Here is a 114180-nt window from a genome sequence, read left to right as displayed (position 1 = left end):
GTGAATGGGCTGTGGGGAGTGGAGTGGAGCCATTGAGAGGACAGGCATTACGGTAAGTTGTAAGGTGTCAGTCCTGGCTCAGTGGGTCGCACTCTCCCCTCTTAGAAGGTTGTGAGTTCAAACCCCACTCCAGTGACTTGAGCACAAAATCTAGGCTGATAATCCCACTGCGGCACTGAGGGAGTGCTGCACTGTTGGAGATGCCATCTTTCAGATGAGACGTTAAACCAAGTCCCCATCTGCTCTCAGGAAGACGTAAAAGATTCCGTGGCACTATTTCAAAGAAGAGCAGGGGAGTTCTCCCCGGTGTCCTGGTCAACGTTTATTCCTCAACCAACACCATTATCACATTGCTGTTTGTGGGATCTTGCTGTGCGCAAATCGGCTGCCGCGTTTCCTACATTACAACAGTGCTCTTCAAAAGTACTTCATTGGCTGTAAACAGCTTTGGGACAACCCGAGGTTGTGAAAGGCACTATATAAATGCAAGTTCTTTCTTATATTAAAGGATAAGCTTGATGAAGTGGAGTTAATTTTTCCTTACGCTCTTGTGAAGCACCTTGGGACTTTTTTTCGACATTAAAGGTGCTATATAAATGCAAGTTATTGTTGAGTGTCCTCCCTCACCTGCACTGACTACAGCTGTAAATATTATGCCAACTTCCCAAACAATTTCAAACACCACTTTTATGCGTAACAATCGGGTCCCTTCAACCCACTCCAGCGTTCTCCTCTCTGTGCCCCGAGTCCTGGGAAGGCATGGAATCGCTCTGGGGCCTGGTTCAACAGGAGAGGCCTCCAGTATCTCACCCAAGTGGCCTGTACTCCACTCAGAATTCTCTGCAGCAAACCGCTTTTGATCACAGAGTCCCTAAATTCCTCTTTTTTAAAAAAAATAAGTGAGATAGTTGCTTGAAAAGGAGGAATATTAAAGTATACGGGGAGCGGGTAGGATAGTAGGATTTAGACCATTTCAGACTCGATGGACCGAAGGGCCTGTTTCTGTGCTGTAACAATTTATGATTCGCTGTGCAGGGTATTTGACCATGAAGTGCATCACCACCTGAGAATGACCCTGTCTCTCGCCCGATGGTCACGTGAGTACCCTTCCCACTAGAGGCCACTGTATAGTGATCAGGACGGGGAACCCAGGTTGATTTTACCCCTCAGTAAATAGTAAATCCAATACAATTCTGCTATCACCGTTGCATCAGATTGTTTCCTGTTTTCACTTGAATGGGAACAGAGCAGAAGAATAGAAATCATTCCATTGTGTCTGTAGCAAATTCTAACTGGGAAAACAACCAGATAATACTAGCAAAAATACAGGAAATGTTATGTTGTGTGCAGGAAAACTTGGATCAAGGTATGGATGCAATTGCCTTGGCAAACATAGAAGTTTGACTGGATTTACTGAGCGCTAAAGTGGTGCTGTAGGGCATTTACTGGTGCTAGGTGATGTGTCTGGGCGCGGCTATTCAAAGTGAGCTCCACTATTGAGATATAGCACCTCCCTTTACTGCCCTGAGCCAAGTGGAGATTATCTGGTCATTTATCTCATTACTGTGTGCGACCTTGCTGTGCGCAAATTGGCTGCCGCGTTTCCCTGCATTACTACACTTCAAAGGTATTTCATTGGTTGCTTTGGGATGTCCTGAGGTCATGAAAAGTGCTATATAAATCCAAGTCCTTCCTTCCTTTGGTCCTTCCTTCCATTCACTTGGTTTCTGGGTGCATCTGGCAGACATTTTTTTTTAGGCAGATGATGTGTATTGCAGATTGTTTCCTGAGTTTGTTTGGGCACCAGACTTGTAAATTTGATCCTGGAATGGGCTACTCACCGATATTCTGGCTTAGCTACCAGGAAGGTGCTGTTGGCCATTTCACCAGGCACTTCATTCAGTTGGTCCAATGTCTAACTAGTGCTAACACCCGCCATGGACTGACTGCACTGATCCCCTGGTGCACTTGACAAAACACCATAGCAACGTAGGAACAGGAGGGGCTGAATGGCTACTCAAGTCTGTTCCGCCATTGAATTAGAGCATAGCTGATCTGTATCTTAACTCCATCCACCCGCCTTGGTTCCGTAACCCTTATTACCTATACCTAACAAAAATCTATCTATCCCAATTTTGACATTTTCAATTGACCCCCAGCCTCAACAGCTTTTTGGGGGAGAGAGTTCCAGATTTCCACCACCCTTTGTGTGAAGAAGTGCTTCCTGACATCACCCCTGAACGGCCTAACTCTAATTTTAAGGTTATGCCCCCTTGTTCTGGACTCTCCCACCAGACACAGTAGTTTCTCTCCATCTACCCTATCAAACCCCTTAATCTCCTTAAACACCTCAATTAGATCACCCCTTAATCTTCTATACTTAAGGGAATACAAGGCTAGTCAATGCAACCAGTCCTCGTAATTTAACCCTTTTACCAGGGGTATCATTCTGTGATCACCCCTGTATCTCCAGTTGGCATGGACACTTCCCAAGTGCTACACATTCCTGCCAAGAACTTCAAATGGACTCCCTGTTACAGATTTCCATTGGATGTTTGGCTGAATTTTTTTTCTCTTTGTTTTACAGTTTTCTGAAATGACAGTTCCGGGCAATATTTTCGGCGTAAAAAAACTCCCCAAAACGTGCTGTTCCTTAAGTTCCTCCAGTCATCAACTTGACAGAAAAGCTTGAGCAAAAATAACAAGCGTTTTTTCACTCACGCTAACTTCAAGGTGAATCTGAGTGCTAGATAACATGCAAACAAGTGGTGCACGTGCTAACCATTAGGCACAATGTTAGACCTTCAAGAGCCTGGAAGAAATGTTGCCTTGTCTCACTACCAGTGGTCTTTCATTGGCACCTGAAGAGAATTTGCCAGCTTTGGTCTCTACGACAAAGCAAATTACAGCAGTCTGAAAAAGGAGTTTACGCCCAGCTACCGGATACAAAAAGAAAGAAAGGGACTTGCATTTCTATAGCCCCTCTCACGACCTCAGGACATCCCAAAGCCCTTGATAGCTATTCTTTTGAAGTGTAGTCACTGTTGTAATATAGGAAATGCAGCAACCAATTTGCGCACAGCAAGGTCCCACAAACAGCAATGTGATGATGACCAGATATTTTTAAAAAATGAACTAAAAAAATGCAACTCTCTTTTTATTCTCTCACTCCAATAGGTGAAGGGGACACAGGTTCACATTAGCAAATGGCAAATCCAACACTGATGTCAGGACATTCTTTATGCAAAGAATGATTGGCACATGGAATGGATTTCTGGGACAGGAAGTGGAAACAAAAACCTAGACCCATTTCAGGAACAGCTGTGTGCTATGATGAGAGAACTGTGGGATGACATAGGATGAGCCAAATGGCTTTCCTCATCTGTATCTATCTTGTGATTTAGTGGCGGAGAGTGAATTCTGTATCCAACATTGAGGCAAACCCCACTATTCCATCCTTGAGCAGAAGGAACCATGAGTGACACCACTGAGGGTAAGGTAGAGACGCTGAATGCCATATTTACCGAAAAGTCAGTTCAAATCTAGGTCTAGTATCTACAGATGTGTCAACGGCCAGCACATCTGATTCATGGCACTCCTGATTTTCCAATGATTGAGTTAAATTTCAACCACTGGAAAATCGGGACTGTTGTGAATCAGTCGCACTGACATCCGTGCCCCTGACAACTGACGGACGGCATTGGGAGCGCAGCCTTACAAAACTGACCCTATTGTACTCAGATTTGATCATCATGCCACAATAAATAGATATACAGCAATTGGAAAGGGGACGGAAAAGTGCAACAGGCCCGATCCCAAGGGCAGGAGCTGTGAGGAAAAGTTAGAGAAGCTTTTTTTTGGATTTGTTGACAGGATGCGGGTGACTCTGGCAATGCCATATTCATTGCTGATCCCTAGTTGCCCTGAGAAGGTGGTGATAGGCCTTCTTAAATAAGAACATAGAATTTATAATAGGTAAAGCTGACAGGAAGTGTAAGATTTCGGTTTCCTGTGTGTCAAGACCAAGTGTAGTGTTCAGGTGAAATGAGGTTAGAGGGTGGAGGATAATTGGACCTAGGAATGCAGATATGATTCAGTCACTATTTTAAAGTCATGTATTCTGTCCTTATCTTTGTATTTCCATTATAAATTCCTGTGACCACATTTATAATGGAATTTGCCTATGTAAACTTGTCAGATTGCAATTACACCCTCCTGCCAGTGGTGGCACTGCAGCATCTCCATTGGAGGGAGAGTGTAATTACATTGTGACAAGTTTACATTGCATTACATAGAATTACATAGAATGCACAGCATAGAAACAGGCCATTCGGCCCAACTGTCCATGCTGGTGTTTATGCTCCACATGAGTCTCCTCCCACCCCTCTTCATCTAAACCTATCAGTATAACCTTCTATTTCTTTCTCCCTCGTGTGTTTACCTAATTTCCCCTTAAATGCATCGATGCTAATCGCCTCAACTACTCCTTGAGGTAGCGAATTCCACATTCTAATCGCTCTTCGGGCAAAGAAGTTTCTACTGAATTCCCTATTGGATTTATTAGTGACTATTTTATATTTATGGGCTCTAGTTCTGGTCTCCCCACAAGTGGAAACATCTTCTCTATGTCCACCCGATCAAACCCTTTCATAATCTTAAAGACCTCTATCAGGCCACCCATCAGCCTTCTCTTTTCTAGAGAAAATAGCCCCAGCCTGTTCAGTCTTTCCTGATAGTTTATAACCTTTTCAGTTCTGGTATCATCCTTGTGAATCTTTTTTGCACCTTCTCCAGTACAACTATATCACAGCTTGACCAGTTTACATAGGGAGTTTCCATTATAAATGTGGACTTGGGAATTTATAATGGAATAGGTTAACAGAAAGTACATTCAGATGTAAGATTTTTAACACACTAACAAATATTGATTAAAAAAAAGATATATTTTATGTAAAATAAACACAGATTACTGCTTCAAAGTATATCAAGAGCCAGAGCACCTAAATTAAATTCAGGAATCTTTACCATCTTCTACAGAAAGATGGATTTAAGATTCGTTCATGAATCCTCAGCCTACAGCCTGTTAAACTTGATCAACAGCTGGAAACTAGCCATTGCTTTATTTGCTTATCTCCATTGACTATTTTCTGGATATGGTGATTACTTTACAGCACCAGCAATCTGGGTCACTCCCTTCTACTAACTTGTCTAAACAAACACAGCAGCCTAAATACAGCTCGGATTCAAAATATGCAAGTGGCAGCAGACCTAGAAATGGAGATTCATGGGGAACATTTCCTGGGCACTGTATTTTCGATAACATTTTGGAATACAGTAATAGAGTAATTTGAGACAGGACATGTGGTAAGTGTAGCATAGAATATCACCTTAATTAACAGCACAATACAGGCCATTCGGCCCAACTAGTCCATGCCGGTGTTAATGCTCCACAAGAGCCTCCTCCCACCCTACTTCATCTAACAGGGGTCTGTGGTAGACTAATTGATAGAGATTGATTGCTGTGATTAGCCAACAACTCTATTATCATTGTATCATGCGACTACCAGGATGGTAGAAGGTGAACTAGATGGACCTTGGTCTTTATCCGTCTAGCAATCCCAATTTATGTTTAATGCGCTTCTAGTACAGAGCTCTGAACACCGGGAATGGGAATGGTGAATTCAGGTGGTGAGTTCAGCCCCTCACTACTTTCCATTGTTTCCGTTTTCTTGCTATGCTCATGATGTCCCACATAACAACCAAAGAAAATTGCTTCCCCTCTTGGGAGGGTGGAACGCAGGGCGGGGCTTGGTATAGATACAGCTGTGGTTCAGCTACAGTGTGTGCAGGGGTCTGTCTGCCTTCAACTACTTGAGTTCTCTGTGGCATCTCAGCAAGGTTGCTCAGAGAGAAGATCAGAGACTAGCTGGCTGAGGCAGTGTAGGGCAGACCGACACGTGGAAGAGTTCCTGCCCATCGATCGTAACTTCGACACAAGAGCCATGGGAACCCCTTAAGTTCCACCCTCCCCCTCCCCAACTTAACGCTGCAGTGGAACTTTAGTAGTAGGTGGGAGATCAACTCCATTATGTGGCAGTGAAAACCCTAGTCTTTTTACAGATTGCAAGGCGACATGGTTTGCATAGAGAGTTGGCATATCACTCTACTGTGCCACAGAACAGTAAGATTTACCCACGGTTGGCATGTTTATGGGTTCACAATCTTGGCTTGTCTGGGAGCTGCATAAAATCACAATTCATCCTGAGCTCTCTTTAGCACCTCCAATTGGCCAGTTACGGAACGGCAATGGGAAAGGCCGGGAAGTCTTCTGACTGTCTTAGGTGGTGAAATGATGTGATAAGCGGAGAGAGGAGCCAAAAGAAGTGGAAGAAGAAGAAATTGTTGCAACTAAGAACATTAGATGCCAAGAGAAAAAGAAATGGGCCTACCTAAATTACCCAGTATGAGCCTGACAGGTTACCTTTATGTGCTTTTCTTTTTACTTTTGTCAGTGTTATGAAGGCAATAAAAAGGCCCTAAGCTCTGGAATTCCCTCCCTAAACCTCTCTACCTCTCTATCCTCCTTTAAGATGCTCTTTAAAACCTACCTCTTTGACCAAGCCTGTCCTAATATCTCTTACGTGGCTCAGTGCCAAATTTTGTCCGCTAACGATCCTGTGAAGTGCCTTGGGACGTTTTACCACGTTAAAGGTGCTATATAAATGCAAGCTGTTGTTGTTGTTGTTGTTGCTGCTGCAGAACACAATTAGACACAAGCACTGAGGGAGGCCTTTCCATTGGCACCGGGCCAAATTTTTATTTCAACACCGAGCTGAGTGAAGTGTTTTTTTTTTAGATCAGGTCAGACCAGGTTCAGGTCCAGTAGACTTGACATCAGCTGAATCATACATCCGCTGTAGTACCAAGCATGCCACTACAGGGCACAACCGAAGGTTAAAAAATTAATTCTTTGGTTTCCTTTCTCAATGGATTGCAGAAAATGACTTGTGTTGCAATTCTGAGTGCAGTCATGAGGAGCAACGGATTACCTCAGAAGTGAATGGTAAAAGAAAAAAAAACTGCCTTGCAGGACCTTGCTGGGAACTAGCCCAACGTTCAAGATAAGTGGACCAAATAACCGCCTTTTGTCCTTTGCTGCCAGAATGACTGCCAATCACAAGCCCTACAAACTCCCGGGTGAAAACAGGAGTCAGTAAGCTAAGTATTCGATACCAACCTCACCGCGAGGATGTAAATGTTGGTCAAGAGATCAAGAGTGATGTCCCATCTCTACAGCTGCTGCACGTTGTCATCTTTTGAGTTTCTGTCTCTTCTTTCCTGAAGCTGCTGACTCCTAGTAGAGTCATCCATGCCTTTGTTACCCCAGTCTCGGCTATTCCGATGGCCGGCCTCCCACCGTGCACCCTCCGTAAACTTGAGCTCATCCAAAACTCTGCTGCCCGTATCCTAACTCGCACCAAGTCCCGTTCACCCATCGTCCCTGTGCTAGCTGACCTAAAATGGCTCCTGGTCTGACAACGCCTCGATTTTAAAATTCTCATCCTTGTCATCAAATCACTACATGGCCTCGCCCCATCCTATCTCTGTAACCTCCTCCATCCTATGTAACACACATCAGGTGATGAGCGGGAGCCCAAGCTTTTATCTTTATGGACCTCATGGGTACAAATCATGGAGGCCTTGGGACCGTATCTAAAGGCCAATTTTCTGATGGGGAGCTGATAATGTGTAATTATAAAATTGATCACGTTGCAGATGAAAGCTATCAATTGAATTTCAAGCATCTCTTCTCAATGGAGAGAGAAGATCAAAGGGGGAATTTCTACCAGGCCATTGTTGCACACATTCTGGAGTCCGGCTAAGGATTTCATTGGCGATGACCTAGGGATAGATTGATTGACCCCTGGCTGTGGGGGATGTGGCCTGGGGAGGTTGGGGGGGGAGGAACCTGCAGGGGTGAAGAGCGGGACATTATGAGGACAGGTTGCATATACTTGGCTTATATTCCCTTGAGTGTAGAAGATTGAGTGGTGATCTAATTAAGGTATTTAAAATGTTAAAAGGATTCAATGGGGTCGATACAGAGAAACTATTTCCTCTGGTGGGGCAATCAAGAATGGGGGACAAAATTTTAATATTAGAGCTAGGCCATTCAGGAGTGAAATCAGGAAGCACTTTTTCACACAAAGGGGAGTGGAAATCTAGAATTTTCTCCCCCAAAAGGCTGTGGATGCTGAGGATCAATTTTAGCTTTCAAGACTGAGAGCAATAGATTTCTGTTTGGTGAGGGTATCAAGGGATATGAAGCAAAGGTGGGTAAATGGAGTTAAGATACAGATCAGCCATGATCTAATTGAATGGCAGAACAGGCTCGAGGGGCTGAATAGCCTACTCCAGTTCCTATGTAACACACATCAGGTGATTAGCGGGAGTCCGAGCTTTTATCTTTATGGACCTCATGGGTGCAAATCATGGAGGCCATGGGACCATATCTAAAGGCCAATTTTCTGATTGGGAGCTGATAATGTGTAATTATAAAATTGACCATATAAAGTTCAAACCTACATTCCCATTAATTTCCAAATATCTCAGGTTACTGATGCTAACAGATCTTACTGATTTGGTTTAGGTTTTATCTACCAAAGAGGCAACAGTGCGAAAAACGTTCCTTCCCAAACACCCAGACCTACAAAATTCAAACAAGACAAACCGATGAATGAGAAAAAAAAGGTTCGATTTTCTTGCTTGATTTTCTCTTGGCCAGCAGCACATACTCAGAAATTTGGACCTATCCAGTTTTAAGCAGAAACTAAACGGTGGAGTGACTGCAGTTCTGTGATTATAAATATTCTGATTATTTTCCTGTTATTTCCACAGGCCCACGCCAGTTTTCCAGTAATGCCAGTTGATACAGGAGGACGACCAGTAGGATGCACTTCAGCAACCCGCCAAGGCTTTTTCGGGGCAGCACCTCCCAAACCCGTGATATCCACCACCTCGGAGGGCAAGGGCAGCAGGTGCGTTGGAACACCATCCCCTCCAAGCTCCCCTCCAAGCTCCTCTCCAAGTCACACACCGACTTGGATATATATCGGCCGTTCCTTCATCGTCGCTGGGTGAAAATCCTGGAACTGCCTACCCATCAGCACTGTGGGAGCACTTTCACCACATGGACTGCAGTGGTTCAAAAAGAAGGCCCACCACCTCCTTCTCAAGGGGCAACTGGAGATGGGCAATAAATGCCGGCTTTGCCAGCGACACACACATCCCGAGGGTGAATTTTTTATAAAAAGACACTCCAAAGGAAATTGGGTGATTGTAATATATGTTGTAAACCCGACTTAAGGCAGTGATCTGAGTATGGTTATCATTTAGTTCGTAGCTTTGTGTATGGGGTTGAAAGCATCGAATGTAAATGAGAACTGACAGCAAATGCTTCAGGGGCTTTCTACTGTGTGCACAGACTCATTCTGTTAAGACGCTTGGTTCACAGTGAAAACTCCGGCAGGGTATGTGCCCTCCTCTGAGTGACAACTTCCTGCGTCGTTTCCTTCCATTTTTATCAAAAGCAAAAAAATATTTCTGCGGCAAATGGGTGCTGAGCTGCGCAGAAAGCTGGATGTGACAAATTGGTGCTGGGGACCTGGTGCAGGAACGAGGTCAGTGTATTAAAGCACTAGAACATGGCAGGGGGAGAATGCTGGAACACCGCCCAGACAAGGCAACTCACCTTCGTTTTGAGGGCGACACCTGAATTTCATGACAATCACGTGAACAAACTCACTGAGTTTTCTGATCTCAGCGATTATTCACGAGGAAAGAGCATCATTGAATCCTGGCCCTAACAGAAGGTTAGGGAAACCCTTGGACAAGTTAGTCCTTTTTATTTTGTTTTACCTGCTGGTTGTAAAAGAACGCTGAGAGCTAAACATAATAAGAACATAAGAAATAGGAGCAGGAGTAGGCCAATCGGCCCCTCGAGCCTGCTCCGCCATTCAATAAGATCATGGCTGATCTGATCCTAACCTCAAATCTAAATTCATGTCCAATTTCCTGCCCGCTCCCCGTGACCCCTAATTCCCTGGCCAGTTACCTGGCCAGTCCCTCGTTGTGGAATGGTATGGGAGGGAATCTAAAGAAGGAGAAAAGGAAAACATGGAAAGGAGGGAGTATAAATAAACAAGAATTGAGGCCTAATGTCCCTCTGGACTTTTTGCAAACATTCTTTTCTCAGCACCTTTATTTGTCTTTTTGGTATTTATATATAGGGAGCCAACGACAGGAAAACACACTGAAAGAAAAAGAGAAATGGCTGGAAACATACAGCAGCTCCATCAACATTCGTAATGATGGAACGGACAGGCTAATGTTTTGGGCATAACTCTTTGTCAGAACTGGAAAACAAACCACCAAGTTTGTTTGCATCACAAATGCAAACATTTGTGCTTGACAGGGTAGATGCTGAGCGGCTGTTTCCCCTGGCTGGAGAGTCTAGAACTAGGGGGCATGGCCTCAGGATAAGGGGTCGGCCATTTAAGACTGAGATGAGGAGGAATTTCTTCGCTCAGAGGGTTGTGAATCTTTGGAATTCTCTACCCCAGAGGGCCGTGGCTGCTGAGTCGTTGAGTAAATTCAAGACTGAGATCGATAGATTTTTGGACTCTAAGGGAATCAAGGGATATGGGGATCGGGCGGGAAAGTGGAGTTGAGGTCGAAGATCAGCCATGATCTTATTGAATGGCGGAGCAGGCTCGAGGAGCCAAATGGCCTACAAGAGCTCCTATTTCTTATGGTCTTATGAGCTAGGCATGTGTTACCACACTGGTTAACAGTGAGCTAAGAGTGAGTTACACACTGGTTAACAGTGAGCTAGGAGTGAGTTACACACAGATTAACAATGAGCTAGGAGTGAGTTACACACAGGTTAACAGTGAGCTCGGAGTGAGTTACACACTGGTTAACAGTGAGCTAGGAGTGAGTTACACACAGGTTAACAATGAGCTAGGAGTGAGTTACACACAGGTTAACAATGAGCTAGGAGTGAGTTACACACAGGTTAACAGTGAGCTCGGAGTGAGTTACACACAGGTTAACAATGAGCTAGGAGTGAGTTACACACAGGTTAACAATGAGCTAGGAGTGAGTTACACACAGGTTAACAATGAGCTAGGAGTGAGTTACACACAGGTTAACAGTGAGCTCGGAGTGAGTTACACACAGGTTAACAATGAGCTCGGAGTGAGTTACACACAGGTTAACAATGAGCTAGGAGTGAGTTACACACAGGTTAACAGTGAGCTAGGAGTGAGTTACACACAGGTTAACAATGAGCTAGGAGTGAGTTACACACTGGTTAACAATGAGCTAGGAGTGAGTTACACACAGGTTAACAATGAGCTAGGAGTGAGTTACACACAGGTTAACAGTGAGCTAGGAGTGAGTTACACACAGGTTAACAATGAGCTAGGAGTGAGTTACACACAGGTTAACAATGAGCTAGGAGTGAGTTACACACTGGTTAACAGTGAGCTCGGAGTGAGTTACACACTGGTTAACAGTGAGCTAGGAGTGAGTTACACACTGGTTAACAGTGAGCTCGGAGTGAGTTACACACTGGTTAACAGTGAGCTCGGAGTGAGTTACACACTGGTTAACAGTGAGCTCGGAGTGAGTTACACACTGGTTAACAGTGAGCTCGGAGTGAGTTACACACTGGTTAACAGTGAGCTAGGGGTATTTCATAAATACATTCACCTAAAAGTTACTTCTCAGGATGTTTACAGATGAACGTTCAATGCATTCGCAGGACATTCCTCTGTGTACTTTGTTAAGAGAAGCATTGATCCATTTAAAATAAACAGACCACACCTCTGTTAAAATAAAATAATGAGTCTCGCTAGGAGGAGACAAATTGGAGAGGAATGAATGCGACTGCTCATTGGTGTAGCTGGAGGTTGCATTACAGACCAATGTGTTTTCCTGCTGAATCAAAATCCTTGAGGCTGTGGGCAGGCGTGACGAGGCTGAATGAAGGAGTGACGAGGCTGAATGAAGGAGTGACGAGGCTGAATGAAGGAGTGACGAGGCTGAATGAAGGAGTGACGAGGCTGAATGAAGGAGTGACGAGGCTGAATGAAGGAGTGACGAGGCTGAATGAAGGAGTGACGAGGCTGAATGAAAGAATGACAAGGCTGAGGGGCAGGAGTGAAGAGCCTGAGGAGCTGGAGTGGCGAGGCTGAGGGAAGGAGTGATGAGGCTGAGGCTAGGACAGGAGGGCTGGGGTGAAGGTTGGGAGCAGGAATGTGGGAATTGGTCCCTGGTAACTGTCCGGTCATGACGGAACAATGAGAGGCCTCTGCGTATACACGCAGGAAAGACATGATTAGTTCATGGACATAATTCTTCAAGAACTGATTGCTGTAACAAAGGTTAAATAACTTTAATGGGGTAGAAAACAGCAACATAGGAGAGGGAGTTTAAGAGGATGATATCATTGGCGTTGACATTTTGGGCACCATGTGACTTGCCATGTGATTTGAAGATTAGGAAGAAACTGCAAGTCTCAGCACATATCAAACATTAATAGTCAATAGATAAATTAAAGGGGCTCTGCGACGCTCTGATTCCAGAATGGGGCATTCTTAGATGGAAGCCTGAATTAGAGAGAGGGCTATCACACCACAGGACCGATTCTGGGCCCTGCTAGATGGGAGCGTGAGTTGGAGAGAGGGTTCTCACACTATAGGACTGATTCTGGGCCCCAGGCTGCACTCTAATGAGGCTCCACACTGGAGCGGTACTGTGTAAAATTACCCCTGTAGTGTAAATGAAAACTATAGTCTAGGAATGCTTCAAACCATGGGTGATAGCTGACTTCCATCACTTTGCCCAAATGCTGGTTCCCATATGTGGGCCTGGTCAATGGGATCATCGGGTGGAATCAAACCTGAGGCCAATCCTCTCCTCACCTGACATCTGTAGCCACGTACCTTTCAACAGAAATCGACGGAGAAGGAATCTTGGCTTAATTTACCCCTCTCTTGTCATGGATGCTGATTGTAGCCAACTGCAGTACAATTTCCCTTGCCCAAGAGCAGCTGCCTCTGCACAGACTCAGAGTTGAACTTTTAATCCCATAAGATTCAACCACTCACTGCCTTCACCAGCTGAGCGGCCCCATTTCTGTTTCTTTGGCTCACATGGGAGGTGAGTGTCTAGAGGTGTCAGCTGTGGTTCAGTTGGTAGCACTCTTGTCTTAAGGGTTGCAGAAGGTTGTGAGTTCAAGTCCCAGTCCAGAGACTTAAGCATAAAATCTAGGCTGACACTTTAGCAGAGTGCTGCACTGTCAGAGGTGCCATCTTTTGGATGAGACATTAAACTGAGGCCCCGTCGGCCCTCTCAGGTGGATGTAAAAAAGCCCACGGCACTATTTCGAAGAAGAGCAGTGGCGTTCTCCCCAGTGTTGTGGCCAATATTTATCCCTCAACCAACATCACCAGAAAGACAGGTTATCACATTGCTGTTTGTGGGAGTTTGCTGTGTGTGAATTGTCTGTGGTGTTTCCTACATTACAACAGTAACTACACTTCTAAAACATGTCATTGGCTGTAAAGCACTTTGACGTGTCCTGTGGTCATGAAAGGTGCTTCAGAAGTGTGAGTTCTTTCTTTGTAAACTGGTAACGCCACAGAGGCAAACAGGCAGACGGGAAGGTCACCACCAGGATCACTTTCAACTAAAAGCACTGCTCTTCTGAAGTTACAGAACTGTGGAAGGAACCCGATATTCCGGCAACAGCAGCTTACGAAGAAATAACGTAACTGGATTAGCGATTGGCATTTTCTGCACCCAAGTTAAAATTAACTCAGCGTTTGGATTCAACAGAATGTGAAACCAGCGACTAACAGTGTTTGTCTTCTGTTCGACCATGATTAACCAGTCCCGATTAAATATCATATCATGACGCAACTTGTAACACTGTAACAAAAATGATGTGACTAAAAAAAAGCTTTGTTGAGGTGATCTTGGTCATCAGTCCCTTTGTTGTCCAGTCCATGGTGTTCATTGTAGTAGAACATCATAGCGCGTCAATGGAATCATAAACCTCTCCGCCTCTCCACCTCTCTCTCCTTCTTTAAGTCGCTCCTTAAAACTTACTTCTTTGAACAAGCTTTTGGTCTCCTGTCTTAATATCTCCTTATGTGGCTCAGTCAAATTTTGCCTGATAAGTGCCTTTAACGTACTAAAACATCCCAAGGCACTTCACAGGAGCATTGTTAAATAAAATGTGACACTAAACCACATAAAGAGATATTAGGACAGGCGACCAAAAGCTTGGTCAAAGAGGTAGGTTTTAAGGAGCATCTTAAAGGAGGAGAGAGAGTTAGAGAGGCAGGAGAGGTTTAGGGAGGGAATTCCAAAATTTGGGGCCTAAGCAGCTGAAGGCACGGCCGCCAATGGTGGAGCGATGAAAATCGGGGATGCGCAAGAGGCCAGAATTGGAGGAGCGCAGAGTTCTCAGAGGGTTGTAGGGGCTGGAGGAGGTTACAGAGATTGGGAAGGGCGAGGCCATGGAGGGATTTGAAAATAAGGATGGGAATTTTAAAATCAAGGCGTCTCCGGGCCAGGAGCCAATGTAGGTCAGCGAGCACAGGGGTGATGGGTGAACGGGACTTGGTACGACTTAGGATACGGGGGGGGTAGAAAGCAGCAACAGAATATGTCCAACCAGAGTTGGCAACTCTATGCGCAGCCATCACACAACCTCCTTGTCGGGATTGTACTGAGTCATTATATTTACCCCTGTATGTGGATGTATGACTGTGTGCATGTGTGTATTTGTGGTTAGCTCTGAGCGCATAGGAACATAGGAACAGTAGGCCATTCACCCTCTCGAGCCTGTTCCACCATTCAGTTGGATCATGGTTGATCTGTATCTTAACTCCATCCACCCGCCTTGGTTCCTTAACTTTTAATAATCTTGCCAAGCAAACATCTATAAATCTCGGTTTTGAAATTTTCAATTGACCCCCCCAGCCTCAACAGCTTTTTGGGGGGAGAGAGTTCCAGATTTCCACCACCCTTTGTGCGAAGAAGTGCTTCCTGACATCACCCCTGAATGGCCCAGCTCTAATTTTAAGGTTACGCCCTCTTGTTCTGGACTCCCCCCGCCAGAGAAACAGGGCAGGGCAGAACAGACCCATTCAAAGCTCCTCTAGTCATTTCTCCTAGGCAGAGCTCAATTGCCCCTTTATCATTGCTTTTCTCTTGCTATTGCCATTGCTATTGCTAATCCAATTTTAGACTCAGCTAACTACTTCCGTAAGGTGTTAGCCATGGTTCAATGGGTAGCACTCTCGCCTCTGAGTCGGAAGGTTGTGGGTTCAAGCCCAACTCCAGAGATCTGAGCACATAATCTAGGCCAACACTTCAGTACAGTACTGAGGGAGTGCTGCACTGTTGGAGGAGCCATCTTTTGGACGAGACATTAAACCGAGGTCTCGTCTGGGATTATGTCCATCTGAGAGGGCAGACGGGGCCTCGGTTTAACGTCTCATCCGAAAGGCGGAACCTCCGTGTGCTCACGTCCCTGGCTGAGACGTGAGAGTGCTGCCCACTGAGCCATTGCTAACACAGCTGGTGTCAAATGGTAGATGCCAACAGGTGGAACTTCAGTCTGACCCGTTATATCATCTGAACCCCTCGACTGGACTGTCTTCCTATCCATTCGGATTCTCTATAACCACGATCTTTTCTGCTGCCATTTCCCCCTCCCTAGCCTGCCCCAGTTTGCCTTCCACATCCATATTGTGCTCTTTGGTCAGTTTGGCCGATGGACCTTAACTTAATCACCATATACTGGCTCAGCAAGCAGTGATAATTATTTGTAAACTATTTATGTCGGAGCATGAATTTCTTTGCAAGGTTCAGGTTGGATTTTCAAGAAGTCTCAAGTCAGCACATTCAATGTAATTAGTTCTGCTCAGTAATTTATTGTGAAACTGCGGAGGTGTCCCTGAGAAAACATTTTCAAGTAAAAACACACACACAGACTCTCCTACACACAGACACACACACACACACACTCACACACACTCACACACACACTCACACACACTCACAGACACACACACACTCACGCACACACTCACACACACACACAGACACACACACACACAAAGACAGATTCATACACGTACAGATTCACATACACACACGCAGATTCACACATGTACAGATTCATACAAGTACAGATTCACACACACACAGATTCACACACACAGGTTCATACACACACAAACACACATACACAGATTCACACACACACACAAACACACTTACACAGATTTGCACACACACTGCTCACGTTTGTGGATTGCCTCCTCCATTCATCGCTGGGTCATGGGATCCCTAAGACCCTTCCATTGCATGGGGCTAAGCGCCCAATTGACCGGTACAATCTGGTCACAGAAACTACCAGTGTGGAAGTTGGTGGAGGCAATACGTCCACTAATCAGGGTAAGATCCCTACCAAAAAAAAATTCTTCGGATGGTATAAACATTGCTGATCACATCAGTGGCAAGCAAAAAATGTGAATGAGATAACCAACATTCAAAGAGATTATGAGCATTAAACAGATGGACTCGGCAGATGCAATTTAATGGGGATCGTAAAATATTGGGCTGGGATTTTCTCGATTTGATGGCGTGCCCGGTTGGTTAGACTTTCTCCTGCACCCCTCGGCTCAAAAATGTTTTGTCCCGTAAGTTTCTGGAAGTGCGAGGCGCTAACGGCGCAGCGAGGGCAACGGGGGATCTGGGACTTTAGTGAACGACGGGACCAACAGTCCATCTCCTCAACCAAAGAGAATTCAGGATTGTGAAGTAAACAGAGGAAGGACTGAGAATTAAAGTCAAATCAGGTACAGAAAGAGAAATAAAAAGAGGGAAGAAAGATTGGATTAAGAGAGAGAGGAGAAAGAGACGGAAAGGAAAAGTAAGAAAAAAGATGTTAATATTTAAAATTTGACAATTTTAAAATCTCCGACAACAATTCACTACCTGAAGGAATTGGACACCACGCTTTTAATTGTTCACTTTCTGGGCCAGAGAGTTTGATTGGCCGTCACTAACAATTATCACGCAGTTAAAAGGGTACTTACGCTATCAATTACTAGACTTAACTTTCTGCGGCGCGTTTAATGGGCAATTAATGAGTGAATGCAGCCACTTCATGAAAATCACGGGGATGTTGAGGGCGAGATGACGTTTTCGCGAAGCTAACAGTAGAGCGGCGCAAATTGTCCAGCGACTTGTGGCGAATCGCAATTCAGAGGGAATCTCTCCCTCGCCGCACGTTGCTGGCCGATTTGCGCATTAATAACGGCCTGCGTCGTTCACACGCCATTGTTTTTTCAGCAAATTCCGGCCCGATGCGAGTTAGGGTACGAAACAGCAAGCATGGGATACGTGAAAAGGTGTCCTCTGACTCAGGTGAAAAATGACAAGGATTTAGGCCAATTATTCACTGAAGGTTTCAGTCAACATTACGTTGTTATCAACAAAGCTAACCAAATACCAGGGTACAGCTCAAGGGCATTGGTAAATTGGATTATGTTATTATTCCCAGCGAGCACCGACCGTCTGCTCTATCGGCCCTGGTCTACTTTCAGCACCTCCTCCCATTAGTTCCACCATACTCCTGAACTCTGCCTTCTCCCCCCCTCCCAAACCCCCTCCCGACTGACTCTCTCCCCTCTTTCGACGGCACCTCAAAGCTACCTCTTCAAATGTGGTTTTGGGTCGCTCCCTTCCTCCCCCACCCCACACACACTCACTCCTCCTTCCTGTTCAATGTCCCTGCTCCACCCAGGCTGCTGTCTTCCATGAATGGGATGGTGTGAACGCAAGCTGTCGCTGTTGCTGTAGGGATCACTGGTGAGGCCAAGTTTCAAATACGGAGGAAAATCTTTTTTCGCCACCAACTTCCCACAGACTGACAATGAGATGAATGGCCAATTAATCTGTTTTTTTTTTGCATTGCATTGTTTTACATAGAATTACATAGAAATTACAGCACAGAAACAGGCCATTCGGCCCAACTGGTCTATGCCGGTGTTTATGCTCCACACGAGCCTCCTCCCACCCTACTTCATCTAACCCTATCAGCATAACCTTCTATTCCTTTCTCCCTCATGTGATTATCTAGCTTCCCCTCAAATGCATCTATGCTATTCGCCTCAACTACTCCCCGTGGTAGCAAGTTCCACATTCTTATCTCTCTCTGAGTAACGAAGATTCTCCTGAATTCATTATTGGATTTATAAGTGACTATTTTATATTTTATGGCCCCTAGTTTTGATGCCCCTCCCCCACAAGTGGAAACATCTCCTCTACGTCTACCCTATCAAACCCTGTCATAATTTTAAAGGCTCTGTTAAGTCACCCCTCAGTCTTCTCTTTTCTAGATAAAAGAGGCCCAGTCTGTTTAAAATGGAGATGAGGAGAAATTTTTTCTCTCAGAGGGTCGTGAGTCTGTGGAACTCCCTTCCCCAGAGAGCGGTGGAGGCAGGGTCATTGAATATTTTTAAGGCTGAATTAGATAGATTCCTGATTAACAAGGGAGTCAAAGCTTATAGTAGGTAGACGGGAAAGTAGGGTTGAGGTCACAATCAGATCAGCCGTGATCTTATCAAATGACAGAGCAGGCTCGAGGGGCCGAATGGCCTACTCCTGCTCTTAATTCGTATGTTCGGTCTTTTAGTTTAAGGGAGGAGCGTTGGCCGGGACATTGGGACAACTCCCTGCTCTTCTCCAAATAGTGCAATGGAATCTTTAATGTCCATGCAAGCAGACAGATGAGATCTCCAGGCAGACAGCACCTCGAATGCTGAAGTACTTCTCCAGTGCTCTGCTGGAGTGTCAGTTTTCACACTTTTCTACAAATATTGACACACTCCCAGGGACCCCCTCCAAATATTGACACACTCCCAGGGACCCCTACAAAATATGACACACTCCCAGGGACCCCTACAAAATATGACACACTCTCAGAAATCCCCTGTAAATATCGACACATTCCCATGGATCCCCTATCCTAACTTGCACCAAGCCCCGTTCACCCGTCACTCCTGTGCTCGTTGACCTACATTGGCTCCCGGTCCAGAAATCCCTTGATTTTAAAATTCTCATCCTTGTTTTCAAATCCCTCCAGGGCCTCGCCCCCTCCCTATCTCTGTAACCTCCTCCAGTCCTACAACCCTCCGAGATCTCTGTGCTCCTCCAATTCTGGCCTCTTGCGCATCCCTGATTTTCATTGCTCCACCATTGGTGGCCGTGCCTTCAGCTGCCTGGGCCCTAAGCTCTGAAATTCCCTCCCTAAACCTCTCTGCCTCTCCACCTCTCCCCCTTTAAGCTGTTCCTCAAAACCTACCCCTTTGACCAAGTTTTCGGTCACTAATGGATTTTTTTGGACACTGAGGGTATCAAGGGATATGGGGATAGGGCGTGAAAGTGGAGTTGAGGTAGAAGATCAGCCATGATCTGATTGAATGGTGGAGCAGGCTCGAGGGGCCGTATGGCCTACCCCTGCTCGCATTTCCTATGTTCTTATGTCACGTGTCCTAACATCTTTTTTGGCTTGGTGTCAAATTTTGTTTGATAACGTTCCTGTGAAGCACCTTGGAATGTTTTACTATGTTATGGGTGCTATAACAATGCAAGTTGTTGTTGTGAATAGTGTCAGCTATACAGCAAATGACAGATGAACAATCATCTGACGAGCCTGGGGACAAACTGCCATCCATAAGGTCCCAGGTCCCCAGTTTATAAACCTTTTTTTTATTATTCGTTCATGGGATGTGGGTGTCGCTGGCGAGGCCAGCATTTATTGCCCATCCCTAATTGCCCTTCAGAAGGCGGTGGTGAGCCGCCTTCTTGAACCGCTGCAGTCCGTGTGGTGAAGGTTCTCCCACAGTGCTGTTAGGGAGGGAGTTCCAGGATTTTGACCCAGCGACGATGAAGGAACGGCGATATATTTCCAAGTCGGGATGGTGTGAGACTTGGAGGGGAACGTGCAGGTGGTGTTGTTCCCATGTGCCTGCTGCCCTTGTCCTTCTAGGTGGAGGTCACGGGTTTAGGAGCTGCTGTCCTGTGCTCTAGATTATGTTTCAACGCACAATCTTCTAATCCATGCAAGCTGGCGCACAAATAATGAGAACCAGCAGCCATTTCAGTAATCACGATTTGATTAGTGGAGATGCAGGTTGGCTAGATGTTCCAGAGTTATGTTTGATTACCACTGGAATATTTATATAGAATTTGCTCGCAGATTCCTGATGGGACAGAGTGTACAGGGACTGTGGGCTTCATGAGTCAAATGTCCTTTCCTCATTCTGTGCTTTCTTATGTTAAAGTCTTATCCCATCAAAGTACACCAGCAAAACTCACCACAATACACCAGCATCTTGGTCAATGCACCAGCAAGTCCATGAGAATACAGCGCCAAATTGCCAAAGTACACCTGCAAAGTCGCCACAATGCTTCAACAAACCTACCACAATGCACCAGCAGACCCATCGAAATAAGTTGGTAAACCCAAAGCTTCTGCAGGGTAACTACACCGACCCCGATACTTAGTCTGATTCGGGGGCCGTTCACGTTTCAGTTAGGTGTAAAAAGATGCGTGAATATCACTGTTAACAACTGTGAGGAGGAATCCCTTGTTTGGTTATCTTCCACTGTAACTAATTGTATTCCTGAAGGGTTCCAGGGACCCCTTAATCCTTTACCCGACTGACTAATCACTAACTGGAACATTGCGTACTGTAAACCACAAACAATAATGAAAGGAAATAGCTAACCAGCTTTTGACAGAACAGCTATTTAATATTCTACCAATTCTAGTAAACACACAGAGTGGATTCCTGCTGAATGCAATAGTTCAGGATTGGCATAAGGACTGTTGATAATCAGACTTGCATATTATAGGACTGAGTGTACCTTCATAATTGGACTGACTGAATACAAACTGTGCCTGGTATAGGACTGACTATAGCAATGGGCGTTTGTGTAACAAATGCAGCAGTAATTGAAGACTTGTTCCCGCATTGGGCAGTGGTTTGCATTCCGCTCACTCCCCACAAACCGTTGTGTAGGAAAAGAAGAAAGAAAGGAAGAACTTGCATTTATATAGCGCCTTTCACAACCTCAGGCTATCCCAAAGTGCGGTAACCCATTTACGCAGAGCAAGGTTCATTATTCTGTGTATAATCACACCCACCCTCCCATTATTCTGTCTATAATAAGACCCACTATCCTATAATTTTGTGTATAATAGAAAGCTGACATGCAGGTACACTAAGCAATTAGGAAGGCAAATGGTATGTTGGCCTTTATTGCAAGGGGGTTGGAATACAAGAGTAAGGAAGTCTTGCTGCACTTGTACAGGGCTGTGGTGAGACCACACCTGGAGTACTGTGTAGAGTTTGGTCTCCTTACCAATGGAAGGATATACTTGCCTTAGAGGCGGTGCAACTAAGGCTCACTAGATTGATTCCTGGGGTGAGAGGGCTGTCCTATGAGGAGAGATTGAGTGGAATGGGCCTATACTCTCTAGAGTTTAGAAGAACAAGTGGTGATCTCATTGAAATGTGTAAGGTTCTGAGGGGGCTTGACAGGGTAGATGCTGAAAGGCTGTTTCCCCTGGCTGGAGATTCTAGAACTAGGGGGTATAGTCTCAGGATAAGGGGTCGGCCATTTAGGACTGAGATGAGGAGGAACTTCTTTACTCAGATGGTTGTGAATCTTTGGAATTCTCTACCCCAGAGGGCTGTGGATGCTCAGTTGTTGAATATATTCAAGACTGAGAGCGATAGATTTTTGGTCTCTAAGGAATCAAGGGAAATGGGGATCAGGCGGGAAAGTGGAGTTGAGATCGAAGATCAGCCATGATCTTATTGAATGGCGGAGCAGGCTCGAGGGGCCGTATGGCCTACTCCTGCTCCTATTTCTTATGTTCTTACATATAATCACCCCCACCCACCCATTATTCTGTGTATAATCACTTACCCCACCCATTATTCTGTATATAATCACTTCACCCACCTATCCATTTGCTTAACTCAGCCTTTTACATGTGCCTGTTTACTTTTTACTTTGGAAAAACGTAGGCTTTAAGGGGTTATGACTGAGGTCTTTTAAAAATGAATGTATTAGATTCTGTCCATGGGATAGGATAATTGATAGGTAAAGATGGAGTCAGGCACATCAGTACAAGTTACAAAAGGTTAGATTCTAGCAAGTGTGGCTTCTCGCAGAGAGTTGCCAACCTGTGCAATGGGTTGCCAGTGTGATGAGTTTGGATTCACTGCATGCGTTCAAAAGGGAAGTTGAGGAGGGAAAAGGATGAGGAGGGAGATGAGGAGACATTTTTTTTACGCAGCAAATTGTAATGATCTGGAATGCGCTGCCTGAAAGGGTGGTGGAAGCAGAGTCGATAGTATCTTTCATAAGGGAATTGGATAAATACTAGAAGGGGAAAAAAATTGCAGGGCCATGGGGAAAGAGCAGGGGAGTGGGGACTAATTGGATAGCTCTTTCAAAGAACCAGCACAGGCACGATGGGCCGAATGGCCTCCTCCTGTGCTATATGATTCTATAATTCCTGTGATTGGAAGACATTGCGACTAATGGAAGGTAAACAGGTTAAAGGGGATACCAGTCACATGGTCTCCCGAATCTTGCTGATTGGCTCCCGGGGCGGGGGGATGGTGAGGTTGGAGAAGAATTTCCCAGAGCCTATTCCTAAATTGACCTAAGGTTTTTCCTCTGCTTTATTTGCCCCGCCCACGAGTTTGCATGACTGCGGGGGGGGGGCAGGGGTGGGGGACAGATGTGGGCAGGTAGTGTACATATCGGGCAGGACGAGAGAGGCTTGATGGTCCAACCTGTTTTTTTTGCCTGCCGTTTTCTGCCTCTTTGCAACTAAAAACGATCCCCTTTAATCTTGAGCACTTTCGGTAGGCCAGCCGGTGATCACCGATCCTCAGAGTTAGTGGCAACAACTGACTATAGTCCCTGTGATGGGCTGGGTACCAGTGATAGTAATTTGTGTAGCTGATTGGGGGCAATGCCAACTCCAGGTGACAATCCTTATGACTCAGTGGGCATCGGTGCCAGGTGCTGGTAGTGGTTTACCCGGCAGAAGTGGGCTCCATGCCAACTTCTAATTACAATTCCAAATAACTAGTTGCCAGATCCCTAATTGTAATTTGCAGCCTTTCACCTGCCTCACTGCAGCAGCATGTAATCATGTTCCTGCTCTAAAGCATAGATCCATTATCTCCCGGTCCTTCTCAGCTTAATACAGATGTTAGTCCACGTTATAAACCATTTATTTTGGAACTTCTCCTTTGCTAAATATCTTACAGAAGATTAAACCTTGGTACGATGTGTACATACTAAAGGTCATGCTGACTACTGATCTGTGTTAAGGGGTCGATCCAAGAGTCTGTAACTTTTCTGGCCCACTCTTATAGTGTGTCATTATTATTGCTAAATGTGACTGAGGTCATGTTACCTGAATTTTTAAAAAATTATTAATTCTGGGGATGTGGGCATCGCTAGCAAGGCCGGCATTTATTGCCCATCCCTAGTTGCCCCTTGAGAAGGTGGCGGTGGGCCTTCTTCTTGAACCGCTGCAGTCCGTGTGGTGAAGGTTCTCCCACAGCGCTGTTAAGTCGGGAGTTCCAGGATTTTGACCCAGCGGCGATGAAGGAACGGCCGTTATATGTCCAAATCAGGATGGTATGTGACTTGGAGGGGAACCTGGAGGTGATGGTGTTCCCATGCGTCTGCTGCCCTTGTCCTTCTAGGTGGTGGAGGTCACGGGTTTGGGAGATGCTGCCAAAGAAGCCTTGGCGAGTTGCTGCAGTGCATCCTGTAAATATGTGTACACTTGTGTCTGGAGTGACTGCGGGATAGTCCCATCCCAAGCTCCTTTTTTCCAGAACTAATGGTTTCCTTTATCCCTTGCCCTCAACTCCTTCAAACTCAAAATATGAAGAAATCATGGACTTCTTTGTCTCCAAGAGCGGAACCATCCATGCAGCTGTCTCCTCCACTTTCTCCCCTTCCTCCTGCCCGCCACTTTCTACCTCCCCCCCCCCCCCCCCCAGTCTCCCACTCGGTCCAGCCCAGGATCCTCCGTCTCTTAGCAATTTCTTATCATCTCCATCACCGTCTCCAAACTCATCTTGTCCATAAGACTCACTTTCCGCTCCCTCGATCCCCTTCCCACTCAACTCCTGATTCGCCCCTTTTTGGCCCTCGTTGTCAATAATTCTCTCTCCTCGGGCACCATCACTCTCTCCTTCAAAAACCACCATCATCACACTCCCTCCTCCAAAGAGCCAGCCTCAACCCATTTGTCCTCGCCGACCACCATCCCATCTCCAACATCCCTTTCCTGTCTGAGGTATTTGAATGGATCTTCCCTTTTTGGATCCGTCCCCATTCCGGGTGGGGCATGGAGTGCACGTGGGGCAGGGTTGCCGAGCCTAAGGCTCGTGCCCAGCTTGTCAGCTTGAGGCCCAGGCCATTTTAATAGACCAGGCCAACTTCTGCCCACACCCATCATCAATGTAGAGGACTAGAATACAAGGGGGTAGAAGTTATGCTACAGCTATACAAAGCCCTGGTTAGACCACACCTGGAGTACTGTGTTCAGCTCTGGGCACCGCACCTTAGGAAGGATATATAGGCCTCGGAGGGAGTGCAGCGTAGATTTACTAGAATGATACCTGGACTCCAAGGATTAGATTACGAGGAGAGATTACACAAACTAGGGTTGTCTTCCCTGGAATTTAGATGATTAAGGGGTGATTTGATCGAAGTTTTCAAGATATTAAGGGGAACTGATAGGGTAACTAGAGAGAAACTATTTCCGCTGGTTGGGGAGTCCAGGACTAGGGGACATAGCCTAAAAATTAGAGCCAGGACTTTCAGGAGTGAAGTTAGGAAACACTTCTACACGCATAGGGTGGTAGAAGTTTGGAACTCTCTTCTGCAAACGGCAGTTGATGCTAGCTCAATTTTTAATTTTAAATCTGAAATTGATAGATTTTTGTTAACCAAAGGGATATGGGACTAAGGCAGGTATATATGGTTCGATCACAGATCAGCCATGATCTCATTGAATGGCAGAATAGGCTCGAGTAGCTAAATAGCCTACTCCTGTTCCTATCTTCCTATGTTCCTACGGCAGCGGGCGGGAATCGGGCGAGGAGGCGGGTTGCAGCCAGGACAGTCAGGTAAGTGGTGGGTTTCCATGCATGGGGCACATGAGAGCACTCCTGCTCCTCCTGACCCTCAAGGAATCTTTAAAAAAAATAACCTCCACTTACCTTCTCGGCCATCGTGTGGGCCTCCTGCTCCTTTGCACCTGGTGCTTTGGGCGAGACCGTCAATGGGCGCTGGACACAGCCACCCCGCGTTAAAATACAGTCGGGGTCTGAATGATGTCATCAGACCTCAACTTTTGAATTTCAATGAGGCCCCCATTTGCTTGGTTCACTGGCTGGCCAGAACCCGCCTGTTAAAATGGCACACGTCACAAGTCCAGCGAGGTTCAGTTGAGCGCAAGGATTTTTAACCCACTGTGTGCCCCGTTCTCACCGGGTCCAGGGGGTTAAAAATCCTTGTGTAAATTCCCCCAGTCCGGTTCCTGTCCTTCTCACAGCACCCGGAAGCGATCCCAGACAAATTCACGAATGGCATCCTCTGCGAGAGTGATCACGGTGCTTTATCCCTCCTCGTCCTCTCTGTAATGGTCAGTACAGTTGGCCTTACCACCCTCCTCCAAAGCCTCTCCTGCATTGTCCGGCTCCCTGGGACTGCCCTCGTGTGGTTCCATTCCTACCTACCTGTGAATCTCGACAATGGATTCTCTTCCTAAATCCTACACCGAAACTGCACAGACCGCCGACAGGTTTACCCTCACCGTACCAAACTGACCATTTCTCATGTGTGAGCCCAGACAATGAATGTTAGCAGGGTCTTTGACTCCAGAGAGCATCGCAACCGACAGCACTGTGCCAATTGCCCCTCGTTGAGATCAGTTAACTTAACATGGATCAGGGACTGAACCTTTGGAACTTCCTGGTCTGTGTGGTTCAGTATCAAGCCGGGTGTAGCTTTTACTCACTAAGCCATTGAGGTAGCTCACAGGGTTCACTTTTTTTACACTCCTACCCATTTTCACCTCACATGAAGCTATATAGTCACTGCAGAGTCATGACATGTTGTTGATGCCAATGTTAATTTGCTGGAAATTGACACTAGCACTTAAGATAAAAGAAAAAAAAAGAACTTGCATTTTTATAGTGCCTTTCATGACCTCGGGACGTCCCAAAGCGTTTCCCCGCCAATGAAGTACTTTTGAAGTGTAGTCATTTTTGTAATGTAGGGAAACGCAGCAACCAATTTGCTCACAGCAAAGAGCAATGAGATAATGACCAGATAATCTGTTTTTGTGATGTTGCTTGAGGGATAAATATTGACCAGGACACCAGGGAGAACTCCCCTGCGCTTCTTCGAAATAGTGCCATGGGATCTTTTATGTCCATCTGAGAGGGTTTAACGTCTCATCCGAAAGATGACACCTCTGACAGTGCAGCGCTCGCTCAGTACTGACACCTAAGTGTCAGCCTGGATTATAAGCTAAAATCTCTGGATTTGAACCCAGAACCTTCAGACTCAGAGGTGAATTCAACTCCAAGACCTCGAGATCTATTTAGACCAGTATTCCGTAGAGGAGTAGCTGAGCAGTCACCTTAAAGGGACAGCTCAGTCTTACGGCTCCAGACCCCAAACAATCCATCCAGCAACTAATGTTCTTCGAAACTCCTGAACCAAATCTTTGAGATCCACCATGACCTTTTGTGATAAAATAAACTGCGACAGTTCAAACATCAGAAGCCGGCTGTACACAACCAGCATACTACAGGAAGAACATGACCGATCTATAATCCTTTTAAACCAAATTTAATAAACATTTAATAAACTTCAGGAGTGAAACAATTTTACATTTTCCTTTTTTCTCTATAATTTATAGTACAGTTATGGTACAGGGTGTTCTATCCAACATTCACCTAGAATGCACAAATCAAAAATCCGAGGAAGCTCTGAGCTCCAGAGAGCTTCAATTTAGCGCACAGAACACATCATAGAATCATAGAAATTTACAGCACAGAAGGAGGCCATTCAGCCCATCGAGTCTGTGCTGGCTGATAAAGAGCCATCCATCCTCCTCCCACACTTAATATCTAGCACCAAAACAGTTTTCAAAGTGGTGTTTTACACATACTGGGAGCCCCCATCACTTAATTTGGTTGGAATGTCAAAAATGTCCTTTTGGGTCCAAGTGTTGATGATGCTACTGGCTACACTACCCAAGGCTCCAGTATACGTTTGAGAGTGTTGTGCTCATAAGGATGAGTGATGTTAGCGCTGAGGAATGGAACACGTCCCATCCCAAGCATCCAGTGTCAGCACCAAATGCCTTCAAGTCAGGTGTTGCACCCTCTACTCTACTCGGCTCCTACAACGAGCCCAGATCCCGGAAATGGGAGTCTGTTTCCTGGCCCATTGCACCATGTGGTCCTCAATGTTTGGGATGTGGTGACGTGATTTAGATTCAGAGCTCAGACCGAAGGATCCTGCGCCGATAAACAGAACAGTTCCACGGGGCCTTCAGCTTTTTATCCTTTCCGACTTGCATAGCAAAGGAGTGGTTTTCAGTGTAATTAGCTGCCTTGCACACGCGTGTGACAAATCATCCTTCGTAGAACACGTTCAAACAAAAGCTGGACACGTTGCAATTACTGTCCGTGGGCACATGAGGTCATTGGCCCAGCAACCCCTCCACTTTGTGGTTGGTCAACTCCATCTAACCAACCTCTAGGCCCATCCCATCTATCCAACCCCTCACCTCATATCCTCAATCCCTTCACTCTCCACAAATATATTCAGTTGCCTCTTTAACCCCTTTGATATTATCAGCTTCAAAGCTCTTTCCTGGTCATTTATTCCCTGACTCTATTCCCTTTAGGTGAAAACCCTTCTCCTGAACTTCCCTTTTCTTTTACTCCTAAATTTTGAATTATTAGCTCGTGTCCCATTGTATTTGTACTTCCCAAATACATGTGCCTATAAATTCGGCCACACAGCGTCCGTTTTTCGGACGCTAACCAGCCTACTGAGCCCCCAGAATGGCAGGGAGGAAGCACACATGTACATTTCCAGCCATATTGGGAAAGGACAAAAAATCGTTGTGCAGGGCCCAGGCCTGAAGCTGTTGTTAGACCTTTTGCATATGTAAATTAGCAGCCTAATGTTTGAGGCCCCCACTGCAAGACCAGTTTGCCCTAAGTATTTGAAATATATTTACGTGAATGTGGAGCCAGTAGGAGCACTCCTGCTGCTCCTCTCCGACCCCACATATAACGAACGCGGTCCGTCACTACCCCCACCCCCCAACACCGATCGCCGCCGCTTCCTGATCCCCCCAACATTCGATGTCCCCCGACCTCCGATCTTCCCGAATCCCCCCTCGCCGGCCTCCGATCCCCACAACCTCCGAGTCCCCCATGACCTGGTCCTCACTTATCTGAGGGCCGCTGTGGCCTGACCGTCATCTGTTCTTCGCCGGCTGGCTTGCCAGCTTAATGGAAGCGAGGCCCAAGGCCCAATATCGAGGGAGCCTAAGGCCTCACCATTGAGGCGTAGAGACTGGACCCTGCCCCCCTTCCCTGCCCCCTCCCCCCACTCGCCCAAAAGTGGTCGCGCCTGAATTTCCACCCCAGCCTTTTTATTAACACCCACTTTTTCACAAACAAAACCAAGTACATGAAAGGACTGAGTAAGAATCTAGTTATCCCCTTTTACAATTGCATAACTCTTTGGATCATTATGAAAAACATTTGTTTTATGTAAACCTTCTAGTAACAAAAATCCCTGTTCATTATTCTCTCCAAGGGTTGGGGTGGTGTGAAGGGAGGGGGAGGGGGGGAAGATTTGCTCCGGTCATTTTGTGCGGTAAAATTCTAAACACGACTCTTTCTGAATTCCGTTTACATTGTCGCGACACACAATCCTTCCCCTCTTACTTACCCTCTGCAGAGGTAGCAAGCAAAACAACATCAAGCCATGGTGGTAAAAGCACGCTGATAAACCGCCCCCCCCCCCCAAAAAAAAACACCCAAAATAGTTGCTCTCAGTCCGTGGGAAAGGTTCACTTTGAAACTTGGCCACAAGTGTGAAATCATTTAAAAAAATTTATCAATGGCAGGGATTCGGTATTGGAGGAATGATTGACGCATTAAATAGAAATTGTTTGAAGCTCGGAGTTTTCCTATGAAGTGAAACTTTTAGTTCAATTGCTGAATATAACATGTAGACGTTTAATCTATTGACCTCAATACCTGCCAGAGTCAACAGGGCAACATTCAAAGTTTGGTGGCAGGGGAAGGGGGAAGAGAAAAAAGAAAGAACTTGCATTTATATAGCGCCTTTCGCAACCTCAGGACGTCCCATAGCGCTTTACAGCCAATGAAGAACTTTTGAAGTGTAGTCACTGTTGTAATGTAGGGAAACGCAGCAGCCAATTTGTGCACAGCAAGATCCCACAAACAGTAATGAGATAAATGACCAGATAATCTGATGTTGGTTGAGGGATAAATATTGGCCAGGACAATGGGGAGAACTCAGCTGCTCTTCAAATTAGTGCCGTGCGATCTTATACGTCTCATACGAAAGACAGATTTAACGTCTCATCTCAAATAAGGGTCAAGGAAGGCCATCGAAACGCAGAGAAGCGATCAGTCTCCATTCACACGTATCATAACGAGAAGTTAGGATAGCCTCATAGAGTCAGTGGTAAGGCATTGGGGCATTCCAAATATACTCCTCTCTTGAATACAGAAAATGGATCTGACTCTATGTTAGTAATGCTATCTATATGACATTGTTTTAATCATTGTCATTTGAAATTCAGATTCTCTCCCATTACTTTCCCAGGAACAAGTTTGGCAAACAGGAATTGATAGTGCACTTTAAATCAGGGGTGTACGGGGGCTCACTATACCAGGATAAACTGTTAACCAGCTCAAAGAGTCTTCTGTCAAAGCACGTATGACAGACACCCTAGTTTCGAAGCTAGTGTTGGCGATACTAGTGGGCAGCGTGCATCAGTGTGACGTTCCCCTGTCCCAGGCGTTGGGTGCTGACCTCTTTGCTTTAAAATAGGAAAACATCTGCACTTAAAACAGCAGAGAGAGGACCATCGCACGGGAGTGTTAGCGGGCCGACTCCCCGATCGACCTCTGAGGACTGGCCTCCACAGGTGGTGACCCGGCTAATTGCCATTTGGTGGGCGGAATCTCAGGGGCTGACGGGAGTCGGCCGTAAAGTGTTCAAGATATCGTAAAAAAGTGACTTCTAGGATCCTTAGCCCAGAACTCACACAGACTTTCTTCTTTTTGAAAAAAACAGCTCCCATTACAAACTGGATCAATGGTGTAATCTTTTAGTGTTCCTAATTCTAACTCTGGTATGGGCCGGCGCAGATAAGCAGTTGGCGTCCAGTGAGTTAGCCATAACCCACCTCACAATTTAATAATTGTTTTGTTTTTACTAACAGTCCCACAAACACTGATATTTCTTTGCTCAAAGTCAGACCAATCGCTGTCAAAAAACTGTCACACAAGTAGCTTGTCCGATTGAAATGATCTTTTTCTGAAATGAGTTGGCTTGTTTTTCCCCTCCCCCATTTCGGCCTTTCTACTCGACGCTGCCTCCCTGCGCAAGACTGCCGCTACTTTGCCATGTGCCACTGCTGCTCTGTGTTCTACCAGCAGGAGCCCTCCCTTGCTGTCGGTCATGTTGGCCTCTCACAGTTTCCGCTTTCACCTCTGCGCTGGGAGGATGTGAGGGATCGCAACAGGGAGCCCGGCCAAGAATTAAGCACGGACATCCCAAGTGTAGCCAGCGCACCGCTCTGAGAACAGAAATAAAGATCTGATCCTGCTATAAGCCTGTGCCCTCTGATCCTGCTATGAACCTGTGCCCTCTGATCCTGCTATGAACCTGTGCCCTCTGATCCTGCTATGATCCTGTGCCCTCTGATCCTGCTATGATCCTGTGCCCTCTGATCCTGCTATGAACCTGCGCCCCCTGATCCTGCTATGATCCTGTGCCCTCTGATCCTGTTATGAACCTGTGCCCTCTGATCCTGCTATGAACCTATACCCTCTGGGCCAATTGAACAGATGCACACTTGTTTTTATTGTGCAATTTTGAGGGAAAATAATTACCAGCTGAATTCTTCTGTCCCTGCAGAGGTGGGGGAGAAGTTTAATGTCAATGCTGCCTAGTCCTAAACTGATGGGAATTCAACGCAGGAGCTAATCTGCTATGTTAGGATAGGGTATTGGAGCATGGAGCAGACTCCTCACCATCGTGAGATGTCGTAACTGGCACGTTTATAACTGGGCATTGTGGCAATTAAGCCAGTTTATGACAAAAGGGCAGATTAAGTAAGACATTAGGGTTGAGCTCAAATATCTTCAGTAGGTATGAAGGGAAATGGAGCTAAGGTGGGTAGATGGCGTTGAGATACAGATCAGCCATGATCTAATTGAATGGCAGAACAGGCACGAGGGGCTGAATGGCCTCCTCCTGTTCCTATGTTCCTAGTGATTTTGTTCGATGGCATCACATTTTGATGATGCCGATCTAAGGCAGCCATATTTTTGCTTGACTGGCGATCCCCATCTGGGCCCCATACACACTGAAATATGAAGCTTCGCCATCAGATACGGCCAGGAGCTGTTCTTCCTTCGTAATGTGGGGAGTATGCGATCGCATGGACCCATCTAGAATAGGACACTTTGTCTTCGATTCTTCCCCCTCGCTGGAAAATGGAAAACCAGCGGTTAGATCTTTTGATAAATCCCTTTAATTCATTACATTCATCATTTTTCTTCTTCAGAAGTACAATTTCAAAACCTGCGGTCGGCATGAAATTGGGGGGGGATGTATTTAATACAAAGGGAGCATATGTAAAAATGCAAGAAGACATTAATAAACTTGCAGAATGAGCGTGTAATTGGCAAATGAATTTCAATATAGATGAGTTTGAGGTGGTGCATTTTGGTAGGAAGAAAAAGGAGGCCACACATTGCTTGGATAATAAGAGTCTAAATGGGATAGAGGAGCAGAGGGATCTCGGGGTACAGATACACAAATCACTAAAGGTAGCGACGCAGGTTAATAAGGCTATAAAAAAGACAAACAAAGCGCTGGGGTTCACTTCTAGAGGGATAGAATAGATAAGCAGAGAAGTTATGTTAAACTTGTATAGAGCCTTGGTTAGACCACAGTTCTGGTCTCCATTTTACAAAAAGGATATAGAGGCATTGCAAAAGGTGCAAAAAAGATTCACAAGGGTGTTATCTGAACTGAGAGGATATACTTATCAGGAAAGCCTAAACAAGATGGGGCTCTTTTCACTAGAAAATTCGACTGGATGGGCTAAAAATTGATAAAGAGGAGGTACTAGAAAGGCTAGCTGTACTTAAAGTAGATAAGTTACCCGTTCCGGATGGGATGCTGAGGGAAGTAAAGGTGGAAATTGCGGAGGAACCGGCCATAATCTTCCAAACATCCTTAGATACGGGGGTGGTGCCAGAGGACTGGAGAATTGCAAATGTTACACCCTTGTTCAAAAAAAGGGTGTAAGGATTAAACCAGCAACTACAGGCCAGTCAATTTAACCTCAGTGATGGGGAAGCTTTTAGAAACGATAATCCGGGACAAAATTAACAGTCACTTAGACAAATGTGGATTAATTAAGGAAAGCCAGCACGGATTTGTTAAAGGCAAATCGTGTTTAACTAACCTGATTGAGTTTTTTAATGAGGTAACAGAGAGGGTCGATGAGGGCAATGCGGTTGATGTGGTTTATGTGGACTTCCAAAAAGCGTTTGATAAAGTGCCACGTAATAGGCTTGTCAGCAAAGTTGAAGCCCTTGGAATAAAAGGGGCAGTGGCAGCATGGATACGAAATTGGCTAAGTGACAGGAAACAGAGAGTAGTGGTGAACGGTTGTTTTTCGGACTGGGGAAGGTGTACAGTGATGTTCTCCAGGGGTCGGTACTAGGACCACTGCTTTTCTTGATATGCATTAGTGACTTGGACTTGGGTGTACAGGGCATAATTACAAAATTTGCAGATGACACAAAACTTGGAAGTGTAGTGAACAGTGAGGAGGACAGTGATAGACTTCAAGAGAACATACACAGGCTGGTGGAATGGGCGGACACGTGGCAGATGAAATTTAATGCAAAGAAGCGTGAAGTGATACATTTTGGTAGGAAGAACAAGAAGAGGAAATATATACTAAAGGGTACAATTCTAAATGGGGTGCAGGAACAGAGAGACCTGGGGGTATATGTGCACAGGTCATTGAAGGTGACAGGGCAGGTTGAAAAAGTGGTTAAAAAAGCATATGGGCTCTTGGGCTTTATTAATAGAGGCATAGAGTACAAAAGCAAGGAGGTTATGATGAACCTTTACAAAACACTTGTTCGGCCACAACTGGAGTATTGTGTCCAATTCTGGGCACCGCACTTTAGGAAGGATGTAAAGGCCTTAGAGAGGGTGCAGAAAAGATTTACTAGAATGGTTCCAGGGATGAGGGACTTCAGTTACGTGGATAGACTGGAGAAGCTGGGGTTGTTCGTCTTAGAGCAGAGAAGGTTGAGAGGAAATTTGACAGAGGTGTTCAAAATCATGAGGGGTCTAAACAGAGCAGAGAGAGAGAAACCGTTCCCAGGGTCGAGAACCAGAGGACACAGATTAAAAGCGATTGGCAAAAGAACCAAAGGCGATGTGAGGATAAACTTTTTTACACAGCGAGTGGTTATGATCTGGAATGCGCTGCCTGAAAGGGTGGGGGAGGCAGATTCAATCGTGGCTTTCAAAAGGGAATTGGATAAATACTTGAAGGGAAAACATTTGCAGGGCCAAGGGGAAAAGGCGGGGGAGTGGGATTGCTGGATTGCTCTTGCAGAGATCCAGCATGGACTCGACGGGCCGAATGGCCTCCTTCCGTGCTGTAACCATTCTATGATTCTATGATTCTACGGCTGAGGGGTGACCTGATAGAAGTCTTTAAGATAATGAAAGGGTTTGATAGGGTAGATGTAGAGAAAATGTTTCCACTTGCGGGGGAATCCAAAACTAGAGATCATAAATATAAGATAGTCACTAATAAATCCAACAGGGGATTCAGGAGAAACTTCTTCACCCTAGAGAGTGGTAAGAACGTGGAACTCGCTACCACAAGGGGTAGTTGAGGCGAATAGCATAGATGCATTTAAGGGGAAGCTAAATAAACACATGAAGGAGAAAGCAATAGAAGGATATGCTGATAGGGTGAGATGATGTAGGGAGGGAGGAGGCTCATGTGGAGCATAAACATTGGCATAGACCAGTTGGGACAAATGGCCTGTTTCTGTGCTGTAAACCTGTAACTCAGTGTTAGCTCCACATAGAGGAGGGGGGGTGGTGCTGAGTGAATCATCTTCTGCAAGGGGCAGGAGAAGGTTGCAACCTTGGCTGTCTCCACAGGTCCATACAACAACAACAACTTGCATTTATATAGCGCCTTTAACAAAGTAAAAACGTCCCCAAGGCACTTCACAGGAGCATTAATCAAACAAAATTTGACTCTTAGGAGGGGCGAGGCCATGGAGTGATTTGATAACAAGGATGAGAATTTTAAAAATCGAAGCATTCCTGGACCGGGAGCCATTTTAGGTCAGCTAGCACAGGGACGATGGGTGAACAGGACTTGGTGCGAGTTAGGATACGGGCAGCAGAGTTTTGGATGAGCTCAAGTTTACGGAGCGTGCAAAGTGGGTGGCCGGACAGGAGAGCATTGGAATAGTCAAGTCCAGAAGTAATGAAGGCATGAACGAGGGTTTCAGCAGCAGAAGAGCTGAGGCGGGACGGAGACGGGCGATGTTACGGGGGTGGAAGCAGGTGGCCTTGGTGATGGAGAGGCTGTGGGGTCGGAAACTTAGCCTCTGACAGTGGCCAGGGAGAGGGATGGAGTCGGTGGCTAGGGAACGGAGTTTGTGGCAGGGACTGAGGAAAATGGAATGGACTCCCAGTTACACAGGACACCTTGATCCCAGTTACTCAGGGCAAACCCCAAGCCTGTGCTACACAGCTCCAGTGATAAGTGGCTTTATTCAGACTGAATCACTGCACTTTTCTTCACTAATGGATGTAATAAACGTATTGATGAATTTTCTTTTCCCCTCAGTGTGGACTATTTCACCGGGCTGGTATCTCGGTCGAACTTACCGGATTGGGGATATGAAGAACCTCGGTAGCCAGGGTCCTTCTGCAATTGGATTTCTTTCAAAGTAAAAATACTGATATCTGCACGGAAGGAAATAGAGGAGAAATCAGGCATGAGAATTTGAATCAGTGACACGTGGCTAAAGCTTATTTTGTACTGTCGGACACTTTGCATAAAGTCCTCTGGCTAAAACAAGAGGTAGTACATCAGCAGGGTCATTCCCAGGTGTTCACCAAACAGGGGACCTTGGTGTCCCCTTAGGTACCATGTGGGTTAGTTATATAGAATTACGTAGCATTTACAGAGCAGATACAGGCCATTCGGTGTTTATACTCCTCACGAGGCTCCTCCCACTCTATTTACTTCATCTCACCCTATCAGCATATCCTTCTATTCCTTTCTCCCTCATGTACTTATCCAGCTTCCCCTTAAATGCACCTCAACCACTCCACATGGTAGCGAGTCCCACATTCTCATCATTCTGTGAGTAAAGAAGTTTCCCCCGAAATGAAACTTTTCCTAATCTCTCTCCTCACTCTCTCAGTGATAATTTTATATTGATGACCTCTTCTCACTGACTCCCCAAGCAGAGGAAATAATCTGTCATCCTATCAACACTTCTCGTAATTTTAGAAACCTCTATTAAATCTCCTCTTAGCCGTCTCTGCTCCAGTGGAAATAGTCCCAGTATCTCAAGCCTCTACTCATAACTATCAATTTTGTTGGCCAGGGGTTGCAGAAACTACTGAGATTCCGAACTGCTGACACACAGGCAAAAGCAACTTTTGAACTGAAGTAACCTGAGTTCAGTCGCTGGCCTGAGCTGGCTGGAACCGGTTTGAATTAGCTAAGTTTTGTGAAAGACAAAGGAGATGTGATAAGACACAAGTCCTTATTTATAAAAGGAGTAATGAGGTAATGCTACCTAAGTCCTTGGGACAGAGCCAATGAGGAGAAGACACAGACTAGGCGAGCAAGCCTAAACCAACGGGAGAGAGAGAGACAGCACAGCTTGAAGAGATAAGATTCGGAATAAGAATGAAGAATCTCGGGCGTGGAGCCAGAGAGAAGACTCCGGAGACCAACCATCGCGGAAGTGGAAGAACCTATGTCAGGGACGTAGAGATGACGTCGAAAGAGGGAGAGAACGGAACGCCTGGCCAGCGTTAGCTCTCCTTTTCAAGTATTATCCTTTATATTCTGTGACCACTCAGGGAGTGTCAGAGAAACCTAGTGGGTGTGCGTTTAGATTCTAGTTTGGGTCTAAAACTGTATAACCTGGCGCAAACCGCATGTCTATATCTAACCAGACGTATAGCGTTCAGATCCTAGTTTGGGTATAAAACTGTATAACCTGGTGCAAACTGCATGTCTATATCTAACCAGACGTATAAGCTATATGTATATGATCGAACGACGTGAATAAAGCAAATTGAGAGTTAAATAGAATTGACTCTTCTCCTCTTTGTACTAAGCCAATAACCGTAACCAGTGACCTCCGGTCAACACTTTCTTTCCCTGGTATCACTGTTTGCTCTCTAAGGCTTTAATGCTCTTTCTATAATGGGGTGCTGAAACTGCACACAGTACTCTAACTGTGGCCTAACCAGTGACACCGCTGTGTCAGCCGATGAGTTGGAGGCTGGGGTGGGCCTTGTGGTTTTAGTTTACAGGGTCTCCGAACTCGTGACCGAAACTACAGTAAAGTCTCCCGATTACAGCGGGATTATTTCTCTGGCAAAACGCAGTGAGTGGAGGATAGTTTCATAATACAAATGATCTGCGTAAAATCAATCCCAGTGACTTACAACAGTGCGATCTCCAGGCGTGATTGACGGGGGAATTACCCAATCATCTCCAACCTGGCCAGGACTTGCGCTGTCGCTATATATGCAGCTATTTATAAAACACAAAATGCTATGGGCCTTTTTGTTTAATAGCTTTATCTACCTGCAGTCGCCCTTTCAGGCAAATTAATAATGTATTTTGATCACCAAGTGGTGTTCCTTGACTTTGTGCGATCGTGTAAAATGGGTAATAGCGAATCGGCAGCCCCGTTTTACACGATCGCACAAATTAAAAATATGCCCCAGTGAATCTAAATAACGAGCGCCAGCAGGCTATTCGAACGTGGGAAGGCATCACAGCCTAGTCCGATTCATTCCCCGCCTGACTTGCACACTCGTGGGAGATAAGTGAAACTTGACACTTTGACCTCTTATCGTTGTTTAATGGTTTTGTGTCATGCGACGTTTTTTAAATGGTCCAAGCAGCCACATTTCGTCTATTTATGTGTATCTAAGAGGGAATGCAGACAGAACAGCAGAATGAGCTTAGCACCAATGGAAATGGTGGTTTGAACGTGCCATTATTCAAGTTTGAAGGGGGGGGAAGTGGGGGGGGAGAGGACTTTGAGTAAAAGCTTTGACATGTAACATGTTGATCTAAGCAGAACTGTTTAGTAATATTAAGCAGTGATATTTGCCAATTAGTAATTCTGGGTCCTCGTTATACAAATCGTACAGGACAGTCTGTCTATTTGGTATTGTAAGTAAAGGGGCTTTTGTATTCCAACTGCTTTTAAGCTTTAATTATAATCTGTATTAATTTTGCTCAAAGCAGTAGGGGTGATTTTCCGTGGGGGTTTCGGCCCGTCCTGTGTAATCTTGGCGGGAAAGGGGGTGCAGAAACACTGGGGGAATGGCGTAAACACCTATCAAGGCTGACTGAAAGACCCCCAAACCTTTACTGAGCAAATGATACCGGGGCTAAAAGATTTCAATTAAGAAGACAGGTTGCATAGACTGGGCTCGTATTCCCTTGAGTATAGAAGATTAAAGGGTGATCTGATTGAAGAGTTTAAGATGATTAAAGGATTTGATAGGGTAGATGGAGAGAAACTATTTCCTCTGGTGGAGGGAGTCCAGAACAAGGGGGCATAACCTTAAAATTAGAGCCAGGCTGTTCAGGGGTGATGTCAGGGAGCACTTCTTCACACAAAGGGGAGTGGAAATCTGAAACTCTCTCCCCCAAAAAGCTGTTGAGGCTGGGGGTCAATTGAAAATTTCAAAACTGAGATTTTTGTTAGACAAGGGTGTTAAGGGTTACAGAACCAAGGCAGGTAGATTGAATGGCGGAACAGGCTCGAGGGGCTGAATGGCTTCCTCCTGTTCCTATGTTCCTAAAAGGTAATCAGTCCTGGAGGGGATCGATCGGTTAGTTTAGATTTCTTTCCTTCAGAGCTGAAAGGCTTTAAACTTTTAAAATAAATCAGCGGCCACAGGGAACACCTTGGTCGCACTCTCGAGGAGCGTTTTTGGCCACGCCGGTCTCCGCTGCCAGGATGGGGCGGGGGCCGAGGGCAGGGGGGGGGGGGGGGGTGGGGGGCGGGGGAGGCTTTGGGCAAAGTCGCACTATAGACCGATCGCAAATTTTGTCCCTGTCATCCTCAGTATCGGTGCCTGTACATGTGTCGTGGATAGAGGGCGAACAGTCACTCAAGCTTGAAAAGAAAAACTTCCATTTATATAGCGTGTTTCACGACCTCAGGATTCCCCAAAGCGCTTCACAGCCAATGAAATACTTTTGAAGTGTAGTCACTGTTGTAATGTAGGAAACACGGCGGGCAATTTGCGCACAGCAAGATCCCACAAACAGCAGTGAGATAGATAATGACCAAATAAACTGTTTTTTGGTGATGTTGGTTGAGGATAAAAGTTCAGCAGGACACTAGGGAGAACTCCCCTGCTCTTTTTTGAAATAACGCCATGGGATCTTTTATATCCACCCAAGAGGGCAAGGTGTGGTCTAGGTTTAATGCCTCGTCCAAAAGACGGCACCCCCGACAGTGCAGCACTTCCTCAGTACTGCACTGGGAGTGACAGCCGACAGGTTGTGCTCAAGTCCCTCGAGTGGGACTTGAACCCATGACCTTTTGGCTCAGAGGAGAGAGTGCTGCCCACTTAGCGTTACATAGCGGGCAGCTTATCGGCAAAACACGGGGGCATTGCCTCGACTGAAAAGGAACTCACTGTCTGGTATGAAGTGGACTCTTTCTCCCAAGTTCTTGAAATAAGGGTGTTGGAGAGCAGACTCGGCTGAAATCCTCTTCTTGGCCTCGTACTGACAGAGAGAAATAAATTGAAATGTCAAACAGGGAACGTTAAGTCAGTTTCTGCTACAAAGCCCTTGCAATTGAACTTGCCACAACTTATGTCAAACAGGATAGTTCAAAAGGAAAAAGCAAGCCTTCAATTAAGTAAATCTGTTCCTAATATAATCTCGATTGTAAACTCTCTACAACATTCTGATTTCCATAAAGCAGGAGATGAAACCTCAATCCGGAGCAGACTGATCTGCTAAACTTTGCTGCTCTCCCAAGTTGCCAGTAATGCAGTTCTGTCGGTCTGTGGTATGGCAGCAAAGAACTTCTTTGTACACTGAGCATTTTCCAGCCGCGACTTCCCAGTTTTTCTTTTCCTTGCCTCGGAGTTTTGGAGCTCTGAAAGAGTCTCTGCGATCCTGCAGGGCTTGTGGCTGATCCGCCTTGTGCGACCCGGCCAAAACCACCAGACTGCGGTGTAAACGCTAAGATGTCACGTGGAGAGATTGGAGAAGCTGGGATTGTTCTCCTTTAGAGCAGAGAAGGTTAAGGGGAGATTTAATAGAGGCGTTCAAAATCATGAAGGGTTTGGATTGATTAGATAGGGAGAAACTTTTCACAGTGGCAGGAGGGTCAGTAACCAGAGGACACAGATTTAAGGTGATTTGCAAAAAAGCCAGAGGGGTGATGAGGAGACTGTTTTTTTACGCAGCGAGTTGTTATGATGTGGAATGCGCTGCCTGAAAGGGTGGTGGAAGCAGATTCAATAGTGACTCTCAAAAGGAAATTGGATACATACTTGGAAGGAGAAACATTTTCAGGGCTATTGGGGAAAGAGCAGGGGGAGTGAGACTAATTGGATAGCTTTTTCAAAGAGCCGGCACAGGCACCATGGGCCGAATGGCCTCCTTCTGTGCTGTAAGATTCAAAAGTGTGGGATTTGGTGCAAAGGTAAGCTTTTTAGTGCTGAATGGCAAGGAAGAGAAAGCCAATGGGATGAAAGTCGCTTCTCTCTTGTCCTGGCAAGATTCCAGTTTGTGGCCAGATTTCTTTTTCTCTGCTCATTAGGGCGTCTGGCATGTACAGAAACCCATCATGATGCTTACGAGTCTCCAAATCAAGCTACAGTGAAATCTAGACATTTCTATTTGTCCAATATAGAGTGAACAGTCTCTCCCGATAGGGATATCCACTCCACCCCCCTCCGCCCCCACTTACCTAAGTCCAGGCAGCTTAAGTGCAGGTTGGCAGAGCTATGGTTTAGGGACTGCAGCTAAATCCATGCAGTTTACAGTACAGAGTACTGCTGTTCATCCAGCTCAGACCATGCACCTCCTTTGGGACTGTCGTGCAGGGTTATCTGAATTTGAGTGGGAAGAATCGCAGCCCCCTTCCCCTCCCTGCGACAGGTCTACCCTTCCAAGTCCCATTTGTGAGGCAGGTGAGCTGGTCAATCATCAACACTGTCCCGAAGCACTGCAGATCTCCATGATTCAGGGATCCGATTACCAATCTACCACTGAAAGTTGACTTGAGTCCAGATTTCCATTGGCAGGCATGTCATTTCTGGAAACACTTTGAGCTCGAAATGAGACTTCCCAATCCCTCAAAGAGGTTCAAGCCAGACGGAACAATGGCCTCAGAGTGGCCACACGGAAACCAACTGTATTTACTCTATAGCTTTTTAGGTAATTTCCTCTCTGGCACCCAGCCCTGTACTGATTGTTGACGAAACACACAATACGATTGGTTAACTACATCCATAAGTCAAGACACGGAAGTCACTGCTTGCATGGCTCAGTACGAAAGTGCTATTGAAGGCCGAGTATAGGTATGGGCCCACAAAGCAGGTTTGGCTCCAATACCTCAACTTGCTGACTTTGAAGCCCACTGCAGCTCAGTTCCGATGAAAGGTCATCGACCTGTAACATTAACTCCGTTTCTCTCTCCACAGATGCTCCGTGTTTTTCAGCATTTTCTGTTTCTATTTCAAATTTCCAGCATCCGCAGTATTTTGCTTTTTGCAGAACTTCTCTGATTGGCTCCTCAGTATTCCCAGACCTCGATCAGACTTATCCTGTGGGCTTTATGTTTCTCGTTTCTCCTGTATTCTCCCTGCACTATCTTCAGGGAGATTTTACAAATTAGTGTTCTTGACCCAGATCATCGCACGATGCAAATGCAGCTCAGGAATTCAGGCACAGAAACCAGCTCACCCCGCATAATTTTCCATCTGGCCTCGACATCTGAGTTCTCAATATACATTCCAGTCATATAAAGCACTGCATCAGGAATAACACTGGAACATACTCTCCACTTGCCTGGATGAGTGCAGCTGCAACAACACTCAAGAAGCTTGACACCATCCAGGACAAAGCAGCCCGCTTGATTGGCACCCCATCCACCACCCTAAACATTCACTCCCACCGGCGCACAGTGGCTGCAGAGTGTACCATCCACAGGACGCACTGCAGCAACACGCCAAGGCTTCTTTGACAGCACCTCCCAAACCAGCGACCTCTACCACATAGAAGGACAAGGGCAGCAGGTGCATGGAAACACCACCACCTCCAAGTTCCCCTCCAAGTCACACACCATCCCGACTTGGACATATGTCGGCCGTTCCTTCATTGTCATTGGGTCAAAATCCTGGAACTCCCTAACAGAATTTTGAAAGCGCCTTCACCACACGGACTGTACCACCACCTTCTCAAGGGGCAACTAGGGGATGGGTACTAAATGCTGGCCTTGCCAGCGACGCCCACATCCCGAGAATGAATAATAATTTGTGGCATGGCTAGTGATGCAATGACATCATTGCATTCACCCTCTAAGTGAAGAAATTTTTCCTCTTCTCGGTCCTGAATGGCCGACCCCTTATCCAGAGACTATGACCCCTAGTTTTATGGAGAGACACAGTAAATAAAGCGACTTACAGAATACATTGCCATGGCAATACAAGTCTGAGAAAAAAGTAAGCCTTCAATTATTTAGCTGCTTACCAATAAAAGGTTGGCAAAAAGATCTAGTCCTTCAGAATCCAACCTAGAAAAACACACAGAACTTATGACATCTTCACCTGAACAAGGATTTCGAAATCTTGTCATAGATAATTAAATAGACATAGCCTAGAAATAATTGTTGCCGATATTGATGAACGCTTAATTCCCCTGTCCAAGTTTTAATGGCAATGTTAACCCATCTGAAATAAATATGCTAATGCTGCATTAAAATAGCAGACAGAGAATGTCACAGGAACGCAATCCATTAAAGAAAGATCTACGTCCACCTGAGAGGGCAGACCAGGCCGTGGCTTAACATCTCATTTGAAAGACGGCACCTCCGATAGTGCAGCACTCCCTCAGTGCTGCACTGGGAGTGTCAGCCTGGATTTTGTGCTCAAGCCTCTGGAGTGGGACTTAAACCTACAACCTTCTAACTCAGAGGCGAGAGTGCTACCCACTGAGCTAGGGCTGACACCCCTGTGGATACAGTAATTCATATAATATATATTTCACTGTAACATATGATTTACAGTGGGGGGGAATAAGAAGGATGGTTTACCAGTGTACCTGGGAACGTGGTTTATCATCGGTTGGGGTCGATAATAAGGGAAGTTATAAGCTTTGAATTCTTCATTGGACGTTATCCCTGGCCATGTGTCTTCTGTTGGAGTGCCTGGAACAAGACATTTGTAGGATTCATATTTAAAATAAAGATAAATAACTGCACAGCAAATTATCTATTGATTGAGAATCCAAGCTGTGTTTTCAGTTCTGTATTTATTTATGGAGACTGGATTTTAGATGGAAGGTTGTGGATAAGCAGATGGTGGTTTCACAGGTTTAGAAGGTCCACACGGCTTTTGTATTCAGAGGTCAGGATTACACAAATGTAATAAAATAAACAACAGCTTGCATTTACGTAGCATTCTTCACGTAAAGAAACACAGCAGAGTACTTTACGGGTTGGGGGGAAGTGGGGGGAGGGAGCAGGACCAGAAAGAAACAATTCGTCGTGGTATATTCCAATATGTCAATAAGTTCTGGGTCAGCTCTGTGCTCTCCAACTTCTTGAGCTAACTCTGCATTCTATAGAGAGGAAGAGTGGATAATGAATATACAGAGCTGGAGCGTGAGAGAGGGGAAGAAGTAAATGGAGAGAGGAAAGGTGAGAGTGTGAGCAGCTTGACAGAAACCAGAGCATCAGCTGGCTGGAGATTAAGGGTATTTTACTTGGATTTCGCTGATATTTCTTTGATCTGGGGAGTTCCATTCTAACTTGATATGGACTTCTGAAGATGAAGATAGAAATGACGAGGTGAGGCGAGTCAGAAAACTGAGCTCAACTAAACAAAACCGAAACCAAAAGCAATAGAAAACATAACATATAATTCTCAAAAACGTAAATATTGGTTAAAAGATTGAATTTACTTGAATTCACAATGCTCCAGTAGATAACGTAACTACCTAGCCAAAGAGCCTTTGCTATATTTTGTAATCACTTATTCAGCTTATTATGAGATGCATTTTGCTTTCTTGATGAAAGACTTCATGTCAGCTAACATCTTTGTCCTGGACACATTAACGCTGACTGCTAAACATTAATCACTTTATATCATGGGGGATTGGGTAGGGACAGGCTTGTTGTATTCTTCATGTCTCAATCACAGTATATCAATGCTCCACTCACCTAAAAGCCTGAAAATTAAGTGTAATTCTTCCTTCACTGTGGAACCAGGGAACAATGGCCTCCCAGCAGCCATTTCATATAGAATGCAACCAAGTCCCCTGGAAACATTTAGGATAGCAAAGGACATTGAAATTATCACACAGCCATCTATACACTGCAACAGTCTTAGTCTCAAGCAGGTCTATACACTATAACAAGCTCAGTCTAGGACAGAGCTACACATTATCACATACTCAGTCTACAGTAGGTCCATTCATTGCTACAGGCTCAGATTGCAGCAGGTTAATATTGCATGGATTACAGGGATTAGCATAACAGCACTCATATAATGCCATGTTGTTGATAATGCTCAAGGCACTCTATAGCTTAGAAAAGTTAAACAGATCAGAAGTGTATTATTGCTATGTGAAGTAAACATTACATTTGTGAGAAAATTTCAGGAGAGCTGAGAAGTATTTCAAATTTAGCCTTTGGAGATAAGCCACCTGTAAACAGGGGCTCAGTAACCCAGTCTCTGCAAGCATACATATGTGATGTTGAAGCCAGCAGTTTTCACTGGGGTAATTACAGAATTAATACCATGGCTCTAAAAAGAAAAAAATAAAGGACTTGCATTTATATAGCGCCTTTCACAACCTCAGGACATCCCAAAGTGCTTTACTGCAAATTAATGTACTTTTGAAGTGTAGTCACTGTTGTAATGTAGGAAAAGCAGCAGCCAATTTGCACACAGCAAGATCCCACAAACAGCAATGTGATAATGGTCAGAGCATTTGTTTTAGTGATGTTGATCAAAGGAAAAATATTGGCCAGGACACCAGGGAGAGCTCCCCTGCTCTTCTTTGAAATAGTGCAGTGGGATCGTTTATGCCCACCTGAGAGGGCAGACAAGGCCTCGGTTTAAAGTCTAATCCGAAAGACGGCACCTACCGACAGTGCAGCACTCCCTCGCTACTGGCACTGGAGTATCAGCCTATATTCCGTGCTCAAGTCCCTGGAATGGGGTTTGAACCCACATCCTTCTGACTCAGAGGTGAGAGTGCGACTGACTGAGCTACGGCTGACACCCAAAGGGTAAACGATATGATCTAGCACTCCTGGCCCAGAACTTCACACATGGGCGTGCAAATTGGGAAATCAGGCATGCTGAGGATGGAAAAAACATGCAGACTGCACATCAGGCCACCCATCATCAATTTCTGATAAGTGCTTCCGTTGTGCTGGAAGGGATAAACCCGTGGAAATTGAGGAACCAGACACACCAGGCAGGACTCTAGGGTGAAGGAAGCCATTTTTGCAAGCTGTGAAAATAGATTTTGATTCAGATACTTGGGTGGAAACATGCAAGGAAGGCAGTGCAGCTTCACAAAAGGTCATGCATTTGATGACTGGATCATCATGCTGAGACATAGAATCATACAGCCCACGGAAGGAGACCATTCGACCCATCGTGCCTGTGCCGGCTCTTTGAAAGGGCTATCCAATTAGTCCCACTCCCTCCGCTCGTACCCCATAGCCCTGCAAATTTTTCCTTTTCAAGTATTTATTCAATTCCCCTTCGAAAGTTACTATTGAATCTGCTTCCATCGCCCTGTAAGGCAGTGCATTCCAGATCATAACAACTCGCTGCGTTAAAAAAAAATCTCCTCCTCTCCCTCTTGGTTCTTTTGCCAATTATCTTAAATCTGTGTCCTCTGGTTATCGACTCTCCAGTCAGTGGAAACAGTTTCTGACAATTGAAACAGAGACAGGCAATCGGAAAATTGCTAGGAGCATGCAAAAGATCTGAGGGTGCATTTCACAATCTTTAAGCAGGAGCATGACTTAATGTGGATGGATTGTGATGTCTGGAAATCATGGAGCGGCTGGAACGATGAACACAGGAACATAGGAACATAGCAACTGGATCTCATTGGGTGGCAGAGCAGGCTCGAGGGGCTAGATGGCCATTCAGCCCTTTGAGCCATTCAATAAGATCATGGCTGATCTGTATCTGGACTCCATCCGCCCGCCTTGGTTCCATATCCCTTAATACCCTTGGCTAGTAAAAATTTATCGACCTCAGATTTAAAATTATTAATTGAGCTAGCATCTACTGCTTTCTGTGGGAGGGAGTTTCCACACTTCTACCACCCTTTGTGTGAAGAAGTGTTTCCTGACTTCTCTCCTGAATGGCCTGGTTCTGATTTTACGGTTATGTCCCCTTGTCCTAGACTCCCCTACGAGCGGAAAAAGTTTCTCTCTATCTACCCTATCAATTCCTTTCAAAATCCTAAAAACCTCAAATCAAATCACCACTTAATCTTCTATATTCCAGGGAATACAAACCTAATTTATGTAATCTCCCCTCATAATCTAACCCTCGGAGCCCTGGTAACATTCTGTGAATCTACACTGCACTCCTTCCAAGGCTAATATATCCTTTCTAAGGTGCGATACCCAGAACTGTACACAGTACTCCAGATGTGGTCTAACCAGGGCTTTACCTGGGAGGTATACAAAGGAAGAAAGACCTCTGCGAGGATTGATGGTAAAAGGTCAAAGGATGGTTTAAGACAGGAGTCCATCAAGGATACATCTGGTTACCCACTTTGTCAACAGCACAGCTACAGCCATATCAAGGGTGAAGAAGCAAAGGCACTGAATTCAGCGAGCCTGAAGGTTGACCACATGCTGAAGAAACCTGGAATATGTGTATGATGTTGCCATATTCTTGCTGGATGGTTATGTGAAAGGGTGGGGAGGAGTTAGGACCAGTCTCATCCAAAGTTTCTGAATTCAATGGTGCAAGACAGATGCTTGCCAGGTGAGCCCCGACCTTGGAAAATAGGTCAAGGTTACGGTGGAATCAAAGCCATGGGCAAAGTCCTGCCTTGCCGCTAACTAGCCAGGAGGAGCACAATCCAGTCCCTATCTCTATAGAGGTTTGCACATCTTCAGGCACCACAAGCACTCCCCTTTGGGCCTTGCCATCCAGGTGAATGATTACTTCAACACGTGCTCGTTTGAGTCCTCCAGGGTGCATTCACTGGGGCTACAGAACTTCGGGATCCCAACCATTCTAGAAGCAACAATGAGAGCATCTCTGTCATAGAATCATAGAATAATACAGCATAGAAGGAGGCCTTTTGGCCCATCAAGCCTGTGCTGGCTCTTTGAAAGAGCTATCCAATCAGTCCCACTCACTCTGCTCTTTTCCCCATAGCCCTGCAATTTTTTTTTCCTTTTCAAACATTTATCCAATTCCCTTTTACGAACATACAAAATTGACGGGCAGGAAAAGACCACCTGGTCCATCAAGCCTGTCCCGCACCATGATGGCTGGAGCATCGTGACTAAACACATCTAGTTGTACAGATACCACGTCTGTGTTATTTTGTGACCTGGTCAATTTACACTGAAAATCTTGCAAAGGGAGAGGAAAGTGATGCAACTGCTGAAATAACCCAGAAAATTCGGAAAGATAATCCGGAGATTGCCCCACGCTATATGAGGCAAACAAGTTTCTGCAAAACAAACAATCGGATACTGCAATAGGATCTTTCTCAGTCGTTGAGTTAGGATGTCCTGACTCATCTGGATCTACCTCATGATCTTATGACCCAACCACACCCAGCAGTCCAATAACAACAACTACTTGCATTTATATAGCGCCTTTAACATAGGAAAACCTCCCAAGGCGCTTCACAGGAGCTATTTTCAAACAAAATTTGACACCAAGCCACTTAAGGAGGTATTAGGACAGGTGACCAAAAGCTTGGTCAAAGAGGTAGGTTTTAAGGAGCGTCTTAAAGGAGGAGAGAGAGAGAGAGAGGCGGAAAGGTTTAGGGAGGTAATTCCAGAGCTTAGGGCCTAGGCAGCTGAAGGCACGGCCGCCAATGATGGAGCGATTAAAATGGGGGATGCGCAAGAGGCCAGAATTGGAGGAGCGCAGAGATCTCGGAGGGTTGTAGGGGCTGGAGGAGGTCACAGAGATAGGGAGGGGCAAGGCCATGGAGGGATCTGAAAACAAGGATGAGAATTTTAAATTCTAATTTAATGAGAAACAGATCTGGTTGTGCCTCGAGAGTTTCAGGCAGCAAGATGGTGGACCCAATTATATCGCTTAGAGAACGGAAGCCTTGTTTAGCACTGTTGACTAAGCATGAAGTAATCCATTGCTACCCAGTGACAATATCGATTGTCCACTGAAGGAACATTCTGCTACCTGGTAATTGCAGCTGTTGTACTCGAGTATAGAGGATTAAGGGGTGATCTAATTGAGGTGTTTAAGATGATTAAAGGATTTGATAAGGTGGATAGAGAGTAATTATTTCCTCTGGTGGGAGAGTCCAGAACAAGGGGGCATAACCTTAAAATTAGAGCTAGGCAGTTCAGGGGTGATGTCAGGAAGCACTTCTTCACACAAAGGGGAGTGGAAATCTGGAACTCTCATCCCCAAAAAAGCCGTTGAGGCTGGGGGGTCAATTGAAAATTTCAAAACTGTGATTGATAGATTTTTGTTAGGCGAGGGTGTTAAGGGATATGGAACCAAGGCGGATAAATGGAGTTAAGATACAGATTAGCCATGATCTAATTAAAAGGCGGAATAGGCTCGAGGGGCTGAAAGGCCTTCTCCTGTCCCGATGTTCCTGTGTACCCCTGCAAAAAAAGACAAGCTAACCTTAGCACCATCCGATCAGTATGTTAATACAACTCAGCCACCTCCTTCATGGCATTCCAGAAAAGAAATACGGTGCAGTGAATTGGGGGATTTGCAGAATGTGTGGAATGGGCCCCATGTTTAGGACGGTAAACACCACCTCATTTTTGCTGTGATACAAATGGATTGAACTTCAGGTTAATGCCTGTTTTCTGCGTGGGTTTCGATGTTATCCCATCCTGCACTGGATACGCGTCTTGTTAGTAAAATCTAAGGGTTTGGGGAGGTGCGACCGTATTTTCTTCCACCGGCTGCACTTACCACATGTCGATCTGTGTAGAGTATTCCGTGGATCCCATGAGGACATCGGGAGGCCGGTACCACAAGGTCACCACCTCGTTTGAGTAGGTTTTGGTGGGAACAGATTTCGCTCTCGCCAACCCTGAAAGGAAAATAGTCAATACCGTTTGAATGTGGTAACTGTACTTGTTAGTGAATCTCCCAGTATTGCCATCCGCTATATACAGATTATTTTTTCTTCCTTAGACCTCCTGATCTCCACAGGTTACGGACATCTTGGGATCAGGAGATTGAGCTACTCCCAGTGACCACTAATTCCTGGAAGAGGCACGAGATTGATGAAGGATGATTCTCCTTCTTGCTTACCCCTCCCCACCCCGCCCGTAGACCCCCCTCCCCACCCCGCCCGTAGATCCCCCTCCCCACCCCGCCCGTAGACCCCCCTCCCCACCCTGCCCATAGGCCCCCCTCCCCACCCCGCCCGTAGGCCCCCCTCCCCACCCCGCCCGTAGGCCCCCCTCCCCACCCCGCCCGTAGGCCCCCCTCCCCACCCCGCCTGTAGGCCCCCCTCCCCACCCCGCCTGTAGGTAAGGGCTTGGGTCTACACTTGGGTATTTATTCCCACATCAGCGTACCCACTGCGGGAGAGAGTTCCTGATTTCCACTCCCCTTTGTGTGAAGAAGTGCTTCCTGACATCACTCCTGAAATGCTTAGCTCTAATTTTAAGATTATGCCCCCCTTGTCCTGAACTCTCCCACCTGAGGAAATAGTTTCTCTCTATCAAATCCTTTAATCATCTTAAACGCCTCAATTAAATCACCCCTTAGCCTTCTATACGCAAAGGAACACAAGCCCAGTCTATGCATCTTGTCCTCATAATTTAACCCTTTTAGCCCCGGTATCAGTCTGGTGAATTTGCACTGCACCCCCTCCAAGGTCAATGTATCCTTCCTGAGGACCGGTGCCCAGGTCTGAACACAGTATCTCTATGGAACTCCTTAACCTCCCTCAGTCTTCCTCTCCTCCCACAACCTACAGGCATTTAAGACCCCCAGCTTAGTGTCACCTAGTCACTACATCTTGATCTGCCCCACCTTCTCTCACTAACCTTTTCAAACTTAGCGATGTCCTGCTCTACGGGCCTTCACTTAGCTTTTCCCCCGTAAAGTATCTCACCTTGGCGCTCTCTACAATACGAGCCCGTGCACGCTACCCGAGGCCACTCTTTGTTAAACTCTCCTGCAGTCATTACCTACTGGGGCTAGATTTTCCCCACCCCACTGACAGGCAATACACAGCAAACCATAACCATTAGATCCCGTCTCCCAGCCCATTTACAGTCACTACCGGCTACACAGCGAGTGAATCGCTGACCCACAAAGGGTCGGGGATTTTCCACCTTAGTATTTGTCCGCCCGATGATGATCCCACCCATTTTAGCGACGCGGGAAAACTTAAAAAGATAAAGCATGGAAGAAGAAGAAAAATCCCTTACCGAAATCAGCCAATTTTAATTCTCCTCGTTCGTTAATGAGCAAGTTCTGTGGCTTCAGGTCTCGGTGTAGAACTTTCCTCTTGTGACAATAGGACAGCCCTCGCAGCAGTTGGAACATGAATATCTGTGTCAGCAGCACACAATTATCGACAAGGCAGGAACAGGAGGAGGCCATTCAGCCTCTCGAGCCTGTCCCGCCATTCAATCTGATCATGGCTGATCTGTATCCTAACTCAATCCACCTGCCTTGGTCCCATATCCCTTAATACCCTGGGCTAGCAAAAATCTATCGATCTCAGATTTAAAATTATTAATTGAGCTAGCACCTAGTGCTTTTTGTGGGAGAGAGTTTCCACACTTCTAACGCCCTTTGAGCGAAGAAGTGTTTCTGAGCTTCTCTCCTGAACGGCCTGGCTCTGATTTTAAGGTTATGTCCCCTTGTCCTAGACTCCCCCACCAGCGGAAAAAGTTTCTCTCTAATTGCCCCATAAATTCCTTTCAAATTCACAAAAACCTCAATCAAATCACCTCTTAACCTTTTATATTCCAGGGAATACAAGCCTGGTTTATGTAATCTCTCCTTATAATGTAACCCTAGGAACCCTGTTTTAATTGTTATTTTCCCCTCCCCCCTTTTTGAAATCTCCATCGGGTCCATTTAGCCTTTTGGATGATCGACTGACCGTGGGAGCCCACTGATCGGTCCCCACCCCACGAGATTATGAAGGTCTCAGCCTCATTTAAACCCTGTAGGTGAGCTGCGGGGAGCCAAACAGGCAGCTCGCCAGATTCAGGCCTCAAGACCAGGACGGGGGGAGCAGCAAGGTAAGTTGCAGGGGGGGGGTGGTGGGTAATGATCGGGGAGGGGGTAACAATCGGGATAATGATCGGGGAGGGGGTAATGATTGGGGAGGGAGTTAACGATCGGGGTAATGATTGCGGAGGGGGTAACGATCAGGGAGGGGGTAGCGATTGGGGAGTGAGGGGGGAACGATGGGGAGGGTGGGGTAACGATCGGAGAGGAAGGGGGTAACGAATGGGGGTAATGATCGGAGAGGAAGGGGGTAACGAATGGGGGTAATGATCGGGAAGGAAGGGAGGTAACGATCGGGGGGTAACAATCGGGGAGGGAGGAGTAACGATCAGGGAGGGTGGGGAACGATCAGGGAAGGCGGGGGTCTCGGGGCAGCGGCCCAGATTATTTTTTTTAGCACTCCTGCTCCTCCATGACCCACAAAAATAATTCGACATTTACCTTTGGCCGGGGCCTCTTCGGCTCCGTGGCCCGTGGAAATGGCCAGAGTGAGCACGGAACAGAATCCAACCAGTTCCGACCTATAATAGCAACCGGGGTCCTATATATGTCTCAGGACCCCAATTTCCAAATTTAAAAAGGTGGGCGCATTGGACACCTGGCGTTAGGCCCCTTTCAAAATGGAGCCAGCTGCATCGTACAAACACTGAGCTGGATTTAAGTCTCTCTCACTGTTCTTACATAGAATTACATCGCCTTTTACAGCACAGAAACAGGCCATTCGGCCCAACAGATCCATGCTGGTGGTTTAGGCTCCACACGAGTCTCCTCCCTCCCCTCTTCATCCAACCCCATCAGAGGTCTTTAAGGTTATGAAAGGGTTTGAGAGGGTAGACATAGAGAAGATGTTTCCACTTGTGGGAGAGACCAGAACTAGAGGCCATAAATATAAGATAGTCACTAATAAATCCAATAGGGAATTCAGGAGAAACTTCTTTACCCAGAGAGTGGTGAGAATGCAGAACTCACTCCCACAAGGAGTAGTTGAGGTGAATAGCGTAGATACTTTTAAGGGGAAGCTGGATAAACACACGAGGGAGAAAGGAATAGAAGGATATGCTGATAGGGGGAGATGAAGTAGGGAGGGAGGAGGCTCGTGTGGAGCATAAACACCGGGATAGACCAGTTGGGCCGAATGGCCTGTTTCTGTGCCGTAGACTCGATGTAACTCGATGTAGCATACCCTTCTATTCCTTTCTCCCTCATGTGTTTATCCAGCTTCCCCTTAAATGTATCTATACTATTCGCCTCAACTACTCCTTGTGGTAGCGAGTTCCACATTCTCACCACTCTCTGAGTAAAGATGTTTCTAGTGGATTCATTAGTGACTCTCTTATGTTTATGGCCCTTAGTTTTGGACATTCCAGTTTTATTATATCACAAAGTAATGGCTATGTGAGTATAGCCCTCTCTGCCACCAGATGGCGGCGTCTCACTGTTCTGTACAGCCAACATACTCTTTTGTATATTTTTATATTTCTAATAATAAATCCATTTTAAAACCATGGGGAAAAAATGTGAATGATATGTTTTCTGGGTGAAAATCTTGTGGGGGGGGTGGGGGGAAGGAGGGGGAGAGCTGCTTCCTCCCCCTCACAATGGGCGGAGGGAACGTTTAAAAGACCCGTACAGGCCAGCAGGTTTCGAGGTTAGATTCCTGGCCTCTACTGATCTCAGCCCAGGGGGGCTACAGTGGGCCACACCGCTTCCCCCTGCCCCTGCCCTCCCCCGGTTAGGGAGGGGGAAAGTTGTCCAGGATTCCTGCACTCGATTGCTGTTCAGGATCGCGATCAGCTGTGATGGTCCCTGTGGTGGAATAGCTTGCCCGCACTCGCTGTCAAGGCTCACCTGGGAGGGGTGACCACCTGAATAGCGTAGCAAAGGGCAGCCACGGCCCGTGAGACCACACCCCAGTGACGTGGCGGGGGTCAACACCTTCAGGAGAGGAGGGAGAGCAAAAAACTGGAAAGAAATTCTTAAAAGGGAAAAAAATGTTTGAAAAGTCTTCCAGAATTCTGTGTAGCGTCTTCTCACCATCGTAATGTATCTGGGTATCCTTTACAACAACAACAGCTTGCATTTATATAGCGCCTTTAACGTAGTAAAACATCCCAAGGCGCTTCACAGGAGCGTAATCAAACAAAATTTGACACCGAGCCACATAAGGAGATATTAGGACAGGTGACCAAAAGCTTGGTCAAAGAGGTAGGTTTTAAGGAGCGTCTTAAAGGAGGAGAGAGAGGCGGAGAGGTTTAGGGAGGGAATTCCAGAGCTTCGGGCCCAGGCAGCTGAAGGCACGGCCGCCAATGGCGGAGCGATGGAAATCGGGGCTGCTCAAGAGGCCGGAACTGGAGGAGCGCAGAGATCTCGGAGGGTTGTAGGGCTTGGGGAGGTTACAGAGAGAGGGAGGGGCGAGGCCATGGAGGGATTTGATAACAAAGATGAGAATTTTAAAGTCGAGGCGTTCCCGGACCGGGAGCCAATGTAGGTCAGCGAGCACAGGGGTGATGGGTGAACGGGACTTGGTGCGAGTTAGGTTACAGATTAATACCAATAATGAAATTGGACAAAAGCTGTAAGTTATGGGAGTTGCATCTTTTCCTCATTTCTTTCCATCACAAACTGTACAACTGGTTTCAACTTATTCTCTCCGGTTATGTATTTAGATTTGCCATGTATTAGCTAGACAGGATGTAGCAATCCCACAACATTCTTAAAGCAATAATGTCAACGCACCAGACATCACGTTATCTTGTTGCCAACACTTGGTGGGGGCAGGATCGGGGGCGGGCGGAGGGCAGGATCGGGGGCGGGCGGAGGGCAGGATCGGGGGCGGGCGGAGGGCAGGATCGGGGGCGGGCGGAGGGCAGGATCGGGGGCGGGCGGAGGGCAGGATCGGGGGCGGGCGGAGGGCAGGATCGGGGGCGGGCGGAGGGCAGGTTCGGGGGCGGGCGGAGGGCAGGATCGGGGGCGGGCGGAGGGCAGGATCGGGGGCGGGCGGAGGGCAGGATCGGGGGAGGGCGGAGGGCAGGTTCGGGGGCGGGCGGAGGGCAGGATCGGGGGCGGGCGGAGGGCAGGATCGGGGGCGGGCGGAGGGCAGGTTCGGGGGCGGGCGGAGGGCAGGATTGGGGCCGGGCGGAGGGCAGGCTGAAGACCTGAGTTCTGTGATTTTCTTCACCGATAATGAACGTTCATTAAACATTAATTTCAACTATTGCCTCCACGTCACGAGACACAGCAGCAAGTGTCAAAAAAATGGACTTTTGGTACCTTGTCAACCTTTTGGAAATTTCCAAGACAGTTTGCTCAATAACTCGACTGTTTGGGCAAAACAATGGGCATGTGGCAACCCTAGGACTTGGATACCCAACAGGAAGCATATTTATCACATATCAGACTAGTAGGGTTGCCAACTCTCCAGGATTGTCCTGGAGTCCCCAGGAATTGAAGATCAATCTCCAGGACACTGCTGCGAGCAAAGACCCGGGAGAAAAATCAATGGGGCAATAAACAAAATTATTTATTAGTTGTAAAAATATTGGTGATGGACAAAAAAGGCTGTTTCGCTGACAGTCAAGATTAACCCAATCGGGTAACAAAGAGTCTGGCCATGAGAAGGCAGTGTGCCTGGACCAATGGTGGGAGCGTGGGGGGCAGGGTGGTTTGAGGTGAGAGGTCATTCATGTGATGAAACCTCCAGGAACACACCCAAGCGGAGTTGGCAACCCTACAGGCTACAGGCAAACTTCTTCAAACAGAGCCTTGAGCTCTGCTCTTTATTTTGAATTTAAACAGAACAGTTCTCAAACGAAAAGTGCACGGGGGCTTCTTCCCACCTTGACGTTATACATGCTCATGATGTTCCCGCAGTTGTCCATGTACTGTTTCAGGTCACTGTCCTGCAAAGAAAATGGACACGGTGACATCTGGTGGCAGGAGGTCAGTTCTGCAACTCTCGCACCCCCCACCTACACTTTGGAGGGTCAAGTCAAAAGAAGAAAGAAAGTCTTGCATTTATATAGCGCCTTTCGTGACCTCAGGACGTCCCAAAGCGCTTTACAGCCAATGAAGTACTTTTGAAATGTAATCACTGTTGTAATGCAGGAAATGCGGCAGCCAATTTGCGCACAGCAAGATCCCACAAACACTTTGTGTGTAAGAAATATGCTGTGGCCAGTGCTGCCGGGGTTTACCAATCAGTCCGGCATTGTGTTGAGTTGCCTATTCAGTTGCACTGCTGCTGCGAGAAGGCAGTGAGCAGTGCCTACAAAGAATGAGGGATACTTTGAGAAGGAGACATCAATAGGGTACAGTCATTTACCCACAAGCAGCTGGGTTAATAGCCATTTTGGTGAAGCTCTGGAACAATTAGCTGTACTTTATCTGTTGTAAACAATTTTACAACACCAAGTTATAGTCCAGCAATTTTATTTAAAATTCACAAGCTTTCGGAGGCTTCCTCCTTCCTCAGGTGAACGAAATGAACAAGGGAGTGTTTGATGGGACAGTGTAGAGGGAGTTTTACTCTGTATCTAACCTGTGCTGTTCCTGCCCTGGGAGTGTTTGATGGGACAGTGTAGAGGGAGCTTTACTCTGTATCTAACCTGTGCTGTTCCTGCCCTGGGAGTGTTTGATGGGACAGTGTAGAGGGAGTTTTACTCTGTATCTAACCCGTGCTTTACCTGCCCTGGGAGTGTTTGATGGGACGGTGTAGAGGGAGCTTTACTCTGTATCTAACCCGTGCTTTACCTGCCCTGGGAGTGTTTGATGGGACGGTGTAGAGGGAGCTTTACTCTGTATCTAACCCCTGGGAGTGTTTGATGGGACGGTGTAGAGGGAGCTTTACTCTGTATCTAACCCCTGGGAGTGTTTGATGGGAAACTGGGTCAAAAACTATCACTTTAAAAAAAAATTATTTTAGAATAAAAAAACGATTGTGAGTGAGTTTCCACAGTTTGATGTCTTACCAGGTACTCGAAGACCAGTGTGAGTGAACGGTCAGTGTGGATGATGTCATGCAGGGTGACAATGTTTGCATGTTTCAGATTCTTTAGCAGGGAGACTGTGGAGAAAGAATAGAGCAGTTAATCTCCGCTCATCTCCGCACTTCAATGACAGCCCAGTTACTCACTGCCCATGTCAGTGTAGAAGAGCCAGTCAATGTGCAGTTATCAACGACTGCTTCTCTGCCACACTAACACACATTCTCTCACCAACTCCTCACCCGATGCACTCTTCTTTTTCTGTCTCTCACGCATTCTGTTCATCTCTCGCACATTCCCTCCCTCTCATACATACTCTGTCTGTCCTTCTCACATATTATCTTTCTGCCTCACACAAAAACGCACTCTCCCCTCCTCTCATACGTTGTCTCCCTCTCACACACACACCGAGGGTCATTTCGCCCGCCCGTTATAGAAGCCGCCAGAATTTCATTTACCGCCCAAGTGATGAAGGTAAAAATTACCCACACTGTCTCTCTCATACTGTCTCTCACATGTTCCATCTTTCTCACACACTCTCTCATACTCCCTCACACACAGTTTCTCTCTCACAGTCTGCATGTCTCACACTCTCTGTCTTTCACACTCACCATCTTTTTCACACTCACCTTCTCTTTCACACTCACCTTCTCTTTCACACTCACTATGTCTTTCTCTTTCACAGTCTCTCTGCCTCTCACATCGTCTCTGCCTCCCTTACACTCTCTCTGCTTCTCTCACACTCTCTCACTCCCTGTCTTTCTCACACTCTCTGTCACTCTCACAAACTCGCTCTTTCTCTCTGTCTCCTACAATAAATACAGGGATAAACAGCAGTCAACAGCATCTGTCAGCGATGCAACGCCTGAATTAACTCAGGATCCCCAGCGCACTCTCTGACATATTGGAGCAGGAGTCACAATACAAAACACTGAGCGACACATGTTAATGATTGATTAATCCATCCAGGTGACATGCCACCTGATTTTAGCTACGTGCTTTCCCCAAGCCAACCTTTTAGTGTTTAGGTAATCATGTAACACAAGAGGAAATGTTTAATAGTTACACTCCATTAGCAAGAGTAAATTCAAAAGTAATTACAAGTTGAGAGCAGCGTCTTTAATACAAGTTCTGAAGGAGCCATCAAGCTCTGTCAACATGCTGTTCAGATGTTATTGAGCCAAACCCAGGTTTGATCTGTTCTTCACACTGACCTCAGCCAGGTAGGGACGATACAATTACTCTGAGCGCCCATGGGCTAGGGAGACCTCGGCCAGAGATCCCACTCTTCATCATGATCCAAGTGGATTAATTCCCAAATTGTAGGCATCGCTGGCAAGGCCAGCATTTATTACCCATTCCTAGGTTTGCTGGGTCACTTCAGAGTCAACCACATTGGAGTGGGACTGGAGTCACGTACGGGCCCAGACTGGGTGAGGACGGCAGGTTTCCTTCCTTGAACCAGCAGAGGTTTTCACAACAATCCGATAGCTTCATGGTCACTTTTACTGACACCAGATTTCTCATTTCCAGACTTTTTTGTTTAAACTGAATTCAAATTCCCAAACTACCAATGGTGGGATTGTGAACTCACCTTCTCTGGATTATTGGTCCAGTAACATAACCACTGCACCACCGTAGCCCGGTACATGTGTGTGAATGTTGGGTGAAGGCAAGATCGGACTCAGCTATGGTTCAAAAGGCTGCCAACGCATCTGGTCTCACACGGAGACCAGGGATTGGTTTTTGGAACTGCTAACGGATCATGGTTTTAAGACTAGGCAGCTCACCGCTAGACTGTGCCACCCAAGAGCGGAATGTTGTAATAATCCGGTACTATCTCACTCAGCCAGGACATGGCGCATATTTCTGGCTCTCACACACTTTAGTGTTTTGTCAGCGCTCACAGGGATAGGTTCCGGGAAATATTTACACCAAACAAGTCTGAAATGTCACCCCTTCCTTTTAAGCAGTACTTCTTAGCACATGTATGCAAATACACACACACACACAAACTCACACACAAATGCACTCATACACTCACAGAAACTCACACACACGCATAATGGGGATAGGATATAGGCAGCGGAGTTTTGGATGAGCTGAAGTTTCCAGAGAGTGGAGGATGGGAGACCCACCAGGAGAGCATTGGAATAATCACATCTGGAGTTGCCAAAGATGTGGGCGAGGATTCCATCAGCAGATGGGATGAAGTTGGAGTGAAGGTGGCCAGTGTTATGGAGGTGGAAGTAGGCTGGTTCAGCCAAGATACACACACACACACACACACTCACACATACACTCACACAATCACAATCACACCCACACTGACACACACACCTACATCCACACTCACACTCACACAACCTTTATTGTTGTGCACCCAGGATCCCTCTCTGCTCTCCCTGCCCTCTCTGACCTACATTGACTCCTGCTCCCCAACCAACTCAAATTTAAAATTCTCATCCTTGTGTTTAAATCCCTTCATGGTCCTTATTTCTGCACCACCACCTCCTCCAAACTCTCCATTCCTCTGACTCCGGCCTCTTCTACGTGTCCTCCACTATTGGCGGCCGTGCCTTCAGCCGTCTAGTCCCCACGTTCTGGAATTCCCTCCCTAAACCCCTCCACCTCCTCCTCCTTCTTCAAGACCCTCCTTAAAAACACCTCTGACAAAGCGTTAGGCTCCTCCTACTCTCTCTCTTTGACTTGGTGTCCATTTTCTCCCTGGTGCCTCCTGGTGAAGCTCCTTGAGATGTTTTTCTACATTAAAGGTGCTATAAATATACATAAATACAGGTTGTTGTTATTATTGTTGTGCATTAACTATGGATTTATGAGAGGAAACACTGCCATCAACTGGCCGATAAAATGATATAAACTCCTTCTCGTTTCCTCATTGGTCCCATGGGAAAATGCCAAGCCCATTGTGGAAGTGAGTCAGACAGACCTGGAAGATCCCAGGGGCAATCCCTGGTGTTTGCTGATCAATTGGCTTCAGGTTTTCTGGGCCAGGAGGAGAATATCAGCTGAGGTTCATGCTCCTGATCACGACCCATTGACCCCAATGGGATTCACGTGTCTATAGAGGTCGGGATAAGAACATAATTGGGCTCAGCTGCAATGCCCCTAATGGTTGAATAGTCTGTTGCCACTCATTCCTCAGGCTCACACATCCATCCAGAATAGAGACCTGGCTGAGGTACCAGAGGGTACATGGGTCCCGCAGAACAGTACCCCACCATAAGTGACCGAAACTCAGGCTATCGTGCTCTGTAAAGAAGAAAAAACTTGCATTTATATAGCGCCTTGCACAACCTCAGGGCATTCCAATGCGCTTTGCAGCCAATGAAGTACTTGCAAAGTATACTCACTGTTGTAATGTATGAAACACAGCTGCCAATGTGTGCACAGCAAGATCCCACAAACAGCAATGCGGTAAATGGCCAGATAATCTGTTTTTAGTGATGTGGGTTGAGGGATAAATATTGGCCAGGACACCAGGGAGAACTCCCCTGCTCTTCTTTGAAATAGTACCAGTGGGATCTTTTACATCCACCCGAGAGGGCAGACGGGACCTCGGTTTAACGTCTCCATCCGAAAGACGGCACCTCCGACAGTGCAGCGCTCCCTCAGTGCTGCACTGGGAGCGTCGGCCTGGATTTTGTGCTCAAGTCTCTGGAGCAAGAACTTGAACCCATGACCATTCTATCTCAGAGGCAAGAGTGTTGCCCACTGAGTCACAGCCAACGCCGTTCAGTCGATGATTGCACCCTGTGCTGCATTCACTCACTGCACACAGCAGGCCAGCCTCACAGCAGCGCTGACATTACTAAGACCTGGAGTGGAGTGCGGGGATTGGACTGTACCTTCTCGTATTGCAGTGCATGGAGCCCCCTCTTCATGCTCCAGTCGGATTTCCTTTAGTGCCACCAGGTTTTCTGTTAACTTGCTTCTGCCCTTAAACACTGTGGCATAGGTTCCCTGAAAGAAAAACGTAGAGATGCAGGAGAGGCTGGAGCAGAGAAGGTTAAGGGGAGATTCTCAAGGGCAATTAGGGGTGGAGAATAAATGCTGGCCTTGCCAGCGACGCCCACATCCCATGAACAAATTTTAAAAAATTTGATAGGGGTGTTCGAAATCATTAAGGGTTTTGATAGAGTATCAAATTGGCAGGAGGGTCAGTAACCAGAGGACACAGATTTAAGATAATTGGCAAAAGAACCGGGGGGCAGATGAGGAGAAATTTGATTTAACGCAGCGAGTTGTTATGACCTGGAATGCACTGCCTGAAAGGGTGGTGGAAGCAGATTCAATAATAACTTTCAAAAGGAAATCAGATAAATACTTGAAGGGGAAAAGAATGCAGGGCTTAGGGGAGAGAGCAGGGGGAATGGGACTAATTGGATAGCTCTTTCAAAGAGCCGGCACAGGCACAATGGGCCGAGTGGCCTCCTTCTGTGCTATATCATTCTATGATTCTATGGGATGCATGAACTATCGAGATACACCCACTCTGGTTTGCCCTGTCTGATCAGACTCCATCATTTAGTTATCTAACATTCTATGAAAATTCGAACACTTTAGCAGTCCAAATATTATTTATTTTGTCCCATATTTCCCCCTCTCTCCTAGTCCTCACTCCTCCTCTCCTGCAGGCCTGGCTCCACTGGCACAAGCTGCATTCTGCCCAAGTGCTCTCTGGGCTGCAAAGGTGCCATTTTACCAACTCCCGACCCCCAGCGGGAGGCCTCACCCAACAAGTCCGAGTTTCAGGAATTCAGGTGCGTGTGATGGTCACAACATTATGTCCAACTTGTGCCCGAATTTCCGATACACGGTCTCAGCAGGTGAGAAGATTCAGGCTGAGGTGCTTTTGGCTCTATTCAATCATGGGGGCATCGCAGATGAGCCTGACTCTGTGCTCACTGGACATCCAGACAGGGGTACTTTTCAGGGGCGTGGGGGGTCATTCGGACATAGGAGTAGGCCATTTAGCCTCTTGAGCCTGCATGTGCGTATGTGCATGTGTGTGTAAATGCATCTATGTGTGCGCCCACATGTATGTGCATATGTGTTTGTGTTTGTGCACATGTCTATGTGCATGTGCATGTATGTACATGTGTGTATGTGCATGTGCGTGCACGTGTGTGTATGTGTATGTGTGTGCACAAGTGTGTGCCTGTGTGTGCATGTGTGTGTGCGTACATGTGTGGACATGCATGTGTGTGCATGTGTATGTGTGTGTACATGTGCCTGTGTGCGCGTGTACACATGTGTATGTGCATGTGTGTACATGTGGTGCATGTGTATGTGTATACGTACATGTGTCTGTGTGTGCACGTGTGTACACGTGTGTATGTGCATGTGTATTTATGTGTGTGTGCATGTGCACGTGTACGTGTCCGTACATGTACACACGTGTGTGTGCAAGTGTGACTGTGTGTGTGCATGTGTGTGTGTGCGCGTGTATGCGTGTGTGTGTGCGCGTGCATGCGTGTGTGTGTGCGCGTGCATGCGTGTGTGTGTGTGCGCGTGCATGTGTGTGTGTGCGCGCGCGTGCGTGTGCGTGGGGTGCATCTCCACTACACGGACTGCAGTGGTTTTAAAAGACTCCCCACCAGCACCATCTCAGGGCAACAGGGGAAGGGCAATAAATGCCGACATCACCCGTATACTGAGAATACAGAATAAAAAACTTTCAGAGACTTGCCATTAATCAACCACAAATAGGGATAAGGTGGTGTAGTTTTAAAATAATTTTTCTTGTTCTCAAGGAATGCTTAGCTGTTGGTTGAATCAAGCTGAGATTAGATTCCCACTGTTACTCTGTACATGCACTCGATCTCTGTAAAAGACGCCCTTGTCTCACTCCAGCGTTTCAGTCCAGCTTTGGGAAGATTGGAGCAGTGTACGCGAGGACAGAATATCCAGGTCAGATCACAGCGGGGGGGAGAGGGGCGTCCTACTGCCACACTCCCAGGGAGATCAGCGAAAACCCCGAGACATACCGGATAAATGGGGCCGTCCGCAGGCCAGGAGAACTTTTGAGGAAATTCCCCCGGCTAATAATCCAACACGGATCAGGAAGTGGAAAGAGTTTATTGTGAGTCCAGTAAACGAGGTTAATCTCACCTCTCCCAGCTTGTCCAGTTTGACATAAGTCTCCAGCTTCCCAAATCCAATGTCTGACTGCAGAGAATAAAACAGAAATCAATTCAAACAGATTCACGGGACATGTGAGCGGCAGCGATAAACCCTGGGGTCAACTCTGGGGGCTGATTTTCCTGTCACTCGCCACCAGGAAATAAAAGAAAGAAAGAGCTTGCATTTATATAGCGCCTTTCACAACCTCAGGACATCCCAAAGCGCTTTACAGCCAATGACGTAATTTTTTGAAGTGTAGTCACTGTTGAGATGTAGGAAACGCGGCAGCCAATTTTCACACAGCAAGATCCCACAAACAACAATGTGCTAATGATCAGATAATCTGTTTTAGTGATGTTGGTTGATGGATAAATATTGGCCAGGACACAGAGGAGAACTCCCCCTGCTCTTCTTCGAAATGGTGTCAAGGGATCTTTTACATCCGCCTGAGAGGGCAGAGTTTAACGTCTCATCTGAAAGACGGCATCTCCGACAGTGCAGCACTCCCTCAGAACTGCACAGGGAGTCTCAGCCTGGATTATGTGCTCAAGTCTCTGGAGTGGGGCTCGAACCCACGACCTCCTGACTCAGAGGCTGAGCCGCGGGTGACACCTATGCTTCCTCCTCGGATGCTGATGAGAGGAATTAAAGACGGGGGTTGTGGGATTACCGGGGGCTTCCCCCTGAAGCAGGGGGCGGAGTCTCTGTGCCAGTGACGGGCGGGAACGGAGCAACCTCAGGTCAGGTAAGTGGACTCGGCCTGAACTTAACCCCCTCCCTCCACGCACCATTCCCGCTGGGCGAGGAGGGGTTAAAATTGAGGCCACCTGTGATTCCACGAACCATGTCCTGAGTGGAAATCACCCCTAGGTGGCAACCTTGACCAATGGTTTGGAATTAGAGTGGGGAAAAATTGAGGGGTAGATTTTGACTCTGTGCAATGGGTGATGGGTGACGAAGGAGGTAAGCTCCGAAAGCTTGTGATTATCAAATAAAACTGTTGGACTATAACCTGGTGTTGTAAGATTCCTTACATTTGTCCGCCCCAGTCCATCACCGGCATCTCCACATCATGGGAAATCGGCAGCCCGTTTTACACCTCTCTCCATTTTTACTTTCATTGAGTCAGAGGCGAGAGCGCTCTCACTGAGCCATGGCTAATACAGCCTGGGGAGTTACATAGGAACAGGAGGAGGCCATTCAGCCCCTCAAGCCTGTTCCGCCTTTCAATGAGATCATGGCTGATCTGTATCTTAACTCCATCTACCCGCCTTGGTTCCGTAACCCTTAATACCCTTACCTAATAAAAATCTAGAACCCTTATTACCCTCACCTGACAAAAGTCTATCAATCTCAGTTTTGACATTTTCAATTGACTCCCAGCCTCAACAGCTTTTTGGGGGGAGAGAGTTCCAGATTTCCACTCCCCTTTGTGTGAAGAAGTGCTTCCTGATATCACCCCTGAACGGCCTAGCTCTAATTTTAAGGTTATGCCCCCTTGTTCTTGATTCCCTCACCAGAGGAAATAGTTTCTCTCTATCTACCCTTTCAATTCCATTAATCATCTTAAACACCTCAATTAAATCACCCCTTAATCTTCTACACTCGAAGAAATACAAGCCGAGCTGGTAACCGATGTCCTCGGCAAGTCGTCAGTAGCGTACTGACACAAGATTGACTCCACATACAGGGATACCTTCCATCGCAGTGTAGAGAAGGCTTCCCCTCCCTCCTAAGACACAGGTTTATGATGTTGCTGTACGTAGTAGGCGGAACAGGCTCGAGGGGCTGAATGGCCTACTCCCGTTCCTACGTAGTTGAAAAGCAGGAGCCTCCGGCCGCTCTCAGTGACCGACTCACCAGTGAAGCCCTGCGGGATGTCCTGCTCAGGGTCTTGGGCAGGGGTGGGCTCTCCAGCTGCAGCTTCTGAAGGAACTCCTCCGGCAGCCTGATGTCCATCGGCAGCGACAGTCTCTTGCTCAGGTCCTGGGGGCATGAGGGGACGAGGGGGAGGTGGGGGACAAAGAAAGAGGGAACATAGTCCATTTAATTCTCCTGTCACAATCCTAAACCAAATTTAAAGAGTGAGTCTCAACAAAAACAACTTTAACAGAGTAAAATGTCCCAGGGCGCCTCACAGAAGCGTTAATCAGACAAAATTTGACACCAAGCCACATAATGAAATATTAGGGAAGGCGGCCAAAAGCTTGTTTTAAGGAGTGTCTTAAAGGAGGAGAGAGAGGTAGAGAGGCGGAGAGGGAATTGCAGAGCTTAAAGCCTCGATGGCTGAAGGCATTGTCGCCAATGGTGGAGCGATGAAAATCGGGGATTCGCAAAAGGCCAGAGTTGGAGGAGCGCAGCGATCTCGGAGGGTTGTAGGGCTGGAGGAGGTTACAGAGATAGGGAGGGGCGAGGCCATGGAGGGATTTGAAAACAAGAATTTTAAAATTTGAGGCGTTGCCGGCTTGGGAGCCAATGGGTGATGCGCGAACAGGACTTGGTGTAAGTTAGGATACGGGGCAGCAGAGTTTTGGATGAGCTGAAGTTTACAGAGGGTGGAAGATGGGAAGCCAGCCAGGAGAAGCAGTGGAGTAGTCGAGACCAGGAACATGACCCTGCCCCCCTATTGATTATCCACACACTGATCCGAAGCGAGAGGCAATACTGTACCTCCATCGAGAACCTGCGCTGTCCGTGATTCCTGTAACGCAGAGGAGTTGGCGAATGAGCGTCTTCTGACGTCACCTGGTCCTGGTGCACATTCAAGTTCAGCGGAAGATTTTCACATGCATTATCTAAATAAAGAAATACACGAATCAGTGATTGGGAAATAAACGGTGCCGTGAAAGCATTCATGAGGATTTGTTTTTTAGAACTTGGCTAAAATACATCAAACCAGAGGGAATTTATATGAAGCTGTTTGCTATACATTGATATAGAAATAAAAATGGGGAGAGATGTATGACTGGTGGTTGAATTGATATGGTCCATTTTACACTATCGCCCAAAGTCAAAATTACCTCCATACCAGGTAGTGCAAGTTAAAAGGCTACTCAAATATACCTTTCATATGAATGGAAACCCATGAGGAGCACACCATGCACTCCCAAAGGGAAAGGCTACGCATCTGGAGTGTGTCTGGGGAAATAAGCTGTATTGAGCTGCATACAGAGTGACACCACAAGTCCCGGCCAGATTGGAGACGATTGGGTAATTCCCCCCTCAATCACGTCTGGAGACCGCACTGCTGGAAACTAGGATTGATTTTACGCAGATCATTTGTATTATGGAACTATCCTCCGCTCACTGCATTTTGCTGGAGAAATAATCCTGCTGTAGTCGGGAGACTTTGCTGTAGTTTTGGTCAGGAGCTTGGAGACTCTGTAAGTTAAAACCACAAGTCCCGCCCCCGCCTCCAAGTCATTGGCAGTGGTGACATGATGAAAAGAAATTTTTTGCAGTGAGTTATAATGATCTGGAAAGGGCGGTGGAAGCAGATTCAATAATAACTTTCAAAAGGGAATTGGATAAATACTTGAAGTGAAAAAATTTGCAGGGCCATGGGGAAAGAACGGGGCAGTGGGACTAATTGGACAGCTCTTTCAAAGAGCTGGCACTGGCACGATGGGCCGAATGGCCTCCTTCTGTGCTGTATCATTCTATGATTCTATATTCACTCTGTATAATCTGTACACTGTCCAATTTATTGAGCATATATTTTAGAAATCCATTCAATTTTTGCTTGCTGTAAGTTACTTTTGGTTTCAAAGGCGCAGGCAAAATCCCAGAAGGATCACACGGCTGATTCCTGTTAATAGATTATAGCACTCGACAGATGTGAATACTTTCTACCTATGGTACGTTATCACACGGTTTGTTTGGTGGGAAGAAATAACAGCGTTAACTGGCTGCCTGTCCATTTTATATCAACGGTATTGGAAAACGAGAAACGTTGAAAACCAAGTCACTTGCCGTGGATCGTGACCGATGTGGGGATTGCTTGTGGAGGGGTCTGGTATTTAGGAGCAGGCACCAGCTTTGAGGGACCGATTTATTAAACACATTCCGCTCAAACCAGCCACCCACCAAGCAGCCTGTGAGTTGATGTGATTCAGGACAATAACAACAACTTTCATTTATATAGCGCCTTTAACGTAATAAAGAGGTCCCAAGACGCTTCACAGGGACGTAATCAAACGAAAAAAATTGACACCAAGCCAAAGAAAGAAACACTAGGACAGGTGCCCAACGCCTTATCACACCTCTCAACATCATCGCAAATCGCTTTGCGATGAGTTACAGCCACTGTTATCAGCTGGCAAACACAGCAGCCATCTTGCACACAGCAAGATCTCACCACAATGAAATGACTGACCAATGAATCTATTTCTTGATGGTGAACCTCCGTTTATGTAATTTCTCTGGGGATTCTGCCAATCTCCCGTCAGGGACTGTACCCCTATTTGTACTGTCTGGAGCACCCCACGGCACAATTACAGAGCTGAGTATCAGCCGTTGCTCAGTGGGGTGTACTCTTGGCTCTGAGTTAGAAGGTCTGTGGGTTCAAGGCCCACTCCAGAGACTTGAGCGCAAAATCTAGGATGACACTCCCAGTGCCAGTACTGAGGGAGTGCTGCACTGTCAGAGGTGCTGTCTTTCAAATGTAGATGTTAAACCGAGGCCCTGTCCTCCCTCTTAGGTGGATGTAAAAGATCCCAAGGCACTATTTCGAAGAAGAGCATCAGAGTTCTTCCTGGTCAATATTTATCCCTCAACTCACATCACTAAAAACAGATTTTCTGCTTATTATCACAATTGTGTTTGTGGGATCTTGCTGTGTGCAGATTGGCTGCCGCATTTCCTACATTACAACAGTGACTACACTTCATTGGTTGTAAAGCGCTTTGGGACGTCCTGAGTCGTGAAAAGCACCACATAAATGCAAGTTCTCTCTTTCTTTGAGTGCAGTGAAACAAAAAATAAAGTTATTTAGTCACCGAAGTGCTCTTTCTGCTTTGCACGCCCTCAGTTGGATGAGGTGTTAAATCAAGGCACTGTCCTACTGTTCTGGTGGTTTAGGTGAATGGATCCCATAGCATTGTTCATAGATGTGTATGGAGCTGCTCCTCCATCCTTCTCCAGTCTCTCCTTCTCCTGGTCAACATTCCCCCTCAACCACCAAGAAAACCCCAAATTAACTGGTCATTCATCTCATTGTCGTTTGTTAAAACTTGCTGTGCACAAAATGGCATTCACCTGCATAGCAACGGACAATTCACTTCAGAGAAATTCATTGTGTGTGTGAGGTACTTTGAGAGTCGTGATAAGATGCTATTTAAAGGCCTTCCTTCAGTGTCAGCCTCAAGCACTCCCAGATCGGTTACAGCACAGCTTGGATGCAATGTAAGGCTCCTTCTAATCTTCCGAACAATGTGGCTTAATCCCAATGCATGACGATCACTCGTGACTGCAGTAGTACGTTTCCCACTCCCTACATTGAGTATCCTGATAATCCCACTGACTCTCCGTTCAATCAGTGTTGTGAGCAGTTGTGGACCTACACGCAATGGGAACCAAACTCAAAGTCCCTCAGATTCCTGTCACTTTGGAGCCTTTGGGATAGATTCAAGCTGAGGTTCTAACATTGAAAGGACTAAACGACCCGACACCATCTCCCCTCCCACAATGCGACAGTGACTTGTTTTGATGACCTGTGGGTGAGGCATCATAATTGAACCTCTGGGAGGAGGCGGGTTAAACTACAAATTTATTTATTAATTCAATATTTTAATCTATGTTTGGGGAGGAGGAGGGCAGTAACGACTCCATAGGTTTTGTGCATTGAATAATGAGACTCTGCATCTGATTTTTATTTGTTTCAGCTTCTATTAGCCTGAGCGTCAACTCCTGTACATAGAATCATACAGCACAGGAGGAGGTCATTCGGCCCATCATGCCTGTGCCGGCTCCTTGAAAGAGCTATCCAATTAGTCCCACTCCCCGCGCCCTTTCCCTGTAGCCCTGCAAATTTTTACCCTTCAAGTATTTATCCAATTCCCTTTTGAAAGTTACCATTCAATCTGCTTCCACCGCCCTTTCAGGCAGCGCATTCCAGATCGTAACAACTCGCTGCGTAAAAATATCTTTCCTCATCTCGCCTCTGGTTCTTTTGCCAATTACCTTAAATCTGTGTCCTCTGATTACCGACCCTCATGCCATGGAAACAGTTTCTATTTAACTACTCTATCAGAACTCCTCATAATTTAAAACACCTCTATTAAATCTCCCCTTAGCCTTTTCTGCTCTCAGGAGAACAACCCCATCTCCTCTAATCTCTCCATATTTGAGTTCCTCTCGCTGCTATTTTAGTGGAGGCATTAACTCAATTTAAAATGAACAAGTTAAAGCCTCCATTGAAACACCATCCAGGGCAAAGCAGCGATTTGATCCATGCCCCCCTGTCACTGGCTTCAATGTCCATCCCCTCCACCATTGGCGCACAGGGGCTGCAGTAAGTACGACCTACAGGATGCTCAGCAGTGACTCACCAAGGTCACTCCAACAGCATCTCTCTTACTGAGAAGAACAAGGGCAGCAATATCTTGGGAACATGCGGGTAGATTTCCCCCATTCCCCTGAGTGGAGATACGTAGTGCCACCACTGGTGGGAGGGTTTAATTACAATGTGACAAAGATAAAGCAGCCCGCTTGATTGGCACCCCCTTCCACCACCCTAAATATTCACTCCCTTCACCACCGGCGCACAGTGGCTGCAGTGTGCACCATCCACAGGATGCACTGCAGCAACTCGCCAAGGCTCCTTCGACAGCACCTCCCAAACCCGCGACCTCTACCACCTAGAAGGACAAGGGCAGCGGGCACGTGGGAACACCACCACCTGCACGTTCCCCTCCAAGTCACACACCATCCCGACTTGGAAATATATCGCCGTTCCTTCATCGTCGCTGGGTCAAAATCCTGGAACTCCCTTCCTAACGGCACTGTGGGAGAACCGTCACCACACGGACTGCAGCGGTTCAAGAAGGCGGCTCACCACCACCTTCTCGAGGGCAATTAGGGATGGGCAATAAATGCCGGCCTCGCCAGCGACGCCCACATCCCATGAACGAATAAAAAAAAAATTTACATAGACACGTTCTATTATAAACGTGAACATAGGAATATATAACGGTAATACAAAAATAAGGACAAAATTGTATGACTTTATAACGGGGCTGATTTACATCTGCGCGCAATGGTCCAATTATCTCCCACCTCTAACCCCACTCCACCTGAAGATCTCTGCTTGCATTCCCACAGGAGATTGATGAGCAAAAAAAATTTAACCGTATTAAATGACAATTTATGATGGCTGACCAGTTTGCACATCTTCTTATTCTAGAAATGTGTCTGGTTTATATTTTATCCTCAGTGTCCTGGCCAATATTTATCCCTCAACCAACACCTGAAACAGATTATCGGGTCATTTATCTCATTGCTGTTTGTGGGATCTTGCTGTGCGCAAATTGGCTGTCATGTTTCCTACATCACAACAGTGACTACACTTCAAAAAGTATGGCTGTAAAGCACATCCTGAGGTTGTGTAAGGCACTATATAAATGTAAGTCTTTCAAGTCTTTCTTTAGGTTAGTGGTGAGATAGTGATAGTGTTGGATGGACCTCCTTTCTGACTATAATTGCTGTTGATAAGTTGAAAGGTCACTTCGCTGACCATTAGAATCGTGTTGTAAAAACAAAAAATGCTGGAAATACTCAGCAAGTCAGGCAGCATCTGTGGAGACAGAAACAGAGTTAACGTTTCAGGTCGAAGACCTTTCGTCAGACCATCGACCTGAAACGTTAACTCTGTTTCTTTCTCCACAGATGCTGCCTGACCTGCTGAGTATTTCCAGCATTTTCTGTTTTTATTTCAGATTTCCAGCATCTGCAGTACTTTGTTTTTTGAATTAGAATCATGTTTCCACCAGTGCGAGAAGTAATTTTAATTGAAGCTTTAAGGGTAAAATTTCCTGAATGGCCACTTCTCATCTGGGGCCTCGTCCGCCAATAGTGCGTATTGGGGAGAAGCAGGTGCATTGTCCACCCATTGAAATGAAAGGAGGGAAGACCCTGGGCAGTGCGCCGTTCACGGCTTTGCTCCACTGCAGGGACGGGGTAGGTTTCCAAAATAGGGTGGCAGCAGTGTGCAGCCCAAAACCCGAGTTAAGACCTTCGGGAGAAGAGGGGAGAAAAAAAGGGGAAGAGAATTGGAAAGTGAAGAGAAGAGATAGGAAACTCTGGAATTGATGTGTGAATCGCAGAGGTGCCGGTGGAAGAGGTGAAGGAAGATCTGTAAAAAGCAGTGGCCAGTGTAAGGGAGCTGGGGCTAATTTAACAGAAGTGAATCTTCCCAAGAGTTTGACCAACGTTAGCAGGTGAATGTTAATAATTGTCATTTCATCTCCACTTGGGATGTAGGAGTGATTTATTTTAATTGTCTTTCTGCTGTTTATTAATGGGCTTATTTCTGTCAAACAGAATAATTGGAATGTGGGATATCAAAGGAAACGGATGTGAAATGGCACTGGGGTGCTGCCAAAAAGCTTTTAGAATTCAAAGGCTATTCTTTCTGTCCACCTCCCTTTGATCCTGAAGATTAGCTCTTGTGCAGTGCCACAGAAAGCTCAACACTTTAACCCGTTCAGTACCAGAGACCAACGTTTTTCTAATTGTGGTTAACAGGTTAAGACCCAAAGTCCAACACATCATCATGGTTGGATAGAGCGAGAGAGAAGGCTCGATACATCAAGGAGGGGTTTATATGAAGCCAACCTTGGGAAAAAAACCTCCAGGGTTGCAGACGTAAGTAAGAATGACAGACTGAGAACTTCCATGGTTTCTGAGGGCGTGAGAGAGAAAGAGCTGAGGGTGGGGGAGAACCTAAGGGTGGGTTCGGCCATGATGCACTCCCAGCACAGGTCCTCACTCAAGCATAGCTCCAATCGCAGAATTGGCCCTTTACCAAAGGACCTATGGCCACTCGCACCCACTCCTCTGGAGCGAGGCTCCATGGCAGGAGCACAGCTTTGCCAAATTTAAATTGTGAGGAGGGGTGGGAGATTTTCCTCAACGTCACAGATCGTAATTTCCATCACAAAATTAGATTATGTTAGAGAATCGAGAGTGTGCTGCGGTAGAGTCGTGCACTGGTAGCAGGAGACATGATTCCATGGAGTTGCTGGGTTCAAGGTCATGGCAACCATTGATCACAGGGTGGGGAGGGTAATTTTACATCGAGTTACATCGAAACTACAGCACAGGAACAGGCCATTCGGCCCAACTCGTCTATGAGAGCATTTATGTTCCACATGAGCCTCCTCCCTCCTTACTTCATCTCACACTATCAGCATATCCTTCTATTCCTTTCTCCCTCATGTGTTTATCCAGCTTTCCCTTAAATGTATCTATGCTATTTGCCTCAACTACTCCTTGTGGTAGTGAGTTCCACATTCTCACCACTCTCTGGGTAAAGAAGTTTCTCCTGAATTCTCTATTGGATTCATTAGCGACTATTTTATATTTATGACCTCTGGTTCTGCTCTCCCCCACAAGTGGAAACATTTTCTCTACGTCTACCCTATCAAACCCTTTCATTATCTTAAAGACCTCTACCAGGTCACCCCTCAGCCTTCTCTTTTCTAGAGAGAAGAGCCCCAGCCTGTTCAGCCTTTCCTGATAAGGATATCCTCTCAGTTCTGGTATCGTACTTGTGAATCTTTTTTGCACCTTTCCCAGTGCCTCCATATCCTTTAATTTTGGGCGATTGTGCAAAATGGGCAATGGTGTGAAATGGGCAATGGTGTAAAATGGGCAATGGTGTGAAATGGGCAATGGTGTAAAATGGGCAATGGTGTGAAATGGGCAATGGTGTGAAATGGGCGATGGTGTGAAATGGGCAATGGTGTAAAATGGACGATGTTGGATTGACCCATCCATTATACGCCCTGCTCTATTTTTCCTTCTGTTGCCTTCTTTGAGCGAGCGTGGTCCCTGCTACAAGATGGATAACAGGATAGGGCTGTCACATCAATCTTGTTCCGATGAAAGCGCTCACTGATGCTCGAGGGAGTGAGAAAATGGGCCCTTTGTTCAGGGCCCCAGCACTCTATTCACGAGCCATGTGACAATCACAAGAGTCTAGATAATGTCAAAATTATGGCGCATAAAACTGAAGGATGGGGAAAGGGAATGGCCAGTTCTGCCAGAGCCCTGAGTCTATTTCTCATTATGTGTGCTTCATTATTTCTTCCCTAATCATTCTTAGCTTCCGTAAGCTTTAACACAATTGTCTATGATTTTAATGGATTCATTATTTTTGGTGAAGGCATATGAAGATCGAGGCAGTGGTTCAATCCGTCTCATGAGCAGCTGTAGGGACAATTTTCTCACTCCCTCGAGCATCAGTGAGCGCTTTCATCGGAACAAGATTGATGTGACAGCCCTATCCTGTTATCCATCTTGTAGCAGGGACCACGCTCGCTCAAAGAAGGCAACGGAAGGAAAAACAGAGCAGGGCGTATAATGGACGGTAAGTGTAGATTTGGGCAGGACTGGCACCCAAACTGAAGGAAGCTTCTGCCGGGCAATAGTTGGGCAAATAGCAATCATCAAAAAATTGCTTCATGAATATAGGCACAAGAGATGGAGTCAACGGTAACTGTTTGTGCTAATTAGCTATAACCCAGTATGTTAAGAATACAAATGAGTCACTAATAGTGCTCTAACTTAGCAGAGTGTGCCCCTTCCCTCTAATTTTATAATAACATAATCTTAAAATTAGAACCAGTCCATTCAGGAGCAAAATCAGGAACCACTTCTTCACACAAAGGGTGGTAGAAATCTGGAACTCTCTCCCCCAAAAGGCTGTGGATGCTGGGGGACAATTGGAGCTTTCAGGTGTCGAAAACTTAACAAGCACCTGGACAGCCAACTTAATTATCAACGTACTAAGGACAATTGTGTCTTTCTGTGTGTGTGTGTGTGAAATTGTAACTACCCTATGTATGGGAGTCAAGGAGTTAACATTGGTCAAATACCCATCATGCTTTTCTCTTTTATGGTCAAGTAACTGTTCACGTATTTCTACATTAATGTGGTCTTTATAGTTTTCCACACAGGACTGAGACTGAGATGGATTTTTGTTGGGTAAGGGTATCATGGGATTTGGAGCAAAGGCGGGTAAGTGGAGTTGAGATGCAGATCGGCCACGATCTAATTGAATTGTGGAGCAGGCCCGAGGGGCTGAATGGCCTACCGCTGTTCCTAATGTTCCTATGTTTGATAATTTTGTCCTCTCCTTTCCTAAAGGCACTGGCTTGTGCTGGGCTCTGGTTTCACAGGCACTACACCCCACCTCTGGTAGCTCATCCAGTTGGCCCATTTTCTTGCCTAAGCTTGGATGATGAGCGTCAATAGGCGAGCGGATTGTTGGGGGGAGGGGGAGCGGCATCACTGCGAAGCCTGACCCTGCCCGCCCTGACATCCAGACACACTCTTTCCAACAGGTATTCCCCCTGATTGTACCTGCCGATGGCAGCATCCCTACGGCCGGTTTGACTGAGAGCATCTATATCCAGCTCAGGCCGAAGGTCAAGCCGCAGACCTTCATGGATTGTATGGCTCGCTGGCATTACCAACTGAGCCATTGGATAACTTCTGTTCCTGAAAATATATGATAAAGCATCAAGAACAAGGAGTTCAGCTCTAGCTGAGGCCTTGCCAGGAGCCTTACTCACCCTTTACTGTGACCAGCAGAGATCCAGTGGTTATCTGGGTGCAAAAATCCAAAATACAACAATGTTTCACTGTTTATACTGTTTGATGGCTCCACTGATTTTTTTATTAATGTGTAACTTAGATGAAGGGTCAAGGCCCACAGTGCAGGACACCACCAAGGTTGAAAAGAGCAGCAAAGGAAAGAAGATAAATCAAGAAATAACAAATTGAAGAGGTACTACCGATCAGTCAGTAACTAACAGTGTGTTGAATAGTCAGTTAAAATCTTTTCTTTTATTCGTTCATGGGATGTGGGCGTCGCTGGCGAGGCCGGCATTTATTGCCCATCCCTAATTGCCCTTGAGAAGGTGGTGGTGAGCCGCCTTCTTGAACCGTTGCAGTCCGTGTGGTGACGGTTCTCCCACAGTGCTGTTAGGAAGGGAGTTCCAGGATTTTGACCCAGCGACGATGAAGGAACGGCGATATATTTCCAAGTCGGGATGGTGTGTGACTTGGAGGGGAACGTGCAGGTGGTGTCGTTCCCATGTGCCTGCTGCCCTTGTCCTTCTAGGTGGCAGAGGTCGCGGGTTTGTGAGGTGCTGTCGAAAAAGCCTTGGCGAGTTGCTGCAGTGCATCCTGTGGATGGTACACATTGCAGCCACTGTGCGCCGGTGGTGAAGGGAGTGAATGTTTAGGGTGGTGGATGGGGTGCCAATCAAGCGGGCTGCTTTGTCCTGGATGGTGTCGAGCTTCTTGAGTGTTGTTGGAGCTGCACTCATCCAGGCAAGTGGAGAGTATTCCATCACACTCCTGACTTGTGCCTTGTAGATGGTGGAAAGGCTTTGGGGAGTCAGGAGGTGAGTCACTGCCGCAGAATACCCAGCCTCTGACCTGCTCTTGTAGACACAGTATTTATATGGCTGGTCCAGTTAAGTTTCTGGTCAATGGTGACCCCCAGGATGTTGATGGTGGGGGATTCGGCAATGGTAATGCCGTTGAATGTCAAGGGGAGGTGATTAGACTCTCTCTTGTTGGAGATGGTCATTGCCTGGCACTAGTCTGGCGCAAATGTTACTTGCCACTTATCAGCCCAAGCCTGGATGTTGTCCAGGTCTTGCTGCATGCGGGCTCGGACTGCTTCATTATTTGAGGGGTTGTGAATGGAACTGAACACTGTGCAGTCATCAGCGAACATCCCCATTTCTGACCTTATGATGGAGGGAAGGTCATTGATGAAGCAGCTGAAGATGGTTGGGCCTAGGACACTGCCCTGAGGAACTCCTGCAGCAATGCCCTGGGGCTGAGATGATTGGCCTCCAACAACCACTACCATCTTCCTTTGTGCTAGGTATGACTCCAGCTACTGGAGAGTTTTCCCCCTGATTCCCATTGACTTCAATTTTACTAGGGCTCCTTGGTGCCACACTCGGTCAAATGCTGCCTTGATGTCAAGGGCAGTCACTCTCACCTCACCTCTGGAATTCAGCTCTTTTGTCCATGTTTGGACCAAGGCTGTAATGAGGTCTGGAGCCGAGTGGTCCTAGCGGAACCCAAACTGAGCATCGGTAAGCAGGTTATTGGTGAGTAAGTGCCGCTTGATAACACTGTCAACGACACCTTCCATCACTTTACTGATGATTGAGAGTAGACTGATGGGGCGGTAATTGGACGGATTGGATTTGTCCTGCTTTTTGTGGACATGACATACCTGGGCAATTTTCCACATTGTCAGGTAGATGCCAGTGTTGTAGCTGTACTGGAACAGCTTGGCTAGAGGTGCAGCTAGTTCTGGAGCACAAGTTTTCAGCACTACAGCCGGGATGTTGTCGGGGCCCATAGCCTTTGCTGTATCCAGTGCATTCAGCCGTTTCTTGATATCACATGGAGTGAATCGAATTGGCTGAAGACCGGCTTCTGTGATGGTGGGGATATCGGGAGGAGGCCGAGATGGATCATCCACTCGACACTTCTGGCTGAAGATGTTTGCAAACACTTCAGCCTTGTCTTTTGCACTCACGTGCTGGACTCCGCCATCATTGAGGATGGGGATGTTTGCAGAGCCTCCTCCTCTAACAATGTACTGACCAGTCAGTCAGTAATCTAACAATGTACTGAATGGTCAGTCAAAATCTAACAGTGTACTGAATGGTCCATCAGTAATCTAACAGGGTACAGACTGGTCAGTCTAACGGAGTACCAGGTGGTCAGTCAAAATCTAACTGTGTACTGAATGGTCAGTCAAAATCTAACAGGGGTACTGACTGGTCAGTCAGTAATCTAACAGGGTACTGACTGGTCAGCCTTACAGTGTACTGGGTGGTCAGTCTACAGTCTAACAGGATACTCATTCACTCACCATCATTCCTCCTGTTGTTCATCTGGTTGGTGATCTGTTCCTGAAACTCAGCGAGTGACTCTTCAATGGTTTCCGTCCTGTGCGCAGAGAGCGAGAAACGGCGCTTAAACTTTTTCATTTTATCCACTTTAGGTCCAATCGATGTGGCTGCAGGATGAGAATGGGACAGTGTGAGCTGAAGAAATGTTTCCCATCGCTTATCATAAAACCACAAGGGAATAAAATGGATTCCAACATTAAATTACTCCAATGTAATTCATTTGTGGAGGTTCCTGGGAGGCCGTCGAAGAAAACCTGATTGGATTCTGCAGTTGGTTTGAACTGTGACTTCATCACAACAAATGTAAGGGTTTGGCAAACAGCCAGGAGAACTGTAGGAACATAGGAACTGGAGTAAACCATTCCTCCCCACCCCCCCACCTCCATCACCCCATGGCCTGGGCTGGATTGTATCCAGGTCTCAGATGTGAGAGATGTACTGCACTCCACGGTCCTAAAATAGACAGGGGACCTGTAACCCTCTTAAGAAACATCAAGAGGATGTAGACAGGCTAGTGGAATGGGCAAACAGGTGGCAGATGCAATTTAATGTAGATAAGTGCAAGCAATGAGAATATGCACTCCACGGAAAGATGCTGAAGTGTGTGGTTGTACAGAAAGGCCTGGAGTTCCAATACTTAGGATAAGATGTCAATCTTGGATCAATGGTAGCAGTCACGCCTCTGAGTCAGAAGGTCGTGAGTTCAAGCTCCACTCTAAAGATTTGAGGACCTAATGTAGGCTGGCACTTCAGTGCAGTGCTGAGGGAGTGCTGCGCTGTTGGAGGTGCCGTCTTTCAGATGAGATGTTAAAGCAAGGCCCTATCTGCCCTCTTAGGTGAATGTAAAATATCCCATGGCACTATTCGAAGAAGACCAGGAGAGTTCTCCCTGATGTCTTAGCCAATATTTATCCCTCAACCAACATCACTATAACAGATTATCTGGTCATTATCACATTGCAGTTTGTGGGACCTTGCTGTGCGTAAATTGGCTGCCGTGTTTCCCTACATTACAACAGTGATTACACTTCAAAAGCACTTCATTGGCTGTAAAGTGCTTTGGGATGTTCTGAGGTTGTGAACAGTGCTTTATAAATACAAGTCTTTCTTTCTAGAAGAGTTCAAACCTCAATCAAATAAACCCCAATAAGAAGAACTACTTGTCACGCTGTATTCCTTGTGTCCTGACAATGTCCAGGAAGGTGGAACGATGCGGTCTTTATGATGGAGAGGATATAGGGCCAGAAGCTCAGTTCAGTGAGATTCCGTGGACTCCAGCAGCCCTCTGCTACTCTAGCCTGGTCAGTGAACATCAGCGGGCTGCTCTAACACATGGGGCATCACAGCCAACCCAATCTCATCCCCATGCAACATTCACACAGACCCACTTTCCAACAGGAGTGGCTGACCAGCGATTGGGATCGAGAACGCTGGCCGATTTTTTTTCCTGCTCCCATCCTTAGGCCAGTTAGAACACCATTCACTGCTGAGATCAGCTGACAGACGTACCATGTTTACCTTTCATCTTGGATTTGGTTGCTCTTCCTATCCAACATCCAGTCTTGAATGATCTAAACATTGGGAAGAGCGAAGCCATCGTCTTTGGCCCATGTCACAAATTCCGTACCCTCGCCACTGACACCCACCCGCTCCCCGGCCACTGTCTTACGCTGAACCAGGCTGTTCGCAACCTCGGCATCTTTTGTGACCTTGCGCTGAGCTTCCGACCCCACATCCTCCCCATCAGAAAGAACCACATAGTTCCACCTTCGTAACATCACCTACCTCTGCCCCTACCTCAGCCCATCTGCCATACCTGAGTCTAACCCATTAACTCAAAACACAGCATCACAATGAGAAAGTGGCTGCTGAAAGCAGCTACTGAAATATTAATACTGTGCTACCAACAAAAACTCAGGACAATTGGAAAAACCTTTCCATAAAGATCTGATGGAATAAAATTGCCACAGGCTCCCACCACAATTTGAGGCCCCGTTAGCACAATTTGTCAATTTGACAAGATGTTTTCAATATACTAAATTGAGCCTCGTTCAATAGTTTATGAATCCAATAAGATTTTTACTGTACACAGAGGATGGTGAATGTATGGAATGGCCTGCTAAGGGAAGCAGTAGGGGCTGATTTTATCAGCAACTTTATGAGAGAGTTAGAGAAAGATTTGTTAGAGGATAATAGTGGTATCATGGGACATCTCCTCCAGCCCTACTATCCTCCGAGATCTCGGCACTCCTCCAATTCTGGCCTCTTGCACATCTCCGATTTTTATCGCTCCACTATGTGCGGCCGTGCCTTCAGCTGCCTAGGCCCTACGCTCTGGAATTCCCTCCCTAAACCTCTCCGCCTCTCTACCTCTCTCTCCTCCTTTAAGTCGCTTCTTAAAACCTACCTCTTTGACCAAGCTTTTGGTCACCTGTCCTGATATCTCTTTATGTGACTCGGTGTCAAATTTTGTTTGATAAACGCTCCTATGAAGCGCTTTGGTTCGTTTTACTACATTAAAGCTGCTATATAAATACAAGTGGTTGTTGTTAACGTGATATTTCCTAGATAGTGGGATTGACTAGATGAACTGCACTGCCCTTTCCAGTCCTGTACATTCCTAATCCAAGATATACCCAATATGAAGATATTTGTGACAATTCACCATCGGGAAAACATAATCATTTAAAAATAAAATTATATTTTGGCTGAAGTGAGACAATGATATTCGATAAATTATAATTCGTTCGGGTGGAGAATTCAAGTTTATAGAATCAGTCAATATGTTGTGCCAACTATATAAAAAAACCTTGAAGTCATTTCATTTTTTTTCTCTGGATTTGGCTTTTCACGCATAATATTTATCAATTTCCTGATTCATTTTCCTCAGTAGTTATTCTTTTCCCAGCTTCGTGTCGAATGCGCCTGAGGAATCGTTGGTTGCCATGGGTTTCACGGTCAGAGAGAGAGAGAGAGAGAGAGAGCGAGAGACAGAGCTATCGTTTGTTCGACAGGCGCTAGATCAAACAGCCAGCATGGTTCTCATTAAAGGCAAAGAAAAGGCACTATGCAGAGCTGTTAGCTGAATCAATTTGCAGGAAATATTTTGCGCCTTGTAAACAGCTGTTAGACAAGAGAGACGGCCTACAGAACAGCTTTGATCTCCAACACGAAAAGCCAATGCAAGTTGATGAAGGGTCTCTACTTGAAATGTTAGCCTACGTTTTCTCTTTTCAGATGCTGATTGTGTTTTCTTAACATTTTCTGCTTTCATTTCAGTACGACATTAATCTCTGTTCATCCCCCCACTATTGGCGGCCGTGCGTTCAGCCGCCTAGACCCTAAGTTCTGGAATTCTCTCCCTAAACCTCTCCACCTCTCTCACCTCCTTTAAGGCGCTCCTTTAAACCTCCCTCTTTGACCAAGCTTTCGGTCACCTCTCCCAATATCTCCTTACGTGACCCAGTGTCGAATTTTATCTGATAACGCTCCTGTGAAGCACCTTGGGACGTTTTACCACTTTAAAGGTGCTATATAAACGCAACTTTTTGTTCTTTCTGAAACATAGGAACAGGAGTAGGCCATTCAGCCCCTCGACCCTGGTCTACCATTCAAATAGACCATGGATGATCTGTACCTTAACTCATCTACTAGCCATGGTTCTGTATCCCTTTATACGCTTGCCTAACAAAAATCTATCAATCTCAGTTTTGAAATTTTCAATTGATCCCCAGCCTCAACAGCTTTTTGGGGGGAGAGAGTTCCAGATTTTCACTCCCCTTTGTGTGAAGAAGTGCTTCCTGACATCACCCCTGAATGGCCGAGCTCTAATTTTAAGGTTACGCCCCCTTGTTTTGGACTCCCCCCTCCTGAGGAAATAGTTTTTCTCTATCTACCCTATTCATTCCATTAATCATCTTGTGGCAGCATCAATATGTTTATTTTTCAACAAAAAACATAGATGGTATTATATATATTAAAATAAACAAAGGGATTATCAAAAGAGCCTCATCCTGGGTAAACTGTTAAGTGTCAATGAGTAGTACAGGCTCAATGGTCTCACTAAAATACAATTGTAACGGTACCGTGTAAAGTGTTACTGTTTGAGAACTGAGTGGTACATTTGGTTAGCACACTAAGCCTTTATCTCAGAGAGGCTGAATGAATGAATGTCTCTTTTTCTTGCTAGCTGCATGGATCCTAAGGTGAAATTAGTTTAGACTCCTGCATCCCAGTTCCCAGTGGGCACAAGCCTAAAGCAAAAAAAAAACTGTCTATATTTCAGCACTAATTAGCACTAAACTGTCCGTCTCAGTCCGAGGCATAAGCTTTCCGCTAACTTCAGTGAGCGGGAAATTCCGTCCACTACATGCTGCGCCACTGACCCCGATTTGTTTTCCAGGGGTCAACTAATTTGCATGAACGACAGTAGACTCCCAATGGGGATCCACCCGTGACTGGGTACAGACCTTAGGCGGTGGGGGCGGAAACCGCAGTGGTGCAGCAGCATTTAAAGTGCTGCTGTTTCTCCTGGGACCTTGATCATTCTTGAAAGTTCGCGACTGCAGTTTGGAGCAAAGAGAAAAAAAGGAAAGAAGAGAAAGAATGTGTTTAGAAGCTGCTGAGTAGGAGTTCGAGGAGGAATCTGGACAGATGGAATGGGGCAGCAAAGTATTGGGAGGCAATAAGGAATGGCCTCAAAGGCACAGTGGAATGGCACTCAAACAAGTCCGTGGATGGGGAGCTGGAGATGTTCCTAGAGAGAGTCGGCAAGGGAAGGGAAACCCTTTTTGGGGATGGGGAAGGAGGTTCGTTGAGATTGGTGGCAGCAGTATTCTGGAGGGAGGAGTCACTGGTTGTGAGTGGCACTTCCATGGCCCCTTGGTCAGATACTCAGTGCCACAAATAATTTCCAATGCTCAGTGGGAAATGTCAGCCTTAGCTCAGTGGGTAGCAATCTCGCCTTTGAATCAGAAAGTCATGGGTTGGTGCCCTACTCCAGAGATTTGAGCACGTAATCTAGGCTGACAGTTCAGCACAGTACTGAAGGAGTGCGGTACTGTCGGAGGTGCCGTCTTTCAGACGAGATGGTAAAACGATTGCCTGTTCAGGTGGATTTAAAAGATCCCATGGCACTACTTGAAGACGAGCAGGAGAGTTGACCTGGTGTCCTGGCCAACATTTATCCCTCAATCAATGCCACTAAAACAGATTAACTGCTCATTTATCTCATTGCTGTTTGTGGGACCTTGCTGTGCGCAAACGGTCTGCTGCTGATATAACAACAGGATTTACGCTTCAAAAACCAATTCTTTGGCTATGGAGTGCTTTGCGACATCCTGTGGATGTGAAAAGTGTCATGGGATCTTTTATACCGACAAATTTGGTTTAAAATCCAATCTAAAAGATAGAACCTCTGACAATACAGCACTCCATTGAAGTGTCAGCTTTGATTATATACTCAAGTCCTGGAGTAGGTTTTGAACCCACAAGCTTCTGACTCAAAGATGAGAGTGCTACCACTTGAAGAATAATCACTTGGATGAGGTATTGGAGGGCGACCAGAGTCCGTGGAACCAGTACGACTGAACACCTTGTTAAGTACTAGTTCCTATCAGAAAAACCTGTGAATGGACTGAGCTGAATTTGCCCTGATTTCCATTTAAATTGTAGCTCAATTCAGACCCGAAGAAAATGATACACAACTCTCGAGTTCATCCATCTTCTACATGCATGACATCATTTTGGAAGTCTCTGTAAAATCTACACAGCAGTAATGGCATCACCCACAGTTCCACCCTCACCTCACTCCCACTGAAGCCCTTTTTTTTACAGCACAAAAACAGGCCATTCGGCCCAACTGGTCCATGCTAGTGTTTATGCTCCACTCGAGCCTCCTCCCACTCCACTTCATCTAAACCTATCAGCATATCTTTCTATTCCTTTCTCCCTCATGTGTTTATCTAGCTTCCCCTTAAATGCATCTACGCTATTCACCTCAACTGCTCCATGTGATAGCAAGTTCCACATTTTAAAGAAGTTTCTCCTCAATCCCTTATTGAATTTATTAGTAACTAGCTTATATTTATAACCCCTAGTTTTGAACTCATCCACAAGAGAAAACATCTTCTCTATGTCTACCCGATCAAACCCCTTCATAATTTTAAAGACTTCTATTAGGTCAGCCTTTTCTTTTCTAGAGGAAAGAACCCCAGCCTGTTCAGTCTTTCCTGAATATAACAGGGACTATGTACCAGGGACTACTGTACGAGTACACGATAAATTCAACAACCTCGGAATATACCCTTGCCAGGACATTCTTGTCCACTCATAGACTCGAGTTCTCTAACACGCTCCTCACCGGCCTTCTGAGCTTCACGCTACTCAAGCTTCAATTCATTCAAAACTCCATCACCTGCTCACCCATCATGCCCACCGTCGCCAACCTCCATCGGCTTCCTAGCAACCAACACATTGAACTTGAGATTCTCGTCCTCCTTTCCAATTCCTTTCATGGCTTCGCCCATCCCTGTTCTGCAACCAGCATTGCCTGTGCCTTTCAGTCCTCCAACTAGGCCCAACCATCTTCAGCTGCTTCATCAATGACCTTCCCTCCATCATAAGGTCAGAAATGGGGATGTTCGCTGATGACTGCACAGTGTTCAGTTCCATTCGCAACCCCTCAGATAATGAAGCAGTCCGAGCCTGCATGCAGCAAGACCTGGACAACATCCAGGCTTGGGCTGATAAGTGGCAAGTAACATTCGCGCCAGATAAGTGCCAGGCAATGACCATCTCCAACAAGAGAGAGTCTAACCACCTCCCCTTGACATTCAATAGCATTACCATCGTCGAATCCCCCACCATCAACATCCTGGGGGTCACCATTGACCAGAAACTTAACTGGACCAGCCATATAAATACTGTGGCTACGAGAGCAGGTCAGAGGCTGGGTATTCTGCGGCGAGTGACTCACCTCCTGACTCCCCAAAGCCTTTCCACCATCTACAAGGTACAAGTCAGGAGTGTGATGGAATACTCTCCACTTGCCTGGATGAGTGCAGCTCCAACAACACTCAAGAAGCTCGACACCATCCAAGATAAAGCAGCCCGCTTGATTGGCACCCCATCCACCACCCTAAACATTCACTCCCTTCACCACCGGCGCACTGTGGCTGCAGTGTGCACCATCCACAGGATGCACTGCAGCAACTCGCCAAGGCTTCTTCGACAGCACCTCCCAAACCCGCGACCTCTACCACCTAGAAGGACAAGGGCAGCAGGCGCATGGGAACAACACCACCTGCACGTTCCCCTCCAAGTCACACACCATCCCGACTTGGAAATATATCGCCGTTCCTTCATTGTCGCTGGGTCAAAATCCTGGAACTCCCTTCCTAACAGCACTGTGGGAGAACCGTCACCACACGGACTGCAGCGGTTCAAGAAGGCGGCTCACCACCATCTTCTCGAGGGCAATTAGGGATGGGCAATAAATGCCGGCCTTGCCAGCGACGCCCACATCCCGTGAACGAATAAAAAAAAAAAAACTCTGACCTCCCTTGCATCCTTCAATCGCCTCAGCCCTACTCTTTGGAACTTGCTGCCTGAATCTCTCTGATGTGTACGGTACGTGCATATTGTTAATTGAGCACTAGCGGGCCCGCTAATGGGAGTAGGCTTATTGTAGCAATTACACTCCGAGGTCTCCTCTTATACTTTTTGTTGTGTCTAGAGAGGGAATGTTCCGGAGTCTGAAATAAAAGCAGCCAGCACATTACCCCACCAACTGGAGTGTTTATTGGGACATAACACTCTCCATCTTGCGACCTCTTTCCCAAACTTAAAAAGCCCCCTCAAATTCGTATCTTTTTGATCCTGCTTTCAGTCATATCTCCAATCTCAGAAGCAAGCAGGGGCCTGGACACACCACATTCCCACCAGCTCTGGGAGTTCGTGTTTGGTTTTATAAGGGGTGCAACCTCTGCCTGCTCCTTTCAAGGCCAATGACGTCAAGCTGACGTCGACTCCTGATGCCAGGAGTTCCCACTTCTCAAGATGCGACACAAGTAGGGTTGCCAACTCTGGTTGGAATTATTCCTGGAGTTTTAATCACATGACTGCTTGCCCCCAACATGTCCATCCTCGCGGTGCCCCGCCTTCCCACAGCCAATTAAAAAGCAAACAGACTCTTCATTATCCGATTGGATGTTTCTTGACTGTCAGTCAAACAGCCTTTTTTCCCATGTCCAATATTTTTTACATCTAGTAAACAAGTGTTCAAAGAAATTTTTTTTAAAACCCACAATTTTTTATTGCCCCCATGATTTTTCTCCCCGGTTTTTACATGCAGCAGTGTCCTGGAGATTAATTCCTGGAGATGCCAGGGCAATCCTGGAGGGTTGGCAACCCAAGGCATAAAACTGGAGTGCGGTATGCCGTGTGAGATGAGGTGTCTCGGTCTCCAAAAGTGCGTGAATAGATCCCCACTGGGGTAGGAGGGGATCAGGCCAGGGAAGCAGGTTTGACACTCCCCCTGCCCCCCATACTCCAAAAAGAAAATAATTTGTTTTGTAAAAATTGTGGATCAGTCCCCTTGTACAGAAGGTCAAGGAAGGGCTCCAGGAGGTCTCCAGGGGAAAGCCCTGAGAATGCAGATCCTGCCACTGATGATAACCAGGCACTGGGTGTCCCAGCAACATGGGGCAGGTGTGTTGATGCGGGCACTTACCCAGATTAATGTTTCCTAGATAGACTCCCACAAAATCCCATTGACTCCCAGAATGTCCAATGGGTCAGTGATGAAAGACATCAATGGGGATACAGAGATTGTGGATTTTCAAAGCACCATATCAGGGTACAGTAGTGTAGTGATTATGTTACTGATACTAATAATCCAGAGGCCTGGACTAATAATCCAGAGAAAATGAGTTCAAATCCCACCTTGAGAGTTTGAATTCAGTTTTAAAAAATAATCTGGAAATAACAAGTTGGCATCAGTAAAAGTGACCATGAAGCTGTTAGATTGTTGTAAAAGCTTCTAACTGGTTCACTAATGTCCCTTTAGGGAAGGAAACCTGCTGTCCTTACCCAGCCTGGGCCTCTATGCGACTCCAGTCCCCACACCGATGTGGTTGTCACTTAGCTGCCCTCTGAAGTGGCCTAGCAAACCACTCAGTTGTATCAAATCGTTAACAGTGGCTCAAGAAGGCGGCCCACCACCACCTTCTCAGGGCAACTAGGGATGGGCAATAAAAGCCGGCCTTGCCCCCGCGCCCACATCCCTAGAATGAATAGAAAACTTTTTTTTTTAAATCACTTCACAATATTTAGACAAGGGAAGACAAAAGTGCTTGTATCAGAGGATTTACCATAACAGGACTTGTTTTACCGTGAGGTAAAGCCAAGCAATCAAACCGTTGCAGATGGAACATCCCCAATACCTCATTGAATAACAACAACAACTTGCATTTATATAGCGCCTTTAACGTAGTAAAAGCGTCCCAAGACGCTTCACAGGAGCGATTGTCAAACAAAATTTGACACCGAGCCACACAAGGTCAAGGAGGTAGGTTTTAAGGAGGTAGGTTTTAAGGAGCATCTTAAAGGAGGAGAGAGAGGTAGAGAGGAGGAGAGGTTTAGGGAGGGAGTTCCAGAGCTTAGGGCCGAGGCAGCTGAAGGCACGGCCGCCAATGGTGGAGCGATGAAAATCGGGGATGCGCAAGAGGCCGGAATTGGAAGAACGCAGAGATCTCGGAGGGTTGTAGGGCTGGGAGAATAAATAATGTGACTACTGACCCGCACAGATCAAGAGGGCCCCAGTTTCCATCACCAGTCTGTGCTGAGTTAGGTTATCAGGAGAATTGAGGGAGTTTAACCTTGATTAATTCTTTTAAAAACAATTTACATTTTTAGCTCATATTGACAGTCAGAAAACATATGTTTTAATCATTTTCTCTACTCTAATTCTACATTGGTCCAGTAGATGCAGTTCTCTAAATTTCACCTAATACTTTCAAACTTTCAAAATTCACACGTACAATCTTTAACTCGCTAAGCACATCATGCCTCTACACTGTGTAAATTAACTGTCCTAACACATTTCACAGTAGATTAGCTAAACTTCAAACTGCAGCAGATATAGCATGACGCCCTCTCTACTGTGTAAACCTCCTCACACAGACCAATGTTGCTGGATGCTCCAGGAATTGATGCTGCCTGGACGCTCCCCAACAAGGCAGCAGCAACCTTTTAATTCAATCGTATCTGTGTCTTTATACTACATGTAAATACCTTACATTGCCACCATCCCTACGCTGTAACTGCACCCAACTAGTGAGTATTTACTTTTTTTTTGTGGGGGGGGCGTTGAAGAGATAATAAGGGTCTTATTATAGAATCACAGAATGGTTATGGAAGGAGGCCATTTGGCCCATCGAGACGGTGCTGGCTCTCTGCAAGAGCAATCCACCTAGTCCCATCCTCCCGCCCCAACCCCGTAGCCCTGCAAATTTTTTCCCTTCTTAGTACTTATCCAGTTCCCTTTTGAAAGCCACGATTGAATCTGCCTCCACCACCCCCTCGGGCAGTGCATTCCGGATCACAACCACTCGCTGCGTAAAAAAGTTTTTCCTCATGTCGCCTTTGGTTGTTTTGCCAAAGTCACTACAAGATGACCAACAGGTGAAGCTGGGAGATAGGAACTGAGATGATTCTTTGCCATAGACTTGACACCTGGCACAGAAAGATCCATCAATACTTCCTGACTCATGATGGGACTTGGAAGCTCCCGTTAGCCCTGCAAGCCAGTGGCTATGGTGGTCGTAGCTGGGCGGGCAGAGGATATCTATCAATGCTACGTGCTGATAAGGTGCATGGTTTTAGCAGGTTAACCTCCAGCGATACTCTTCCACATATTTAGGGCTCCCTAAGGCGAGGCTCTTGCTGATCTGCGTACACATTCTCTGGGCTTCGATAAACTGGGCGTGTCCTCTGTAACCATTCAAGCTTTTACATAGAATTACATAGAAATTACAGCACAGAAACAGGCCGTTCGGCCAAACGGGTCTGTGTAGATGTTTATGCGCCGCACGAGCCTCCTCCCACCCCTCTCCATCTAACCCTATCTGCATGTTCTTCTATTCTTTTCTCCCTCATGTACTTATCGAGCTTTTTCCCTTAAATGCATCTATACTATTCGCCTCAACTACTCCATGTGGTAGCGAGTTCCACATTCTAGCCAACACTTTTTCCAACACTCTTTTTTTCGTCATGTAAACAGCTTGACAGTTTTTGTAAGACTGTATCGCCCGCCATCTGCAACCTGCTTCTTTTTATAACTCCCTGTTATATTGAGCAGGTGTAGCCCAGGTCCAATAATTAACTGCGATCATGGTAAATTGCTGAACAAAGAATACACACGTGGCCCATTCCATCTCCTGTCAATTCATGAGGCAGAAAACATAGGTAACATGGGACACTAGGAACAGGAGGAGGCCATTCAGCCCCTCAGGCCTGTTACATACATACATGTAATTACATAGAATGTACATCACAGAAACAGGCCATTTGGCCCAACTGGTCCATGCCAATGTTTATGCTCCACACGAGCCTCCTCACACCCATCTTCATCGAACCCTATCAGCATATCCTTCTATTTCTTTCTCCCTCGTGTTTTTCTAGCTTCTCTTTAAATGCATCTATGCTATTCGCCTCAACCACTCCTTGTGGTAGAGAGTTCCACATTCTAACCACTGTTTTAACATCCTGTTCCACCATTCAATTAGATCATGGCTGATATGTTCCTCAACTCCATTTACTCGCCTTTGCTCCGTAACCCTTGATGCCCTAACTTAACAAAAAATCTATCGATCTCAGCCTTGAAAATTTCAACTGAGCCCCAGCTCGACCAGTTTGTGCAGGCTAAGCTACCGTCCAGGTTTATTCACAAAACAAAAATGATTCACAGAAGCAGAAACATGAGCAAAGTATAACGCAGCACATTATTTGTGTAAGACAACAGGAAGCAGCCCACAAGGAGCTAATCTACCATTTTCAAGCTTTAGGCTATCAGTGGTTAAATTCAAGATTGTGACAAACCGCTGCATTCAGCATTTCTTGGAATGGAACAGTATCTTTGGATGGATCATTGCAAGCCGCCTCTTGTTCCTCAGCATCCTGAAAACAGTCTCAAGGGTAATCTTTCAGGAAGAAGTGGTATGTTTGGAATACTTGAGTCCCAAACACCCGTGAGGTTCAACCTTCCTCAATAGTTATCGGACGCTAATACAAAAACTGAAATCTAGTCACCAGTCCTGGGGCATTTTCCTCTCTGACCTCCTTTAGTGTAAACCAATTTATTTAAAGAAAGTCAAAAAAAATCAAAATGTTGACAGTCTTCTTACCTTAGTACACAACAGGATAATGACTTTGAATAACTGAATTTCTTTTCTTGGCATCTTCTACCTGATCATTAGACTGACTCAGGACATGACAACAATCAGACGTTACAAAGTGGTCGGTCAAATGCAGCATATAGTAACATTTTAATCATATTGCCCGTCTACCAGGAGAACCTTCATTTGTTAATTCATGAACAAGAATCCCGCCTGTTCCTCACGGAGTCTCAGGTCCTCCATTTTGTACTTAACTTGACTCTGAGACGGAAGGTCGTGGGTACAAGTCCCACTGCAGGACTTGAGCGCATAATTCAGGCTGACACTCCAGTACTGAGGGAATGCTGCACTGTCAGATGCGCTGTCTTTCGAATGAGACGTTAAACCGAGGCTCTGTCTACCCTCTCAGGTGGATGTAAAAGTTCCAAAAGCACCATTCAAAGAAAGGCCGGGCATTCTCCCTGGCCAATATTCATCCCCGCATGCAACACCGCCAAAACAGATTATCTGTTCATTTATTTCATTGCTGTTTGTGGGACCTCGCTGTGCGCAAATTGGCTGCCATGTCTCCTACATTATAACAGAGTCTACACTTCAAAAGTACTTCAAGGGCTGTAAAGCATTTTGGGACATCCTGAGCTTGTGAAAGGCGCTATATAAATGCAAGTTCTTTCTTTCTTTATAACAACAGCGACTATACTACAAAATAAATAATTGGCTGTGAAGCATTTTGAGACATCCTAAGGATGTGCAAAGCACGATATAAACGCAAGTTTTTTCTTTCTTAGAGAAGGGGCAACCGCCATCTTTAACATTCATTAGAATTGCTTTATTATAGATAGTAAGTATGTATATAGATATATATATACTTATACACATATATGTGTGTAAATGGAAAACCTGTATGGTTTTCCAAGTGGTTTGCCTTGAAGAGCCTTGTGCGTTTCTGCACGTCAGGACACGGCTAGCTGCTAAAAAAAAAATACTACTTCTAATAATAATTCTTTTTAAAGATAAATATTCCAAAGTTTGTCTCCAGTAACATTAACAAATATTAAGTTCTCAAGGAAGATGCTATGAATGATTGATGTCACAGGTGCAAACAAAATTCAGGGCCAGTGAGTTCAGACAATTTAAGCACACAGTCCCTTTGAATAACTATTTTTTTTAAAAATTCAGCGTGTCCAGGCTAAGGGGAGAATTAGGCCTGTCGTAATCCGTCACGGTTCAATTTCCACCAGAACAAGCACTGCCCACCCCCCCCCCGACCATCCCGCCACCCCGGTGCTCTGTGGCTCTCGGAGTCGGGAGCGAATGGATTAATGCAGCGCTTCCCGTCGTGAACAGAACCACACAGTGGGCATCTCAGCTCAATGGAAATGTCACCAACTCTGAGACAACCCAGCGCACAAGCAGCTCAAACAAAGGGGACATGAGCTGGGCTTCCGAGCAATTAACACCAACCCGGTGATCTCGCATGCTAATGAATTAATCGGGGAAACAATTAGGTTGGTTATTGATTCGAACGAGTAACGCTGTCGAAACTGAGCATCTATTCAGTGCCGAGGTTGTAACCAGGGAAACACCAGGAGAGAGAGAAAAAAAAACCCACCAGAAAAACATGTTACAAAACCACCACAGTCCCTCACGCCATCCTGAGTGTAAAGTAACAGCCAATCAATCTCCTAAATACAATCGTACCATCGCTATATGTAACACTGCCATTTTTGTTAGCAATTAGCCAATAATTTAATTAGTGATGTCTTCCCTGATTTAGGTCAAGCAAGAAACCTTCTCCCCCACCCCACAAGTGGAAAGAGAATTAGTAAATGCAGCAGCTCCTGAGTACTTGGCACACGCCACATTGTGATTGAGGGGAAGAATCTCATCATTAAATACACTTGAGCTGCGTGCTTCAGATAATTAGTTCTAAATTGGCAATCTCGCTGAAAAGAAGCCATAAAAATGTCTGGTTTGGGAATTTGAAATGTTACACTCTTCCAGGCCCAACTTCAAAGGGTAAAGTTATAAGTTTTTTTTTACACACACACACACACACAGGGCTATTAGAACATGGGGTGTTTACCACACTCTGGGTATTGAGGCAGAGACCATTAAAAGTAAGTATTTAAAAAGAAGGGTTCATAGAAAAAGGGCAGGAAAATTGAGGTTAGAGTAGCTAGCTCCAACAAAACAACAACTTGCACTTTTACAGTGACGTTAAAATAGAACAAAATGCCCCTGAGGCAATTCAATGAGGTTCAATGAGATAAAAATAGATGCCAAGCCAAAAAAAAATGTTTGAAGTGGTGACCTCAGGATGTCCCAAAGTGCTTTACAGCACAAAGAAGTACTTTTGAAGTGTAGTCACTGTTGTGATGTAGGAAACACAGCAGCCAATTTGCGCACAGCAAGATCCCACAAACGGCAACGAGATAATGACCAGATAATCTGTTTTTAGTGATGTTGGTTGAGGGATGTTGGCCAGAACACTGAGGAGAACTCCGCTGCACCTCTCCGAAGTAGTTTTATGGAATCTTTTACATCCACCCGAGAAGGCAGACAGGGACTTCGGTTTTAATGTCTCATCCGAAAGATTTTTAAGGAGGGTCTTAAAGGAGGGGGGTGTGGAGAGGTTTAGGGAGGGAATTCCCCAGCATAGGGCCTAGATGGCTGAAGGTACGGCTGCAAATGGTGGAGAGTGGGGGGTGGGGGAATGCACAAGATACCAGAATTGGAGGAAAGCAGAGTTTTTGGGGATGATTTGTGGGGCTGGAGGAGGTTACAGAGATAGGGAAGGGCAAGGCCATGGAGGGATTTAAACACGAGGATGAGAATGTTTCATTGGAGGCACTGGCGGACCGGGAGCTAATGTAGATCAGCGAGCACAGGGGTGATGGGTGAATGAGACTTGGTACATAATAGGATACAAGCAGCAGAATTTGGATGAACTCAAGTTTATGGGGAGTAAAAGTTGGGAGACCGGCCAGGAGAGCATTAGAATAGTCAGCTGTGGCTCAGTGGGTAGAACTCTCGCCTCTGATGTCAGAAGGTTATGGGTTCAAGTCCCAATCCAGAGACTTAAGCACAAAATCTAGGCTGACACCCCAGTAGAGTGCTGCATTGTTGGAGGTGCTGTCTTTTGGATGAGATGTTAAACCCAGGCCCTGTCTTCCCATCAGGTGGATGTAAAAGATCACACTGGCACTATTTCAAAGAAGAACAGGGGAGTTCTCCCTGGTACCCTGGCCAATATTTATCCCTCAACCAACATCACTAAAAAAAAACCAGATCATCTGGTCATAATCACGATGCTCTTTGTGGGATCTTGCTGTGCGCAAATTGGCTGCCGCCTTTCCTACATTGCAACGGTGACTGCACTTCAAAAATACTTCATTGGCTGTAAAGTGCTTTGGGACGTCCTGAGGTCCTGAAAAGCGCTATGTAAATGCAAGTCTTTCTTTTCTTTTTCAAGACTGGAAATGACAAAGGCATTGACAAGGGTTTCAGCAGCAGAATGGGTGAGGCAGGAATGGAGGTGGGAGGTGTTATGGAGATAGGAAGTAGATGGTAAGAGGTCCCCCTTGGCTGTTCTACCTGGTAGATCTGCCTGAGGTCCCCATGCCCGGAGATGCTGGAGTATTTGTCTCACATTGTTGTTGTGCACCACCCAATGACTCCCAATTCTCAAATGAATCTGGAACCTTCCTGGCTCAATCCGCAGCCTATGCTCAGTCAGGGTGGTTATAAGGGTGATATATTTGGCCTCAGTGCCTCTAGGCTGCGAATAAATCAGCCAAGGTTCACACTCCTAACAGCTGCCCTACCTTGCCCAAGTTGCCAGTCTTCATTTGTGAGCATAAGCATTGTGTGTGGCAGGCTATTTGACTGTGGGGGGCATCTAGCTAAGTCCAATCCTGTCCTCAGGCACCACCTATACAGATTATCTGACCATTTATCTCATTGCTGTTTGTGAGAGCTTGCTGTACGCAAATTGGCTGCCGCGTTTCCTACATTATAACAGTGACTACACTTCAAAAGTACTTCATTGGCTGCAAAGTGCTTTGGGGTATCCTGAGGCCATGAAAGGCACTACATAAAGTTCTTTCTTTCTTTTCTTTATGTCATCAGAGTCTAATTAAAAATTAATTCACACAAATCATTAAGAACTGTGGATTCATCCCCTCACTGCTTAAATTCATACCAGTTCAAACGACCAGTGCTGTTCAGAAAGAGCCTTTGGTGCTCATATGTACAAGGAATGAGGACGAGAGTTTAAAAATAAGTCACAACTCTTGTTGAAGGCCATCTTTCAAAATATTAGGCCGGAATATGCTCAAAGAATAACGGTGTATTAATAACGCACGCCATTATTAACGTGCAAATCGTCCAGCAACCTTGGCAAGGAAAAGATTCCCCGTGATATTGCAAATCGCCAAAAGTTGCTGGACAATTTGCACCGTTCTGCCATTAGCTTCGCGAAAACGGCATCTCACCCTTAACCTCCCGTGAATTTCATGAAGTTGCTGCATTTGTACGTTAATTGCCCATTAAACTCGCTGTAGAAAATTAAGTCTAGTAATTAATAGCATAAGTACCCTTGTAACGACGTGAAAATTGTTAATGACTGGCAATCAACCTCTCTGAAAGTGAGCAATTAAAAGTCAAATTTTAAATTTTAAAATTTTTTTCTTACTTTTCCTTTCTGTCTTTTCTTTCTCTCTCTCTTAACCCAATCTTTCTTTCCCTCTCTTTATTTCTCTTTCTGTACCTGATTTGACATTGAATTCACCCACTCTAATTTACACTTCCTTCTCTGTTGTTTCTCTGTTTATTTCTCAATCCTTAAATCTCACTGGTTAAGGAGAGAGACTGTTTGGCCCTGTCGTTCACCTAGGTCCCCGATGCCTCGTTGCCCTCGCACTTCCAGCAAGTTACAGGGCAAAAGATTTTAAGCTGAAGGGTGCAGGAACAAGTCTAACTAAACAGGCACTCCGTGAGATGCCCCGTTCACGCAAATTCCGGCCCAAAATCAAAAGCTCCCAGCTCCTTTATCCAATATCACCACGGTTATGCCGGTTTGGGTCAGACTGCTTGTGTGACACGCGCAAGTATTGGAGCAGAAATAAGTACTCACAAAGTACAGCTCCTGAACTTTGGACCCTGGGACGACAAGTCAGGTTTGGTAAAGAGTGTAATATTTTTCAACTGCCATGCCGATGGACTTTTATTGGTTGAGTTCATCAACCATAAAGATATTGGGGCCTGTCGTGGTATTTTACTGTCAGTTTTCAGATGCCTGTCCTTTCGATTCTTCTTACACCATTCCCTGGGAACTCTCTCCGGCCAAAGATTTATGTCAGGAGCCGTCGTTCAGTTGCGCACGTGGAGAAACAAAAATGTCAGGGGTCAGCGATATATTGAAGCACGTGACTGGCCTGCATGCAATTGGTCCGTTTATGTTGAGTGGGACCGCTGCAGTGTTAGTCAAATCAACGTGTCTTGACTGTGCCAAAAATTATAAATGCTTCACGCACCCCCGAAGGTCCAGTTTGTAAATACACAGCCCAGTGTAGTAGTAAGTCACCCCTGTGCTCGCCTGCATTGGCTTCTGTACCACCAACGCCTCAATTTTAAAATTCTCATCCACGTGTTCAAATCCCTCCATGGCCTCGCCCCCTCCCTATCTCTGTAACCTCCTCCAGCCCTACAAACCTCCGAGATCTCTGCACTCCTCCAACTCTGGCCTCTCGTACATCCCTTATTTTCATCACCCCCACCACTGGCGGCCGTGCCTTCAGCTGCCTCGGCCCTAATCTCTGGAATTCCCTCCCTAAGCCTCTCCGCCTCTCTAACTCTCTCTTCTCCTTTAAGACACTCCTTAAAACCTTCCTCTTTGGCCAAGCTTTTTGGTCACCTGTCCCAACATCTCCATCTTTTGCTCGGTGTCAAATTCTGTCTGATAACGCTCCTATGAAGTGCCTTGGGACTTTTTACTACGTTAAAGACGCTATATAAATGCAGGTTATTTTTGGCTCAGAGGCAAGAATGCTACACACTGAGCCATGGCCGCCACCAGCATCTGTGACTCGACCATAGGGCAGTTGTAATGTCATTGTATAATGATCCAATTAAATAATTCACTACATTGGTGTGATTGAAGAAATTATTCAATGTTGCAAATTTTTGCAAAGTATCATTTGCAAATATGAACACTGTAAATTTAGGCAGTGAACTAAGTGTCGAAACCTTTGCACAAAACGCCTTAATTCAACACCTAAACAAAACCCCAGAGAGACTGTGATGTTGTAACGTAGCGGAGTGGGGGCACATCTGTATCTTTATGACATACAATGTAGACACTCCGCTGTAAGATTTCATAAGAACATAAGAACATAAGAAATAGGAGCAGGAGTAGGCCAATCGGCCCCTCGAGCCTGCTCCGCCATTCAATAAGATCATGGCTGATCTGATCCTAACCTCAAATCTAAATTCATGTCCAATTTCCTGCCCGCTCCCCGTAACCCCTAATTCCCTTTACTTCTAGGAAACTGTCTATTTCTGTTTTAAATTTATTTAATGATGTAGCTTCCACAGCTTCCTGGGGCAACAAATTCCACAGACCTACTACCCTCTGAGTGAAGAAGTTTCTCCTCATCTCAGTTTTGAAAGAGCAGCCCCTTATTCTAAGATTATGCCCCCTCGTTCTAGTTTCACCCATCCTTGGGAACATCCTTACCGCATCCACCTGATCAAGTCCCTTCACAATCTTATATGTTTCAATAAGATTGCCTCTCATTCTTCTGAACTCCAATGAATAGAGTCCCAATCTACTCAACCTCTCCTCATATGTCCACCCCCTCATCCCCGGGGTTTAACCGAGTGAACCTTCTTTGTACTGCCTCGAGAGCAAGCATGTCTTTTCTTAAGTATGGAGACCAAAACTGTATGCAGTATTCCAGGTGCGGTCTCACCAATACCTTATATAACTGCAGCAATACCTCCCTGTTTTTATATTCTATCCCCCTAGCAATAAAAGCCAACATTCCGTTGGCCTTCTTGATCACCTGCTGCACCTGCATACTAACTTTTTGATTTTCTTGCACTAGGACCCCCAGATCCCTTTATACTGCAGTACTTTCCAGTTTCTCGCCATTGAGATTATAACTCGCTCTCCGATTTTTCCTGCCAAAGTGCATAACCTCACATTTTCCAATATTGTATTGCATCTGCCAAATCTCCGCCCACTCACCCAGCCTGTCTATATCCCCTTGTAGGTTCTTTATGTCCTCCTCACTCTCTACTTTCCCTCCCATCTTTGTATCATCTGCAAACTTTGATATGTTACACTCGGTCCCCTCCTCCAAATCGTTAATATAGATTGTAAAGAGTTGGGGACCCAGCACCGACCCCTGCGGAACACCACTGGCTACTGGTTGCCAGTCCGAGAATGTACCATTTATCCCTTCCTTCTCTCCTGAGGGGGCTGGGGTATAGTTCCAACAGGCACCAGGCGCCCTCCTGGTAATTGCCCACTCTTGCCGGCTGAGCCTAGACAACGAGCGTCCACAGACTATTCAACCACTGAGGCATCGCACCCCCGCCTGGTCCTGTCATCGGACTTTCCTGAAGGAGGCACTAGTTGTCAGGGGCGAGACGAGGAGAATTTCTTTTACGCAGCGAGTTGTAATGATCGGGAATGCGCTGCCTGACAGGGTGGTGGAAGCAGAGTCAACAGTAACTTTCAAAAGGGAATTGGATAAATACTTGAAAAGAAAAAATGTGCAGGTCTATGTGGAAAGAGCAGGGGGGAGTTGGACTAATTGGATAGCTCTTTCAGAGGGCCGGCACAGGCACGATGGGCCGAATGGCCTCCGTCTGTGCTGTAAGATTCCATGATTCTAATCATGAACAGATTTGTTTTCAACCCTCCTTAGCTCAGGGACATTAAGTCAGCACATACCAAGGATTAAACCCTCGACCTGCTCTGCATACCTTAGTATCACGCTGGGCAGAGTATGTACCAAATGAGCCATCGGGGGCATCTTTTCAGTTGTATTTTGCAGTCAGTTGCTAAGCAGTAAGACTGTTGCCATAGGCTACGTCAACGCACATTTTGGAAAAGAATTATTGTTTCTACCAGCGATTGCTCGCTTTTACAATTTTGAAGAATCTGTCTGTCAGACAGTAATAGGGAAAACACTTAGATATGATATATTGGGAGAGTGCTGCTCCCTGTAATATGCAGTGAAATGATTTATATGGGCTTCAAATCATCTTATACAGCAGCAGCTCCCCCCATTTGGCTTCTGGAGTCTGCCGTCCATTGACAGGCTCTGTCTGTGGGGGTAGCCTTAGAATGAGGCCGTGAATGGCTGAGCCCATATAGACCAGGAAACTCCTCCCCCCTCCCCCAGTTCGATAGGAACATCGGAACAGGAGTTGGCCATTCAGCCCCTTGGGCCAGTTCCGCCGTTCAATTAGATCATGGCTGATCTGCACCTCAACCTCATTTAGCCACCTTTGCTCCATATCCCTTGATACCCTAATCTAGCAAAGATCTATCAATCTCAGTCATGAAAGCTCCAATTGATCCCCAGTATCCACAGGCTTTTGGAGAAGAGAGTCCCAGATTTCTACTCCCCTTTTGTGCCTGGAGAGCAGCAGATCAGGGTTGAATAGTGGAGCTATGAGGATGAAAGAAAACGAAGACTTGCATTTATATAGCGCCTTTCACGATCTCAGGACGTCCCAAAGCGCTTCACAGCCAATGAAGTACTTTTGAAGTGTGGTCACTGTTGCAATGTAGGAAACGTGGCAGCCAATTTGCGCACAGCAAGGTCCCACAAACAGCAATGAGACAATGACCAAATCATCTGTTTTAGTGATGTTGGTTAAGGGATAAATATTGGCCCCAGGACACCAGGAAGAACTCCTCTGCTCTTCTTCAAAATAGTGACCATGGAATTTTTTTACACTCACCTGAGAGGGCAGATGGGGCCTCAGTTTAACATTTCATCTCAAAGACAGCACCTCTGGCAGTGCAGCACTTCCCCAGTACTGCACTGGAGTGTCAGCCTGAAGTGCGTGCTCAATTGTCTGGAGTGGGACTCAAATCTACAACCTTCTGACTCAGAGGCGAAGGGGCTACCCTCTGCGCAACAGCTGAACAGTCTGGAATTTTACTTGATTTCCTTTGGGGAATCGGGGAGTATCGATGACAAACCTTCCCTCAGGAAAAGGGGAAAAATCAGCCACGGTTCCCGCTCCAGATCGTTGCCTAGGGACTGCTGCTGGAAAGCGTGCGCATGTCTGGGGACACTGAGTCAGGGAGGATCGGGCTCAGCTGTAATGCCTCCCAAGGTCAAATAGCCTGCCCACACTCCAGGTTGTTCTTCCTGGAATTTAGAAGATTAAGGGGTGATTTGATCAAAGTTTTCAAGCTATTAAGGGGAACTGATAGGGCAGATAGACAGAAACTATTTTCGCTGGTTGGGGAGTCCATGACTAGGGGACATAGCCTAAAAATTAGAGCCATGACTTTCAGGGATGAAGTTAGGGAAAGACTCTTACACGCAAAGGGTGGTAGAAGTTTGGAACTCTCTTCCGCAAATGGCAGTTGATGCTAGCTCAATTGTTAATTTTAAATCTGAGATTGATAGATTTTTGTTAACCAAAGGTATTAAGAGATATGGGGCTAAGGCGGGTATATGGAGTTAGGTCACAGATCAGCCATGATCTCATTGAATGGCGGAAGGTAGCAGGACAGATAGATAAGGTGGTTAAGAAGGCATATGGAATGCTTTCCTTTATTAGCCGAGGCATAGAATATAAAAGCAGGGATGTTATGCTGGAACTGTATAAAACACTAGTTAGGCTACAGCTAGAGTACTGCGCACATTTCTGGTCACCACATTACAGGAAGGATGTAATTGCACTAGAGAGGGTGCAGAGGAGATTTACGAGGATGTTGCCAGGACTGGAGAATTTTAGCTATGATGACAGATTGGATAGGCTGGGGTTGTTTTCCTTGGAACAGAGGAGGCTGAGGGGTGATTTGATTGAGGTGTACAGAATTACGAGGGGCCTCGATAGAGTGGATAGGAAGGACCTATTTCCCTTAGCAGAGGGGTCAATAACCAGGGGACATAGATTTAAAGTGATTGATAGAAGGATTAGAGCGGAAATGAGGAAGTTTTTTTTCACCCAGAAGGTGGTGGGGGTCTGGAACTCACTGCCTGAGAGGGTGGAAGAGGCAGAAACCCTCAACTCATTTAAAAAATACCTGGATGTGCACCTGGAGAGCCGTGACCTGCAGGGCTACGGACCAAATGCGGGAAAGTGGGGAATAGGCTGGGTGGCTCGTTTCTCAGCCGGCGCGGACACGATGGGCCGAATGGCCTCCTTCTGTGCCGTAAATTTTCCATGATTCTAACAGGCTCGAGGGGGTAAATGGCCTCCTTCTGTTCCTATGTTCCTATGGCACTCACCGTCTGGGCTCGCACATGAGTGATAATCACTTGGCCGAGATACTGGAAGGAGGCTGCAAGCTGCTGTGAGCTGCGACCCAGCAAGTGTCATCTCCTCCAGAAGAGACGGGGAGGAAAATAGAGTTTATTTTTACATAGAATTACATAGAATGTACAGCACAGAAACAGGCCATTCGGCCCAACTGGTCTGTGCCGGTGTTTATGCTCCACAGGAGCCTCCTCCCACCCTTCTTCATCTAACCCTATCAGCATATCCTTCTATTCCTTTCTCCCTCATGTGTTTATCCAGCTTCCCCTTAAATGCATCTACACTATTCACCTCAATTACTCCATGTGGTAGCGAGTTCCACATTCTAATCACTCTCTGGGCAAAGAAGTTTCTCCTGAATTCCCTATTGGATTTATTAGTGACTTTCTTATATTTATGGCCCCGAGTTCTGGTCTCCCCGCAAGTGGAAACATTTTCTCTACGTCTACCCTATAAAGCCCCTTCATAATCTTCAAGACCTCTATCAGGTCATCCCTCAGCCTTCTCTTTTCTAGAGAAAAGAGCCCCAGTCTGTTCAGTCTTTCCTGGTAGTTATACCCTCAGTTCTAACCAGGGACCTGGACCGTGCTTTTCCAGGTATGATTCCTTCAGCTGATATTTCTATTCAGAGACGGCAGCCTGGCGGTGCTCAGGAGTGAACACACAACCAGCAGCCCCTCTGATATCCTCCCCCCAATGCTGATATCTCCCCCCCCCCACCCCCCGCCTATCTTTTTCTCTCTCCATCTGGCCTCCTGCCATCATCTCCCTACAGCTGTGGGTTTAAGGCTGGACGGTCAGCGGAGTAGGGGGAGGGTCAGATCCGAGATGCGAGTGTGCGCCAGCCTGTACTGAGCTCATCCCGTACCCAGTGCCAAAATCATGCATAGGAACACAGGAACATTGGAACACAGGAACATTGGAACACAGGAACATTGGAACACAGGAACACAGGAACATTGGAACACAGGAACACTGGAACATTGGAACATTAGAACACAGGAACATTGGAACACAGGAACACAGGAACATTGGAACACAGGAACACTGGAACATTGGAACATTAGAACACAGGAACATTGGAACACAGGAACACTGGAACATTGGAATACTGGAACATTAGAACACAGGAACATTGGAACACAGGAACACTGGAACATTGGAATACTGGAACATTGGAATACTGGAACATTAGAACACAGGAACATTGGAACACAGGAACACTGGAACATTGGAATACTGGAACATTAGAACACAGGAACATTGGAACACAGGAACACTGGAACATTGGAATACTGGAACATTGGAATACTGGAACATTAGAACACAGGAACATTGGAACACAGGAACACTGGAACATTGGAACACAGGAACACAGGAACATTGGAACATTAGAACACAGGAACACTGGAACACAGGAACATTAGAACACAGGAACATTGGACTACTGGAACATTGCAACATAGGAGCCTGAGAACAGGTCATTCAGGTCATTCAGCCCCTTGAGCCTGTTCCACCATTCAATCAGATCATGGCTGATCTGTATCTTAACTCCATCTACCCGCCTTGGTAGCATCACTGCCTAACAAAAATCTATCAATCTCAGTTGTGAAATTTTGAATCGGCCCCCAGCCTCAACAGCTTTTTGGGGGAAGAGAGTTCCAGATTTCCACTTCGAAGGTAAAATCAACAGTGCTCTCCATGTCCTCACTGTAGAAATCCTACAGCAGCCAGCCCACAGCACTCTCTGAGATACCACATCCCCAGATTTCATGGCCATTGATTATGACTCCCTTAATCAGCAGTAAAACCCACACAAACAAAACTCTCCCTTCATTGTCCCGTGGTGTGAATCAGTCCCAGAAGGGAGCGTTGAGGAGAGTGTCTGCAATATTCTTAAACCTCACTGACTAACCTCCTTGTATAAAGACGCAATAATAATAAAAAAAATAACCCCTGCACCACAGCAACAGCTGGTACTGTCCAAAATGCTTGAGAAATGTGTAGGGTTTTTAAGCAGTCGTGCTGCAGGTTTCGCTACTTACGGTGATCTCTATAAATCATCACTTACCGCAGTGTCACAGGATCACAGCAAGAGTTGTAAAATTAGTTCTAGGTTTAAAAGAATATTCCAAGCAGAATTTTTTTTTTTAAAACAGGCAGCCACTTACAGACTTTAACAAGAAGAGACTAGATTTCAGCGAGTTGTGGCTCAGTCACACTGGCTTTCAGCTGCCTGGGAGCTTCCTTTAAAGCATCATACGCACACATACTTCATGGTCTGATGGAAGCAGAGATCACATCAACACTAAGCACTGATATTAGTCCTGACTCCGCCTCTCTCTCTCTCTCTCTTCACATTCCCCGGGCTGTTTTATCCAGCCTCCTGTCACTCTCAGAGCTGCTCGTTCCTGTTCCCTCACGAATCCTGCGTGCTGTTCCTTTGGGTTTTTAAAAAAAAAAAATTTCCTCCTCCTCCCCGCCCCCCCCTCAACACACACTTGCTCTGCCAAATCTTTCACGGAATGCCCGCAGAGTTCCGGTGGCCTGTGCCTGAGCTTCAAGCTGCTGTTTGTCTCCCAGTCAGACATAAACAACCTGTTTACTGATGAAAATACTGAAAGGGGGCACAGAGCTGGAACATGAGTAGAGCAGTGCACAGAAGGAATAACATCCTCGGCTCCCTGTTCTGTGCTGGGAAAAATGTAGACAGGCTATTTGACTGAAAGGCCAGACTGCATGCTCAGCTCTTTTTCTCCCAGTGACCATTCAGGTACTTATTTGTGAGGCCAGCGTACATTTTGATCGAACAGTGCTCATCGAGGGTACGGTGGCACACTTGAGTTTGTTACCAGTGATAGACCAATGCATGTTGATGCAATCTGCTTTGGTCCTGGTCCCTGGGTTTTGGTTGGGTCAGGGAACATAGGAACAGGACAAGGCCATTCAGCCCCTCTGGCCTGCTCCGCCAATCAATTAGATCATGGTTGATCTGTACCTCAACTCCATTTACCCGCCTTTGCTCCAAATCCCTTAATCCCCTCACCCAACAAAAATATATCAATCTCAGCCCTGAAAGCTCCAATAGTCCCCCAGCATCCACAGCCTTTTGGGGGAGAGAATTCAAGATTTCTACTACTCTTTGTGTGAAGAAGTGCTTCCTGATTGCCCGCCTAAATGGCCCACCTCTAATTTTAAGGTGATGTCCCCTCGTTCTTGATTCCCCCACCAGAGGAAATAGTTTCTCTGCCAACTCTAATTGGGTGTATTCTGGAGGTTTCATCACATGACCTCCTGCCCCGCCCCCACCACTCCCACCATTGGTCCAACCTCTGGGCGCACTGCCTTCCCACAGTCAATTGGAAAGGGAACAGACTCTTTGTTACCCAATTGGATTAATCTTGACTGTTAGTCAAGCAGCCTTTTCTCCCCCCTTCTCCAATATTTTCATAACTAATAAATGAAAGTGTTCGAAGAAAATGAAAAAACACAAGTTTTTTAATGCCCCAATGATTTTTCCTCCGGGTGTTGCTCGCAGCTGTGTCCTGGAGATTAATCTTTAAATCCTGGGGACTCCAGGACAATCCTGGAAGGTGGGCAACCAAGGCCTTGACATCCTTCCTAAAGTGTGGTGCCCAGGATCGGACACAACCAGTGTTTTATAAGGCTTAGCGTAACTTTCCCACCTCCGTGCGCCTTGCTTCTATCTACAATGCCAAGGATTCCCCCATGCCTTTCTAACAGCCTTCTCAACTTGTCCTGCCAACTTCAAAGACCCATGTATGATTAGATTGCAAGTTCACTGGTTGGGCCTGAGCTGCACTATTGTGCCCATTTCTGGGCACCACACTTTTGGAAGGACATCAAGGCCTTGGAGAGGGTGCAGAGGAGATTTACTAGAGTGGCACCAGGCATGAGAGACTTCAATTATGTGGAGAGACTGGAGAAGCTGAGATTGTTCTCCTTAGCGCGGAGAAGGTTAAGGGGAGATTTAATTAAGGTATTCAGTGAGAGTTATTGGAAGCTCTTTCAAAGAGCTGGCACAGGCACGAAGGGCCTCCGTCTGTGCTGTATGATTCGATGAAGTAATGGCCCATCTACCAAACTCCAACTATGAACCCCAACCTGTCCGGCACCTCTGGGAATTTGTCCACATCCCACAGTAGCCATCCTGTGGCCTCTCTTGAATTAGCGCCAAGTTAGGAGCCATTTGCGCTGTGGGCCTTTGGAAGTCAGTTGAGAATCACCAAACTGATTTCACATCGGTCCCTCACAGCCAACAGACTTTTTGTTCCATCAACCTAGGCTGGATCCGAACCTGGATTCCCGAGGTTCACTTTACTATTTACATTGGATCCCACACAGAAAGTTCCTGACTGGGTCTCTGTAACCCTGAGGAAGGACCTCAGCAGCAGAGCCCAGTGGAACGGGAAATGTTTGTACCAGTGTTTATCTGATCTTGATGGTGAGATCTAAAATTAACTCCTGTTAATCTTTATATTCCTCTCTTCAAATATGGTGCCCTTATCGTAAAGTAATCATGTAGACTGGCAGAAACTTAAAATAGGAACGTCAGCAAACAAATCCTAACAGAAAACATGTCAACTAATTTTGATTTATCACCCATATATATTTAGTTAACACCAGGGAGTCTTTAGATACTGAATAGCCAGTCACAACATACACCGTAGAGAGGACTATTTTATATTTATGGCCCCTAGTTTTGGTCTCCCCCACTGGGAGAGATCAAAACTAGGGGCCATAAATGTAAGATAGTCACTAATAAATCCAATAGGGAATTCAGGTGAAACTCCTTTACCGAGATAATGGTTAGAATGTGGAACTCGCTACCACAAGGAGTAGTTGAGGCAAATAGCATAGATGCATTTAAGGGGAAGCTGGATAAACACATGAGGGAGAAAGGAATAGAAGGATATGCTGATAGGGTTAGATGAAGAGGGGTGGGAGGAGGCTTATGTGGAGCATAAACACTGGCATGGACCTGTTGGGCCGAACGGCCTGTTTCTGTGCTGTACATTCTATGTAATCCAGCTATATCACACTGCAGTGTGATTTAGCTGGAGTACATAGAAATTTATGCAACTGACCCAACTGCATCCCCCTCCCTTCCCCCTCCAGCTTCTCCTCCCTCTCCCCTCCCTCTTCTCCTCCCTCTCCTCTCCCTCTCCAGCCCATGCCGTAGCCAATGGCCCATGAGTAGAATATGTTTTTTTTTGATCATATAGTAAAAATTTCCGTCGTGGGATAATTTTGCCTCCATTTTTCTCCCCTCCTCTCCTAAAGGCGACGACTCTCGTTGGTCCATAGTCCCATGGGGTTTAGTTTCCATCTGGCACCTTGTCTCCAACTGGCCATTCTCCACATGTGAGTCTAGGCAGTAGGCGGAGGTATGGCGGTCAGCCGTGGAGGGGTTGGGCAGAAAGCCAAACTTGATCTTGTCCTCTGTTAACATTCGCACCCCCACACTTTTGCAGCAGGAGCCATTGGATAACAGGGGCGGAGTGGCCACTTGGGAAGTCGGGAGATTCCCGAGCATCCCCCCATGAATGGTCCCACGGAGCTGCATGATCTGCACCCCCCTCCACCTTCCGTGAGAATCCTAAACAATCCTGTGCTCTTTCAGGAGGCAGCCACTCCACCGCTGTTGAACAGCAATTGGGATTGGGAACCCTGGCTGATTTCCCCCTCTCTACCATAGAGGCACTGATGCCAATAGTAAGAACCCAACTGGTTCCGAGTGCTGAGATCAGCTGATTCGGCCCAGACTGGGAATCAGACCTGGGACCGTCCTGCTCTGCAAATAGCAACTGACCCAGCGAAGCAACACAGCTTGGAATATTACAGATGTCAGGACCTGACCACTAATTATTAAGCAATGACCCGTTGGGACCGATCTGGTAGAAGTTGGAGCATTTGTCTGAGTGTTTGGAACATCAATTTCCCAATTCTCAATTCCCCATTCTCTGTATAACCGGAAAATGGATGGAAAGAATCGTATAGATGAGCAAGAAACACCAAACGCATTTCACTTGGGCAACACAGGGTCAAATTAGTAAAAGGTAAATTTAGGACTAATGTCAGGAAGTTTTTCACACAAAGAGCGATCAGCATGCGAATGGACTTCCAGATAGAGTAGTGAAGACAAAAGCTCTAGAATTCAGGAGAAACTTCTTTACCCAGAGAGTGGTTAGAATGTGGAACTTGCTACCACATGGAATAGTTGAGGAGAATGGCATAGATGCATTTAAGGGGACGTACATGAGGGAGAAAGGAATAGAAGGATATGCTGATAGGGTGAGATGAAGTAGGGAGGGAGGAGGCTCGTGTGGAGCATAAACACTGGCATGGACCTGTTGGGCCGAATGGCCTGTTTATGTGCTGTAAATTCTATGTAAAAAAATAATAATTTAAGAACCAGTGTGCAATATGGATGGGGGGGTTGGGGGACTTCTGAATTTTTCGGGATGGGTGAACTGAGAAGATCACAATAGTTTTCCTCATTCAGAATTATGTTGTGAACCTGTGTCTCATATGAGTTTGAGGCCCTGGGATTCTGATGTAATGTTGCAGATTGTGAAGCACCACAAGGCACTAAGGGGGGTGGGGGGGTTGGTGGGGAGGGAGAGGGGGAAGGGGAGGGGAGGGGGCAGGAGGGGGAGAGGCTTGTGCATCACTGCAGTCACTATTTCTGTTCCGTGAGCCTACTGGTGTAGGGAATTTAGGGTCTTGTCTACATGGGTACACACAAAATATGTGACAATATCCCAGAGGGATAGACACACAACACAACAGATTCCACAAGCGAGGGTGTGTCACATACTTCATCTGCACAACAGTCTAATAGCATATTTCCTCACAACTTGCTAAACCTGCTCACACTTAGTGAAAGGGAACTCTACAGGTAAGTAGTGTGAGTGTAAAGCACCCAGCCCTAGATCTGGTCAGTATAGCATCTTTAAGAATCTCAACTTCAGGACCTGTTTACATACCGTTCAGTTGTGAAGGACGTCACTGAACAGGTGCAGAACATTCTGCGAGGTGAAGGGGAACAGCCAGAAGTTGTGGTCCATGTCGGAACCAATGACATCGGTAGGAAAAGGGTTGAGGTCCAACAACCAGAGTTTCAATGACTAGGGAGGAAATTAAAGTGCAGGACCTCAAAGGTAGAAATCTCTGGTTTACTCCCAGTGCCACGTGTTAGTGAGTATAGGAGCAGTAGGAAAAGACAGGTTAACATGAGGCTGGAGAAACGGTGCAGGATAGAGGGCTTCAGATTCCAGGGGCATTGGGACCAGTTCTGGGGCAGGAGGGACCTGTACAAGATGGATGGGTTGCACCTCAACAGGGCTGGGACCAATGTTCTCACAGGGAGGTTACTGTGGGGGAGAGTTTAAACTAATTTGGCAGGGGGAGGGGACCAGGATGAAGCATTAGAGAGGAGATACAAGGCGCAGAGGACTGGGACATAAGAACATAAGAAAAAGGAACAGCCATAGATCAAAAGGCCCCTCGAGCCTGCTTTGCCATTCAATAAGATCAAGGCTGATCTTCTACCTCAACTCCACTTTCCTGCCCGGTCCCCATATCCTTTGATTCACTTAGTGTCCAAAAATCTGTCTATCTCAGTCTTGAATATACTCATCGACTGAGCATCCACAGCCCTCTGGGGTAGAGAATTCCAAAGATTCACAACCCTCTGAGTGAAGAAATATTTCCTCATCTCGGTCCTAAATGGCCGACCCCTTATCTTGAGACTATGACCCCTAGTTCTAGACTCTTCAGCCAGGGGAAACAGCCTCTCAGCATCTACCCTGTCAAGCCCTCGAAGAATTTTATACGCCTTTATACGGGAGAGACAAACAGCATAAGAATAAAAAGTCGTTCAGAAATAGGAGAGATCAGACAGGGGGGGGAATGCGAGGCAGACTAAGATGGGTTTGGAGTGCGTGTGTGTAAATGCACCGGAGCGTGGTAAATAAGGTTGGTGAACTTTTTTTTTTTTTTTTATTCGTTCACGGGATGTGGGCGTCGCTGGCAAGGCCGGCATTTATTGCCCATCCCTAATTGCCCTCGAGAAGGTGGTGGTGAGCCGCCTTCTTGAACCGCTGCAGTCCGTGTGGTGACGGTTCTCCCACAGTGCTGTTAGGAAGGGAGTTCCAGGATTTTGACCCAGCGACAATGAAGGAACGGCGATATATTTCCAAGTCGGGATGGTGTGTGACTTGGAGGGGAACGTGCAGGTGGTGTTGTTCCCATGCGCCTGCTGCCCTTGTCCTTCTAGGTGGTAGAGGTCGCGGGTTTGGGAGGTGCTGTCGAAGAAGCCTTGGCGAGTTGCTGCAGTGCATCCTGTGGATGGTGCACACTGCAGCCACAGTGCGCCGGTGGTGAAGGGAGTGAATGTTTAGGGTGGTGGATGGGGTGCCAATCAAGCGGGCTGCTTTATCTTGGATGGTGTCGAGCTTCTTGAGTGTTGTTGGAGCTGCACTCATCCAGGCAAGTGGAGAGTATTCCATCACACTCCTGACTTGTGCCTTGTAGATGGTGGAAAGGCTTTGGGGAGTCAGGAGGTGAGTCACTCGCCGCAGAATACCCAGCCTCTGACCTGCTCTTGTAGCCACAGTATTTACATGGCTGGTCCAGTTAAGTTTCTGGTCAATGGTGACCCCCAGGATGTTGATGGTGGGGGATTCGGCGATGGTAATGCCATTGAATGTCAAGGGGAGGTGGTTAGACTCTCTCTTGTTGGAGATGGTCATTGCCTGGCACTTATCTGGCGCGAATGTTACTTGCCACTTATCAGCCCAAGCCTGGATGTTGTCCAGGTCTTGCTGCATGCAGGCTCGGACTGCTTCATTATCTGAGGGGTTGCGAATGGAACTGAACACTGTGCAGTCATCAGCGAACATCCCCATTTCTGACCTTATGATGGAGGGAAGGTCATTGATGAAGCAGCTGAAGATGGTTGGGCCTAGGACACTGCCCTGAGGAACTCCTGCAGCAATGCTTTGGGGCTGAGATGATTGGCCTCCAACAACCACTACCATCTTCCTTTGTGCTAGGTATGACTCCAGCCACTGGAGAGTTTTCCCCCTGATTCCCATTGACTTCAATTTTAATAGGGCTCCTTGGTGCCACACTCGGTCAAATGCTGCCTTGATGTCAAGGGCAGTCACTCTCACCTCACCTCTGGAATTCAGCTCTTTTGTCCATGTTTGGACCAAGGCTGTAATGAGGTCTGGAGCCGAGTGGTCCTGGCGGAACCCAAACTGAGCATCGGTGAGCAGGTTATTGGTGAGTAAGTGCCGCTTGATAGCACTGTCGACGACACCTTCCATCACTTTGCTGATGATTGAGAGTAGACTGATGGGGCGGTAATTGGCCGGATTGGATTTGTCCTGCTTTTTGTGGACAGGACATACCTGGGCAATTTTCCACATTGTCGGGTGGATGCCAGTGTTGTAGCTGTACTGGAACAGCTTGGCTAGAGGCGCAGCTAGTTCTGGAGCACAAGTCTTCAGCACTACAGCTGGGATGTTGTCAGGGCCCATAGCCTTTGCTGTATCCAGTGCACTCAGCCGTTTCTTGATATCACGTGGAGTGAATCGAATTGGCCGAAGACTGGCTTCCGTGATGGTGGGGATATCGGGAGGAGGCTGAGATGGATTATCCACTCGGCACTTCTGGCTGAAGATGGTTGCAAACGCTTCAGCCTTGTCTTTTGCACTGCAGGCACAAGTAGCCATATGATATAATGGCAATAATGGAGACCTGGCTCAAACAAGGGGAAGATTGGGCACTTAATATTCCTAGCTACAATGTACTCAGGAAAGATAGGGAAGGAGAAAAAGGAGGGGGTGTTGCAGTATTGATCAAAGTTACTGTTACAGCACTAGAAAGGGATGATGTACTTGAGGGTTCAAAGACAGAATCTATTTGATTAGAATTAAGGAACAATAGAGGAGCTATTACACTGCTGGGTGTGTACTATAGGCCACCAAATAGTGGGAAGGAGACAGAGGAGCAAATTTGCAGGCAATTTGCAGAACTTTAGAGTAGTAATAATGGGGGACTTCAATTATCCTGATACAGACTGGGAAAATAACAGTGTAAAGGGCAAAGAGGGGGAGGAATTCCTGAAATGTGTACAAGAGAACTTTCTTGATCAGTGTGATAACTCGAGAATCTGGGGTTGTTCTCCTTACAGCAGAGAAGGTTAAGGGGAGATTTGATAGAGGAGTTCAATATCATGAAGGGTTTTGATAGAGTAAATAAGGAGGAACTGTTTCCAGTGGCAGAAGGGTCAGTAAACAGAGAATACAGATTTAAGATAATTGGCAAAAGAAACAGAGGCAACATGAGGGAAAACAAATTTACACAGCGAGTTGTTATGATCTGGAATCCACTGCCTGAAAAGGTGGTGGAAGCAGATTCAATAGTAACTTTCAAAAGGGAATTGGATAAATACTTGAAGTAGAAAAATTTGCAGGGCAATGGGGAAAGAGCAGGGGGAGTGGGACTAATTGGATAGCTCTTTCAAAGAGCCAGCACAGACACGATGGGTCGAATGGCCTCCTTCTGTGCTGTATCATTCTATGATTCTCTATGATTCTATGACACAATCTTTTGGGCTGAGTTAGCTGATCCAAACCAAGGCAGCAGATATCGGTAATACAATTAGCCCCAATGTCCCCGAACTAGGAAGAGGAAAGAAAATCAGCCAGGGTTCCTGACCATAATAATTATCCAGTGACCCCTGCTGAAATTGCACATTTCTGTGATGCCTTTCATGGGGAAAAAAAAAGCCTGACTTCAGCCATCTAGGTTCCAATCTCTAGAATTCCCTCCCTTAACCCTTCCATCTCACTCGTCCTTTAAGGACCTCCGGAAAACCTATCTCTTTGACCGAGCTTTTGGTCTCCCACTCCTAATCTCTCCTTTGGCTTGACCTCCATTTCTCCTCACTTCCTCTCTTGGGATATTTTTCTGCGTTAAAGGCAATATATAAATGCAAGGTGTTGCTGTTGCTGACTGTCTTAGCTTGACATGTGAACAATGAATGAGGTACCAGAGGACTTAAACAATGAAAGAAAGAAAGAAAGAAAGACTTCCAATTATATGGTGCCTTTCATGACCTCAGTACGTCCCAAAGCGCTTTACAGCCAATGAGGTACTTTTTTTTTAAGTGTAGTCACTGTTGTGATGTAGGAAACTTGGGAGCCAATTTGCTCACAGCAAGGTCCCACAAACAGCAATGAAATAAATAACCAGATCATCTTTTTTGTGTGTTGGTTGAAGAATAAATATTGGCCAGGACACCGGGAGAGCTCTCCTGCTCTTCTTCCAATAGTGCCGTGGGATCCTTTATGTCCACCCAAGTGGGCAGACGGGGCCTTGGTTTAACATCTTATCCAAAAGACGGCACCTCTGACAATGTAAAAATGAAACACTCTACCCATTGGCACAATTCACCAGTGTACCAGTGAAACACTCTGCCCATTGGCACAATTCATCAGTGTACCAGTGAAACACTCTGCCCATTGGCACAATTCATCAGTGTACCGGTGAAACACTCTGCCCATTGGCACAATTCATCAGTGTACCGGTGAAACACTCTACCCATTGGCACAATTCATCAGTGTACCGGTGAAACACTCTGCCCATTGGCACAATTCATCAGTGTACCGGTGAAACACTCTGCCCATTGGCACAATTCATCAGTGTACCGGTGAAACACTCTGCCCATTGGCACAATTCATCAGTGTACCGGTGAAACACTCTGCCCATTGGCACAATTCATCAGTGTACCGGTGAAACACTCTGCCCATTGGCACAATTCATCAGTGTACCGGTGAAACACTCTACCCATTGGCACAATTCATCAGTGTACCAGTGAAACACTCTGCCCATTGGCACAATTCATCAGTGTACCAGTGAAACACTCTGCCCATTGGCACAATTCATCAGTGTACCAGTGAAACACTCTACCCATTGGCACAATTCATCAGTGTACCAATGAAACACTCTGCCCATTGGCACAATTCATCAGTGTACCAGTGAAACACTCTGCCCATTGGCACAATTCATCAGTGTACCAGTGAAACACTCTGCCCATTGGCACAATTCATCAGTGTACCAGTGAAACACTCTGCCCATTGGCACAATTCACCAGTGTACCAGTGAAACACTCAACCCATTGGCACAATTCATCAGTGTACCTATTCTCTGTGGTAGGAGTTCTGGGAATCATCTTCTTGTCTGTAATTCTTAACCTCAAGATACCACGTGGGAGCGAGATGCTTCTCTCCAAGGAGGACAGAAAACATCAGCAGATTAACCCAGGCTGCTTTCACATGCTTTGTTGAAATTAATCTCATTGGCAGAGGCCTGCGAGCACTTAGCAAGGTTGCTCCCTTCCTCATGGAATGGCTCACAAACACAAACAGTGCATCAAGAGAAATTCAGTATCTTACCGCTTAATGTACAGTAATAACAGTAAGTGGCTATTTCCTCCCACTACCTGTACATCCTACTTGATCAGTCCTGCCCCTTTAGTGACCCCAGCAGTTGCTTAAACCTCCTTCCAAACACCAACCACTCAGACTCTACATGTTCTATGTGATGTAATTTTATAATAATAGTATTATTTCATACTTCTCTCAAGTAACAGCCACACAAATGTAATGCTCCTGAAGGAAAAATGATGAGTGGGTCATTGGCAGGTGATTACACTTGTTGGGTGACCCTGGGTGTTAATCTGAGTTGCTTGGATACACTGCTGTCTCTGTAGCATCAAAATAATAGCCCTAGTGTCCTAGTACTAGCATTGTCAAGTTGTCTTGGAAAACAAGACTCTTCAAAGCCATTTTCTCAGAGATTGCAGGATCCACAACCAGACGGGCAATGGTACGATCCCAATCGCTTGACCTGCAATCTTCTGCTGACCTGACGTCACCCCCAGTACCGCCAGCCTACCAGCTACCAACCCCCATCTGCCAGGTTCAGGCGGGCGTGCTGGATGCCCAAGAGGAAGCCTGACTGAAAATGGCATCTTCCGGGACTGAACAGGTGGGCGAGTCCACTGCCCGATTTTCACCCATACTGTCATCAGAAAACGGGTGGGAGGCATTTGAGAATCGCCCCCACTGTCTCTCTTTCGCTTTGTTAGCGATGTTACCCTGTCAACAGTCAACAGTCTTGGATGCACCTTTCATTATTTTTTTTTTGCTCACTGCCTCCTGGGGAAAAGCGGGAAGAGGAGACGAGTGGAAAAGATAGTCAAGATCAGGGCGTAGGCTGTCAGCCGGGGAATGATAGGATGGATGCTGGCTACTAAAGTGCATCCCATTTGGGCCAGGCAACTGGGAAGGTGCCAGGTTGAGTCAGTCTCGAGTTAGGGCAGAGAGGGTGCGTCAAGGACGGGCTTGGGTTAAGGTGGGACAAAGGGCCTGAGGAAGGCAGGAACTAGGCCTGACGCCATGTTGCGAGGGGAGGGCAAGAGGATATTTGGGTTGGCCACACTAGAGAGGCTCAGCTTGTCTGGATGTACAGAAGAACAAAAAAAAACACAAAAAGAAGGGACGAAAGCTAAAAATAAAAGTCGAAAATAAGAAAAATGGCTTCCTTAATGTTTTTATGCAGATTTGATTGGTCCATGTGATTCTCATGGAACTGGAATCTGATTGGTCTGCGATGCCATGTGATTAATATTGGACCATGAATCTGATTGGTCTATAATAGCCCAATCAGCAAGTTTAAAAACTGACTTTAGTCGACGGATAAATGGGCAGAAGGTTGCTGTACCATTAGGAAATGTGAACTATGTTAAACTTTATTTCAGAATAAATCTGATTCTAAGTTTCTCCCCATTTTTATCACAGGCACAAAAGAAAATTGCAATCTTGTGATTCTCTCGAGTGGAGCAACTGTCACTGCAGTGAGGCTGCAAAATATTTTTTGATATATGTGTTTATTTCCAACTTTTGAACTATTTTTCTGTAAAAATTTTAATTCAATTATAACCTGGAAAAATGTATCCTTAAAAAAAAAATTAAATCTACCTGTCTGTAGAGACGGGGAACGGGAGCTACACCAGGAGAGAAAAGATTAGATTCATGAATGAAACCAGGGTCTCAGAAATAGAGGGAGGTTGCACAATGAGGGATGAAAGACTGTGAGACAGTGAGAGAGCACAAACACCACATAGTCAAGATAAAGGGCAGCAGAGGTCTGTAGACGGTTCCTCAGTGAGACACTAGGTGGCCATCTTGTTGCTGGAAACAGGGTGACACTGCCAAGAGAGAAAGGAAGGAAAGAAGTTGCATTTATATAGCGCCTTTCACAACCTCAGGACATCCCAAAGCGCTTCACAGCCAATAAAGTACTTTTGAAGTGCAGTCACTGTTGTAATGTAGTAAACGTGCCAATTTGCGCACAGCAAGGTCCCACAAACAG

The 114180-nt window shown here is 46.2% G+C and overlaps 1 protein-coding gene across 1 annotated transcript; it reads right to left on the bottom strand.

Annotated features, from left to right (window-relative positions):
• Positions 1-28846: 28846 nt before the first annotated feature.
• Positions 28847-101920, bottom strand: LOC137344595 (cyclin-dependent kinase 18-like). The gene is made up of 16 exons (XM_068007671.1): positions 101780-101920; positions 76756-76902; positions 65295-65419; positions 64485-64610; positions 62613-62669; positions 60347-60461; positions 56463-56557; positions 55332-55394; positions 50682-50805; positions 49207-49327; positions 44244-44341; positions 43124-43229; positions 42554-42596; positions 39481-39571; positions 35452-35529; positions 28847-31990 (listed from the first exon to the last, which is right to left on the bottom strand). Exons 2-16 carry the CDS (start codon positions 76871-76873, stop codon positions 31953-31955), a joined length of 1398 nt encoding a protein of 465 aa, XP_067863772.1. The 5' UTR covers positions 76874-76902; positions 101780-101920; the 3' UTR covers positions 28847-31952.
• Positions 101921-114180: the final 12260 nt, after the last annotated feature.

Source organism: Heptranchias perlo, chromosome 27, assembly GCF_035084215.1.
Source record: "Heptranchias perlo isolate sHepPer1 chromosome 27, sHepPer1.hap1, whole genome shotgun sequence".
Taxonomy (NCBI): domain Eukaryota; kingdom Metazoa; phylum Chordata; class Chondrichthyes; order Hexanchiformes; family Hexanchidae; genus Heptranchias; species Heptranchias perlo.
The sequence above is the reverse complement of the archived record's forward strand: the minus strand, read 5'-3'. Positions and strand labels throughout refer to the sequence as shown.

Bases quoted from the DNA above. Each gene is read 5' to 3' on its own strand.
- LOC137344595 (XM_068007671.1), bottom strand. From the start codon at position 76,873: ATGAAAAAGTTTAAGCGCCGTTTCTCGCTCTCTGCGCACAGGACGGAA. The intron at 50,806-55,331 runs GTGGGAAGAAGC...CTGCTGACACAG, and splicing joins TGAGCATGTATAACGTCAAG to ATATTCATGTTCCAACTGCT. The intron at 42,597-43,123 runs GTACACTGGTAA...GTGTTTTTCTAG, and splicing joins ATGATAAACCACGTTCCCAG to GTTGGATTCTGAAGGACTAG.